The sequence below is a fragment of the Oncorhynchus gorbuscha genome, linkage group LG06, assembly GCF_021184085.1.
Source record: "Oncorhynchus gorbuscha isolate QuinsamMale2020 ecotype Even-year linkage group LG06, OgorEven_v1.0, whole genome shotgun sequence".
NCBI classification, from domain to species: Eukaryota; Metazoa; Chordata; class Actinopteri; order Salmoniformes; family Salmonidae; genus Oncorhynchus; species Oncorhynchus gorbuscha.
In genome coordinates, this window is record NC_060178.1 from 8,389,740 (window position 1) to 8,517,239 (window position 127,500).

Genomic DNA, 127,500 nt, shown 5'->3' on the forward strand with positions numbered 1-127,500 from the left:
AATCCCAGCCAGCACCTTGAACACATCCGACTGGAAGTCCTCCGTTAACCCTACAGGGAGGACAGAGGACAGGGGGATGAGACTGTGTCCTGCAGACGTACCTACATAAGGACATCACTGGAAGTCCTCCGTTAACCCTACAATAGGACACGGAGTGAGAAAGTATCCTGCATACTTACCTACCTACATAAGGACATAACACATTCATAAGCAGTACATAAGGATTCGATAAACACTGGTGTAGCAACCACATGTTATGAATGTGTCCTAATGTAGCAACCACATGTTATGAATGTCCTAATGTAGCAACCACATGTTATGAATGTCATAATGTAGCAACCACATGTTATGAATGTCCTAATGTAGCAACCACATGTTATGAATGTCCTAATGTAACAACCACATGTTATGAATGTCCTTGTTACGGATACAGTTATCCTGTGTGTGTGTGTATCCTGTGTGTTTCTTTTCTCTCCTTCTCCCCTCACAGGTGAAAACCATCACTCCCCAATCAGTCAACAATCAATCATCAATCAGAAGACACACCTCTTCCTATTTCCTGACCTATCACAGTTCCTTCCCCATGGTTTAAAAACCCCATCATTTGTTTGTTCTCCAGCTCAGCTCAGCTCAAAGCTCAGCTCAGCTCAATCTCTCTGTAAATGCCATGTCTGTAGGTCTCTGTGTTTCACTCTCGCTTTATGTCTTAACCTCTCTTTTGTTTAAGCACCTCATAGCACTTTGTCATCACCTGTGAGCATTGTTTTTGTTTATGGTGTTTGTGTTTGATTGCTGGTGGGAAAAGGGGGAAAACCAAGACAAGTCGCCCATGGGCATACACTACCCGTAGGTGAACTTTGTTAAATACACTAGTTAGAACTGGGCGGACCACCCACTGTATTTTTGGTTAGTTAGTTAGCTGTTGTTAAAGTAGGCTAGTCTAGCTTAGGGGTGTTTTTGAATACTTATTGTTTCTTTCCTTGGGTCCAGCTCAGCCCCTTTTCCTGCTCCCCCCATTACCGTGTGTTTATAAATAAACCTGGAGTTTGACGGTAGATTTCTGTTGTCGTGGTTATTTCGTTCACACTTTTACTTTGTCACAATAATAATTTGCATGAGTTATGTTACGGGTCTCATTACCATCCCCCCTAGATTGTCGGGCCAAAAGGGATTCGTAACAGTCCTAATGTAGCAACCACATGTTATGAATGTCCTAATGTAGCAACCACATGTTATGAATGTCCTAATGTAGCAACCACATGTTATGAATGTCCTAATGTAGCAACCACATGTTATGAATGTGTCCTTATGTAGGACTTCAATATAATTGTATTGTTTATTCTTATCTTTTACTATGTCCTATTGTTGTTTCATTATCGAGAGGGAACCTACAAGTCAACATTTCATTGGATTGTGTCCACCATGTGTATCCTGTACATACAGTGGTGTAAAGTACTTAAGTATAAATACTTTAAAGTACTAAAGTTTTTGCGGTATCTGTACTGTACTATTTATATTTGTTTTAAACTTTTACTTTTACTTCACTACATTCCTAAAGAAAATCATGTACTTTTTACTCCGTACATTTTCGCTGACACCCCAAAAGTACTCGTTACATTTTGAATGCTTTGCAGGACAGGAAAATGGTCCAATTCACACACTTATCAAGAGAACATCCCTGGTCATCCCTACTGCCTCTGATCTGGGGGACTCACTAAACAGAGAACATCCCTGGTCATCCCTACTGCCTCTGATCTGGCGGACTCACTAAACAGAGAACATCCCTGGTCATCCCTACTGCCTCTGATCTGGCGGACTCACTAAACAGAGAACATCCCTGGTCATCCCTACTGCCTCTGATCTGGCAGACTCACTAAACACAAGTGCTTCGTTTATAGATTATGTCTGAGTGTTGGAACATGCCCCTGGCTGTCTGTAAATGTAAATAACACCACTGTGTATACATACGTAAAATAAAACTTGAACTTGCACACAGCAGTATGTTGACCTAAAGAGTGATGAACAAAGTGATGACTCTTACCCAACAACGAGAAGGTCCTGCGTGTCTCTTCCATGTCTTTCCTGTCGTCCACCCCCTCGATACTCGTCTCCCCGCCCATGCAGGTGTACCTGAACTCATCTGCACTCACTAGACACACACAATAAGAATTTATCCTTAACTGACTCGCCTGGTTCAATAAAGATTAAATAAATAAGATGGTAACATTCGTGGACTATTTGTGGTTGTGTGATGCGCCTATCGTGTACACTGCTATGCTTTATCTTGGCCAGGTCGCAGTTGCAAATGAGAACTTGTTCTCAACTAGACTACCTGATTAAATAAAGGTGTTCTCAACTAGCCTACCTGGTTAAATAAAGGTGAAATAAAAAATATTAAAAAATACAGTAAAAGTGGACTGTTCCTTCCTTCTCCAGGCACTACACAGGTCTAACCCTCAATTAGAAAAGAATGGTTAAACGAAACTCACACAATCTCAGGCTCTTGAACTCAGACTGCTCTGCACAGGCACACATCTGGTAGAAGATGTGGTAGTTTCTCTCGTTCTGTGACTGAAAAGTAAAATGTAGTATTACTGTATGATGGCCTGGTCCCAGATCTGTTCGTGTTGTCTTGACAACTCGTATTGTCGTTGTCGTGGCAAGGAGAGATGGCAAGACAACACAAACGGATCTGGAATCTAGAATGATTCCCTGAAGCCTTCATGACTTCAACCATGACACCACCTAAATGGTACCTAACAACACGCCCTACGTTATAGACCACAAATAATCAGAGAATCAAGCATGTGACGTATGACCTGGGAAACCACTCTAGATTTCTCCATGAGATACGTCCTCATGTTGGCCCCGATGATCTGATATCTCCTGTCGAAGCTGATCTCTGTGTACTTCCCAAAGCGACTGCTGTTGTCGTTCCTGGTCGTCTTGGCATTTCCAATAGCCTGACAACAACAACAAAACAAAAAAAACACACAGGTCACATATGTAGTTGAATGATAATCAACACACATTGTAGATTAAGATCTATGGGAAGTACGGTGGCTGATGAGGCCAATCTGTACCTCGTGCACTCGGTGGCACACTGGACATGATCTGTCCGATAGTCACGCTAGAACTGTGAGCCTTTTCTTTATCGACAGATTATCAAATCCACAGATGACCTAAACAATGACTCATTGACATACTGTGAGGTTACATGTAAAAGTGGACTCACTGCTAGGATTCGTGGATTCCAAAAACATACCTCAGTTATTGGATTGGATGCCAGAACTTTGTCTTCCACGTGTGTTCTGCTGCTAGACTTGCTGACCATAGCGAAGTACCTCATGACATACCTAGCAGACACAGTCTTGCCGGCTCCAGACTCACCACTCACTATAACAGACTGGTTCTTATTGTTCCTGAGAAAGAAAAATGTATGTAACTATCTGAGTAGGAATGTATAGAATAGTCACACTCGTTGCTTCTCATTTGCGTAACATTGGACAGTTGATCTCATTTTAAGGAGAAGTTCTATTGACAGATAGGCCCAAAGGGCTGAAATGTATGACGGCAGGATAGATTGGGGGGGCTCAGGGATTGAAACGCTGTCTCCAGGAGCATGGCGTTGGAGCACGGCATCACTACCACAACCCCCCCCGGGATAGTCTGCCTCATTCTTACTTGTCCATCTGTTTGTAAGCCTCCTCTGCCACAGCGAATATGTGAGGATCCATAGCTCCCATGTTCTGTCCAGAGTACGCCTGAATGACTGCATCTCCATAGATGTGAAGCTGCTTGTATGGGTTGACAGCCACCAGGATGATTCCTGAAAGGGAGTGAAGGAATCCATCAGGACATAACAGTACAGTCAGAGTTATCCATCAGGACATAACAGTACAGTCAGAGTTATCCATCAGGACATAACAGTACAGTCAGAGTTATCCATCAGGACATACAGTACAGTCAGAGTTATCCATCAGGACATAACAGTACAGTCAGAGTTATCCATCAGAACATAACAGTACAGTCAGAGTTATCCATCAGAACACAACAGTACAGTCAGAGTTATCCATCAGAACACAACAGTACAGTCAGAGTTATCCATCAGGACACACAGTACAGTCAGAGTTATCCTACTTGCTTTCACATAGTATGCTTCTAATATAGAATATAACCTGTTGTCTTCGGCTCATGTGACAAATACAATTTGATTTGACAGAATATAATAGAATATAACTAAATATAATATAAAAGGATAGAGTATGATAAAATACAATAGAATACAATAGAATACAATAGAATAGAATACAATAGAATAGAATATAAGAGAATATAATACAATACAATAGAATACAACAGAATATAAGATAAGATAATACAATAGAATAGAATACAATAGAATACAACAGAATATAAGTCAATAGAATACAAAAGGATGCAATACAATAGAATACAATAGGATACAACAGAATAGAATACAATATAATACAATAGAATACAATAGACTAGAATTCAATAGAATACAATAGAATAGAATTCAATAGAATACAATAGAATAGAATTCAAAGGAATACAATAGAATACAATAGAACACAATATATGATAGAATAGAATACAACAGAATATAATAGAATATAAGATAATAGAATAGCATGTAATAAAATAAAATAGAATACAAAAAGTGCTGTACAGAAACCCAGCCTAAAACTCCAAACAGCAAGCAATGCAGATGTAGAAGCACGGTAGCTAGGAAAAACTCCATAGAAAGGCCAAAACCTAGGAAGAAACCTAGAGAGGAACCGGGCTATGAGGGGTGGCCAGTCCTCTTCTGGCTGTGCCGGGTGGAGATTATAAACCTAGAGAGGAACCAGGCTATGAGGGGTGGCCAGTCCTCTTCTGGCTGTGCCTGGTGGAGATTATAAACCTAAAGAGGAACCAGACTATGTGGGGTGGCCAGTCCTCTTCTCGCTGTGCCGGGTGGAGATTATAAACCTAGAGAGGAACCAGGCTATGTGGGGTGGCCAGTCCTCTTCTGGCTGTGCCTGGTGGAGATTATAAACCTAGAGAGGAACCAGGCTATGAGGGGTGGCCAGTCCTCTTCTGGCTGTGCCTGGTGGAGATTATAAACCTAGAGAGGAACCAGGCTATGTGGGGTGGCCAGTCCTCTTCTGACTGTGCCGGGTGGAGATTATAAACCTAGAGAGGAACCAGGCTATGTGGGGTGGCCAGTCCTCTTCTGGCTGTGCCTGGTGGAGATTATAAACCTAGAGAGGAACCAGGCTATGTGGGGTGGCCAGTCCTCTTCTGGCTGTGCCGGGTGGAGATTATAAACCTAAAGAGGAACCAGGCTATGAGGGGTGGCCAGTCCTCTTCTGGCTGTGCCGGGTGGAGATTATAAACCTAGAGAGGAACCAGGCTATGAGGGGTGGCCAGTCCTCTTCTGGCTGTGCCGGGTGGAGATTATAAACCTAGAGAGGAACCAGGCTATGTGGGGTGGCCAGTCCTCTTCTGGCTGTGCCGGGTGGAGATTATAAACCTAGAGAGGAACCAGGCTATGAGGGGTGGCCAGTCCTCTTCTGGCTGTGCCAGGTTGAGATTATAAACCTAGAGAGGAACCAGGCTATGAGGGGTGGCCAGTCCTCTTCTGGCTGTGCCGGGTGGAGATTATAAACCTAGAGAGGAACCAGGCTATGAGGGGTGGCCAGTCCTCTTCTGGCTGTGCCGGGTGGAGATTATAAACCTAGAGAGGAACCAGGCTATGAGGGGTGGCCAGTCCTCTTCTGGCTGTGCCTGGTGGAGATTATAAACCTAGAGAGGAACCAGGCTATGAGGGGTGGCCAGTCCTCTTCTGGCTGTGCCGGGTGGAGATTATAAACCTAGAGAGGAACCAGGCTATGAGGGGTGGCCAGTCCTCTTCTGGCTGTGCCGGGTGGAGATTATAATGTTCAAATGTTCATAAATGACCAACATGGTCAAGTAATAATAATCACAGTAGTTGTCGAGGGTGCAGCAAGTCAGCACCTCAGGAGTAAATGTCAGTTGGCTTTTCATAGTCGATCATTGAGAGTATCTCTACCGCTCCTGCTGTCTCTAGAGAGTTACAATACAATACAATATAATAGACTACAATAAAATAGAATACCATATAACACAATAAATATAATACAATACAATACAATAGCTGGATACTATTTTTCACGACTCGGCATGGACATTTTACACAAACGCCAAACCACAACTCATCACCCAGACATGACATTTCCAGTTCCGTGTCTACGTTCAGTAAAGACAGCAGACGAACAGTAAAACAAAGATGTCCCATTAGACAGCTGGGGAAACATTTCCTTTTTAGTACCACAGTAGCTGTAGATAATGTTGGACTCCACGAAGCGCACTTTGAGATTGTGTAGTACGGCAGGCTCGTGGAGATAGCTGAGAGCTGTCAGATCATTCTCTCCCACCAGGATATCGGGGTTGCGGAGGTCAGGGAGCTGAGGACTGGATTTGTCCAGGGGGTACACCATCTCCTACAGAGGAAAAAAAAACCAGTGTGATACTGGCTATGTAAAGGCTCTATGGACAGTTTCCCAGACAAAGACTTAGCCTGGTCCTGGACAAAAAGAAAATATGTTGAACTGCAGACTTTTAGGCCTTTCACAATTCCTATTCTTGTCACTGACAGATAGAAGATGAGTGAAAGTAATTAGTTCAGAGATAAATGAAAGATTCTCCCAATAAATGAATTATAATGCAAGAGTATATCGCCATTCTGACTGAGACTGCACATACAGCACAGTGCAGACAGAGACCTGTATAGTTTATAGTCTCTGTGTTCAGTACTTACAGTGCAGACAGAGACCTGTATAGTTTATAGTCTCTGTGTTCAGTACTTACAGTGCAGACAGAGACCTGTATAGTTTATAGTCTCTGTGTTCAGTACTTACAGTGCAGACAGAGACCTGTATAGTTTATAGTCTCTGTGTTCAGTACTTACAGTGCAGACAGAGACCTGTATAGTTTATAGTCTCTGTGTTCAGTACTTACAGTGCAGACAGAGACCTGTATAGTTTATAGTCTCTGTGTTCAGTACTTACAGTGCAGACAGAGACCTGTATAGTTTATAGTCTCTGTGTTCAGTACTTACAGTGCAGACAGAGACCTGTATAGTTTATAGTCTCTGTGTTCAGTACTTACAGTGCAGACAGAGACCTGTATAGTTTATAGTCTCTGTGTTCAGTACTTACAGTGCAGACAGAGACCTGTATAGTTTATAGTCTCTGTGTTCAGTACTTACAGTGCAGACAGTGACCTGTATAGTTTATAGTCTCTGTGTTCAGTACTTACAGTGCAGACAGAGACCTGTATAGTTTATAGTCTCTGTGTTCAGTACTTACAGTGCAGACAGAGAACTGTATAGTCTCTGTGTTCAGTACTTACAGTGCAGACAGAGACCTGTATAGTTTATAGTCTCTGTGTTCAGTACTTACAGTGCAGACAGAGACCTGTATAGTTTATAGTCTCTGTGTTCAGTACTTACAGTGCAGACAGAGACCTGTATAGTTTATAGTCTCTGTGTTCAGTACTTACAGTGCAGACAGAGACCTGTATAGTTTATAGTCTCTGTGTTCAGTACTTACAGTGCAGACAGAGACCTGTATAGTTTATAGTCTCTGTGTTCAGTACTTACAGTGCAGACAGAGACCTGTATAGTTTATAGTCTCTGTGTTCAGTACTTACAGTGCAGACAGAGACCTGTATAGTTTATAGTCTCTGTGTTCAGTACTTACAGTGCAGACAGAGAACTGTATAGTCTATAGTTTATAGTCTCTGTGTTCAGTACTTACAGTGCAGACAGAGAACTGTATAGTTTATAGTCTCTTGTGTTCAGTACTTACAGTGCAGACAGAGAACTGTATAGTCTCTGTGTTCAGTACTTACAGTGCAGACAGAGAACTGTATAGTCTATAGTCTCTGTGATCAGTACTTACAGTGCAGACAGAGACCTGTATAGTTTATAGTCTCTGTGTTCAGTACTTACAGTGCAGACAGAGAACTGTATAGTCTATAGTTTATAGTCTCTGTGTTCAGTACTTACAGTGCAGACAGAGAACTGTATAGTTTATAGTCTCTTGTGTTCAGTACTTACAGTGCAGAGAACTGTATAGTCTCTGTGTTCAGTACTTACAGTGCAGACAGAGAACTGTATAGTCTCTGTGTTCAGTACTTACAGTGCAGACAGAGAACTGTATAGTCTCTGTGTTCAGTACTTACAGTGCAGACATAGAACTGTATAGTCTATAGTTTATAGTCTCTGTGTTCAGTACTTACAGTGCAGACAGAGAACTGTATAGTCTACAGCTTCATAGTCTCTGTGTTCAGTACTTACAGTGCCATCGTCAAGCTGCAGTTCTAAAGCCTCGTCTCCAGGTTTGAAGTCTCTCAGAATCTCTGCTGACTTCCAGACATGCTCTGCATCCGGTATCCACACTCTGTTGTACTGGAGGAGCAAATGAATGAATGCATGAATTTGTATTTCTATGTTGTGTCACATTTATGTCACCCCTTTAATTTACTAAAGACAGTTACAGTAGCCATTCCCTTTAATTTACTAAAGACAGTTACAGTAGCCATTCCCTTTCATTTACTAAAGACAGTTACAGTAGCCATTCCCTTTCATTTACTAAAGACAGTTACAGTAGCCATTCCCTTTCATTTACTAAAGACAGTTACAGTAGCCATTCCCTTTCATTTACTAAAGACAGTTACAGTAGCCATTCCCTTTAATTTACTAAAGACAGTTACAGTAGCCATCCCCTTTAATTTACTAAAGACAGTTACAGTAGCCATTCCCTTTCATTTACTAAAGACAGTTACAGTAGCCATTCCCTTTAATTTACTAAAGACAGTTACAGTAGCCATCCCCTTTAATTTACTAAAGACAGTTACAGTAGCCATCCCCTTTAATTTACTAAAGACAGTTACAGTAGCCATTCCTTTCTTTACTAAAGGATTTACAAAGACAGTTACAGTAGCCATCCCCTTTCATTTACTAAAGACAGTTACAGTAGCCATTCAGTTACCTTTCATTTACTAAAGACAGTTACAGTAGCCATTCCCTTTCATTTACTAAAGACAGTTACAGTAGCCATTCCCTTTCATTTACTAAAGACAGTTACAGTAGCCATTCCCTTTCATTTACTAAAGACAGTTACAGTAGCCATTCCCTTTCATTTACTAAAGACAGTTACAGTAGCCATTCCCTTTCATTTACTAAAGACAGTTACAGTAGCCATTCCCTTTCATTTACTAAAGACAGTTACAGTAGCCATTCCCTTTCATTTACTAAAGACAGTTACAGTAGCCATTCCCTTTCATTTACTAAAGACAGTTACAGTAGCCATTCCCTTTCATTTACTAAAGACAGTTACAGTAGCCATTCCCTTTCATTTACTAAAGACAGTTACAGTAGCCATTCCCTTTCATTTACTAAAGACAGTTACAGTAGCCATTCCCTTTCATTTACTAAAGACAGTTACAGTAGCCATTCCCTTTCATTTACTAAAGACAGTTACAGTAGCCATTCCCTTTCATTTACTAAAGACAGTTACAGTAGCCATTCCCTTTCATTTACTAAAGACAGTTACAGTAGCCATTCCCTTTCATTTACTAAAGACAGTTACAGTAGCCATTCCCTTTCATTTACTAAAGACAGTTACAGTAGCCATTCCCTTTCATTTACTAAAGACAGTTACAGTAGCCATTCCCTTTAATTTACTAAAGACAGTTACAGTAGCCATTCCCTTTCATTTACTAAAGACAGTTACAGTAGCCATTCCCTTTCATTTACTAAAGACAGTTACAGTAGCCATTCCCTTTAATTTACTAAAGACAGTTACAGTAGCCATCCCCTTTAATTTACTAAAGACAGTTACAGTAGCCATTCCCTTTCATTTACTAAAGACAGTTACAGTAGCCATCCCCTTTCATTTACTAAAGACAGTTACAGTAGCCATTCCCTTTCATTTACTAAAGACAGTTACAGTAGCCATTCCCTTTCATTTACTAAAGACAGTTACAGTAGCCATTCCCTTTCATTTACTAAAGACAGTTACAGTAGCCATTCCCTTTCATTTACTAAAGACAGTTACAGTAGCCATTCCCTTTCATTTACTAAAGACAGTTACAGTAGCCATTCCCTTTCATTTACTAAAGACAGTTACAGTAGCCATTCCCTTTCATTTACTAAAGACAGTTACAGTAGCCATTCCTAAAGACTTTCATTTACTAAAGACAGTTACAGTAGCCATTCCCTTTCATTTACTAAAGACAGTTACAGTAGCCATTCCCTTTCATTTACTAAAGACAGTTACAGTAGCCATTCCCTTTCATTTACTAAAGACAGTTACAGTAGCCATTCCCTTTCATTTACTAAAGACAGTTACAGTAGCCATTCCCTTTCATTTACTAAAGACAGTTACAGTAGCCATTCCCTTTCATTTACTAAAGACAGTTACAGTAGCCATTCCCTTTCATTTACTAAAGACAGTTACAGTAGCCATTCCCTTTCATTTACTAAAGACAGTTACAGTAGCCATTCCCTTTCATTTACTAAAGACAGTTACAGTAGCCATTCCCTTTCATTTACTAAAGACAGTTACAGTAGCCATTCCCTTTCATTTATTAAAGACAGTTACAGTAGCCATTCCCTTTCATTTACTAAAGACAGTTACAGTAGCCTACAAACGGGCTACTTTATGTAACACCATCTGTGTCATGTATTAGTTGTAATGCATTTGCAATGTATTATTTTCAAAGATGTCCAACAAAGAGAAGTCTGAAGCTAATTTACCAATAATAATTCTCCCAAGGTTGACGTGACGTCATCATTACAGTGTGAATTCATTGCGGGTTTAATTAATTGTCATTGTGAAGAATTCAAAAATGCTGGCCATTCATTCGTTTAACAGACGCCCAGCAGAAAGCAGAGTACAGTGTAAACATGAATCTGTCACCATTTTGAGCAGGTGTGTCAACAAAGTGATGGAGATTCTGTAGGAAGATTGAATGAGTTTAAAACGTTATCACTTTTTTCCCCCTAGAATTTCCTCACCTTCGTATAGAGTTCCGACAAAGCCATGGTAACGCATAACAATCCGTGCTTTTAGCCTACAACATATGTATTTACAGTCAAGTGCAAATCGATACTGTACATCCCCTTATTATCAACATGAGGTTCCTTATGTCCGCAACATATTGAAGCCCAGCTGTTGCGCCAGTGCAGTACGAAAGTAGACAACTTCCCCAGGTGTTTGTCTTCACCTGTGAGGTGGACTTTGTCTTCCTCGTCCCGCCCATCAATCTTATGACAGCAGCTTTACAGGCGTGTTCATTTGAACAAGGACTCAAGACGATAATATAAACAGGATACATTATACCTCCGCAAGCTTTAAATTGTGAGGATGATTCTACGGCGCATGCGCCTTGTGTTTACTCAGGGCATGGGATACAGACGCAAATGTAGCCTATATTTCTCCCAAACTTTTTCATAGTACGTGGTTGTGTGATATTAATCCATCACGCGTGTCTCATGCTCCAATTGTAAAAAGTTGGTCTCAGTATTTATAGCACATTTATTTAAATTGTATTTCCGAATACCTTTCACCATATTTTATTCCAACACAATATAAAGGTACATGAGAAAGCACTGTTTGTGGTGACGTGTCATTTTTAAAAACCTTTAAGTCGGTTAGCGATGCGCCTAGGGGAGGGATCTCCTCTGGGCCCCGAAGGACGGGACGATGATCCATTTAAAATGTGTGCTGATGATCTAACAAAGGTAAAACATTTTTAAGGCATGAAAAACATGTTAAAAAGCCACTTTGTTAAGAAGCCGTCTTCGGTCCCTTGTACAGGAGCGGGGTGAGTCTTTATCAAGCTCACCTCATCCTGCTCTTCTGAATAGCTTTTACAGATTTGATGTTTTTACAAAGAAAGTACTTTTATTCAAGGTTGTTTTCATTGGTTTTAACAACATGTACTTTTTAACAAATTTAAATGTAACTGTCAAATGCTGTGTTTTATGCTTTGTTGCCGTTTTTTATGTGTGTAAATGATGTAAAAAATGTATGAGCTGTTTTTAAAGGAATTGTGTCAATAAAACATTTCCATAAGAAAAAAAAAGAACAAACTCTTATTTTCAATGACGATCTGGGAACAGTGCTGCCTTGATCAGGGCAGAAGGACAGATTTGTACGTTGTCAGCTCAGGGATTCGAATTTATACCTTCCGGTTATTAGTCCAACGCTCTAACCACGAGGCTACCTGCCGTACGGTCACCAAACAAACACTTCTGACGAGTCCGCAAATTCGCAAGCAGCGTGACATCCTTTACACGAGCAAGTTAATGTTTCCGACAATTTCGGACTACTAAACAACTATTGATTTAGAACCACAAGGAGTTAGCGCAAGTCACAAAGAAAGCGGTGCCTCCACTAATTCCAGCACCATTTTAACTTCAACATTTAGTCTAACCAACTATCCTTAGATACAGTGACAACTAAAATGCTCGTTGGCTTCCGGTGGATTTAATGCTATGGGCGACAACAGTGTCATACTGTTTTTGACCCGACATAATTAGATAGCTGGGCTACACATGCTGAGACAGAGGGAGACGCTGTTTCGTTCGTTCAGATGCTTTCCGGGGTGAGATACATTCAGCAGAGGTGTGCGGAGTAGTCTGACAAAAATATTATTCTAACGGATATGGGTAATTTTCTGGATACGATTATGATCCGAGTATTTTTCTGTAATTATCCGTGATCGGGAAATATATATTTTCGGGTACCAGCAAGCGTCTCTCATGTCAGTCACAGTTTATAAACCATACTGTCCTGTCTTTGAGTGAGTCGTTTTGTGCCGTCTGAATAACTAAATTCGCTAGTTTGCCTGTCTGTAAAGAAAACGTTGATCCTGTTTCTGTGATTGGATAGAGATAAGTTAAAGTTTTCTTTCCATTCTCTTTCATAATTTCACCTGATCACGTTTCCTTACATGTTTTCGGTCTGATAATTTACTGTAGGTAGATAGCTACTAGCTTGTTAGCATCGTCTGACACCATTCGCATGCTTCGCAGTGTCAGTGCCCTGAGGAGGTATTGGATTGTCATGTCAATCAAAATTATACCTAATTTTCACCATCTACAAATGAATATCTAAGCCAAAAACAACCAATGGCGATTTTAGCATGTAAATCTTGGTGGGGCAAACCCGACAAAAAAATTGGGAGATGCATGCCAACAATGCCACTACACAATACATTACTTGCACTATAACGGTGACAAACGGTGCCCTCAAACTGTTAGGGCCTACATAAAGCTGCCCCAACACCTTACCACTGCTACACCTGGTTATCAGCAGAGCCTTGTCGTCTGGCAGTGAAACAGTTCAGTCAGCTTCATTTAATGCCTTTAAAAAAAACAGCTGATATGGCTGACTTGCTTAGTCAAAATGTGGTTTCTACTGACAATTGAGATGTACAAACTATGGCATAAGGGTACGACAAGCGGATAAGAGGCAATCTGTAATTTCAATAAGACATTAATGAGCGAGCTAGGACGGATGTAGTCAGTATAACTACTTGTTCAGCACTTTTTAAAATGTACAGCGACAGAATTCAGAACATGGGCCATTCTTACAGTATTCCCCTGTACACCAAGTCAGAACCATAGGATAAATAAAGGGGGCGTATAAGCAAACAATGAACGCTCTGACAATATTCAATGATTACATTTCTCTAAAACAGGTTATAGGATACGTGTGCACCACCAAGTCAGAACAGTAGACAAAATTAAGAGGGGAAAATAGACTAAATTATTAGGGTGATGCACGTGGGCTACTAACAGCTTACTACACAACATATTTAGTATTACTTTCTTTACTGGAGTATACATATCTCCCTGGCAGACTCACCTTGTTGTGCTGTGCTCACTTGAACAGGAAGGTAGCGCGGCGGTCCTTCATGGGCAATCTTTGACATCAAATTCTGTCATTCTCTGGATTTATGGTGAAGTGATCCATGATGATGACTGCTAGCTTAGATTTTGAAAGTACGATAATCAGTTCAATCAAAGCTACTGTAGATAAAACGTAATTTGACATCATTTTATGTGGCGAATGACCTTGAGCCTTCTTGGATGGGCACTTCTAATGCAGCATCCAAGGGGCTTGAATGTTCCATCTCTACCCTTAGATTTGGCGGTGATGCAGTGTCCCCCATGAGTGACAGAACACTGAGCCAATCACAGCGTAACTAGAGAACATTACCAACCCCTACACTCTGTATTTTCCACTGGCTGCACCACCACCACAGAAAACACTGAGCTAGACTGAAACAAATCAAAATCAAATCAAATTTTATTTGTCACATACACATGGTTAGCAGATGTTAAATGCGAGTGTAGCGAAATGCTTGTGCTTCTAGTTCCGACAATGCAGTGATAACCAACAAGTAATCTAACTAACAATTCCAAAACTACTGTCTTATACACAGTGTAAGGGGATAAGGAACATGTACATAAGGATATATGAATGAGTGATGGTACAGAGCAGCATACAGTAGATGGTATCGAGTACAGTATATATATATATGCGATGAGTGTGTAGACAAAGTAAACAAAGTGGCATAGTTAAAGTGGCTAGTGATACATGTGTTACATAAGGATGCAGTCGATGATGTAGAGTACAGTATATACATATGCATATGAGATGAATAATGTAGGGTAACATTATATAAGGTAGCATTGTTTAAAGTGGCTAGTGATATATTTACATCATTTCCCATCATTAAAATGGCTGGAGTTGGGTCAGTGTCAATGACAGTGTGTTGGCAGCAGCCACTCAATGTTAGTGGTGGCTGTTTAACAGTCTGATGGCCTTGAGATAGAAGCTGTTTTTCAGTCTCTCGGTCCCAGCTTTGATGCACCTGTACTGACCTCGCCTTCTGGATGATAGCGGGGTGAACAGACAGTGGTTCGGGTGGTTGATGTCCTTGATGATCTTTATGGCCTTCCTGTAACAACGGGTGGTGTAGGTGTCCTGGAGGGCAGGTAGTTTGCCCCCGGTGATGCGTTGTGCAGTCCTCACTACCCTCTGGAGAGCCTTACGGTTGAGGGCGGAGCAGTTGCCGTACCAGGCGGTGATACAGCCCGCCAGGATGCTCTCGATTGTGCATCTGTAGAAGTTTGTGAGTGCTTTTGGTGACAAGCCAAATTTCTTCAGCCTCCTGAGGTTGAATAGGCGCTGCTGCGCCTTCTTCACGACGCTGTCAGTGTGAGTGGACCAATTCAGTTTGTCTGAACACCACCATACCTTACTCAAGAAAGCAAAAAAATACACAATTTTTGTATGCGGCTTTATTAAACTCAATGATTCATTTTTTTATTTTATTGTTTGCAAACTGATGGGGACATTTATTAATGCCAAGATAACATGCTAAACAAGTGGGGATCTGCCCTGAATGACAGGTCGCCACTGAAAACTATATTTAGTTTATAAAAAAATATGGCCCAGATTTGTCAAGTAGATCAAATAAATCAGCCCTTGAAGATCCATGACATTTGAACAGTTCAGTTTAGAAAAACAGCCAACAACGTGGGTTACTGGATGAATCAACATGCATAATCAAAAGAACGAGGCTTGTCGACAGTTGCATTATAGCTACTGTAAAAGCAAAAAAAGCATAAGTAAAAATTGCAAATAAAACATTTGAAAAAAAGGCAAAGTCCAGACAAAGCTATTGTGCAAAACTAGTTTATTTACAAAACAAACAAAAAAAATGGCATAACGTGACAGTCAATGCACATGCACACCCTTCAGATCAACATTTCATTTAAGTGAGTTGCTTGACGATTAAACCAAGATGACTTGAGTATCAGATAGTGGCAGGCAGGCATTCCTGGGCTAAGTTCAGAGGTCGTATGAGAAGGGCATCTTATTCCCTATGTAGTGCACTACTTTTGACCAGGGCATGCATAATTTATATATATGGAGCCATTTTAGAAACAAGCCGAGATTCTCTCACTGGAGTGAATGGACAAATATTGCCCAAGAGTAAACTACGGCTCATAACTGTTAAGAGATGCATTGATGTTTATTTTATTTAACTAGGCAAGTCAGTTAAGAACAAATTCTTATTTACAATGAAGGCCTACCCTGGCCAAAAATCGAACCCGGATGACGCCGGGCCAATTGTGCACCGCACTATGAGACTCCCAATCACGGCCGGTTGTGATACAGCCTGGATTTGAACCAGGGTGTCTGCACTGCCTTAGACCGCTACACCACTAGGGAGCCCCATATATACACATTATACATCCATAATATACAACAGCAGCCTTTTAAGGACTATAGACGAGCCAATGCTGCAAATATTCAATGGGACATGACTAGCTAGCTAACAACAGCTACTGCGTGACACAGGCCATTTTCAATCAACGTATCAGAACATAGCGTCGGACATTGGAGAGGAAGAGGGCATAGCCTGATGGTCCCAGATCCGTTTGTGTTGGCTTGGCCCATAAGAGCTGACACTGGCAAGACAGCGTAAACAGAGGTGTGACTAGGCTAGGAAGGCAGGGGTGGGATTAGAATTGTAATTAGAAGGATACAAATCAGATTGTTCTATATTATTACCTCGTAATTGAAAATGTTGAATGGAATATATATATATAGAAGGCAAAACATGTCTAAAATATTGACTTTGTCCTCTCAGATACATGGTGATAGGCTATATACGGTTTCAATCAATCAACACAGTAGATATATAAGCCCTCTGGAGTACACTTTGCAAAAATATATATATATATATTTCAACTTCTCATTTAAAACAACTATCCGAGAACAGTGATCCTCCGGCAGCAATTTTCCTCAAGATTCTTTCTGCTCCATTTTCATTTTATGGAGTAGTTCAGAAACTATTTCAGACTACATACCTTCTTCCGCATTTGGTTAAAGCCTTATTCTAAAATGGATTAAATAGCCCCCCCCCTCATCAATCTACACACAATACCCAATAAAGACAAAGCAAAAATAGGTTTTTAGAAATGTATATGAGTATTCAGACCCTTTACTCAGTACTTTGTTGAAGCACCTTTTGCAGCTGACTACAGCCTTGAGACTTCTTGGGTATGAAGCTACAAGCATGGCACACATGTATCTGGGGAGTTTCTCTCATTCTTCTCTGCAGATCCTCTCAAGCTCTGTCAGGTTGGATTGGGAGCGTCATGACACAGCTATTTTCCGGTCTCTCCAGAGATGTTAGATTGGGTTCAAGTCCGGGCTCTGTCTGGGCCACTCACGGACATTCAGAGACTTGTCCCAAAGCCACTCCTGCTTTGTCTTGGCTGTGTGCTTAAGGTTGTTGTCCTGTTGGAAGATGAACATTCGCCCCAGTCTGAGGTCCTGAGAGCTCTACAGCAGGTTTTCATCAATGATCTCTCTGTACTTTGCTCCGTTCATCTTTCCCTCGGCTTGGCTAGTCTCCCAGTCCCTGCCGCTGAAAAACATCCCCACACCAGACGTGACGCTTGGCCTTCCATCCCAAAGAGTTCAATCTTGGTTTCATCAGAGAGAATCTTGTTTCTGATGGTCTGTCAGTCTTTAGGCAAACTCCAAGCGGGCTTTCATGTGCCTTTTACTGAGGAGTGGCTTCCGTCTGGCCCCTCTACCATAGAGGCCTGATTGATGGAGTGCTGCAGAGATGGTTGTCCTTTTGGAAGGTTCTCTCATCTCCACCGAGGAACTCTGGAGCTCTGTCAGAGTGACTATCGGGTTCTTGGTCACCTCCCTGACCAAAGCCCTTCTCCCCAGATTGCTCAGTTTGGCCAGGTGGCCCTAGGAATTTGATTTAACTAGGCAAGTCAGATAAGAACAAATACTTATTTACAATGATGGCCTACCCCGGGCCAAACCCGGACGACGCTGGGCCAATTGTGCGCCGCCCTATGGGACTCCCAATCACGGCCAGATGTGATTCAGCCTGGATTCAAACCAGGGACTGTAGTGACGCCTCTTGCATGAAGTTGCAGTGCCTTAGACCGCTCCGTCACACGGGTTCCAAACCTCTTCAATGTAAGAATGATTGAGGCCACTCTGTTCTTGGGGCCCTTCAATGCTGCAGAAATGGTTTGTTACCTTTCCCCAGATCTGTGCATCGACACAATCCTGTCTCGGAACTCTCCAGAAAATTGTTTCAACCTCATGGCATGGTTTTGCTCTGACATGCACTTTCAACTGTGGGACATTATAAAGACAGGTGTGTGCCTTTCCAAATCATGTCCAATCAATTGAATTTACAACAGATGGACTCCAATCAAGTTGTAGAAACATCTCAAGGATGATCAATGGAAACAGGATGCACCTGAGCTTAACTTATGTAAATAAGGTATTTCGGTTATTGTTTATACATTTGCAAAAGTTCTATAAACGAATTTCCCTTTGTCATTATGGGGTATTGTGATGTCATTATGGGGTATTGTGATGTCATTATGGGGTATTGTGATGTCATTATGGGGTATTGTGATGTCATTATGGGGTATTGTGTGTAGATTGATGAGGACTTGTTAAAATCCATTTTAGAATAAAGCTGTAACGTAACAAAATGTGGGAAAGGGGAAGGGGTCTGAGTACTTCCTGAATGCACTGTATGTAGCAGCTGCAGGAATGAAAGAAAGGGGCCAGAAGACCGAGGCCTAGTAGAAGTAATTGGCTCCCTAACCCTTACCAATGGCCACACCCCTATCCTTGACTCCCTACCCCTTCCCCTTGGTTCTCTACCCCATGGCTCTCTACCCCATAGCTCCCTGCCCCTCTGCCCTGTGGCTCCCTATCCCTTCCTCTTGGTTCTCTACCCATGTCTCCCTACCCCTCTTCCCCCTTGGCCCCCCCCCCTCTTCCCCTTGCCCCCCCCCCTACCTCTTCAATGTTTGAACAAATGTGAGTAATATGGAGGAAGGGCCAGCAAAATATGCATGCATTGAAGGGTTAGTGCCAAGCGGTAGACATAGGGAACTAATTGAGACCGGCTCAGAGAGAGAACAAGAGCGAGCGATGGAATGGTAACAGAACAAAACAGTTCCATGGTTCCTAGTTCCATGGTTCCTAGTTCCATGGTTCCTAGTTCCATGGTTCCTAGTTCCATGGTTCCTAGTTCCATCAACCCACTCAGCCAGCCAGTTTGCTAGCCACAATAGAGGGCTTCCTCTGGGGGATGTCCTGGGGTGTGGGGATGTGGTCCCCGGTTATCTCTGCCTTCTCAGCCGGCGTCACTGCAGGGAGCTGCTGCTTGTTCTTCACCTTAGCCTTGGCCATGTTGTAGTCCCCAGAGTCAAAGAACTTTTGCTGTAGAGACACAAAACAAAAACACAGATTAGTTATGGTACAGGTTTAAGGATGTGAACCTTTAAAAAAACTGAAATGGGGGGGGGTGGCTGAGTGAGACAGGGAAGCAACGGATGCAAAGAGCTCTGCGAGTCTACGTCGATAACAGTTGGGGTGGGGGGGGGGGACAACGACAGTGAGACAGGGAAGCAACAGCAGTGAAGTCCTGTATGGAAATACCTTGAAAAATTAAACGAGGTGGTGGTGAAATGGAAAACCTTTGCGAGGAGGAAGTGGGTGACAGTGGCAGTACAGGTGCAATGCTGAAAGGGAGGCCCAGCCCGTTGCTGCCAGCAGTGTGATAGGGGACGGAGTGAGAAACATCACAGCGCTGACTACAGTTGATATGCAGCCATTGTCAAATGGAAGAGGATGTTGGCTTCAATGCCCTGATGGCAGACAGTGCCGTCGCAAAGTAAATCAGACCCTTCGACTTATTCCACATTTTGTTACAGCCTTATTCTAAAATATATTGCCCCCCCCTGTACTTTGTTGAAGCACCTTTTGGCAGCGATTACAGCCTCGAGTCTTCTTGGGTATTTTGGGGGAGTTTCTCCCATTCTTCTCTGCAGATCCTCTCAAGCTCTGTCAGGTTGGATGGGAAGCGTCGCTGTACAGCTGTTTTCAGGTCTTCCCCGACTTGTTCGACTGGGTTAGTCAGCTTTCCCTCGATCCTGACTAGTCTCCCAGTCCATGCGGCTGAAAAACATCCCCTCAGCATTCTGCTACCACCACCAGGCTTCACCATAGGGAAGGTGCTAGGTTTCCTCCAGACGTGACACTTGCCATTCAGGCCAAAGAGTTTAATCTTGGTTTCATCAGACCAGAGAATCTTGTTTATCATGGTCGGTGTCCATTAGGTGCCTTTTGGCAAACTCCAAACAGGCTTTCATGTGCTTTTTACTGAGGAGTGGCTTCTGTCTGGCCACTAACATAAAGGCCTGATTGGTGGAGTGCTGCAGAGATGGTTGTCCTTCTGGAAGGTTCTCCCATTGCCATAGAGGAACTCTGGCGCTCTGTCAGAGTCACCATCGGGTTCTTGGTCACCTCCCTGACCAAGGCCCTTCTCCCCCGATTGCTCTGTTTGGCCGGGCGGCCAGATCTAGGAAGAGTCTTGGTGGTTCCAAACTTCTTCTATTTAAGAATGAATGATGCCACTGTGCTCTCGGGACCTTCAATGCTGCAGAAATGTTTTGGTACCCTTCCTCAGCTCCTGTCTCGGAGCTCTACGGATAAATTCCTTTGACCTCATGGCTTGATTTTTGCTTTGTCATGCACGGTCAACTGTGGGACCTTATATAGACAGGTGTCATGTCCAATCAATTGAATTTACCACAGGTGGACTTCAATCAAGTTGTAGAAACATTTCAAGTATGATCAATGGAAACAGGATGCACCTGAGCTCAATTTAGAGTCTCATAGCAAAGGGTCTGAATACTAATACTGTAAATAAGGTATGTTTATTTTTATATACATTTGCCAATTATTATTTTTTAGCCGTTTTTGCTTTGTCATTATGGGATAGTGTGTAGATGGATTAAATAAATAAAGTTCTCATAAATTTTAGAATAAGGCTGTAACGCTACAAAATGTGGTAAAGGTTTAGGGGTTCTTAATACTTGTTGAATGAACTGTATGTAGAGCGACTACAAGATGCCATGCATTAAAAATGCGAAGGCCCAGATGGAGAAATTGTACAGTGGACAAAGTGCGAGCTCTCACACAATACAACAGATTGTTGGACATCTATGAACACGCTGTCATACATCACTGCAACGATCCATCATATTGACGAGAAGTGGGACATGAAGTACATACCGACAACTGAGAACATGGAGAGGCACACAGAGAACCCAAAAACGTCATGAAGTACATACCGCCTTTCGTTCCAGTACTCTGCTGCCTGTGACTGGAACGAACTGCAAAAATCGCTGAAGTTGGAGACTTATCTCCCTCACCAACTTCAAACATCAGCTATCTGAGCAGCTAATCGATCGCTGCAGGTGTACATAGTCTATTGGTAAATAGCCCACCCATTTTCACCTACCTCATTCCCATACTGTTTTTATACTTTTTTTAATTTATTTACTTTTCAGCTCTTTTGCACACCAATATCTCTACCTGTACATGATCATCTGATCATTTATCACTCCAGTGTTAATCTGCAAAATTGTAATTATTCGCCTACCTCCTCATGCCTTTTGCACACATTGTATATAGACTGTCCCTTTTTTTCTCTACTGTGTTATGGACTTGTTAATTGTTTACTCCATGTGTAACTCTGTGTTGTCTGTTCACACTGCTATGCTTTATCTTGGCCAGGTCGCAGTTGCAAATGAGAACCTGTTCTCAACTAGCCTACCTGGTTAAATAAAGGTGAAAAAAAAAAACTACCATCGTTGCTGAGTGGGTGGGGGGACAGCAGTAAGGTGAGCGCAGTCTGGTAGCCATGACTACAGTAGATTGAACTACGTTGCCCCCAGTGACAATACAAAAGGCTCTCTGAATTGTGTGTTTTAAAAAAAGTAATTTTATGATGATTTATCACATAGTATAGCCTTTAAAAAGTGTTGTTTTGGGTTCAGAGAAGTCTGTGTTTGACTCTCTTTCCCAGAAAAGGACAACAGATGCCTATCAAAGCAGGATAATTATTCCATAACAAAAATGCATTGCTGCGCAAGTAGGTGAATGTAAAGTGAAAATAATATAGTTTACATGTTCAGCGCATCTACAGCTACCAAAGTGTTGTGTTTGTAGGGCACAACATCCTTTGGCCGCCTTTCCTCCCAGTTCTCTGCTGCTAATGACTGGAACAAATTGGAGAAAAAATATATATATATTTTTTTGCTGAAGCTGGAGTCTTATATCTCCCTCTCTAACTTTAAGCATCAGCTGTCAGAGCAGCTTACCGATCAATGTACCTGTACACAGCCAATCTGTAAATAGCCCACCCAACTACCTCATCCCCATATTATTATTTATCCTCTCTCTTTTCCACCCCAGTATCTCTACTTGCACATCATCATCTGCACATCTATCACTTAAATAAAAGGTCAAATAAAAACAAGAGGGAGGTTCCAGTGGTCAGGTCTGTACATCGTTGGTCTGACCAATCAGAATTCACACTCAAAAGACTGCTTTGATCACATGGACTGGAATATGTTCCGGGTCGCCTCTGGAGATATACGCAGGCTGTCACCGGATGAATAAAAAATAAAACATTTTTAAAAGCATAAATGACGTGATACCGATAAGAGTCTTCAAAACGTTCACAAATCAACAAACGTGGATAGATCGCAGCCTTGTAGGAAAACTGAAAGAGACCGATGCTGCTTATAAACAGGGCAAGGTTACCGGGGACAATTGTTTGGTTAAACAGTACGAATATGACCTACGCAGATCAATCAAGATGGCGAAACACAAGTATAGGGACAAAGTGGATGAGCAATTCAGTGGGTCGGACACAAGGCAGTATGTAGCAGGGGCTCTTAAGGAAGCCAGTCACATCGCGGTCACCAACTCCACCTTACCAGAGTAGCTTAAAACCTTATAGGACGCACCTCCTCACGATTCGTGCCCAAGGAAGAAAACTGACCTGAATGATTACCGACCAGTAGAACTCACTTCCATTATCATGAAGTGCTTCGAGAGGCTAGTCAAAGACCATATCACCTCCTCCCTCCCCGACACTCCCAGACCCTCTCCATATCACCTCCTCACTCCCAGACCCTCTCCATATCACCTCCTCACTCCCAGACCCTCTCCATATCACCTCCTCACTCCCCGACCCTCTCCATATCACCTCCTCACTCCCCGACCCTCTCCATATCACCTCCTCACTCCCCCCGCTCCATATCACCTCCTCAGACCCTCTCCATATCACCTCCTCACTCCCCGAACCTCTCCATATCATATCCCCGACCTCTCCATATCACCTCCTCCTCCCCCCGACCCTCTCCATATCACCTCCTCACTCCCCGACCCTCTCCATATCACCTCCTCACTCCCCGACCCTCTCCATATCACCTCCTCACTCCCCGACCCTCTCCATATCACCTCCTCACTCCCGACCCGCTCCATATCACCTCCACTCCCCGACCCTCTCCCACCTCCTCACTCCCCCGACCCTCTCCATATCACCTCCTCACTCCCGACCCTCTCCATATCACCTCCTCACTCCCCCGACCACCTCCTCACTCCCGACCCGCTCCATATCACCTCCTCACTCCCCGACCCGCTCCATATCACCTCCTCACTCCCCGACCCTCCATATCCCTCCTCACTCCCCGACCCGCTCCATATCACTCCTCACTCCCCCGACCCTCTCCATATCACCTCCTCACTCCCGACCCTCCATATCACCTCCTCACTCCCCGACCCGCTCCATATCACCTCCTCACTCCCCGACCCGCTCCATATCACCTCCTCACTCCCCGACCCGCTCCATATCACCTCCTCACTCCCCGACCCGCTCCATATCACCTCCTCACTCCCCGACCCGCTCCATATCACCTCCTCACTCCCCGACCCGCTCCATATCACCTCCTCACTCCATATCACCTCCTCACCCCGACCCGCTCCATATCACCTCCTCACTCCCCGACCCGCTCCATATCACCTCCTCACCCCCCGACCCGCTCCTCACCTCCCCACTCCCTCGACCCGCTCCCATATCACCTCCTCCCTCCCCCGACCCGCTCCCACCCGCTCCATATCACCTCCTCCCTCCCCGACCCGCTCCATATCACCTCCTCACTCCCCGACCCTCTCCAATTTGCCTACCGCCCTGACAGATCCACGGACGACGCAATCGTCATTGCACTGCACGCTGCAGTCACCCACATGGACAAAAGGAATGCACGTGTGAGGATGCTGTTCATTGACTACAGCTCAGCCTTCAATACCATAGTGTCCTATAAACTCATTACAAAGCTCACGGCCCAGGGTCTGAATTCCTCCCTATGCAACTGGGTTCTGGACTTCCTGACAGGCCACCCCCCAGGTGGTGAAGGCAGGCAACGCTATCTCCTCGACACAGAATCTCAACACGGAGGCCCCACAAGGGTGCGTCCTCAGTTCCCTCCTGTATACTCACGACTGCGTGGCCTCCCACGGTTCCAATTCCATCATCAAGTTAGCTGATGACACGACAGAAGTAGGCCTGATTACCAACGACGACGAGACATCCTACAGGAAGGAGGTAGGCACTCTGACCGCGTGGTGACAGGTAAACAACTTCTCCCTCAACGTTAGCGAAATGATGGACAGGAGCAATTAGGATTAAGGGCTTTGCAAAAGGGGCACAGACAGAGGTGTCACCTAGTCTAAATACACAGACACCGTGGTGCAGATGGCACAACAGCGACTCTTCAACCTCAGGATGCGGAAGATATTCAGCCTGTCCCCGAGGGCCCTCGGTGTTCTATAGGAGCACCATTCCAAGAGCCTACTGTCAGGCTGAATCACAGCCTGATACAGCAACTCCTCCGTCGCGGAACGCAGGGCGCTTCAGAGGGTGATACGTGCAGCCGAAAGCACCATTGGGTGCACACTGCCTGCCCCACAGGACACCTACATCACCAGGTGTTACAGGAATGCCAAGAAGATCATCAGGGACCCCAACCACGCCCTGTTCTCCCCGCTTCTATCCTTCTATGATCATCTCCCCCTCAACAGTCTTTACTCTGCCTGCTGCTCCGTCTATGGTCACCCCCCCTCCCCTCAACAGTCTTTACTCTGCCTGCTGCTCCGTCTATGGTCACCCCCTCCCCTCAACAGTCTTTACTCTGCCTGCTGCTCCGTCTATGGTCACCACCCCTCCCCTCAACAGTATTTACTCTGCCTGCTGCTCCGTCTATGGTCACCCCCCTCCCCTCAACAGTCTTTACTCTGCCTGCTGCTCCGTCTATGGTCACCCCCTCCCCTCAACAGTCTTTCCTCTGCCTGCTGCTCCGTCTATGGTCACCCCCTCCCCTCAACAGTCTTTACTCTGCCTGCTGCTCCGTCTATGGTCACCCCCTCCCCTCAACAGTCTTTACTCTGCCTGCTGCTCCGTCTATGGTCACCCCCTCCCTCAACAGTCTTTACTCTGCCTGCTGCTCCGTCTATGGTCACCCCCTCCCCTCAACAGTCTTTACTCTGCCTGCTGCTCCGTCTATGGTCACCCCCTCCCCTCAACAGTCTTTCCTCTGCCTGCTGCTCCGTCTATGGTCACCCCCTCCCCTCAACAGTCTTTACTCTGCCTGCTGCTCCGTCTATGGTCACCCCCTCCCCTCAACAGTCTTTACTCTGCCTGCTGCTCCGTCTATGGTCACCCCCTCCCCTCAACAGTCTTTCCTCTGCCTGCTGCTCCGTCTATGGTCACCCCCTCCCCTCAACAGTCTTTACTCTGCCTGCTGCTCCGTCTATGGTCACCCCCTCCCCTCAACAGTCTTTACTCTGCCTGCTGCTCCGTCTATGGTCACCCCCTCCCCTCAACAGTCTTTACTCTGCCTGCTGCTCCGTCTATGGTCACCACCCCTCCCCTCAACAGTCTTTACTCTGCCTGCTGCTCCGTCTATGGTCACCACCCCCCGCCCCTCTCCTCAACAGTCTTTACTCTGCCTGCTGCTCCGTCTATGGTCACCCCCTCCCCTCAACAGTCTTTAATCTGCCTGCTGCTCCGTCTATGGTCACCACCCCCCCTCAACAGTCTTTACTCTGCCTGCTGCTCCGTCTATGGTCACCCCCTCCCCTCAACAGTCTTTAATCTGCCTGCTGCTCCGTCTATGGTCACCACCCCTCCCCTCAACAGTCTTTACTCTGCCTGCTGCTCCGTCTATGGTCACCACCCCTCCCCTCAACAGTCTTTAATCTGCCTGCTGCTCCGTCTATGGTCACCACCCCTCCCCTCAACAGTCTTTAATCTGCCTGCTGCTCCGTCTATGGTCACCACCCCTCCCCTCAACAGTCTTTAATCTGCCTGCTGCTCCGTCTATGGTCACCACCCCTCCCCTCAACAGTCTTTAATCTGCCTGCTGCTCCGTCTATGGTCACCCCCCTCCCCTCAACAGTCTTTACTCTGCCTGCTGCTCCGTCTATGGTCACCACCCCCCCCCTCAACAGTCTTTACTCTGCCTGCTGCTCCGTCTATGGTCACCACCCTCCCCTCAACAGTCTTTAATCTGCCTGCTGCGCCGTCTATGGTCACCACCCCTCCCCTCAACAGTCTTTAATCTGCCTGCTGCTCCGTCTATGGTCACCACCCCTCCCCTCAACAGTCTTTACTCTGCCTGCTGCTCCGTCTATGGTCACCACCCCTCCCCTCAACAGTCTTTAATCTGCCTGCTGCTCCGTCTATGGTCACCCCCCCCCCTCAACAGTCTTTACTCTGCCTGCACCCCAATGGACATGTATTCATCACTGCTATAGTTGTTATGATGCAGACAGTGAATGCTATTTCTATTGTTTAGTGTTTTTTAAAATACAATTTTAGTTATTTTAATTTAATGCTGCATGTTGGAGCTCAGAGCCTACGAGTATTTTTGTTTAACTAGGCAAGTCAGTTTAGAACAAATTATTATTTACAATGAGGGCCAACCCCAGTCAAACCCGGACAAGGCTGGGCCAATTGTGCGCCGCCCTATGGCACTCCCAATCACGGTCGGTTGTGAGACAGCCTGGATTCGAACCAGGGTGCCGGTAGTGAAACCTCTAGCACTGAGATAAAAATCCATCGACCACTGCTCCACTCTCGGGAGCCCAATGTACCCTGCAATCACACGTGCAACCCTGTACATGTGACTATTAAACAATGAATGCTCTGAAGAAGGGGGAAAAAAACATACCCCTTTCTGAAGGCGTTTCCGGAGCAGGTCAGAGCCCCCAGGTTTGGCTCCAAGGTGAGGGTACCTGGCCTTCAGTTTCACCTCCTCTGCCTTCTCTGGAGTGATGACATTATCATCAATCTCCTGTGTTGGCGGAAGAACACACAATACACAGTATAAACACGCATGGAGAGATGGGGAGACATGTTATGATGTAACGTTAGGTCAGGCAGCAATATAGTATTTATCAATCTCGTGGTTGACAAGTCATGGTTAGTTTAACTACTAGCTATGATTCTCAGAGAAACGGATGTCCTTTGGTTTGATTATCTAATGGTTGGGGTTAGTTTGCTAGCAATCAGCACACAACGTTAGCCTTCTGCGTAGCAGCAGTGTGGCAACAAAAAAAAAGTAACTTAGCGGCCAGCATGAACGCACGTAGACAAAACAATATGGACAATATAGTTAGCTAGCTGGTTAGCTAACATACAGAGCTAACTAGCGGTAAATTGAGAAATACTTGTGTTGGTAGTTAACTTTAACGCGCTATAACTCATCTTGATAACTAAAATAATGATTGTGCACGGCGATGACACATTTGAAATACACTAACCAAGTTGCTAGCTAATTAAAATGCTGCTTAGACATCCATAGTTGACCATTAGCATGGCTAGCAATGTAGCATTAGCATTAGCCTAGCTTGCTAGCATCATAATAATTCCAATCTGACCTGCTGTTCCTTGTGGGTTGCCTCATCGCTGGAGGGCCTTCTTCCTTCAATCTCCTCGGACATGGCAACAAAACAAAAAAAAAGTATGTAAATATCAGGTTTTCTACAAAACTGACGCGAGGTTAAACTTTCACACCAACTAAACTGCAGTGCAGATACAGCACACATACATATATGGCTGGCCCATACAACAATGGCCGTATGTTTGAACTGGGTCGCACCACTCTCTAAAGTCGCTCCCTCACTTTTTTTCCCCTCTGTGTTGCAGCAGATTGTACGTCGATTGAACGTCGTAAAACACGACACGGTGGGGGAAGCTCCGGGGCCGTTGGAATATATAACCACTGAACCCTTTCTTCTTCAAAGTAATCCCCAAAACGTATGTTTATAGTGAGCAACACATAATTATATGGGCAGTATTTATGTTAAATGTATTTGAAATATATATGTAGTTTCAAAAGTTTGGACTCATTCAAGGTGTTTCCTTTATTTTCACTGTTTTCTACATTGTAGAATAATAGTGAAGATGTCAAAACTATGAAATAACACATACGGAATCATGTAGTAACCAAAAAAGTGTTAAACAAATGAAAATATATTGTATATTTGAGATTCTTTAAAGTATCCACCGGTTGCATTGCACACTCTTAGCATTCTCTCAACCAGCTTCATGAGGTAGTCACCTGGAATGCATTTCAATTAACAGGTGTGCCTTGTTAAAAGTTCATTTGTGGAATGTACTTTCTTCTTAATGTGTTTGAGCCAATCAGATGTGTTGTGACAAGGTATGGGTGGTATAAAGAAGATAGGCCTATTTGGTAAAAGACCAAGTCCATATTATGGCAAGAACAGCTCAAATAAGCAAAGAGAAACGACAGTCCACCATTACATTCAATGCGGAAAATGTAAAGAACTTTGAAAGTGTCTTCAAGTGCTGTCGCAAAAACCATCAAGCACTATTTTTTTTCACCTTTATTTAACCAGGTAGGCTAGTTGAGAACAAGTTCTCATTTGCAACTGCGACCTGATGAAACTGGCTCTCATGAGGACTGCCACAGGGAAGGAAGACCCAGAGTTACCTCTGCTGCAGAGGACATTGTTCATTAGAGTTACCAGCCTCAGAAATCAGTACTTACCTGACCCTCAGATTGCACCTCACAGAGTTCAAGTAACAGACATCTCAACATCAACTGTTCAGAGGAGACTGCGTGAATCAGGCCTTCATGGTCAAATTGCTGCAAAGAAACTACTACTGAAGGACACCAATAATAAGAAGATACTTGCTTGAGCCAAGAAACACAAGCAATGGACATTAGACCCTTGGAAATCTGTCCTTTGGTCTGATGAGTCCAAATTGGAGATTTTTGGCTCAAACCGCCATGTTTTTGTGAGACGCAGAGTAGATCGAATGGATGATCTCGGAATGTGTTTCCCATCGTGAAGCATGGAGGTGGTGGTGTGAAGGTGTGGGGGGGCTTTGCTGGTGACACGGTCAGTGATTTTATTTAGAATTCAAGGTACACTCAACCAGCATGGCTACCTCAGCATTATGCAGCGAAACGCCATCTGGTTTGCGTTTAGTGGGACTATCATTTGTTTATCAACAGGACAATGACCCAAAACACACCTCCAGACTGTGTAAGGGCTATTTGAAAAGCAGTCAAAAAGTGCTCAGCATATGTGGGAACTCCTTCAAGACTGTTGGAAAAGGCTTCCTCATGAAGCTGGTTGAGAGAATGCCAGAGTGCAAAGCTGTCATCAAGGCAGAGGGTGGCTAGTTTGAAGAATCTCAAATCTATTTAGATTTGTATAACACTTTTTTGGTTACTACATGATTCCATATGTGTTATTTCATAGTTTTGATGTCTTCACTATTATTCAATTTTTTTGAAAATAGTACAAATAAAAGAAAAACCCTTGAATGAGTAGGTGTCCAAACTATTGACTGGTACTGTATATACATTTTTAACATAATGCCACTTTTGACAGTTAAACTAAGGCCATGAGTCATTTATAAATTAAATTCTTCAATAATAAATGGGCATATATTATTAATTTACAAGTCCAAAAATGGATGTAGCAACTAAGGATTCTAGCTTTAATTTAAGGATCTTCCCCTTTTTGAAAATGTTTCCTAAAATGACATACCCAAATCTAACTGCCTGTAGCTCAGGCCCTGAAGCAAGGATATGCATATTCTTGGCACCATTTGAAAAGAAACACTTTGAAGTTTGTGGAAATGTGAAAGGAATGTAGGAGAATATAACACAATAGATCTGGTAAAACAAAAACAAAAAAAGAAACGTTATTTTGTATTTTTTTGTACCATCCTCTTTGAAATGCAAGAGAAAGGCCATAATGTATTATTCCAGCACAGGTGCAATTTAGATTTTGGACACTAGATGGGAACAGTGTATGTGCAAAGTTTTAGACTGATACAGTGAACCATTGCATTTTTTGTTCAAAATGTTGTATCAAATGTGCCTAATTTGTTAATTAACAACTTTTCATGTTCAAAATTGTGCACTCTCCTCAAACAATAGCATGGTATTATTTCACTGTAATAGCTACTGTAAATTGGACAGTGCAGTTAGATTAACAAGAATTTAAACTTTCTGCCAATATCAGATATGTCTATGTCCTGGGAAATGTTCTTGTAGCGTACAACCTCATGCTAATCGCATTAACCTACATTAGCTCACCCATTCCATGGACAGGACACCAATCTCGAAGAAGATTTATTTAACAATTCACCGATTACCTATTTATATCTGCTGAAATTTGAATTTAAAATTTGTTTACACTGCAAATAATTTTTCCACAAAAAAATAGGGCAACTATGGGCTTTGGTCAACAGTAGTGCACCCTATTCCCCATTGGCCCTGGTAAAAAGTAGTGCACCCTATTCCCAATTGGCCCTGGTCAAAAGTAGTGCACTACATCTATTTGGGACGGAGCCTTACATCCACATATCAATCAATGCTCTATACTGTTTGTGTTTTTTTTTACATTGAGGTGAATCAATGTCCTCATTATATCTCATCCACATCAACTGAGAATTACAAAACACAACAGCACCACTGCACCAGACTGGAATAGTTTTTCAGGAACAGTTTTATTCAAATGAAGAGACAATCTTGAGAGGACCAAACAGTTTGGCTTGTGCATTGTAACACAGAAACACCTTTGTTTTAACAATTGAGAGAAAAAAAATACAAAATGATATGGTAAATATGCATTACTAAAGCAGGAAATTATAACAAAAAATGAGCCAAATAACAAAAAAGAAGCAACACATTCAAAATGTTCAATTGGTGTCCTGCAATGGCAAATGGCTCACTGACTAACCTGCCACTGGCACAGGCTTTGAGAACACAGACAGAGGGAAAATAGCCCAATCTTTTCTTATATCCATCTATGAAAAATTTGCGTTTAACACTCAATAAAATTATCCTAAAAGAAAAAAACAATAACAAATGTTTTAAAAGTCCCAAAGTTAACTTTTAAGCTCTTTAAGGTGAAATCTCTTGAACAACAATCATATCGACAACTAAACGGAACAATTTTTTGACCTCTCAAGCTGCTCTAAAAAAAAAATTAACCAAAGAACTAATGAATAAACAATGATGACTTTAAATTATTCTTTGGTTAAGATGAATTGCCTTTCAAAGATATAAAACTTGATTATGTTGCTCTTCACACAGTCATTATCGATTTGATAGTCACAATCCTTGTCGTATTGTCACACTGAAATATAGAATATAGTAATAGCCAGGTTAGAATACCGAATATCGTAGTTGCCAGGTTAGAATCTGGTTGATGGATGAAAAATCCCCCGAAAAAAAAACATCATCCACCTACTATCACTGTTAATACACTGACTGGATTCTTTGGTCCTGTGTGAGTAGCAAATACTATCAGGGTTGGACTCAATTCCATTCCAATTCAATAAATTCTGGAAGTTAACAAAAATTCTAAATGCCAACTTTGCTCATTGAAAAGGCATTGGAATTGGAATGTCAGTTTACTCCCATAATTGACATTTGAAATGGAACAGATCCCAACCCTGGCTTCAAATGACATCATTCCAAGGATCAATCTGAAGTCCTCCCATCGGATCAATCTGAAGTCCTCCCATCGGATCTATCTGAAGGACTCCCATCGGATCTATCTGAAGTCCTCCCATCGGATCTATCTGAAGTCCTCCCATCGGATCTATCTGAAGTCCTCCCATCGGATCTATCTGAAGTCCTCCCATCGGATCTATCTGAAGTCCTCCCATCGGATCTATCTGAAGTCCTCCCATCGGATCTATCTGAAGTCCTCCCATCGGATCCATCTGAAGTCCTCCCATCGGATCCATCTGAAGTCCTCCCATCGGATCCATCTGAAGTCCTCCCATCGGATCTATCTGAAGGACTCCCATCGGATCTATCTGAAGGACTCCCATCGGATCTATCTGAAGGACTCCCATCTGATCTATCTGAAGGACTCCCATCTGATCTATCTGAAGGACTCCCATCTGATCTATCTGAAGGACTCCCATCGGATCTATCTGAAGGACTCCCATCGGATCTATCTGAAGGACTCCCATCGGATCTATCTGAAGGACTCCCATCGGATCTATCTGATCTATCTGAAGGACTCCCATCTGATCTATCTGAAGGACTCCCATCTGATCTATCTGAAGGACTCCCATCTGATCTATCTGAAGGACTCCCATCTGATCTATCTGAAGGACTCCCATCTGATCTATCTGAAGGACTCCCATCTGATCTATCTGAAGGACTCCCATCTGATCTATCTGAAGGACTCCCATCTGATCTATCTGAAGGACTCCCATCTGATCTATCTGAAGGACTCCCATCTGATCTATCTGAAGGACTCCCATCTGATCTATCTGAAGGACTCCCATCTGATCTATCTGAAGGACTCCCATCTGATCTATCTGAAGGACTCCCATCTGATCTATCTGAAGGACTCCCATCTGATCTATCTGAAGGACTCCCATCTGATCTATCTGAAGGACTCCCATCTGATCTATCTGAAGGACTCCCATCTGATCTATCTGAAGGACTCTTTGGCATCTAATAGCACATCTGTCACCGATCATTTTAGCATCAATGATCTAGATAGAAGGCATCTGATAGCACCCCACTGGGCACAGACGTCAGTTCAACGTCTAGTTTTGAATTACTTCTGGTTGAGTTGTCAACTAACATGAAATCAACAAACATTTTTTTTTTGCCATGTCATTGAACTTCGGTTAAAAGCTGAAAAAATATTAAAATTCTCTTTACAGTGATGACTTTTTCCCCAAATCCAATCCGTTTTTCACATTGATTCAATGTTATCACGTCGAAATGACGTGGAAACAACATTGATTGAATCAGTTTTTGCTCAGTGGGACATCTGTGTCACTGCTGCGTTTAGTATCAGTGATTTAGATAGAATGCAAACGGAGAACAATCGTCTGAAAGACAAAGAGTTAAAGCTTTTAAACCAGGTATAAAACTTGTCGTGAAATGTACAATAAGAAATGCATTCAACTCAGAGGAATAGACATGCACTCTTAGGAGAAAGGGTTCCACAAGGGTTCTTTGGCTGTCCTTATAGGTTAGCCCTTTTGAGTTCCAGGTAGAACCCTTTTGAGTTCCAGGTAGAACCCTTTTGAGTTCCAGGTAGAACTCTGTGGAAACGGTTGTACATGGAACCCATGATTTTGGCATAGTCTGTATGCCTATTGCATGTAGAATTTGTTGTTGTTGTTGGTTGTTGTTGTTGCGTTTGAGGTTTTGTTTACTTACAGGCGAACAACATTCTTTGGATCTCTACATCTACGACCATCTGCAAAGCCCTTTTCCACGTTATGAGGCCATTTTAAAGCTTTTAAGGTCGGGTGCACTGGAAATGCCAGTTAAATGTTTATTTTTGGTTACTTTATCTTACTCAAATAGAGAAGGATGATATCGAATGCACTTAAATAGTAGAACTATACTGAAAAGACTCATCATTCAAAACTTGTAAAAAAACAACTAATAGTTAAAAAGGAATTTTCACAAATCTTCAAAACAAATTAAGCCCAAATAATTCCTGCAGGATATTAATGAGGGTAAGAAGAAATGGCTTTTAAATGTTTTCAACTTCATTCCCTGAGTTATGGGGAAATATTGCACAATATACTGTTAAGATGAGGTAGCACTATATACAAATCAGAGTCACTGAGGTAGACAATCAGCAATGAGGGGTCACCAACTACACCCTCTACTTCAGAGGAAGAAATACATCTATATTAACATATTAGAAAATGTATCACAAAAGCAATAAAACATTTTTTTTTACATTGTTTTGAACATTCATTTTTGGTGTGAGCTTTGGTTTAGAACAAACATTAAGGACTCATTTCCCCCTGGACACAGATTAAGCCGGGTCCTGTACAAAGAAGCCACTTTGAATGGAGAATATTCACTCAACATGCGTTTCAGGATACCATAACATACCTATCACCAATCCAGGACAAGGCTTGATCTGTTTTTTTTTTAAACAGCCCTAAAGACCGAACAGACACACAGACGAAAACCAGACAGACTGAAAACGAGCTCAAAATGAAACAGGAAAACGACAACATTCATTTAGACCTGAAGAAAATACCTGTTTCCTCCTCAATCTTCAACTTCCTGATCCCTCTTCATAGCTCCTCGTATGTTCCATGCCCAAGGACCTGTTTTCAGGAGGCCAAGAAGGGGGGGGGAAGTGGGCAGCTTCAGCTGTAGATAAGTCACATTCAGGCTGAGTAGTCTATCGTCAGGAGCCTGCTGACTGGACGGTGGCCTGGACAGGATAATTCCTCAGCCGAGAGGGAACAGGGACGTGATGACCGTTGGACAGTGTCATGATCAGGCCGATGGAGGCGATGGTGATGATGGTAAGGGTTGGGCTTGGTGTCGTCACCTCAGATTCCACTTTAAAACCAGGATTTCCTTCTTCCTCCGCTTCTAAAACACTCTTCATCCTCTGGAGTTGAGCTGTCATCCAACTCTGAATCCGAAGGACGCCTGGAATTACGGCCCGAACGTAACTGTGGACGGGTTACTCATTCTCACTCTCGTGACCGGAGTCTCCTGTCTCGTGGCTTCCTTCGCTGGTCTCAGTGGTCCCAGAGCTGCTTCCCCGACTGCTACCCACGGAGCGCTGTAAGCCCCCTAGTGGTCCAAACAGGATCTGCAGGCTGGAAGGCTGGAGGGGCAGAGCGTCTACCTTTTCCTCGTAACACAGCATGGTCTTCCCTGCCTCGTACAGACACACTCTGTTCTCAGCCTAGAGATAGAGAGGAGGAGATTTTTTGATATTTGTTTGTTTGTCATTGTATAACAATACTCCACTCTAAACTATACCGAACTAAAATATAAACACAACATGTAAAGTGTTGGTTCTATGTTTCACGAGCTGAAATAAAAGATCCCAGAAATGTTCCATACACAAGCTTATTTCTCTCAAATGTTGTGCACAAATTTGTTTACATCCCTGTTACTGAGCATTTCTCCTTTACCAAGATAATCCATCCACCTGACAGATGTGGCATATCAAGAAGCTGAATAAACAGCATGATCATTACACAGGTGCACCTTGTGCTGGGGACAATAAAAGGCCACTCTTAACAGTTTTGTCACAACACAATGCCACAGATGTCTAAAGTTTTGAGGGAGCGTGCAATTGGCATGCTGACTGCAGGAATGTCCACCAGAGCTGTTGCCAGAGAATTGAATATTAATTTCTCTACCATAAACTGCCTCCAATGTAATTTTAGAGAATTTGGCAGCCGCAGACCAAGTGTAAGCACGCCAGCCCAGGACCTCCACATCCTGCGGGATCGTCTGAGACCAGCCACCCTTGACAGGGTATTTCTGTCTGTAATAAAGCCCCTTTGTGAGGCAAAACTAATTCTGATTGGCTATGCCCACCCATGCCCAGTCCTGCCCAGTCATGTGAAATCCATAGATTAGGGCCTAATGAATTTATTTCAATTGACTGATTTCCTTATATGAACTATAACTCAGTAAAATTGTTGAAACAGTTGCATGTTGCATTTAAAAAATATATTTTGGTTCAGTATTGATGTTGAGGATAGACTCTCTAATAGCATCAAGTTCCCGTCTGAAGATTTTACCTGGCTTGTATTTGTATTACGTCTCTCCCTCTTGAAGAATTGACATCTCTTACCGCGGTTGCTGCCATTGACTGGACCTGTTCTACTAATCACCAGGTTAGAACCACCCTGAAACAGAGATATTACAAACAGATAGAGAGGTCCGTTGCTGGTTGCTAAAAAGACATTGACAACCAGCATAAAACCTTATCATGGCATCATAAAGGTTGTCATAGTGATGTCTTAAATACATTCTCATACCACTCGTGGCCTGTGTCTGTGGAGCCATGTCTCACCTTGGCATCAATGAAGTGTTGTGCCATCACAGGCATCAGGGCCTCTATGTTGTCAGCCTGGTGGTCATTGGCCAGGGCCAAACCAGCATGTGGACCATGGGGTCTCTCACCGTTCACTACGTCCATGATTTTACAGATGGACGATTTCCTATTGGAGTAAAGCGTGGAAGTTAGTGGACAATATGAAATAATCTATTTGAAGAGAGGTCCTTCAAAAATGGCTGACGGAGTAAATGGAATATGAGAAGATGATTACAATAAAATAAGATTACAATAAAATAAGATTACAATAAAAGAAGAAGAAGATTACTATAAAAGAAGAAGATTACAATAAAAGAAGATTACAATAAAAGAAGAAGAAGATTACTATAAAAGAAGAAGAAGATTACAATAAAAGAGGAAGATGATTACCATAAAAGAAGATGATTACCATAAAAGAAGATGATTACCATAAAAGAAGAAGATGATTACCATAAAAGAAAAAAGAAGAAGATGATAACAATAAAAGAAGAAGAAGATGATTACCATAAAAGAGAAGAATTACCATAAAAGAAGAAGATGATTACCATAAAAGAAGAAGATGATTACCATAAAAGAAGAAGATGATTACCATAAAAGAAGAAGATGATTACCATAAAAGAAGAAGATGATTACCATAAAAGAAGAAGATGATTACCATAAAAGAAGAAGATGATTACCATAAAAGAAGAAGATGATTACCATAAAAGAAGAAGATGATTACCATAAAAGAAGAAGATGATTACCATAAAAGAAGAAGATGATTACCATAAAAGAAGAAGATGATTACCATAAAAGAAGAAGATGATTACCATAAAAGAAGAAGAATAGTATAGATTTGTACCTGGATCTGCCTTTGTTGATGAGGATGAGGGCACAGATGGCGATACAAGCCAGAGTGATGCAGACCCCCACCATGAGGCCTGTCATGGACTTCTGGTCCATGTGGTACTGGCCATCAGAGAACACTGGAGGAGACCAGCAACAGGCATACTGTTACACAGGACAAATCATCTCACTTTGGGCAAGTACTATTTACACAGGACAAATCATCTCACTTTGGGCAAGTACTATTTACACAGGACAAATCATCTCACTTGGGCAAGTACTATTTACACAGGACAAATCATCTCACTTTGGGCAAGTACTATTTACACAGGACAAATCATCTCACTTTGGGCAAGTACTATTTACACAGGACAAATCATCTCACTTTGGGCAAGTACTATAAGGCTACTGGAACTATACAGCTGTTAGCTATACACCACTAACAGATCTAGGACTAGCCTATTAGCATTGAGACAAGACAAAATTATCATTTGTTTGTTGCTATATATTGTACTGGTTCAGTTATTACGTCTCCAACAGCAGTATTATCAACATTTAAATATCTCCCCAGTCCAACAACACTCCAAGGGAAAGGGGGATGGTAAGTCAGTTGTTCAATTGAATGATTTTTCAACCGAAATGTGTCTTCAGGACTTAACCCAACCCCTCTGAAACACAGAGGTGCGGGGCAGCTTCCTTAATCGATGTCATCAGCGCCCGGGGAGCAGTTGTTGTTGGGGGTTAACTGCCTTGATCCACCTTGCCGGCTGGGGGATTCGTACCTGCAACCTTTCGTTTACTGGTCCAACGCTCTTAACTGCTAGGCTACCCGCTGCTCATGTAACCATAGTAACCTGAAGTGTCTGAGGAGGATCCGCTGTCTGAATGCCTGGGGCTCTTCCCTCTGTGTCTAGGCCCGGGCCCTAGGGCCAGCTCCACAGTGGTAGAGAAGGGCCCGTCTCCCATCAGGTTAGAGGCAGATATCTTCACCAGGTAGATGTTACCAGGCTCCAGACGCTCCAGCAGGACCATGGTGTTACTTCCTGTAGGGGAAAGACAGGACTGGTGTTACTTCCTGTAGGGGAAAGACAGGACTGGTGTTACTTCCTGTAGGGGGAAAGACAGGACTGGTGTTACTTCCTGTAGGGGGAAAGACAGGACTGGTGTTACTTCCTGTAGGGGGAAAGACAGGACTGGTGTTACTTCCTGTAGGGGGAAAGACAGGACTGGTGTTACTTCCTGTAGGGGGAAAGACAGGACTGGTGTTACTTCCTGTAGGGGGAAAGACAGGACTGGTGTTACTTCCTGTAGGGGAAAGACAGGACTGGTGTTACTTCCTGTAGGGGGAAAGACTGGTGTTAGGGGGGAAAGACTGGTGTTACTTCCTGTAGGGGAAAGACAGGACTGGTGTTACTTCCTGTAGGGGGAAAGACAGGACTGGTGTTACTTCCTGTAGGGGAAAGACAGGACTGGTGTTACTTCCTGTAGGGGAAAAAGACAGGACTGGTGTTACTTCCTGTAGGGGGTGTTACCTCCTGTAAAAGACAGGACTGGTGTTGTAGGGGAAAGACAGGACTGGTGTTACCTGTAGGGGAAAGACAGGACTGGTGTTACTCCTGTAGGGGAAAGACAGGACTGGTGTTACTTCCTGTAGGGGGAAAGACAGGACTGGTGTTACTTCCTGTAGGGGGAAAGACAGGACTGGTGTTACTTCCTGTAGGGGAAAGACAGGACTGGTGTTACTTCCTGTAGGGGAAGGACTGACAGGACAGGACTGGTGTTACTTCCTGTGTGGTGTTACCTCCTGTAGGGGAAAGACAGGACTGGTGTTACTTCCTGTAGGGGAAAGACAGGACTGGTGTTACTTCCTGTAGGGGAAAGACAGGACTGGTGTTACTTCCTGTAGGGGAAAGACAGGACTGGTGTTACTTCCTGTAGGGGGAAAGACAGGACTGGTGTTACTTCCTGTAAGGGGAAAGACAGGACTGGTGTTACTTCCTGTAGGGGAAAGACAGAACTGGTGTTAGAGAGGGCTGAATAGGATGAGGAAACATTCCGTGTTGATTTAGTCTGTTCTTTTTACATTGTCTTTTCCAGCACGGTTACAGTAACCACGGTGGATGTGTAACCAGGGCAACCCAGCTCAGCTATGTCAAAAAGGGTTTAAGAGATGAGAGGTCAAAATCTAGCTGTCCATACTCACACTCCCTCTCCAGTATTTGCCAGTGTCCATACTCACACTCCCTCTGCAGTATTTGCCAGTGTCCATACTCACCCTCCCTCTGCAGTATTTGCCAGTGTCCATACTCACCCTCCCTCTGCAGTATTTGCCAGTGTCCATACTCACCCTCCCTCTCCAGTGTTTGCCAGTGTCCGGCCAGCCAGGCCCTCTGTGTCCATACTCACCCTCCCTCTGCAGTGTTTGCCAGTGTCCGGCCAGCCAGGCCCTCTGTGAGGCGTACAGGATGGTGTAGTGCGTCACTGCCAGGTTGTTCTCCTCTGGTTCCCTCCAGGAAACGAGGGCCGTGCCGTCCTCAATCAGAGACACCCTCACACCTTCAGGTGGACGACTGGGCGCTGATGAACAGAAAAAGGCCATTTTGAGTATCTTGGTCCGTCATCTAGTACGACCGGCTTTGATAGGTGAGTGTTGTTGTGTGCAGAGGGGTCCTTGGTTGTAGCCCAGCTTGGGATAGACTGGGAAGGAAGCTACTGTTGATGTCTAATTAAAAAAACATTGAAAGACTTCTTCATGATCTATAGATAGAGGGCCCTTGTTACTCTGGTTACTCTGGTTACCCTGGTTACCCTGGTTACCCCTGGGGAGATGATAGTCAGAGAAAGATCAGAAGATGGTTTTTGTTCACCTGCAGGAAGGGTCCTCTGGTGGACAACAGAACTCCAGGGACTGGACAGCTGGTCGGCATGGAGACGCACCACTAACTCATAGCGTGTGTTGGGTTCCAGACCCTGCATCACCACATTCTGATTGGTACTGACGAGGACAATCATGACAGGTTCAAACCAACAACTGTGTCAAAAACAAATCTTGATTCACAGTCGATTAGAAACTAAGCGTAGAACTAAATTACCACATGTAATATAAATATCCAATGATCTGAAAAATGACAATGGATAATAGCATAGTAGTAAAGTAATAATCTTACTATTAAAGTAGTTGTAAAATATTATTCTTCTATCTCAACAGACCACAGTATACAGGTATAAACATCTTGAACTGGAGCAGTTCTGTTGCATGAACTCACGTCTGTATGTAGCGTATGGCTGATGCGTTTATCAGGCCCACAGGCGTACAGCGAGCTGTGTAGCTAACAACCGTCCTAGAGGCGAAGGCAGGACGGCTCCAACGCAGGTACACCGCCGACGAGCTGTTAACCACCGCACTCACATGGTCCGGGGCTGGAGGCTGGGCCACCGGGTGATCTCGGATTGCTACAAGACGCACACACAGACGCACACATTTTTTAAGTCACAACTAGAAAGGGTACATTTCCTGAAGAAAATGTGTGTGCTTGCTTCAAATCTAATTTTATTGGTCACATACACATGGTTAGCAGATGTTAATGCGAGTGTAGCGAAATGCTTGTGCTTCTAGTTCCGACAATGCAGTAATAACCAACGAGTAATCTAAACTTCAGCTGTCTAGAAGTATTTTTTTTTTAATGGTGGTGGGAGATGTGTTTGAGGCCAATGTAGATATCCAGGATGAACAGAAGCTGAAACAGATCAATAGTAAGAATTGATCCGATTTCTTTGTGTACTTACACACACATCCTGGGGTGCTGAGAGTCTGGTCGGCCTGGTAACCATCTCCTACAAGGCTTAATGCCAACAGTTTCACCTGGTACTTCCGCCTTGGGTCTGGAAAACAATCAATTGTAGATTAATAAATAACATAAGTGTAAATACATGTTCTGTTTATTATCAACTGACCACCATAATAGCTTAAAACAACTGGGCTAACAAAATGCTGAGATGTCCACTATCAGTCCACTATCAGTCACAATCAATCAACCAAATGTATCTATAAAGCCCTTCTTACATCAGCTGATATCTCAAAGTGCTGTACAGAAACCCAGTCTAAAACCCCAAACAGCAAGCAGTGCATCTATCCTCCTAATGGAGGAGTAGATTGCATCTATCCTCCTAATGGAGGAGTAGATTGCATCTATCCTCCTAATGGAGGAGTAGATTGCATCTATCCTCCTAATGGAGGAGTAGATTGCATCTATCCTCCTAATGGAGGAGTAGATTGCATCTGTCATCTATCCTCCTAATGGAGGAGTAGATTGCATCTGTCATCTATCATCCTAATGGAGGAGTAGATTGCATCTGTCATCTATCATCCTAATGGAGGAGTAGATTGCATCTGTCATCTATCATCCTAATGGAGGAGTAGATTACATCTGTCATCTATCATCCTAATGGAGGAGTAGATTACATCTGTCATCCTAATGGAGGAGTAGATTACATCTGTCATCCTAATGGAGGAGTAGATTACATCTGTCATCCTAATGGAGGAGTAGATTACATCTGTCATCCTAATGGAGGAGTAGATTACATCTGTCATCCTAATGGAGGAGTAGATTACATCTGTCATCCTAATGGAGGAGTAGATTACATCTGTCATCCTAATGGAGGAGTAGATTACATCTGTCATCCTAATGGAGGAGTAGATTACATCTGTCATCCTAATGGAGGAGTAGATTACATCTGTCATCCTAATGGAGGAGTAGATTACATCTGTCATCCTAATGGAGGAGTAGATTACATCTGTCATCCTAATGGAGGAGTAGATTACATCTGTCATCCTAATGGAGGAGTAGATTACATCTGTCATCCTAATGGAGGAGTAGATTACATCTGTCATCCTAATGGAGGAGTAGATTACATCTGTCATCCTAATGGAGGAGTAGATTACATCTGTCATCCTAATGGAGGAGTAGATTACATCTGTCATCCTAATGGAGGAGTAGATTACATCTGTCATCCTAATGGAGGAGTAGATTACATCTGTCATCCTAATGGAGGAGTAGATTACATCTGTCATCCTAATGGAGGAGTAGATTACATCTGTCATCCTAATGGAGGAGTAGATTACATCTGTCATCCTAATGGAGGAGTAGATTACATCTGTCATCCTAATGGAGGAGTAGATTACATCTGTCATCCTAATGGAGGAGTAGATTACATCTGTCATCCTAATGGAGGAGTAGATTACATCTGTCATCCTAATGGAGGAGTAGATTACATCTGTCATCCTAATGGAGGAGTAGATTACATCTGTCATCCTAATGGAGGAGTAGATTACATCTGTCATCCTAATGGAGGAGTAGATTACATCTGTCATCCTAATGGAGGAGTAGATTACATCTGTCATCCTAATGGAGGAGTAGATTACATCTGTCATCCTAATGGAGGAGTAGATTACATCTGTCATCCTAATGGAGGAGTAGATTACATCTGTCATCCTAATGGAGGAGTAGATTACATCTGTCATCCTAATGGAGGAGTAGATTACATCTGTCATCCTAATGGAGGAGTAGATTACATCTGTCATCCTAATGGAGGAGTAGATTACATCTGTCATCCTAATGGAGGAGTAGATTACATCTGTCATCCTAATGGAGGAGTAGATTACATCTGTCATCCTAATGGAGGAGTAGATTACATCTGTCATCCTAATGGAGGAGTAGATTACATCTGTCATCCTAATGGAGGAGTAGATTACATCTGTCATCCTAATGGAGGAGTAGATTACATCTGTCATCCTAATGGAGGAGTAGATTACATCTGTCATCCTAATGGAGGAGTAGATTACATCTGTCATCCTAATGGAGGAGTAGATTACATCTGTCATCCTAATGGAGGAGTAGATTACATCTGTCATCCTAATGGAGGAGTAGATTACATCTGTCATCCTAATGGAGGAGTAGATTACATCTGTCATCCTAATGGAGGAGTAGATTACATCTGTCATCCTAATGGAGGAGTAGATTACATCTGTCATCCTAATGGAGGAGTAGATTACATCTGTCATCCTAATGGAGGAGTAGATTACATCTGTCATCCTAATGGAGGAGTAGATTACATCTGTCATCCTAATGGAGGAGTAGATTACATCTGTCATCCTAATGGAGGAGTAGATTACATCTGTCATCCTAATGGAGGAGTAGATTACATCTGTCATCCTAATGGAGGAGTAGATTACATCTGTCATCCTAATGGAGGAGTAGATTACATCTGTCATCCTAATGGAGGAGTAGATTACATCTGTCATCCTAATGGAGGAGTAGATTACATCTGTCATCCTAATGGAGGAGTAGATTACATCTGTCATCCTAATGGAGGAGTAGATTACATCTGTCATCCTAATGGAGGAGTAGATTACATCTGTCCTCCTAATGGAGGAGTAGATTACATCTGTCCTCCTAATGGAGGAGTAGATTACATCTGTCCTCCTAATGGAGGAGTAGATTACATCTGTCCTCCTAATGGAGGAGTAGATTACATCTGTCCTCCTAATGGAGGAGTAGATTACATCTGTCCTCCTAATGGAGGAGTAGATTACATCTGTCCTCCTAATGGAGGAGTAGATTACATCTGTCCTCCTAATGGAGGAGTAGATTACATCTGTCCTCCTAATGGAGGAGTAGATTACATCTGTCCTCCTAATGGAGGAGTAGATTACATCTGTCCTCCTAATGGAGGAGTAGATTACATCTGTCCTCCTAATGGAGGAGTAGATTACATCTGTCCTCCTAATGGAGGAGTAGATTACATCTGTCCTCCTAATGGAGGAGTAGATTACATCTGTCCTCCTAATGGAGGAGTAGATTACATCTGTCCTCCTAATGGAGGAGTAGATTACATCTGTCCTCCTAATGGAGGAGTAGATTACATCTGTCCTCCTAATGGAGGAGTAGATTACATCTGTCCTCCTAATGGAGGAGTAGATTACATCTGTCCTCCTAATGGAGGAGTAGATTACATCTGTCCTCCTAATGGAGGAGTAGATTACATCTGTCCTCCTAATGGAGGAGTAGATTACATCTGTCCTCCTAATGGAGGAGTAGATTACATCTGTCCTCCTAATGGAGGAGTAGATTACATCTGTCCTCCTAATGGAGGAGTAGATTACATCTGTCCTCCTAATGGAGGAGTAGATTACATCTGTCCTCCTAATGGAGGAGTAGATTACATCTGTCCTCCTAATGGAGGAGTAGATTACATCTGTCCTCCTAATGGAGGAGTAGATTACATCTGTCCTCCTAATGGAGGAGTAGATTACATCTGTCCTCCTAATGGAGGAGTAGATTACATCTGTCCTCCTAATGGAGGAGTAGATTACATCTGTCCTCCTAATGGAGGAGTAGATTACATCTGTCCTCCTAATGGAGGAGTAGATTACATCTGTCCTCCTAATGGAGGAGTAGATTACATCTGTCCTCCTAATGGAGGAGTAGATTACATCTGTCCTCCTAATGGAGGAGTAGATTACATCTGTCCTCCTAATGGAGGAGTAGATTACATCTGTCCTCCTAATGGAGGAGTAGATTACATCTGTCCTCCTAATGGAGGAGTAGATTACATCTGTCCTCCTAATGGAGGAGTAGATTGCATCTGTCCTCCTAATGGAGGAGTAGATTGCATCTGTCCTCCTAATGGAGGAGTAGATTGCATCTGTCCTCCTAATGGAGGAGTAGATTGCATCTGTCCTCCTAATGGAGGAGTAGATTGCATCTGTCCTCCTAATGGAGGAGTAGATTGCATCTGTCCTCCTAATGGAGGAGTAGATTGCATCTGTCCTCCTAATGGAGGAGTAGATTGCATCTGTCCTCCTAATGGAGGAGTAGATTGCATCTGTCCTCCTAATGGAGGAGTAGATTGCATCTGTCCTCCTAATGGAGGAGTAGATTGCATCTGTCCTCCTAATGGAGGAGTAGATTGCATCTGTCCTCCTAATGGAGGAGTAGATTGCATCTGTCCTCCTAATGGAGGAGTAGATTGCATCTGTCCTCCTAATGGAGGAGTAGATTGCATCTGTCCTCCTAATGGAGGAGTAGATTGCATCTGTCCTCCTAATGGAGGAGTAGATTGCATCTGTCCTCCTAATGGAGGAGTAGATTGCATCTGTCCTCCTAATGGAGGAGTAGATTGCATCTGTCCTCCTAATGGAGGAGTAGATTGCATCTGTCCTCCTAATGGAGGAGTAGATTGCATCTGTCCTCCTAATGGAGGAGTAGATTGCATCTGTCCTCCTAATGGAGGAGTAGATTGCATCTGTCCTCCTAATGGAGGAGTAGATTGCATCTGTCCTCCTAATGGAGGAGTAGATTGCATCTGTCCTCCTAATGGAGGAGTAGATTGCATCTGTCCTCCTAATGGAGGAGTAGATTGCATCTGTCCTCCTAATGGAGGAGTAGATTGCATCTGTCCTCCTAATGGAGGAGTAGATTGCATCTGTCCTCCTAATGGAGGAGTAGATTGCATCTGTCCTCCTAATGGAGGAGTAGATTGCATCTGTCCTCCTAATGGAGGAGTAGATTGCATCTGTCCTCCTAATGGAGGAGTAGATTGCATCTGTCCTCCTAATGGAGGAGTAGATTGCATCTGTCCTCCTAATGGAGGAGTAGATTGCATCTGTCCTCCTAATGGAGGAGTAGATTGCATCTGTCCTCCTAATGGAGGAGTAGATTGCATCTGTCCTCCTAATGGAGGAGTAGATTGCATCTGTCCTCCTAATGGAGGAGTAGATTGCATCTGTCCTCCTAATGGAGGAGTAGATTGCATCTGTCCTCCTAATGGAGGAGTAGATTGCATCTGTCCTCCTAATGGAGGAGTAGATTGCATCTGTCCTCCTAATGGAGGAGTAGATTGCATCTGTCCTCCTAATGGAGGAGTAGATTGCATCTGTCCTCCTAATGGAGGAGTAGATTGCATCTGTCCTCCTAATGGAGGAGTAGATTGCATCTGTCCTCCTAATGGAGGAGTAGATTGCATCTGTCCTCCTAATGGAGGAGTAGATTACATCTATCCTCCTAATGGAGGAGTAGATTACATCTATCCTCCTAATGGAGGAGTAGATTGCATCTATCCTCCTAATGGAGGAGTAGATTGCATCTATCCTCCTAATGGAGGAGTAGATTGCATCTATCCTCCTAATGGAGGAGTAGATTGCATCTATCCTCCTAATGGAGGAGTAGATTGCATCTATCCTCCTAATGGAGGAGTAGATTGCATCTATCCTCCTAATGGAGGAGTAGATTGCATCTATCCTCCTAATGGAGGAGTAGATTGCATCTATCCTCCTAATGGAGGAGTAGATTACATCTATCCTCCTAATGGAGGAGTAGATTACATCTATCCTCCTAATGGAGGAGTAGATTACATCTATCCTCCTAATGGAGGAGTAGATTACATCTATCCTCCTAATGGAGGAGTAGATTACATCTATCCTCCTAATGGAGGAGTAGATTACATCTATCCTCCTAATGGAGGAGTAGATTACATCTATCCTCCTAATGGAGGAGTAGATTACATCTATCCTCCTAATGGAGGAGTAGATTACATCTATCCTCCTAATGGAGGAGTAGATTACATCTATCCTCCTAATGGAGGAGTAGATTACATCTATCCTCCTAATGGAGGAGTAGATTACATCTATCCTCCTAATGGAGGAGTAGATTACATCTATCCTCCTAATGGAGGAGTAGATTACATCTATCCTCCTAATGGAGGAGTAGATTACATCTATCCTCCTAATGGAGGAGTAGATTACATCTGTCATCCTAATGGAGGAGTAGATTACATCTGTCATCCTAATGGAGGAGTAGATTACATCTGTCATCCTAATGGAGGAGTAGATTACATCTGTCATCCTAATGGAGGAGTAGATTACATCTGTCATCCTAATGGAGGAGTAGATTACATCTATCATCCTAATGGAGGAGTAGATTACATCTATCATCCTAATGGAGGAGTAGATTACATCTATCATCCTAATGGAGGAGTAGATTACATCTGTCATCCTAATGGAGGAGTAGATTACATCGGTCATCCTAATGGAGGAGTAGATTACATCGGTCATCCTAATGGAGGAGTAGATTACATCTATCATCCTAATGGAGGAGTAGATTGCATCTATCCTCCTAATGGAGGAGTAGATTACATCTATCATCCTAATGGAGGAGTAGATTACATCTATCATCCTAATGGAGGAGTAGATTACATCTATCCTCCTAATGGAGGAGTAGATTACATCTATCCTCCTAATGGAGGAGTAGATTGCATCTATCCTCCTAATGGAGGAGTAGATTGCATCTATCCTCCTAATGGAGGAGTAGATTGCATCTATCCTCCTAATGGAGGAGTAGATTGCATCTATCCTCCTAATGGAGGAGTAGATTGCATCTATCCTCCTAATGGAGGAGTAGATTGCATCTATCCTCCTAATGGAGGAGTAGATTGCATCTATCCTCCTAATGGAGGAGTAGATTACATCTATCCTCCTAATGGAGGAGTAGATTACATCTATCCTCCTAATGGAGGAGTAGATTACATCTATCCTCCTAATGGAGGAGTAGATTACATCTATCCTCCTAATGGAGGAGTAGATTACATCTATCCTCCTAATGGAGGAGTAGATTACATCTATCCTCCTAATGGAGGAGTAGATTACATCTCACAGTCCAGTGTTCAAGGCTGCATGGGATGTCTCTTAATGTCCGCTTTAGGTATAATGGAGGGAGCCGCTTGTGGATTTGACAGCTCTAATGCAGTTTCACCTCCGACCTCTATGCGGATATCGGCTAAAGCAGATCTGATTTCAAGTTTCCCTTTTCAGTTAAAGGACTAGTCTCCAACAGATTAGGATGACATTTAAGCGCTGGAGGGTAACTTTAACGCCTTGGTTTCTGCTGTGTGTACCCTATTCGCACAGAGAGGCTCTCCCGTGTGCCCCTTGACCCCAGTCTATCTATCATATCTTGTCACAGAGAAGAGAGGAGAGAGCTTTAGAATGAACCCAGTCTGCCTGTCGAACCTTCAGAAACAGAGGAGTTTCTACTGAACCCCGTAACAGACAGTGCTGACTGTCTCTCTTCATCCATAAATGATCTACTGAAACATGGAGTCCTCATTCTCTGCTAGATGAACTAGTGCTGACTCACATCCATGCTGCTACTGCAAAGTCAACTCTTTACAGATCAGAACATTGCCACTAGGCTGTGCTATACCATATAAACAGTAGAAACAGCAGCTGTGAAAAGGCCAGCTGAAAGAGGGGGGGGGGGTGAAATTAGGTCTTTCTAGGGCTGTTTTGTTTATAGAACTATTTTAACTAGTTGTATAGGACTGTTTTGTTTATAGAACTATTTTAACTAGTTGTATAGGACTGTTTTGTTTATAGAACTATTTTAACTAGTTGTATAGGACTGTTTTGTTTATAGAACTATTTTAACTAGTTGTATAGGACTGTTGTTTATAGAACTATTTTAACTAGTTGTATAGGACTGTTTTGTATATATAACTATTTTAACTAGTTGTATATAACCACCATGGCTGGGGGCAGTTCCATTTCAATTAATTCATTTCAGGAAGTAAACTCAAATTTCAGTTCTCTCATTGAAAAGCATTGATGAAAATTGGGATTGCAATTTCTGTTTACTTTCTGACCCAACCTCTGCTAACCACATGAGTAGGATTCTGCAACAAATCAATTCAGAGAAATTATTGGTAGGAAATAAGACAAAATATCAAACAAGGTTTATATAGTTAAAACAAGTTAGTACCCTTTGGCTTAAAAACTGTGCAATTTAATTAATCGTCTTTCACTTTGAAACCCACCAACGTCATGTCCACCACCTTGTAAATAACGCTGTATTTAAGGGAGCATTAAGGATTCGTTTCAGGTCTCTTGGTGTGAAAGGTTCTGGGTATTGACCAGTGGAGAGGGGTGGAGGGAGGTGGTGTGTCCAGGTCCGTTGTGTGCTGGTGGGGAATGGTGGCCAGGGGGCTCGGCTGGGGCAGGGGGGCCAGGGGCTCGGCTGGGGCAGGGGGCCAGGGGACTCGGCTGGGGCAGGGGGCCAGGGGACTCGGCTGGGGCAGGGGGGGCCAGGGGACTCGGCTGGGGCAGGGGGGCTCGGCTAGGGAAGGGGGGCAGGGGGCTCGGCTGGGGGCCAGGGGCTCGGCTGGGGCCTGGGGGCCAGGGGGGCTCGGCTGGGGCAGGGGGCCAGGGGCTCGGCTGGGGCAGGGGGCCAGGGGCTCGGCTGGGGCAGGGGGCCAGGGGGCTCGGCTGGGGCAGGGGGCTCGGCTGGGGCAGGGGGCCAGGGGGCTCGGCTGGGGCAGGGGGCTCGGCTGGGGCAGGGGGCCAGGGGGCTCGGTTGGGGCTAGGGGGGGTCGGTTGGGGCAGGGGGCCAGGGGGAGCATTCAGCTGCTGGGATCCAGGGCCCCTGGGACCAGGGGGAGGGGTGACTAGGGTCAGGGGTCACAGAAGGAATCTGGGCTTCAGGATTGTGGGAGAGGAGAGGAGAAGAGAAGAAGAGAAGAGAGGAGAAAAGAGGAGGAGTGGATGGAGAAAGAGAGGAGGATGGAGAGGAGAGGGATGGAGAGGAGGGCCCCTTTGTTTCAACTCCCCAGTAACTTCTGTTCCACCTGGCTGCCCCTCCACCCTTCTACCTACCCTCCACCTGGCTGCCCCTCCACCCTTCTACCTACCCTCCACCTGGCTGCCCCCTCCACCCTTCTACCTACCCTCCCCTTCACCCTTCTACCTACCCTCCACCTGGATGCCCCTCCACCCTTCTACCTACCCTCCTCCTGGCTACCCTCCACCCTTCTACCTACCCTCCACCTGGCTGCCCCTCCACCCTTCTACCTACCCTCCACCTGGCTGCCCCCTCCACCCTCTACCTACCCTCCACCTGGCTGCCCCCTCCACCCTTCTACCTACCCTCCACCTGGCTGCCCCTCCACCCTTCTACCTACCCACCTCCTGGCTGCCCCTCCCCCTTCTACCTACCCTCCACCTGGCTGCTCCTCCATCACTATTTACATGGACAACAGACAGCAGGCCATCACTATTTACATTGACAACACAGACAGCAGGCCATCACTATATACATGGACAACACAGACAGCAGGCCATCACTATATACATGGACAACACAGACAGCAGGCCATCACTATTTACATGGACAACACAGACAGCAGGCCATCACTATTTACATGGACAACACAGACAGCAGGCCATTGTGTAATGGGGGGGCAGACATGGCGATTCTCTTATCCAAGTCCAATGTCTCACGACCATAGGTCATAGGTCTGTCCAGCTCTGGCCAATCCCAGGGGGTTGTAGGGTGTGGTGGTAACATCCCCCTGCCCAGCTGTAGAGGGGGTGCTAGTCAGGGTTACGGGTGGGGTGGGGGGGGTTGGTGGCCAGGGTGTCATAGAGCAGCTCTGGCCAGCTGTAGAGGGGATGCTAGTCAGGGTTTCGGGTGGGGTGGGGGGGTTGGTGGCCAGGGTGTCATAGAGCAGCTCCCTGCAGCTATAGCACAATAGCACAGCTATAGCACAATAGCACAGCTATAGCACAATAGCACAGCTATAGCACAAAAGCCAGTGATAACGTATGCAGGCCAGGGATGAGATCCATGGGAAACAGTGGTGGGAAGAACATCAGGGCCCTGACCTCAAATCTCTTGGAGGCTTTGCTGCTCACACAACGTTTGGGAGGGGAGAGAGCCACTGAGGAGGGGACGAGCCTGGTCCCAGATCTGTTGGTGTTGTCTTCTCATTGTGATCATTGTGAAACCAAATGTGATAATGACCATAGGAGTTGGTAAGAAAGCACAAACAGATCTGGGACCAGGCTATGGATGGAGAGGGATCGGGGGAGGAACTTGGGACTGGACAGGGGACTGGGAGTCGAGGGAGGTCTGTTTAGGAGAGCCCATATTGATCAGGGACAGACCGAGAGAAAGGGAACACTAAAAGATGTCACTACATATTGAAAAATATCTGATTCTCCCCTTTATAACCTGTTGATGTCCCAAAAGCCACTCTGCCTCTGCCCACCTCTGCCTCTGCCCACCTCTGCCTCTGCCCACCTCTGCCTCTGCCCACCTCTGCCTCTGCCCACCTCTGCCTCTGCCCACCTCTGCCTCTGCCCACCTCTGCCTCTGCCCACCTCTGCCTCTGCCCACCTCTGCCTCTGCCCACCTCTGCCTCTGCCCACCTCTGCCTCTGCCCACCTCTGCCTCTGCCCACCTCTGCCTCTGCCCACCTCTGCCTCTGCCCACCTCTGCCCACCTCTGCCTCTGCCCACCTCTGCCTCTGCCCACCTCTATACCTACAGTATCTATACCTACAGTATCTATACCTACAGTATCTATACCTACAGTATCTATACCTACAGTATCTATACCTACAGTATCTATACCTACAGTATCTATACCTATATCTAATCATCACTTACCCAGACCACTGATGGTATATTCTGTGTCCTCAGGCTGGAGCTGGATGCAGGGCTGTTCTGGTTGACCCTCCTCATGGTAACAGAGCCGGTAACCCTGGACGACCACGGAGCCTGGAGATGGCTGCCATCGAACCAAGATGGAGGTGCAGTTGAGAGGCTCCAGTTGCTGCAGCAGTGGGGCAGGTGGCACTGTGGGGACACAAGGAAGGAGGAGAACAGGTACGAAGAGGATGATGAAGGACGAGGAAGGAGAACAGGTACGAAGAGGATGATGTGGGGACACAGGAAGGAGAACAGGTACGAAGAGGATGATGTGGGGACACAGGAAGGAGAACAGGTACGAAGAGGATGATGTGGGGACACAGGAAGGAGAACAGGTACGAAGAGGATGATGTGGGGACACAGGAAGGAAAACAGGTACGAAGAGGATGATGTGGGGACACAGGAAGGAGAACAGGTACGAAGAGGATGTTCGACACAGGAAGGAGAACAGGTACGAAGAGGATGATGATGGACACAGGAAGGAAGAGGATGATGAAGAAAATCTGTTGATGCGCCCTTAAGCAAGGCACTTAACCCCTAATTGCTTCTGTAAATCACTCTGAAGTATAGAGTCTGTTAAAATGCATTAGAAATGAATCTTAAATTGTGTCATTTTGGAGTCACTTTTTGTAAATAAGAATAGAATACGTTCTGTGTGATGTTAGTTACCTTTGATGCTGGTTTTGGGTGAGGGTTAGGCTGTGATGTTAGTTACCTTTGATGCTGGTTTTGGGTGAGGGTTAGGCTGTGATGTTAGTTACCTTTGATGCTGGTTTTGGGTGAGGGTTAGGCTGTGATGTTAGTTACCTTTGATGCTGGTTTTGGGTGAGGGTTAGGCTGTGATGTTAGTTACCTTTGATGCTGGTTTTGGGTGAGGGTTAGGCTGTGATGTTAGTTACCTTTGATGCTGGTTTTGGGTGAGGGTTAGGCTGTGATGTTAGTTACCTTTGATGCTGGTTTTGGGTGAGGATTAGGATGTGATGTTAGTTACCTTTGATGCTGGAGGTTTAGGGTGAGGGTTAGGATGTGATGTTAGTTACCATTGATGCTGGAGGTTTAGGGTGAGGATTAGGATGTGATGTTAGTTACCATTGATGCTGGAGGTTTAGGGTGAGGATTAGGATGTGATGTTAGTTACCATTGATGCTGGAGGTTTTGGGTGAGCGTTAGGATGTGATGTTAGTTACCATTGATGCTGGAGGTTTAGGGTGAGGGTTAGGATGTGATGTTAGTTACCTTTGATGCTGGAGGTTTAGGGTGAGGATTAGGATGTGATGTTAGTTACCTTTGATGCTGGAGGTTTTGGGAGTGCGGTGGGAGGTCCAGGAGGAGGGTTCACACCACCCCACCCTGGTGGCTGCAGCGATCCGGAGCAGGTAGACGGTATCAGGCTGAAGGTCTCCCAGGAGGTACTGGGTGTTGTTTTGGGCCAGCTCCACAGACAGAACCATGGCGTCTGCAGCTATATACGGTAGGACAGACAATAGGCCCAGATGTGCCCACGGGACAGTTTGGTTGGTAGAGGCTGCCACAAAACCTGGATGTCTGTAGGGCTGTGGCTGGTCAGGCTGATCTCTGGGGTACGCAGGGGCACTGGAGGAGACATTCAACCGTGTTTGAATGGATCAGTTCGAGACAAGTCGAGTGCGCAGAAACTCTAAACTTAATCCCAATATTGAGCAGTTATTTGGGATGATTTGTAGATCAGTGATTCTGCACAGTCTGAATGCAATGTAGTTAAACTTAAAACACGCACAATCATTCACACTGTCAAGTCAAGTGATGAAGTGAGTTACAGAAAGGAGCAGTTGAGAATCCCAGTTATCGGCTCAATTCCATTCCATTCTATTCATTGGCATGACAACAGTCTACATGACAACAGTCTACATGACAACAGTCTACATGACAACAGTCTACATGACAACAGTCTACATGACAACAGTCTACATGACAACAGTCTGCTTGTATGTCCTTACTCACCGTCCTCCAGAGTGTGTTGACAGACTTGGTCAGACATATGGCTAGCTCCCATCGGCATATAGGCCACCATGTAGAAAGAGTAGTTCCAGGCTGGCTCCAGGTCATCTATAATGTAGCTGGTCGTGTCGTTGCCAATCACCACCTGGTATTCCTCATTGTTTAGTCCTGGGAATGGATAGGGGAGAAAATGAAAAGGTTTTAATGTAATGTCTTACAAGGAAGATGCCTCAAATGTAAAGATCCCTTGAAAGGGAGATAAGGGGACTCAACGGTTTAAATTAATGACAAATAGATGAATAAAATAGATATAAAAGACCAGAGATTAATATCTTCAAACCCTGTGGTATGTAAACAAGTTGGTCTTTCTGCTAACAGTCTTCTTGCCCCTCAGATTTTCTGTAAACATTGAACTAATACAGAGCAGAGTCCCGTTCCCTGTGACACGTCTTTCCTACCCACAGGCCTCCAACAGTCCTAACCTGTGACACGTCTTTCCTACCCACAGGCCTCCAACAGTCCTAACCTGTGACACGTCTTTCCTACCCACAGGCCTCCAACAGTCCTAACCTGTGACATGTCTTTCCTGCCCACAGGCCTCCAACAGTCCTAACCTGTGACACGTCTTTCCTGCCCACAGGCCTCCAATAGTCCTAACCTGTGACACGTCTTTCCTACCCACAGGCCTCAAACAGTCCAAACCAAATGACAAGGAGTGTACTTTAGTCTGCATCCCCTTTTTAAACCGTATTTTTAGCAACTGTCAGCTATTATTGTTGTTTCCATTTTAAGTTAACTAATGTTTCTAGATTATCACGCTACAAATGTTTGGTCTGTTTGGTCTGGACAAAGTCGAGTAGTAGATAGCGGTATATCCTATTCCCTAAGTCCTTTTCCCTAAGTAATAAGTACTATTCTCTAAGCCCTATTCCCTAAGTCCTGCCTGAACCCTATTCCCTAACTCCAAAGTGATATTCCCTAAATCCAAAGTCCTATTCCCTAAGTAATAAATCCTATTCCCTAAGTAATAAGTCCTATTCCCTAAGTAATAAATCAGATTCCCTAAATCCTATTCTCTAAGTAATAAGTCACATTCCCTAAGTAATAAGTCCTATTCCCTAAGTAATAAGTCCCATTCCCTAAGTAATAAGTCCCATTCCCTAAGTAATAAGTCCCATTCCCTAAGTAATAAGTCCCATTCCCTAAGTAATAAGTCCTATTCCCTAAGTAATAAATCAGATTCCCTAAATCCTATTCTCTAAGTAATAAGTCCTATTCCCCAAGTAATAAGTCCTATTCCCCAAGTAATAAATCAGATTCCCTAAATCCTATTCCCTAAGTAATAAGTCACATTCCCTAAGTAATAAGTCCTATTCCCTAAGTAATAAGTCCTATTCCCTAAGTAATAAGTCCTATTCCCTAAGTAATAAGTCCTATTCCCTAAGTAATAAGTCCTATTCCCTAAGTAATAAGTCCCATTCCCTAAGTAATAAGTCCCATTCCCTAAGTAATAAGTCCTATTCCCTAAGTAATAAATCAGATTCCCTAAATCCTATTCTCTAAGTAATAAGTCCTATTCCCCAAGTAATAAATCAGATTCCCTAAATCCTATTCTCTAAGTAATAAGTCCTATTCCCCAAGTAATAAGTCCTATTCCCCAAGTAATAAATCAGATTCCCTAAATCCTATTCCCTAAGTAATAAGTCCTATTCCCTAAGTAATAAGTCCTATTCCCTAAGTAATAAGTCCTATTCCCTAAGTAATACGTCCTATTCCCTAAGTAATAAGTCCTATTCCCTAAGTAATAAGTCCTATTCCCTAAGTAATAAGTCCTATTCCCTAAGTAATACGTCCTATTCCCTAAGTAATACGTCCTATTCCCTAAGTAATACATCCTTTTCCCTAAGTAATAAGTCACATTCCCTAAGTAATAAATCAGATTCCCTAAATCCTATTCTCTAAGTAATAAGTCCTATTCCCCAAGTAATAAATCAGATTCCCTAAATCCTATTCCCTAAGTAGTAAGTCCTATTCCCTAAGTAGTAAGTCCTATTCCCTAAGTAGTAAGTCCTATTCCCTAAGTAGTAAGTCCTATTCCCTAAGTAGTAAGTCCTATTCCCTAAGTAATAAGTCCTATTCCCTAAGTAATAAGTCCTATTCCCTAAGTAATAAGTCCTATTCCCTAAGTAATAAGTCCTATTCCCCAAGTAATAAGTCCTATTCCCCAAGTAATAAGTCCTATTCCCCAAGTAATAAGTCCTATTCCCCAAGTAATAAGTCCTATTCCCCAAGTAATAAGTCCTATTCCCCAAGTAATAAGTCCTATTCCCTAAGTAATAAGTCCTATTCCCTAAGTAATAAGTCCTATTCCCTAAGTAATAAGTCCTATTCCCTAAGTAATAAGTCCTATTCCCTAAGTAATAAGTCCTATTCCCTAAGTAATAAGTCCTATTCCCTAAGTAATAAGTCATATTCCCTAAGTAATAAGTCCTATTCCCTAAGTAATAAGTCCTATTCCCTAAGTAATAAGTCATTTCCCCTAAGTAATAAGTCATTTTCCCTAAGTAATAAGTCACATTCCCTAAGTAATAAATCTGATTCCCTAAATCCTATTCTCTAAGTAATAAGTCACATTCCCTAAGTAATACATCTGATTCCCTAAATCCTATTCTCTAAGCAATAAGTCCTATTCTCTAAGTAATAAATCAGATTTCCTAAATCCTATTCCCTAAGTAATAAGTCCTATTCAATATGTCCTATTATATAAGTAATATGTCCTATTATATAAGTAATATGTCCTATTATATAAGTAATATGTCCTATTATATAAGTAATATGTCCTATTATATAAGTAATATGTCCTATTATATAAGTAATATGTCCTATTATATAAGTAATATGTCCTATTATATAAGTAATAAGTCCTATTATATAAGTAATAAGTCCTATTATATAAGTAATAAGTCCTATTATATAAGTAATAAGTCCTATTCCCTAAGTCCTATTCCCTAAGTCCTATTCCCTAAGTCCTATTCCCTAAGTCCTATTCCCTAAGTCCTATTCCCTAAGTCCTATTCCCTAAGTCCTATTCCCTAAGTACTAAATCCTTTTTAAATGTTTTATTTTACCTTTATTTAACTAGACAAGTCAGTTAAGAAGAAATTCTCATTTCCAATGATGGCCTTCCGGCCAAACACTGCCCTACCCCGGCCAAACACTGCCCTACCCCGGCCTAGGAACAGTGGGCTACCCCGGCCTAGGAACAGTGGGCTACCCCGGTCTAGGAACAGTGGGCTACCCCGGTCTAGGAACAGTGGGCTACCCCGGTCTAGGAACAGTGGGCTACCCCGGTCTAGGAACAGTGGGCTACCCCGGTCTAGGAACAGTGGGCTACCCCGGTCTAGGAACAGTGGGTTACCCCGGTCTAGGAACAGTGGGTTACCCCGGTCTAGGAACAGTGGGTTACCTGGTCTAGGAACAGTGGGTTACCTGGTCTAGGAACAGTGGGTTACCTGGTCTAGGAACAGTGGGTTACCTGGTCTAGGAACAGTGGGTTACCTGGTCTAGGAACAGTGGGTTACCTGGTCTAGGAACAGTGGGTTACCTGGTCTAGGAACAGTGAGTTACCTGGTCTAGGAACAGTGGGTTACCTGGTCTAGGAACAGTGGGTTACCTGGTCTAGGAACAGTGGGTTACCTGGTCTAGGAACAGTGGGTTACCTGGTCTAGGAACAGTGGGTTACCTGGTCTAGGAACAGTGGGTTACCTGGTCTAGGAACAGTGGGTTACCTGGTCTAGGAACAGTGGGTTACCTGGTCTAGGAACAGTGGGTTACCTGGTCTAGGAACAGTGGGTTACCTGGTCTAGGAACAGTGGGTTACCTGGTCTAGGAACAGTGGGTTACCTGGTCTAGGAACAGTGGGTTACCTGGTCTAGGAACAGTGGGTTACCTGGTCTAGGAACAGTGGGTTACCTGGTCTAGGAACAGTGGGTTACCTGGTCTAGGAACAGTGGGTTACCTGGTCTAGGAACAGTGGGTTACCTGGTCTAGGAACAGTGGGTTACCTGGTCTAGGAACAGTGGGTTACCTGGTCTAGGAACAGTGGGTTACCTGGTCTAGGAACAGTGGGTTACCTGGTCTAGGAACAGTGGGTTACCTGGTCTAGGAACAGTGGGTTACCTGGTCTAGGAACAGTGGGTTACCTGGTCTAGGAACAGTGGGTTACCTGGTCTAGGAACAGTGGGTTACCTGGTCTAGGAACAGTGGGTTACCTGGTCTAGGAACAGTGGGTTACCTGGTCTAGGAACAGTGGGTTACCTGGTCTAGGAACAGTGGGTTACCTGGTCTAGGAACAGTGGGTTACCTGGTCTAGGAACAGTGGGTTACCTGGTCTAGGAACAGTGGGTTACCTGGTCTAGGAACAGTGGGTTACCTGGTCTAGGAACAGTGGGTTACCTGGTCTAGGAACAGTGGGTTACCTGGTCTAGGAACAGTGGGTTACCTGGTCTAGGAACAGTGGGTTACCTGGTCTAGGAACAGTGGGTTACCTGGTCTAGGAACAGTGGGTTACCTGGTCTAGGAACAGTGGGTTACCTGGTCTAGGAACAGTGGGTTACCTGGTCTAGGAACAGTGGGTTACCTGGTCTAGGAACAGTGGGTTACCTGGTCTAGGAACAGTGGGTTACCTGGTCTAGGAACAGTGGGTTACCTGGTCTAGGAACAGTGGGTTACCTGGTCTAGGAACAGTGGGTTACCTGGTCTAGGAACAGTGGGTTACCTGGTCTAGGAACAGTGGGTTACCTGGTCTAGGAACAGTGGGTTACCTGGTCTAGGAACAGTGGGTTACCTGGTCTAGGAACAGTGGGTTACCTGGTCTAGGAACAGTGGGTTACCTGGTCTAGGAACAGTGGGTTACCTGGTCTAGGAACAGTGGGTTACCTGGTCTAGGAACAGTGGGTTACCTGGTCTAGGAACAGTGGGTTACCTGGTCTAGGAACAGTGGGTTACCTGGTCTAGGAACAGTGGGTTACCTGGTCTAGGAACAGTGGGTTACCTGGTCTAGGAACAGTGGGTTACCTGGTCTAGGAACAGTGGGTTACCTGGTCTAGGAACAGTGGGTTACCTGGTCTAGGAACAGTGGGTTACCTGGTCTAGGAACAGTGGGTTACCTGGTCTAGGAACAGTGGGTTACCTGGTCTAGGAACAGTGGGTTACCTGGTCTAGGAACAGTGGGTTACCTCAGCCAAACACTGCACTACCCCGGACGATGCTGAACAGTGGGTTAACTGGTCTAGGAACAGTGGGTTAATTGGTCTAGGAACAGTGGGTTAATTGGTCTAGGAACAGTGGGTTAATTGGTCTAGGAACAGTGGGTTACCCCGGCCAAACACTGCCCTAACCCGGACGATGCTGGACCAAATATATGCCGTCCTATGGGACTCCCGATAACGGCAGGTTGTGATAGAGCCCGGGATCAAACCCGGGTCTGTAGTGACGCCTCTAGCACTCCGACACATTGATCATCAACACTTCAAAAACACCTTGCCGCCCCAGGTTCCTCCTGGGTTCCTCCTGGGGCTACGCCTGTCTGAGGGTCGCTTTGCCATCAATCGGAACCTCCGGGTTTCCGTGGCAGCCGCAGGCCGCCTCCTTGCGGACTTCGTCCCGCTAAAGTGCAGACCAGGACGCCTCGTTGGGAGTGTTGAGAGGGGGCTTCGGCTCTCTCTCCTCTCCCCCGTGCGTCCTTCCTCTCCCCAGTGCGTCCTTCCTTTCCCATACGTTACACATGTAGCACTGGGGGTTAGGTTTGGGCCGCGGAGCTCCGACCGCCGACCTGAACCGGATTGAGAAGGTGAGCCCGGGCGCCCGGCTCACACTCCATTCACTTTGACTACGTCCTCAGATCAGAAGAGACAACCCGCTGAATTGCTAAGAGGAGGAAAATAAACTAACCAGGATTCCCTCAGTAGCGGCGAGCAGAGGGAAGAGCCCAGCGCCAAATCCCCATCCGTCCGGCGGCCACGGAAAATGTGGCGTACAGAAGAACTTGTTAAGGCCTATTGCCTAAATCCTATTCCCTCAGTCCTATTCCCTAAATCATATTGCCTAAATTCTAAGTCCTATTCCCTAAATTCTAAATCCTATTCCCTAAATTCTAAATCCTATTCCCTAAATTCTAAATCCTATTCCCTGAGTCCTACATCCTATTCCTTAAGTCCTATTCCCTAAATCCTATTTCCTTAGTCCTAAATCCTATTTCCTAAATCCTATTTCCTAAATCTATTTCCTAAATCCTATTTCCTAAATCCTATTTCCTAAATCCTATTTCCTAAATCCTATTTCCTATTCCCTACAGTAAATCCTAAGTCTATTGTCTAAGTCCTATTCCCTAAATTCTATTCCCTAAGTCCTATTTCAAGGCCATCCAAGCTTACGACACTTTAAAAACGGTGTCCTGTTCCTTTAAGAGCATGCAGCGAGAGGTTGAGAAGGTGGTGAGCTTGCCATTCTTCCTGATAAAACCTTGACCTCAGCATTGGCTACAACAGATGGCCTCCAAGAAAAGCTGGTCACACGTTAGACTACTAGAGCCGTAGAGGTTAGAGCGCTGCCTGCCCGCCTCCATTACCTATTGAGGTGGACTGGACTCCCCTTTTCACTCCTTTCAATACCTTCATTGTGATGTTCAAAAAGTTCAAGAACAATTTTCAACATTTCTCAGTGACCAATCGTTGCATGTAACATATTGGAGCAACAAGAACCAATTTTAGGAATGTTTGAAAAAAAAGCTGTCCACAACTCTGTAATGCTCCCCAGTGATTTCATTAGACACATATCAAACCATATTTTAATTGTCTACATTAATTGTCTATAAAATTTATTAGAGAGAGGAATCATCCATTTTTCGAGGGAGAACAGAGATTTGTGGCTTGTGGATATTACTTTTGTCATATCCTGTAATCTCTCCATCATCCCGTCTCCACCCCTCCTCCGTCACCCCGTCTCCACCCCTCCTCCGTCACCCCGTCTCCACCCCTCCTCCGTCACCCCGTCTCCACCCCTCCTCCGTCACCCCGTCTCTACTCCGTCACCCCGTCTCTACTCCATCACCCCGTCTCTACTCCATCACCCCGTCTCTACTCCATCACCCCGTCTCTACTCCATCACCCCGTCTCTACTCCATCACCCCGTCTTTACTCCTACCTTCAGCCTTCATGTAGTGAACAGAATAAGCGATGACTTTGTCAGCGTTGTAGATGGGTCTCCATCCCAGGCCAGTAGGATGGCTGAGGAGGAGATGGTTTCAGCGTGGATGTTCCTGGGAGCGCCATCACCCGGTCCTCAGACATCACCACGATGAGGCGTGCCATCAACGCTGCCCTGTCTTCTCTCCCATCACACTGGTAGATGGCATCATCCTCCGTTGTGATCTGAGTGATCAGCCAGTTTACTGTGGAGGGAAACAGAGTCATGAACTTTGTCAGCGTTTATTAATGGTATGTGTACAATGCCAGGCAAGCTTAAATCAATACTTGTATTATTTTTTATAAATGTATTACCAGGCAGGTCAATTAAGAACAAATGATTATTTACAACGATGGCCTGGCAGGTCGCCATTTGAACTACACAAAACTGCGTTGTTGTTTAAAGGCTTGTAAGTAAGCATTTCACTGTTAGGTCTACTCACCTGTTGTATTCAGCATTTCACTGTGAGGTCTACTACACCTGTTATATTCAGCATTTCACTGTGATGGTATACTACACCTGCCATTCAGCTTTCACTGTATTATTTCTACTAAATGTATTATTCAGCATTTCACTGTAAGAACAAATGATTATTTACAGCATTTCACTGTTAGGTCTACTACACCTGTTGTATTCAGCATTTCACTGTTAGGTCTAACACCTGTTGTATTCAGCATTTCACTGTAAGGTCTACTACACCTGTTGTATTCAGTGTTTCACTGTAAGGTCTACTACACCTGTTGTATTCAGTGTTTCACTGTAAGGTCTACTACACCTGTTGTATTCAGCATTTCACTGTGAGGTCTACTACACCTGTTGTATTCAGCATTTCACTGTAAGGTCTACTACACCTGTTGTATTCAGCATTTCACTGTGAGGTCTACTACACCTGTTGTATTCAGCATTTCACTGTAAGGTCTACTACACCTGTTGTATTCAGCATTTCACTGTTAGGTCTACTACACCTGTTGTATTCAGCATTTCACTGTGAGGTCTACTACACCTGTTGTATTCAGCATTTCACTGTAAGGTCTACTACACCTGTAGTATTCAGCATTTCACTGTTAAGGTCTACTACACCTGTAGTATTCAGCATTTCACTGTAAGGTCTACTACACCTGTTGTATTCAGCATTTCACTGTAAGGTCTACTACACCTGTTGTATTCAGCATTTCACTGTGAGGTCTACTACACCTGTTGTATTCAGCATTTCACTGTGAGGTCTACTACACCTGTTTTATTCAGCATTTCACTGTTAGGTCTACTACACCTGTTGTATTCAGCATTTCACTGTTAGGTCTACTACACCTGTTGTATTCAGCATTTCACTGTAAGGTCTACTACACCTGTTGTATTCAGCATTTCACTGTAAGGTCTACTACACCTGTTGTATTCAGCATTTCACTGTTAGGTCTACTACACCTGTTGTATTCAGCATTTCACTGTTAGGTCTACTACACCTGTTGTATTCAGCATTTCACTGTAAGGTCTACTACACCTGTTGTATTCAGCATTTCACTGTTAGGTCTACTACACCTGTTGTATTCAGCATTTCACTGTAGGTCTACTACACCTGTTGTATTCAGCATTTCACTGTGAGGTCTACTACACCTGTTGTATTCAGCATTTCACTGTAAGGTCTACTACACCTGTTGTATTCAGCATTTCACTGTAAGGTCTACTACACCTGTTGTATTCAGCATTTCACTGTAAGGTCTACTACACCTGATGAGAAAAGCTTCACTATTATCACAACAAACCATTGTTGGAGATCATTTGACTGACACTGTGACAATCGTGTTATTGTGAAGTCAAAGACACATTTTCATATTGAGTAGACAATAATTTAAAATTTTTAAAAAAAAAGGGTTTGTTTTAATTCTAAATGTAAATTTTTGTTGCAGGTGCGTGGAAATAATGTGACGATATCGTCAAAGGAAAAAAGAAACCCTCCGAGGGAACACTATGTGGCCGACACGTTCAATGAACAAAGTGATATGAGCAGGAGAGCAGCGTTCGGGGTTTCTCTTTTCCTTGAATATCCCATTTTAAAATGTGAAGTGTAAATTTTGATCTTCAGTACGGAGTTGTTCAGGTGTAACAGTACCTGTTGTACATCTTGATCCTGCCGTTCAGGTGCACCTCCTCTCCGTTCTTCAGCCAGGTGATGCGTGGCGGGGGCACCCCTGAGCCTGGCACACGAAGCGGGCAGTGCCAGCCCTGGGACGGGTCTGGCTCTCGGGTCTCTCCACCAGTGATGGGGGCTCTAGAGGCAGAACCAAGTGATGGATGAGGTGTGCCTCTCACTTTTACTATTTCATTTTAACTGTGCTATACACATCCAATCTATTTGTGCCGTATTATTGATAGGAAAACCCTAAGGATGGCACGAATATTCTTACATTTGTATTTTTTATTAGTGGATAGAGACAGGAAGTATTAAGAAGTTGAAACAGTAGGCCCGAGGTTTGAACCCACACTCACACAGACATACATACATACATACACCAAAGGCCGTGAGGTGTTTCTCAAAATGCCTACTACACTGCTCCGAGTACGCAAATTGGGAGTACGGGGAGGGGCGGAAGTACAAGTCTACATCAAAGTATGCGAAGCGTGGAGCATGGGAGGGCACTTCTCGAATGCGTACTCCGTTTGTAGATATTTTGAAGCATGCATCGATGCTTCAAAGGAAAGTACGCAAAGAAATATGACACAACCACGTAACAAAAATTAAGAAGGTTTTCTTGCAATCAATGGCGGCCATTATTTGAGCTGAAGCGAAAAAGAAAGAAAAATACACTCCGTCTTCGAATGCAATGTTGCCCATTCCCCTCTCGCGCGTTGCCCATTCCCCTCTCGCGCGTTGCCCATTCCCCTCTCGCGCGTTGCCCATTCCCCTCTCGCGCGTTGCCCATTCCCCTCTCGCGCGTTGCCCATCTTGTAGTGTGCGTAGGTCGTAGGTCAATAGTAAGTCAATAGATCCAACTGGCTAGCTACTACCGTTAGCTGCTTCTCAGTGCTGCTCAGCGTGAGGTAATACAGTAGGGGGAATGCTGCTCAGCGTGAGGTAATACAGTAGGGGAGTGCTGCTCAGCGTGAGGTAATACAGTAGGGGAGTGCTGCTCAGCGTGAGGTAAGTACAGTAGGGAGGTAATACAGTAGGGGAGTGCTGCTCAGCGTGAGGTAATACAGTAGGGGAGTGAGGTAATACAGTAGGGGGAGTGCTGCTCAGTGAGGTAATACAGTGAGTGCTGCTCAGCGTGAGGTAATACAGTAGGGGAGTGCTGCTCAGCGTGAGGTAATACAGTAGGGGAGTGCTGCTCAGCGTGAGGTAATACAGTAGGGGGAGTGCTGCTCAGCGTGAGCAGTAGGGGAGTGCTGAGGTATACAGTAGGGGAGTGCTGCTCAGTGCTGCTCAGCGTGAGGTAATACAGTAGGGGAGTGCTGCTCAGCGTGAGGTAATACAGGGGGAGTGCTGCTCAGCGTGAGGTAATACAGTAGGGGGAGTGCTGTGAGGTAATACAGTAGGGGGAGTGCTGCTCAGCGGGGTAATACAGTAGGGGAGTGCTGCTCAGCGTGCTGCTCAGCGTGAGGTAATACAGTAGGGGGAGTGCTGCTCAGCGTGAGGTAATACAGTAGGGGGAGTGCTGCTCAGCGTGAGGTAATACAGTAGGGGGAGAGTGCTGCTCAGCGTGAGGTAATACAGTAGGGGGAGTGCTGCTCAGCGTGAGGTAATACAGTAGGGGAGTGCTGCTCAGCGTGAGGTAATACAGCGTGAGGGGGAGTGCTGCTCAGCGTGAGGTAATACAGTGCTGCTCAGGGGGTAGTGCTGCTCAGCGTGAGGTAATACAGTAGGGGGAGTGCTGCTCAGCGTGAGGTAATACAGTAGGGGAGTGCTGCTCAGCGTGAGGTAATACAGTAGGGGAGTGCTGCTCAGCGTGAGGTAATACAGTAGGGGAGTGCTGCTCAGCGTGAGGGGGAGTGCTGCTCAGCGTGATACAGTAGGGGGAGTGCTGCTCAGCGTGAGGTAATACAGTAGGGGGAGTGCTGCTCAGCGTGAGGTAATACAGTAGGGGGAGTGCTGCTCAGCGTGAGGTAATACAGTAGGGGAGTGCTGCTCAGCGTGAGGTAATACAGTAGGGGAGTGCTGCTCAGCGTGAGTGCTGCTCAGCGTGAGGTACAGTAGGGGAGTGCTGCTCAGCGTGAGGTAATACAGTAGGGGAGTGCTGCTCAGCGTGAGGTAATACAGTAGGGGAGTGCTGCTCAGCGTGAGGGGGGAGTGCTGCTCAGCGTGAGGTTATACAGTAGGGGGAGTGCTGCTCAGCGTGAGGTACAGTAGGGGAGTGCTGCTCAGCGTGAGGTAATACAGTAGGGGAGTGCTGCTCAGCGTGAGGTAATACAGTAGGGGAGTGCTGCTCAGCGTGAGGTAATACAGTAGGGGAGTGCTGCTCAGCGTGAGGTAATACAGTAGGGGAGTGCTGCTCAGCGTGAGGTAATACAGTAGGGGAGTGCTGCTCAGCGTGAGGTAATACAGTAGGGGAGTGCTGCTCAGGGGGTAGTGCTGCTCAGCGTGAGGTAATACAGTAGGGGGCTGCTCAGTGCTGCTCAGCGTGAGGTAATACAGTAGGGGGAGTGCTGCTCAGCGTGAGGTAATACAGTAGGGGAGTGCTGCTCAGCGTGAGGTAATACAGTAGGGGTGTGCTGCTCAGCGTGAGGTAATACAGTAGGGGAGTGCTGCTCAGCGTGAGGTAATAACAGTAGGGGAGTGCTGCTCAGCATGAGGTAATACAGTAGGGGAGTGCTGCTCAGCGTGAGGTTATACAGTAGGGGGAGTGCTGCTCAGCGTGAGGTTATACAGTAGGGGAGTGCTGCTCAGCGTGAGGTAATACAGTAGGGGAGTGCTGCTCAGCGTGAGGTAATACAGTAGGGGGAGTGCTGCTCAGCGTGAGGTAATACAGTAGGGGGAGTGCTGCTCAGCGTGAGGTAATACAGTAGGGGGAGTGCTGCTCAGCGTGAGGTAATACAGTAGGGGGAGTGCTGCTCAGCGTGAGGTAATACAGTAGGGGAGTGCTGCTCAGCGTGAGGTAATACAGTAGAGGGAGTGCTGCTCAGCGTGAGGTAATACAGAAAACACATTGTTGGATCGGTATATAAGGATATAGTAGTTTACCGAGCACGGTGAGGTTGGCAGTAGCGATGGTGTAGTTGCGTGTTCTTGGGGTGGTGGCTCTACAGAGGTAGACTCCACTGTGCTGAGGCTTCACATCATTGATCACCAGGTTTCCACTGTCAAACACAAATATATATATATATATTTTAAATGCATTAAAACACAACACACTTTACAGTACAAACAGTACTTTGAGACCACTGAAGCAAGTGCACACATTTTCCTTCAGGAAATACATTTTTCTATACATTTTTATAACAATAATAAAATCACATAGAACACAAAGGAAGTTTAAAAAACAGAAATGATGTCACTGATACATAAATGACAAGCTACAAAGGTGAGTCTTTAAACGTGATTTAAAAACCTCAATGGTGGCCGATGTTGCACAGAGCATTATGGGTACAGTGGTGCATCATGCATCCTCTCACCTGCCCAGCACCCTGGCATTGAACACGTCGATGGGTTTACTGTCGGCCCGGCTCCAGGAGATGATGGGTCTGGGGTTGCCCGTAGCAACACACTCCAGGACCACGGTGTAGTGGAGGGAAGCCGTCATGTTTTGGGGGCCCGCTATGATCCGGGGCCTCTGATGTGGTTTAGGGCCAGAACCTACACAGAGACACAGAGACAAAAAAAAGTTTTAGTTGTGCAATTATTTTCACAGTAAAAACCAGTACAATTTCAAAGAAGGCATACTGTATGTGCATGTGAGGTAGAGAAGAAGGATGGGCTTCCGTCTTCAAGAGAGCGAGTTGCACCCCTTCTGAAAAAACCTACACTCGATCCCTCCGATGTCAACAACTACAGACCAGTATCCCTTCTTTCTTTTCTCTCCAAAACTCTTGAACGTGCCGTCCTTGGTCAGCTCTCCCGCTATCTCTCTCAGAATGACCTTCTTGATCCAAATCAGTCAGGTTTCAAGACTAGTCATTCAACTGAGACTGCTCTTCTCTGTATCACGGAGGCGCTCCGCACCGCTAAAGCTAACTCTCTCTCCTCTGCTCTCATCCTTCTAGACCTATCGGCTGCCTTCGATACTGAACCATCAGATCCTCCTCTCCACCCTCTCCGAGTTGGGCATCTCCGGCGCGGCCCACGCTTGGATTGCGTCCTACCTGACAGGTCGCTCCTACCAGGTGGCGTGGCGAGAATCTGTCTCCTCACCACGCGCTCTCACCACTGGTGTCCCCCAGGGCTCTGTTCTAGGCCCTCTCCTATTCTCGCTATACACCATGTCACTTGGCTCTGTCATAACCTCACATGGTCTCTCCTATCATTGCTATGCAGACGACACACAATTAATCTTCTCCTTTCCCCCTTCTGATGACCAGGTGGCGAATCGCATCTCTGCATGTCTGGCAGACATATCAGTGTGGATGACGGATCACCACCTCAAGCTGAACTTCGGCAAGACGGAGCTGCTCTTCCTCCCGGGGAAGGACTGCCCGTTCCATGATCTCGCCATCACGGTTGACAACTCCATTGTGTCCTCCTCCCAGAGCGCTAAGAACCTTGGCGTGATCCTGGACAACACCCTGTCGTTCTCAACTAACATCAAGGCGGTTGCCCGTTCCTGTAGGTTCATGCTCTACAACATCCGCAGAGTACGATCCTGCCTCACACAGGAAGCGGCGCAGGTCCTAATCCAGGCACTTGTCATCTCCCGTCTGGATTACTGCAACTCGCTGTTGGCTGGGCTCCCTGCCTGTGCCATTAAACCCCTACAACTCATCCAGAACGCCGCAGCCCGTCTAGTGTTCAACCTTCCCAAGTTCTCTCACGTCACCCCGCTCCTCCGCTCTCTCCACTGGCTTCCAGTTGAAGCTCGCATCCGCTACAAGACCATGGTGCTTGCCTACGGAGCTGTGAGGGGGAACGGCACCTCAGTACCTCCAGGCTCTGATCAGGCCCTACACCCAAATAAGGGCACTGCGTTCATCCACCTCTGGCCTGCTCGCCTCCCTACCACTGAGGAAGTACAGTTCCCGCTCAGCCCAGTCAAAACTGTTCGCTGCTCTGGCTCCCCAATGGTGGAACAAAATCCCTCACGACGCCAGGACAGCGGAGTCAATCACCACCTTCCGGAGACACCTGAAACCCCACCTCTTTAAGGAATACCTAGGATAGGATAAAGTAATCCTTCTCACCCCCCCCCCCCTTAAAATATTTAGATGCACTATTGTAAAGTGGCTGTTCCACTGGATGTCATAAGGTGAATGCACCAATTTGTAAGTCGCTCTGGATAAGAGCGTCTGCTAAATGACTTAAATGTAAATGTAAATAAGTCTTCCCATAATCTTAATTGAAAGCACACACACACCTTGGTTGATGACGGAGAGCGTTGCCTTTCTACTCTTGACGCGGTTGCCAATGTTGGTGGCCACACAGCAGTACTTCCCAGCATCCTCTAGTTGGACGTTTTGAATCTGGAGAGCTCCGTTGGGCAGGACTGTGATTCTAAAGAGACAAATGGACAATGATGGCCAGGACCAGGGCCCAGAGTCACGAAACACACCTTAAGGAAAAAAAAGGTCTAGTGTATAGTGTGCCTACCTGTCTGTCTCCAATGGTAGTGTGCTTTGGTCTAGCTCCCAGGTGATGGTGGCAGGAGGGTTAGAGGTCACCTGGCAGGTGAACCTGGCCACGGAACCTTCGGTCACCTCCAAAGGCACGGGCTGCACAACGAATGGTAGGATATCTGCAGCGCGGTGAAAACACAATCAGCAAAGGAAGCAGTGGTTTCTCAGTTTAATATCAACTCTGTAAAGTCACAGAACCACTGAGTTCTTCTATGCAAGAGTTCCTCTATGCGGGGCAGCAGTTAGCCTAGTGGTCAGAGCATTGGGCCAGTAGCCGTAAGGGTTGCTAGATTGAATCCCACGAGCTGACAAAATAAAAATGTATAATTTTGCCCCTGAACAAGGCAGTTAAACCCATTGTTCCTAGGCCAGTAGATACACAAAGGTGCTAAAAATGTTTCTTTCAGGAGCTTAAAAAGGGTTAGCTCTAAAGCAGGGGTTCTTTAAACTTTTTCAGCCTGGTACCCAAATGAGACATTCTGTGTTTTCCTGGGACCCAAGCTTAGGAACATATGCAACTGTATGTAAATATTGGTACATTTCATTGCCCTTATGCCTAAAACAAATGCAATATAAACAAAAACAAATAACAATTAAATGAAATAGTCAAACAAATAGCTAGTCATGTTTATTTTCCCCCATTAAAAACTATTGACATATCTGTCTAGGTTGGAACTGTTGCTGTTAAAATTCAATCAATCATTTTAATTCTGAACTGGAATAAACTGATGGATCCAGGCTGTATCACAACCTGCCGTGATTGGGAGACCAGAACACACACACACACACACACACCTAATGAGAGGTGTGTGGCTGGTTGAAGTTTTAAACAAGTATGTCTATTCTGGGCTCTGTTTTTGACAGTGCAACATTGAGGTTATGCTCAGCATTGAGACTGCTTCTGTACTTGTTTTGTTTTTTAAAGTGATCCAGAGTGGAGAACCCTGACTGACATCGGTACGTGGTGCCAAACAGGGCCAGAACATCTACTGCTTTACTCACCGTTTAGTGAGGTCAGGGCCTTAGACTGCTGCTCCACTGTTTAGTGAGGTCAGGGCCTTAGACTGCTGCTCCACTGTTTAGTGAGGTCAGGGCCTTAGACTGCTGCTCCACTGTTTAGTGAGGTCCTGCCAGGTCAGTTTAGTGATTAGCTGCTCCACTGCTGCTCCACTGTTTAGTGAGCCTTAGACTGCTGCTCCACTGTTTAGTGAGGTCAGGGCATTAGACTGCTGCTCCTGTTTACTGTTTAGTGAGCCTGCCAGGTCAGGGCCTTAGACTGCTGCTCCACTGTTTAGTGAGCCTGCCAGGTCAGGGCATTAGACTGCTGCTCCACTGTTTAGTGAGGTCAGGGCATTAGACTGCTGCTCCACTGTTTAGTGAGGTCAGGGCATTAGACTGCTGCTCCACTGTTTAGTGAGCCTGACTGCTGCTCCACTGTTTAGTGAGGTCAGGGCATTAGACTGCTGCTCCACTGTTTAGTGAGGTCAGGGCCTTAGCTGCTGCTCCACTGTTTAGTGAGGTCAGGGCCTTAGACTGCTGCTCCACTGTTTAGTGAGGTCAGGGCCTTAGACTGCTGCTCCACTGTTTAGTGAGCAGGGCATTAGCCACTGTTTAGTCAGGGGGCATTAGGCTGTTGCTCCACTGTTTGAGGCTGCTGGGCATTAGGCTGCACTGTTTAGTGAGCCTGCCAGGTCAGGGCATTAGGCTGCTGCTCCACTCGGGAGGCAATCAGCTAAATATATTATTCCAAAAAATATTGTTAAGAGAAGAAACATCTTGAAACAAAACCATGGCACCACTATGGCATGTAGTTCTAGATCCTCAACAAAACCATGGCACCACTATGGCATGTAGTCCTAGATCCTCAACAAAACCATGGCACCACTATGGCATGTAGTTCTAGATCCTCAACAAAACCATGGCACCACTATGGCATGTAGTCCTAGATCCTCAACAAAACCATGGCACCACTATGGCATGTAGTTCTAGGTCCTCACCACCCAGTGCAAACTACCCTTGGCTTTGTTAAGATGATATAACGTCCATCTAGCCAATCACCACCCATCGATAAGAGGGGCCATTCTCTCTGTTGGGTGTTTCTGCCGGTGGTTGGGGTCAGCCATGTTGGGTGTGTGGCCAAAGCCAGAAAACTGCTCTACTAATACGGTCATCCCGGCCCTGTCGTAAACAGCAGATCAATGGACAGGTCAGAATGCACAAAGATTCCTTTTAAAGAGGTTAGGGTTCACCCCAGCACCCTGTCCATTCAATTTCAGCTCTAATTGGGGGAGACCCGGCGGGATGGAAGACTGTTACCGGTCTGGTCAGCTATTGTCCCCCAAAACTGGGACTTGCATATACTAATGTTTCATTTGACATTTTAGGCATTTAGCAAACACTTTTTCAGAGCGACATACAGGAGCAATTAGTGTTAGATGCCTTGCTCACGGGCACATCGACAGATTTTTCACCTTGTCCTTTCGGTTACAGGTCCAACGCTCTTAATTAACTGCTAGGCTCCCTGCCATCTTACTTCATGTTTTTTGTTCATTTTTGAAAATATGATACAATGTATGTAGTGTGATGTCATAGAGGATGTAGTGTGATGTCATAGAGGATGTAGTGTGATGTCATAGAGGATGTAGTGTGATGTCATAGAGCATGTTGCAGGCCAGTGTGCTACTGCAGGTGGTATAACACTGACTGTTATCAGACTGAAATCAGACACAATAAACATCACAGAACTCTGGTGGCTTTCCTTTCCTGAGCTGTTTTCAAATGTTTGAGAGGAACTAAAATACTATTTCAGAGTAGATAATACAACCTAGTCACCCACATGACAGATCGGGCCTAGCCTATAGATACATAGAACAATAGAGTTGATCTTGACAATGATGGCGAGTGTAGGAGAGCCACCGAAAGGACCAATGACAGACAGATTAGTGACAGGACAACCCCCAACATCACAAAGCCTTTCCCAATGAGAGAGAAGTAGCTTCTCGTGAATTATAAATCACATCTCCCAGAGAGAGAGACAAACAGAGACAGACAGAGAGACAGACAGAGAGACAGACTGACAGAGAGACAGACAGACAGACAGACAGACAGACAGAGAGACAGACAGAGACAGACAGACAGACAGACAGACAGACAGACAGACAGACAGACAGACAGACAGACAGACAGACAGACAGACAGACAGACAGACAGACAGACAGACAGACAGACAGACAGACAGACAGACAGACAGACAGACAGACAGACAGACAGACAGACAGACAGACAGACAGACAGACAGACAGAGAGACAGACAGAGAGACAGACAGAGAGACAGACAGAGAGACAGACAGAGAGACAGACAGAGAGACAGACAGAGAGACAGACAGAGAGACAGACAGACAGACAGACAGACAGAGAGACAGACAGAGAGACAGACAGAGAGACAGACAGAGAGAGAGACAGAGAGAGAGACAGAGAGAGGCACAGCGAGACAGACTGGGAGCAGTAGCAGAGAGAGAAAGAGAGAGAGAGGCCCCTCCTCCATCCTCAAATCAAATTGTATTGGTTACATACATATATTTAGCAGATGTTATTGCGGGTGTAGAGAAATGCTTGTGTTCCTACCTGCAACAATGCAGTAGTATCTAACAACTCACAACTATACACACAAATATAAAAGTAAAATAATGGAATTAAGAAATATACACACACACGCACACACACACACACACACACACATATACTTCCGCCACACTTTAACTCATTGTTAACCTTGAGATGTATAAGTTACCAGACCTGGACTCAGGGATGGCCAACCCTGGAGAATGTGGAATGATCTAGAAAAACTCCTTAAGAGTTGGTGCCTCTAGGGCAATTCAGGCAGATGTTAGAAGGCCTTTTTTACTGAAGAATATGTTTGTTTCATATGATTGAGTTTTTCTTTTCATGTATTGTGTAATTGATATCTATATATATATATAGTGTAATTCTTGTTTATTGATTCAGGGCTCATCTGCAAATGTCTCTGCTTAAATAAAGATTAAATAAATTAATATCAAAACTTCAAATAAACTAAAAGCAACACTGATATTGGTGTTGCTTCTGATCAACAAGGAATCGGTGAGACTTATAATAAAGTATCACCTGACTATTCTACAGACTCAAAGTATTGTAGTTATCTTCCCTGTCTCTAAATCATATCATACAGAAAAATACATTTAAAAAACGTATCCTAAAGATCCTACCCAAAATATAAGCGTGATTAAACTAAAGCTAGTCCTCATGTTTGTGTTAGAAAGCGCCTGGTGATGCTGAATAGACCATGGATCTGACCAGCTGTCCAGTCCACTGATATTGTGGACAAATGAAACAGTCTTTTCTTTAGGGGCCGTCAGGAGCAGACCAGACAAAGGGTTACAAGTGAAAAGGCCTTTTGAGAGATTCCTCTGTGTAACAGACCACACCACAGAACAGTCACAGAGCAGAGGTCTACACTGACAATGCATGTTCAATCACAGAGCAGAGGTCTACACTGACAATGCATGTCAATCACAGAGCAGAGGTCTACACTGACAATGTGTTCAATCACAGAGCAGTGTCCAATCACAGAGCAGAGGTCTACACTGACAATGCATGTCCAATCACAGAGCAGAGGTCTACACTGACAATGCATGTTCAATCACAGAGCAGAGCATGTCCAATCACAGAGGTCTACTGACAATGCATGTTCAATCACAGAGCAGAGGTCTACACTGACAATGCATGTTCAATCACAGAGCAGAGGTCTACACTGACAATGTGTCAATCACAGAGCACTGACAATGCATGTGGTCTACACTGACAATGCATGTTCAAGAGCAGAGGTCTACACTGACAATGCATGTTCAATCACAGAGTCTACACTGACAATGCATGTCCAATCACAGAGCACTGACAATGCATGTGGTCTACACTGACAATGCATGTTCAATCACACTGACAATGATGTTCAATCACAGAGCAGTGACAATGCATGTTCAATCACAGAGGTCTACACTGACAATGCATGTTCAATCACAGAGCAGAGGTCTACACTGACAATGCATGTTCAATCACAGCATGTCTACACAATGCATGTTCAATCACAGAGCAGAGGTCTACACTGACAATGCATGTTCAATCACAGACAATGTCATGTTCAATCACAGAGCAGAGGTCTACACTGACAATGCATGTTCAATCACAGAGCAGAGGTCTACACTGACAATGCATGTTCAATCACAGAGCAGAGTCTACACTGACAATGCATGTTCAATCACAGAGCAGAGGTCTACACTGACAATGCATGTTCAATCACAGAGCAGAGGTCTACACTGACAATGCATGTTCAATCACAGAGCAGAGCAGTCTACACTGACAATGCATGTTCAATCACAGAGCAGAGGTCTACACTGACAATGCATGTCCAATCACAGAGGTCTACACTCAGAGCATGTTCAATCACAGAGCAGAGGTCTACACTGACAATGCATGTTCAATCACAGAACACAGAGGACTGACTGATCCTGTGTTTGTGTGTTTCCATCTTATTTTACCAGAAATTTACACGGATTTCCCGTGCTTCTACACCTGCATTGCTTGCTGTTTGGGGTTTTAGGCTGGGTTTCTGTACAGCACTTTGAGATATCAGCTGATGTACGAAGGGCTATATAAATACATTTGATTTGATTTTGATTTGATTAGCTTTCAGATAGAATGTCCGTCACTACTTAATTGACCCTTAAAAGTTAAAACCAGTCTAATTACGCCACAAGAAGCTTTTACTACTAATAAGGATAAGCCTGTCCACTCCCTGAAACACTGGACAGCTTCTATTGACATGGAAACTTCACCGAGGAAAGCTTTAGAGGACTGTGTGAGTCATTACAGTTGTTGTTGTTTGGCTCCCGAGTGGCGCAGCGGTCTAAGGCACTGCATCACTACAGTCCCTGGTTCGAATCCAGGCTGTATCACATCCGGCCATGATTGGGAGTCCCATAGGGCTGTGCACAATTGGCCCAGCGTTGTTAGTGTTTGGCCGGGTAGGCCGTCATTGTAAATAAGAATTTGTTCTTAACTGACTTACCCAGTTAAATAAAGGTAAAATGTATTTTTTTAAATAATAGATTCCACTATAACCTTTCCACTTTGTTACCTCGAGCACCATACTTACTTGCGATAGTCAGGCGGGATCTTTGGCTTAGGATGGCTCCATATTTGTTCTGGGAGAGGCACTGATAAAACCCTCCATCCGACCCTTCTCCATCTCTCCTGGCCTCCAGTATGTACAGTGAACCGTTGGACAGGAACTGAAGCCGCTCGCTCTCAGCTAGCCTGACTCCATTCCTCAGCCATCTGATGACGATGGGAGGCTGTCCGTGGGCCACACAGTCCAGGACCACTGGATCCTTGGATATCACTGTAATATCACTGGGCTCGATGATGAAGGACAGTTCACTGAAACAAAAAACACCTGGAAAGAGAGGGGGGGGGTTTGTGATATGGAAGGAGGGAAGAGGAGAGAGGCACGGAGGGGAAAGTGGTGGAAGGGAAGGATGGAGAGGAGTGCATTGATATGCCAGACCTGTCATGCCAAAGGAGAACCCCTGGTCAGTAACAGACTTTGTGTATAACTCTTGAAATCGATGTACACTTGTTTTTATTAACTGGCTATGCATTCATTGCACCCTTGATTAGTATTGGCATTACAGCAGTCCACTTTGTGTGTTTTACAGCAACTGTCTATAAACTATTCTATGTATCATACTTACAGAATGTTTCTCTTCCCATAATCTCAGCCCAGTCAAAACTGTTCGCTGCCCTGGCCCCCCAATGGTGGAACAAACTCCCTCACGACGCCAGGACAGCGGAGTCAATCACCACCTTCCGGAGACACCTGAAACCCCACCTCTTTAAGGAATACCTAGGATAGGTTAAGTAATCCCTCTCACCCCACCCCCCCTAAGTTTTAGATGCACTATTGTTAAGTGACTGTCCCACTGGATGTCATAAGGTGAATGCACCAATTTGTAAGTCGCTCTGGATAAGAGCGTCTGCTAAATGACTTAAATGTAAATGTAAATGTAAATGTAAATGTAAATGTCTATATCCGGAATGTATTTGTCACCTATGAAAACTGTGTGGTTGTTTGCATTCCTTCTATTAATAGCATAACACTATGAGACAAAAGACAAATGGGTAGTCTACTTGACATAAGGTGAATGCACCAATTTGTAAGTCGCTCTGGATAAGAGCGTCTGCTAAATGACTTAAATGTAAATGTAAATATGAAGAGTGAGTTTGACCAGTGAAATCGGGTACCAGTGCATACTCTAGTCATTGTTCAGGTTACTACAGTGTTAATGTGACCTACAAGAGATACTAAATTAAAAATGTAAGTCAGTAAATTGTCAGTGTGAATTTGAAATCGTCCGTTAATTGGTCGGCGTCCGCGCGGAAATTAAAGGACTGGACAGTGGCAACAATAATCGCAGTCACTCAAATCGGTCACTAATTTCCTCAAAAACTCTGGTTAATCATATCATTTTACACATCATATTTGCGTTGCTATCTCTTTATGTTTAAAACTATCAAATCAAATTGTATTTGTCATATGCGACGAAAACAACAGGTGAAAGACCTTACCGTGAAATGCTTACTTACAAGCCCCTAACCAACAATGCAGTTCAAGAAATAGAGTTAATTAAGAAAATAACACAATAAAATAACAATAATGAGGCTATATACAGGGGGTACCGGACCGAGTCAATGTGGGGGGTGGTACAGGTTTTGTCGAGGTCATTTGTACGTGTAGGTAATTTAGGGGTAAAGTGACTAGATCATAAACAGAGAATAGTGATTGTGCTTATTCTCGTGCGTGTCTTTGCCCGGTATAATATTGACCCATTGTAGTCACATTCTGTTGTCATCCAGTCTGGTACGGTTTATGATCTGGTATAGAGTCTATGTGTTACACACACGGACCTCAAACACGTTCAGTTGCTGGGAAACTACTACTGACTAACAAAAAAAGAATATACAGCAAAAAAACAAATGATTTACCTGATAGTGGAATAAACAAAACAAAAAACAGAAAACATAGCTGGTACAGTTTCCTTTTGAAAATCGCCATTTATCCAAATTGTTCTGTCATTCTATAAATGAGGATAGCAGTTCCCCATCGTGCTTCAAGCTTCCCAAATTACGAATGACACCGGTTGTGACTCCTGAGCGGGGATTCGTCGACCCTCTCCCTCTGACCGCGCATGCGCTACCCGAGCCAAGGTTTCATCGATGGGCGGAGCTCTGTTGGTCTTGGAGCAGAGCAAATGTATGATCTACTACTCTACAACTATAGAGAACAAGCATCTCTCTCTCTCTCTCTTTCTCTGACAAAACACATAACACCTTTGAGAAACAGCTATCAACAAAGTGTGCAGGTTCCATAGATAATATGTCAGACAGTCTCTGAGCCCTACTCTTTATTTGAGTATTCCATCATATTTGGAGTAGGCCTGGGCTTCTCTCAGGACTGGAACCATAACACCATTATATTGGTTGACTTCGCACCACATTGAATAACCGGAATTGCAGGAAATATATTGGTTTAGATTTTGTATTGGTTATTATTACCAAAGGTCATTGGATATTAAACTCGTGATCAGGTCCTTCCCTATATGAGACAGCTGCTCTGTTTGAAGACAGAAATTATGGTCATTATTAAGATATATTGATGGTAGCCAGTCAGCTGGCTTCCTACTGAATTCAGATATTGATCCAATAGACCTGTACCTGGAGAGGCGTGGCCTACCTGCTGCGCCTGACTCCGTCCTACCTGCTGTGCCTGACTCCGTCCTACCTGCTGGACCTGACTCCTTCCTACCTGCTGTGCCTGACTCCGTCCTACCTGCTGCGCCTGACTCCGTCCTACCTGCTGTGCCTGACTCCTTCCTACCTGCTGGACCTGACTCCTTCCTACCTGCTGTGCCTGACTCCGTCCTACCTGCTGCACACTGACTCCGTCCTACCTGCTGCGCCTGACTCCGTCCTACCTGCTGCGCCTGACTCCGTCCTACCTGCTGCGCCTGACTCCGTCCTACCTGCTGCACACTGACTCTGTCCTACCTGCTGGACACTGACTCCGTCCTACCTGCTGCGCCTGACTCCGTCCTACCTGCTGCGCCTGACTCCGCCCTACCTGCTGCACACTGACTCCGTCCTACCTGCTGCGCCTGACTCCGTCCTACCTGCTGGACCTGACTCCGTCCTACCTGCTGTGCCTGACTCCATCCTACCTGCTGCGCCTGACTCCGTCCTACCTGCTGTGCCTGACTCCATCCTACCTGCTGCGTCTGACTCCATCCTACCTGCTGCGCCTGACTCCGTCCTACCTGCTGCGCCTGACTCCGTCCTACCTGCTGCACACTGACTCCGTCCTACCTGCTGCGCCTGACTCCGTCCTACCTGCTGCACACTGACTCCGTCCTACCTGCTGCGCCTGACTCCGTCCTACCTGCTGCGCCTGACTCCGTCCTACCTGCTGCACACTGACTCATGACACACGCATTGTGTCACATTAGGCTATAGTTGAAGATTTCCATTGATTTATTTATTTTCTTTCTGTTACCATACATTAGCAAGAAACTATATCACTTGCCTAGTTAAATAAAGGTAAACAATTACAATATTAATAATATCCAATGACACAGTTATTTAAAATGTTGACCAATGATAACTTTTTTTGTTAATTTTGGGTGTTTGAGACAGTGAGCAGTGTAAATGTCAGGAAACTACACATATAAATATAATTTATATAACCTTAGCATTAAATGCAACGTTAAATATATATTGATTAGCGAGCTGACCATTGATTCATTTATCATTCCTGCCCCACTCCAGTCAAGATGTTCAGGATATAACGCTGTCCTATTCGTTCATTTACAAATCCTCTGTGTCATTAAGTGTCTAGTAACTAGCAACTAGAATCAGATACAGGCCATCTGTTAAAGTTTAAATCGGCTCCTCAACCCAATACACATCTACCCACCACTCGATGTATTAATGCTGTGTATAAATAGATAAACGGCTATTTTACTGGTAAAACGCATTTGTTCATTTATTCAAAATAGTGAATTCTCCACTATCCTGTCCTAACAGGTGGCACTCTGTGGAACTCAAAAAACAGCACTGTTTTTAAAACGACCTTTCTCTTATCATAATTCTGATACAGTGCCTGCCACCATACAGTCCAAAAGACACTCTTGTAGAACTCACACAGTGGTGTACGTTCTTCATTTCTTCACGCCGTTGTCGTTGATTAGAACACATACAGCCCGAACAACACTCACTGTGTGGAGGAGGGTAGCACAGCACAAGCCGGGCTCCTCACCCTCACGGCCAGGGTCAAGAGAAAGAGGTCAGGGTTCAGGCTGGGAGAGGTCATGACCAATAGAAGTAAAGGTCATTAACATGTTATTGAATATGTTCGAGGGCCTGGAAACGGAGAGACGTGACCAAACAGACTTCGTTCTGATTGGTCAAGAGGCAGTGTGGGTGGAGTAGGGGAGGCCCCCTCTCCTCCAGTGACTCCAGGAGTCATTCGATGGGTTGAGGTGACCTCTAACCTTTTTGGGGTTGGGGGCTTGAGGTTGACCCCCCAGCTCTGCCATATTGTCAATGAAAATGAACAAATCGGATAAAAGATCTATACATTAGGAGGGAGAAATGTTCAAAGCTTTGTCGCTCTGCCAGTTTCTGGTCATCATCAAAGGGGACATAGAGGACATGCTCAGTATGCTATCATCAAATAGTGTTGTCTCCGTAGGACAGTCTTTCAATCAGTATTATATGTATGTGTTTGAAATAGAATACTGTGGATCTGTGTACGTCAACTTTACCATTTCAAAAAGGAAGCAAACATGATAAAGATCAAGATTCTTTAAAAAAAAAAGTTTATTGGCTTTTAAAATCACTTTAAAAATCTCACCAGTGAGTACTTTCCATTGAAAAAAAAGAAACATGAATGTTTTGTTTTGCCATATTAACAAGCTACTGTACATATGACACATTACACCAGACAACAACAGAGGGAGGGAGCTTCTTCTACTGGTAGGAATGAACAGGATAGTCAAACTGAGTTGGTACTGGCTCAGGGTCAGTCAGAACTCACAACGTACAGAGTAGAGTCACTGCTTGATGGAACCATAGAATCATTAGAACTCATTCTAATTCTATAGTTGGAACTTGTGTACATCTAAAGATGGAGGTGCATTTTCCTTCATTCAAAGATTTAATTCAAATATCAGTGCCTTATAGTAGTAATGCCAAAAATCTTGATTTTTTCTTTTTAAACAACATATTTCTTTACAAATGCTACATTTAAAAAAGTATGTAAAAATAAAAACATAAATCCATCATTAACGAAACAGCTCCATACACACAGAACAATATTAACTTATATTAAGTAAACAGCCCACAATGTAAAATAATGTCATTTACTGTAATTAAGTTAACTACAGTAACACTGCCAGTCAGGTATTACAGTAACACTGCCAGTCAGGTACTACAGTAACACTGCCAGTCAGGTACTACAGTAAGACTGCCAGTCAGGTATTACAGTAAGACTGCCAGTCAGGTACTACAGTAACACTGCCAGTCAGGAACTACAGTAAGACTGCCAGTCAGGTACTACAGTAACAATACCAGTCAGGTTCTACAGTAAGACTGCCAGTCAGGTACTACAGTAACACTGCCAGTCAGGTACTACAGTAACACTGCCAGTCAGGTACTACAGTAACACTGCCAGTCAGGTACTACAGTAACACTGCCAGTCAGGTACTACAGTAACACTGCCAGTCAGGTACTACAGTAACACTACCAGTCAGGTACTACAGTAACACTACCAGTCAGGTACACAGAGCCAGCCCTTACCACAGCAGACAGTGGTTACCTTAATAAGTGTGCGTTCGAAAAGGCACCCTATTCCCTATATAGTGCACTACTACAGTTCTGACCAGGTAAAAAAGTAGTGTACTAATATAGGGAATAGGGTGTCATTTTGGAGGCACCTAACAATGCAAAGTAGTAGGATAGAAATCATGAACACATGCACGCCTACGTACTACTGTCATTTTTTTTAACACAATGAAACATGTAGGTTTTTAAACGTTTAAAAAAAGAATCATTTTAAACAATTTAATTTTTCCTTAACGCTTAGATTATATTCTCGTGGATGAGAATGAGTAAATCTCACTGAGATCATTATTAATGCACTTTTCTTTCCTTTTTTTTTGTTGCTACATGACAATTACAGTAGTCATTTTCTACATGACAATTCTTTCTTAGATCATAAAAAATATTTTTTTTGTTGTTGTTGTTGTTGTTGTTGCGGGCCTTCATTTCGTCATTCCCTCGTGACATTTGTCCGTTATAAGGTTTGTGACAAAGCCATGTTTCATATCATAGAAATTTAGTGCAATAAAAAGTGAACCTACAAAGTTTTGTTTGTTGAAAACATGAACACAATGTCTATAGAATCGATGATGTTGCAGAAATGTATGCAACCAGCTAATATATATATATATCATATATATCATATAACTCTTGATTTTTTTTTCTTCTTATCAATAAACCATGCTATTGTTCTCGCTCAGAGCACACATCAGAGACCTATTATTATCATTATTATTATAATAATTACCTTTGAAAGGAAAGTCAAAACACATCAGCAAACCAGAGACCAAACAGACAGCATTACTTTTACAAATACATCGAGGAGCCAGAAATGCAACACACAACACACAGTCTCTATTATCTTGACTAATATACATTTAGCTTTTTTTTTCTCTTCTCCTTTAATGGCACATAGACTTACTTAGCTAGAATGATGGCCATAATATAGTTGTCTTTTTTTCTCTTCTTGATACATTACATTTCTATGTATCTACCCTATTTACAAATTAATGGAACTTTAATTTTGACTATGACTTTTACCACAATAACAATAGCCAAAATTCAAGCAAATCATCCTATTATAATCACATAGCTGGCTGGCTAGCAGTGATGGTTTCAACAACATGCTGTCTGGCCCAGTGTTTCCTTAGCAACAACAAGGACCTCTGCCATTTCATATACGTTGACATGCTGTCTGGCCCAGTGTTTCCTTAGCAACAACAAGGACCTCCGCCATTTCATATACGTTTACATGCTGTCTGGCCCAGTGTTTCCTTAGCAACAACAAGGACCTCCGCCATTTCATATACGTTGACATGCTGTCTGGCCCAGTGTTTCCTTAGCAACAACAAGGACCTCCGCTATTTCATATACGTTTACATGCTGTCTGGCCCAGTGTTTCCTTAGCAACAACAAGGACCTCTGCCATTTCATATACGTTGACATGCTGTCTGGCCCAGTGTTTCCTTAGCAACAACAAGGACCTCTGCCATTTCATATACGTTGACATGCTGTCTGGCCCAGTGTTTCCTTAGCAACAACAAGGACCTCTGCCATTTCATATACGTTTACATGCTGTCTGGCCCAGTGTTTCCTTAGCAACATGCTGTACATGGATTTTTCAAAGCTTCTCCTCTTTTCTTTTCTCCCCCCCAAAATGAAACAAAACTTATACCGTGTGTTCCAAATGGCACCCTAAAATGGCACCCTATTCTCTAAATAGTGCACTACTTTAGACCAAGGTCCTATGTGTCCTGGTCAAAATCAAGTGCACTATATAGAGTACCATTGAGGACGTACACCAAGTTATATCTGTTTCTTTTCACTGATAACATAAGTCTCTAGGAGTGCATGGATGATTACAAATCCCATGTATAACAACCTCCTACGATATTACAACTTCTAACGTAAAATTCGGTTATTTTTAAACAACTGCTTTTCTTTGGTGTGGAAATAAGGCTGGATCTCCGGGAAAGACAATCACGATTCGTTTTGTATCTAGATCTTAAAGTTGACATCATCAAACTCCAGAAACCAAATCTATGCAACTATCTTCTTCGCAGCCTCTGTTGCCTTCAATGACATATTTAGCCATCGCCATACCATTTATATAACCAGGCGTCCCAAATGGCACCCTATTCCCTATGTAGTGCACTACTTTAGACCAGAGCCCTATGGCAGCCTATTCCCTATATAGTGCACTACTTTAGACCATGACCCATAGCCAAATGGCACCCTATTCCCTATGTAGTGCACTACTTTAGACCATGGCCCATAGCTAAATGGCACCCTATTCCCTATGTAGTGCACTACTTTTGGACCAGGGCCCTGATCAAAAGTAGTGCACTATAAAGGGAATAAGGTGATATTTGGGACGTGGCCAATATTTTTTTTCAAGCCTGTGAGAAACACACCATGGCCACTAAAACGTGTGTCTGCCTGTTCCGACACTACTGTCCATCTACAACTGATACTAAGTAAGGGCACACTCAGTGTGGGTTGTTTTATACAGTATGGATGCATTAAGTGACCCTGCAAATAAACAAAGGAACCATAAGAAATTGTATTGAAAACATGATCAGAGTTTAAACAGCTGCCTTGATATGAACAGTGAAGCTCTGGTTCTAGATCCAGAATCTGTTTGGTTCTAGAATCGCTTCTAGAATGTGCAGATTCTATGTACTACTATACTATTATATACAGTCTGTCTGTAAATATGGTGTAAGGCCTTGGACTTATCAATAAGAAATAAGGCAGTCAAGTTTGTTGTTGCTTCCCTTCCTAGGAGTGACATATTGTTTCTTCCCCAGATAGACTACCAGCACTCGCAAATCATCTAATCTTCCTCCCATTTCCACATATGGAACGGTACAAGTAGCATAGGCTTTGAGAATTAAGATTTCACTGTGGGATAACACTGTTCAGATATGAACCAGTACAATTGATTTGGTATAATGATAATGTATGATGAAGATAATGTCTTAAATTCAGCACCTGGTAGCTCCCGGATGGTTACTACCCATTGAGTGTGTGGATATGGCAAGGCCATGTAATGCGCATGTCATTAAGTTTACATTTACATTTAAGTCATTTAGCAGACGCTCTTAGTTGCCTAATAAGTCCAATATTGTATTTTTTCGGGGTTTGGATTCACTTTTGAAACACACTCTTCTAAAACAGGATACAACATCTCACAGAAAACATATTTTTGGTGAAGTTCGTTTTTGATTGTGTGATTGTGTGTGATTGTGTGTGATTGTGTGTGATTGTGTGTGTCAGAGTGCATTAAGTATTTAAGTATGTATTAGGTGATTTCAGAACATATTGCATTGTTGAATGAGTAGACAATTAAAATGTAAGATAAGGTTTAACTTTGTGGTATTCATCAAACCTTGAGAAATCTTATCCCTTTCAACAAGTCTGCCACTGAAATGCCTACGCGGGCCCTGGCCAAAAGGCGGGCCCTGGCCAAAAGGCGGGCCCTGGCCAAAAGGCGGGCCCTGGAACAAAAGCAGTGTACTATGTAGGCAATAAGCATCCATTCATTTTCAGATGCAGCCCATTGTCTCACGGGAATGCTTTAAAATACCATCTAATACTTGAAATGCACTCATTTGTGATCTCATTGGAACGTGAAATTAAGTGGTACTGTGAATCCGATAACAACAAAAAACAGAGGGAGGGAGAGGGTTAGGCTAACAGTGCTATAAAGCAGCATGTCAGTAGGAGAGGGTTAGGCTAACAGTGCTATAAAGCAGCATGTCAGTAGGAGAGGGTTAGGCTAACAGTGCTATAAAGCAGTGTGTCAGTAGGAGAGGGTTAGGCTAACAGTGCTATAAAGCAGCATGTCAGTAGGAGAGGGTTAGGCTAACAGTGCTATAAAGCAGCATGTCAGTAGGAGAGGGTTAGGCTAACAGTGCTATAAAGCAGCATGTCAGTAGGAGAGGGTTAGGCTAACAGTGCTATAAAGCAGTGTGTCAGTAGGAGAGGGTTAGGCTAACAGTGCTATAAAGCAGCATGTCAGTAGGAGAGGGTTAGGCTAACAGTGCTATAAAGCAGCATGTCAGTAGGAGAGGGTTAGGCTAACAGTGCTATAAAGCAGCATGTCAGTAGGAGAGGGTTAGGCTAACAGTGCTATAAAGCAGCATGTCAGTAGGAGAGGGTTAGGCTAACAGTGCTATAAAGCAGCATGCAGCATGTCAGTAGGAGAGGGTTAGGCTAACAGTGCTATAAAGCAGCATGTCAGTAGGAGAGGGTTAGGCTAACAGTGCTATAAAGCAGCATGTCAGTAGGAGAGGGTTAGGCTAACAGTGCTATAAAGCAGCATGTCAGTAGGAGAGGGTTAGGCTAACAGTGCTATAAAGCAGCATGTCAGTAGGAGAGGGTTGGGCTAACAGTGCTATAAAGCAGCATGTCAGTAGGAGAGGGTTAGGCTAACAGTGCTATAAAGCAGTGTGTCAGTAGGAGAGGGTTAGGCTAACAGTGCTATAAAGCAGCATGTCAGTAGGAGAGGGTTAGGCTAACAGTGCTATAAAGCAGCATGTCAGTAGGAGAGGGTTAGGCTAACAGTGCTATAAAGCAGCATGTCAGTAGGAGAGGGTTAGGCTAACAGTGCTATAAAGCAGCATGTCAGTAGGAGAGGGTTAGGCTAACAGTGCTATAAAGCAGCATGTCAGTAGGAGAGGGTTAGGCTAACAGTGCTATAAAGCAGCATGTCAGTAGGAGAGGGTTAGGCTAACAGTGCTATAAAGCAGCATGTCAGTAGGAGAGGGTTAGGCTGGCACTTTTCATTGGACAAATGGCCAAGAGTCCAGAAGTTTTTTCCCCAAAAAACAGTAATAAATAAACAGATATACAGAGCATTCGGAAAGTATTCAGACCCCTTGACCTTTTCCACATTACATTACAGCCTTATTCTAAAATTGATTAAATAAAAAAATGTTCTCATCAATCTACACACAATACCTCATAATGACAAAGCGGAAACAGGTTTTGTTTTGTGCAAATTTATAAAATAACAAACTGAAAAAAAAAAAAAAACTGAAATACATTATTTACATAAGTATTAAGACCCTTTGCTATGAGACTCGGAATTGAGCTCAGGTGCATCCTGTTTCCATTGATCATCCTTGAGATGTTTCTACAACTTGATTTGAGTCCACCTGTGGTAAATTCAATTGATTGGACATGTTTTGGAAAGGCACACACCTCTCTATATAAGGTGCCACAGTTCAAAGTGCGAGTCAGAGCAAAAACCAAGCCACAGGATTGTGTCGAGGCACAGGATTTGGGGAAGCATACCAAACAATGTCTGCGCATCCAAGATCCCCAAGAACACAGTGGCCTCCCATCATTCTTAAATGGAAGAAGTTTGGAACCACCAAGACTCTTCCTAGAGCTGGCCACCCGGCCAAACGGAGAAATCAGGGGAGAAGGGCCTTGGTCAGGGAGGTGACCAAGAACCCGATGGTCGCTCCGACAGAGCTCCAGAGTTTCTCTGTGGAGATGGGAGAACCTTCCAGAAGGACAACTTTCTCTGCAGCACTCCACCAATCAGGCCTTTATGGTAGAATGGCCAGACAGAAGCCACTCCACAGTAAAAGGCACATAACAGCCCGCTTGGAGTTTGCCAAAAGGCACCTAAAGGACGCAGACCATGAAAAATAAGATTCTATGGTCTGATGAAACCAAGATTGAACTCTTTGGCCTGAATGCCAAGCGTCACGTTTGGAGGAAACCTCCACCATCTCTACGGTGAAGCATGGTGGTGGCAGCATCATGCTGTTGGTCGTTTTTCAGAGGCAGCGACTGGGAGACTAGTCAGGATCGAGGGAAAGATGAACAGAGCAAAGTACAGAGATCCTTGATGAAAACCTGCTCCAGAGCGATCAGGACCTCAGTCTGGGGTGAAGTTTCACCTTCCAATGGGACAATGACCCTAAGCACAGAGCTTAGACAACGCAGGAGTGGCTTAGGGGACAAGTCTGTGAATGTCCTTGAGTGGCCCAGCCAGAGCTTGGACTTAAACCCGAGAGAACACCAAAGGTGCTTCAACAAAGTACTGAGTAAAGGTTCTGAATACTTATGTAAATGTAATATTTTGGTATTTGTCATTATGGGGTATTGTGATGTCATTACGGGGTATTGTGATGTCATTATGGGGTATTGTGATGTCATTATGGGTTATTGTGTGTAAATTGATGGGGGGAAAAAAACAATTGAGTCCATTTTAGAAAAATAATGTTAACGTAACAAAATGTGTAAAAAGTGAAGGGGTCTGAATATTTTCCCAAATGTACTGTATACAAATTACTCACAGTTCAAAACAAAAGACAACAAAACGAAAACCATAAATACTTATTTAAAAATAATGGTTTGCATTTGAAATGGCATCCTATTCCCTATATTTAGTGCACTTCGTTTGACCAGGCCTTATGGGTCGACCCTATGGACCCTGATGGAAAGTAGTGCACTATGTAGGGAATGAGCATCCATTTGGGATGCGTCCAATAACAACATTAGCCCAACATCTCTACGGTAGTAGGCTGGTCTTTGCTCTCTAGCCAGTCGAACGAGGAGTTCACAGTATCACTACATATCTGCTGAAACAGAGGATCGTTCTTCAGCTCTTCCAGTGTGGCGTCTTCGTACTGTTCTTGCTGCTGATTGGACGGATTGAACAGGAGGTTGGCGTCCAGTGTGTTCAGGTCAGTGATGCTGTTGGAAAGGTCGGAGGTCAACCTGATGTCATTGGTGAAGTCGGACACCACGGCGGCATTAAGCTCTGACGCCACCTGACCGACCAGTTGAGAGCTGGGGTTGAGGCCTTCAGCGTCAACGTTGAGGCCGTCATCACCTAACAGGTCTTTAACAGTGTTGTTGAAGTCTAGCTGTTGCTGGGCGTCATCCTCCTGTTGCTGCTGCGTGGGGGTGGGCTGGAGGAGTACCTGGGACTGGGTCTGGAGAAGCTGGAGCTGGGGATGGGGACTCTGGAGCAGTCTAGCCTGGGATTGGAGCTGGGTCTGGGTCTGGAGAACCTGGAGCCCACCCTGGAGCTGGGGACTCTGGAGCAGTCTAGCCTGGGATTGGAGCTGGGTCTGGGTCTGGAGCTCTTGGAGGCCCTGGATCTGCTGGAGCTCCAGGTCCACATTCTCACCAGGACCTGATTGTGCTTGGTTGTCTCCAGAGGAGAAGCTCACACCCCCCCCGCCTCCTCCAGCGCTGGTGAGGTAGCCCCCATGCTGCTGGAGGTCGAAGGAGGCAGGGCTGGAGCTGACGGTCTGCAGCTGAAGGTGGGATTGGTGGGTGTTACCTCCTCCCCTTCCGGTTGTGAAGCTCCCATTGGTGGCCTGGCTCTGAGACTGGGTCTCCAGCATCTGGGTGAGGTTCATGCGGGCAGTGTAGTTGGAGGGGAAGTTGTTGATGCCCAGGCCCCTGACTGTGTCGTCCACGCCAGAGTCCATCTTACTCAAGAGGACGTTGGTGATCTTATTGGCGTTACTCTGGTTCTGTCCCTGGATGGCCTGCATCTCTACAGGAAGCAGCTCCATCTCCACAACGCTCTGCATCATGATGTTTAAGGGCACCGATTGGCTGCGCTGGGCCATGCTGTGGAGGTTACTGCCCACCGATTGGCTATTGGACAGGAAGCTGAGTATCTCGGAGGAGGTCATGGGGGAGCTGAAAGGGGAGACGACCAATTGAGTGGTTGTGCTAGTGCTGGGTGTTGTGCCGGTGCCGCTGAAGGTCCTCTGGCGGACGGCGGGGCTGACGCTACGGCAACGGAACGTCCCGCCCCCCGACGATGAGGCTCCGCCCTTGTTGTCTAAAGGAGCGGGCACAGCAAATCTCTCATCCTGTTTGGTTGGAGTGTTGGTGGGCGTGGTCGACACGCTGGTCATCTGCTGTTGCACCGGGGAGATGGGAGAGAAGTGTTCGCCATCCTGCAGTCTGGACTGAGACTGGAAAGACTGGCCACTGTGGCCCGGAACAGCGAAGGCGTGCGGCTTACGGAAATGGTCATCCACTAGATCCTGGTAACTAGGCAGGAGTCCACCAAGGCTGTGGTTAGAGATGGATAACCCGGAACCTGGCCCTGCTCCGACTCCTCCAGTAGCTTCAGTACTACTACTGTTGTAGCGGTTGTTGATCCACTCCAGTTTAGCCTTATCTGGGTGAGTGGCCATGGGTCTCTGCATGGGCTTGATGGGACTGGAGGAGACAGACACCACGGAGGCATCGTGGTAACCCCCTGCCATGCTGGAGTTGATAGGGGTGAAGGCAAACGGGTTCCTGCACTCCACCGGGCTGGGAGGGATGCCGCTAGAACAGTTAGACAGAGCGCTTATAGGGGTGTGTCGGCCTCCTAGAGGCCCCTCCACGGGCGTGATAGGGGCCATGCTGTGATGGCAACAGGGGCTCTCTCTGGTCAGCCCGTGCCCACCGAGAGTCATCTCGGTGGGGGTCGGGGTTGGAGTAGGGGTGGGAGTTGGGGTGGGAGTCTGGATGGGGGTTGTGCTGCTATGGGCAGACTGGTAGAAAGAGGAACTATCCCCCTGGTGGTGAGTGTTGAGGATGGACCCCTGGGGGCCCCCAGGCTGGCCCTGGAGAGAGATATTATCCACACAGCTACTGAACAACGGCTGGAGGCCCTTCAGCTTCATCTGTTCCTCCATCTGAACCAGTTCCTCCACTATGCTGTCCTGGGTCATATCGTCATCGTTAAAGGAGAAATAGTCCATGGTGGAGCCGTGCTGGGAGGCTGAGGAGGCAAAGTCCACCATCTCCTGGTGAAGGCCAGATAACTGATCAGAGGAGTCTGAGGTCTGGGACATGATGTTTGGGAGTTGGTGTTGGTTCATGGTGGAGCCCAGGGCCTGCTGCTTGGTGTGGTCTGCTGGTATCTAGAATTGAAACAAATCAGAATAGAACTTTATTGACCATCAGAGGAGGGACAATGTTTCATTGACATTACCCTACAAGGAATTTTTGTTTATTTCACCTTTATTTAACCAGGTAAGCCAGTTGAGAACAAGTTCTCATTTACAACTGTGACCATGGCCAGGATAAAGCAAAGCAGTGCGACACAAAACAACAACACAAGAGTTACACATGGAGTAAACAAAACATACAGGCAATAACGCAATAGGAAAAAAAAGTATATATACAAGTGTGTGTTCAAATGAGGTAGGCAAGAGGATGATTAAAAATGGTGCGTTACATTTGAATCGGTGTCCGGTGTTAAAATATTGTGGAATGACATAACTTTTCTAAACTCTTATCTATTTAAAAACAATTAGCACTATACATAGACATAGAGGGGCCACACATATAAACTGTGTTGAAATACTCAGACTAACTGCACTAACCTAACTACTATTTGTGACATACATTGGGTATGTAATATGCGTATTGGTCAAAGAGTGGATATAGTTAGTATGCCAAAAGTTCCCGGATGTCATATACTACATTCACCAAAATACGAAGTATACAAGCAGTGGACACTATTTCTGTGCTTTTAAGGGCCCATAATGCAATTCTTCATAAAAATGGGCGTGGCTTCACAATGTTTTCAGATTTGAAGAAAATGGTGGAAAATATGCAGACTGACGACGAGAACGGATACAAATTCAATTGCTTTAAATACGTTTTCAAATAAGTTACCTTACACATTATGTGTAAGCTATGCTAGCCTTACGAAACGCATAGCATATCATTACAGTAGTATGTGCCTTAGTAAAATCAGAGCATTGTCAGATTGTCCGTTTGTAAATTCAAAGCGGTTTGCTCTCGGAGTGCACGCCGGACGCTCTGGCCCGAAGAGTATGGTTGATCCGAGTTTTCTGACCTCACAACAGACAGTCAAGCACCCAAGCTAACTTTATAACATTGGCTAGCATGCTAGCTTCTTCCAGACACAAATGAGAGAACACCTCTCTCTGACCATTTAACCCACCCTAGCAGAGCTGGTTAGGCTGTTTTCATGTTATCCAGAGCGTTGGTGACTGTAACTGTGCTGCTGGAAACAATTTAATTGCGCTTTTCTGCAAACGTTTACTGACACCAGCCATATTCAACGGGTGTTGAGTGTTTGTAAATTTGCCAGTTATTCTACACTTTTGGCACACTCAGACGAGAGTGCTCTGAAATCGGAGTAGTGGTGTAGTCATTTATGCGTTCTTAATAGACATCTTTAATGAAGTCGTAAAATGTCTAGCTTGTCATTTGTTATGCTAACAAGCTAGCAGTAAGTTGCATAGCAACAGCATTAACTTCCGGTAGACGGGCGAACCGCTAGTAAGCTCAACTGAAAGGATACAGTTTGTTTACAGTATACTAATAGTATATAATATGTAGTATATACGCATTAAGTACGTAGTACACAGTATGGGTATTCGAACACAGCTATAGACTCACATTCTGACTGAAGGTCTGTTTCTGCAGCTCTTCCGGGTGCCCCGCAACTGACTCCTCCCACATTGTGCTCTTTATATCCCCCATCACAGAAACAGAGGCCTCAGATTGATGCTGTGCTCCAACCGCCATCGCAGAACAGAGGCCTCAGATTGTTGCTGTGCTCCAACCGCCATCACAGAAACAGAGGCCTCAGATTGTTGCTGTGCTATTACCGCCATCACAGAAACAGAGGCCTCAGATTGATGCTGTGCTCCAACCGCCATCGCAGAGACAGAGGCCTCAGATTGTTGCTGTGCTCCAACCGCCATCACAGAAACAGAGGCCTCAGATTGATGCTGCTGCTCAGACACTGCGGTGGTGGTGCTATCAGGGGCTGCAGTGCTGCTGGTGTGACTGCTGACAGTGCTTAGTGTTAGTCCTCGAGAGGACGGGTCTTCACGTTTCACTACCAGCAACGAGGAGACCTGTGGCTTCACACTGACGACAGCCTGCGAGGAAGAGAGGGAGGAGATGTCTGCGTTCGTGACAGGCGAGTCGGACAGCGCCAAGATCTTCGTGGGCACTAGGTGTTGTTTCACAGTCACTCGACAGGGGGCACTCTCAGGTCTGGCCGGAGTGCCAGGTCTAGCTGGAACCCATGGTTTGGGGTCAAAGGTCACACTCAAAGGCTGCTGGGAGATGAAGACGCGCTTCACAGGGATGACATGGGAGGAATCCAGCCCGGGGCCGGCCCGCTTCCTGGGGCTCTTGACCCCGAACGAGGAGTCTTTAGGGGACAATAAGGTAACAGCCGACGAGCCATTGGACGAGGAGGACATTCCGCTGACGTTAGGAGTATTTTGATTGGCCGAGGGAGCAACTGTCAGATACAAAGGACTTTCTTGATGACAGGTGGTGGCGATGATGCTCTTATTGCTGTCCTGCTGAGGCCCCACCCACTTGATCGCTGCATTGGTGGCAGCAGCTGGAGGAGAGGTGGAGGAGAATGAGACGCTTTTGGTCCTAGCGGTCACTCTGTCAGGTCCTGGTGAGCATTTCACCATAAGCGAGGGTTCGCTGGCCGCCCGGTACTTGGTGGCTCTCTCTGGACCTTTGGCCCCACAGGGGGACTGCTTTATGGTGCTCCGTTTATCAGAGTTACAGCCCGGGTTATTATCAGTGATGATGGCCTCAGGGACCACTGTGGGAATAGGGGTGGAGGGTGGGGCGCCAGGCCATGCTGCAGGGGACTGGGGGGTGGCTGGGGCTGGGGGGCCTCCCTGGCTCTGTCCCTGTTGCTGGACCTCCTCTAGGGCAGCGATGGTGGTAAAGGTGGTGGTGGTGGTGGTGGTTCCCACCCCGGCCGAGGCTGGCCTGAGGACCATACTGTTACTGCTGGTACTGAGAGTGTTGCTAGGGGCCAGGGAGATGGCGGTCATCTTGACAACGTGGTGGGTCTTCATGGGGCTGTTTGTGATGAGCAGGGTGGGGGGCGAACGCAGGGTGATGGCCCCTGTGGCTGAGGGCTTGGGGAGGATCTGGGGGTACCTGTGGTTCCAGGAGATGGAAATAGATTAACACAAACTACAGATTTCGTGTTAATTAATGTCTATTAGACAGTGTCAATTTAACCAGCAGAACAATAATGCATTACCCTGAACTTTAACCCCGCTGAAACTATACCCAACTTAACCCTTGTTCCTGAACCTTACCTTAACCCTGCTGAAACTATATCCAACTTAACCCTTGTTCCTGAACCTTACCTTAACCCCGCTGAAACTATACCCAACTTAACCCTTGTTCCTGAACTTTAACCCCGCTGAAACTATACCCAACTTAACCCTTGTTCCTGAACCTTACCTTAACCCCGCTGAAACTATATCCAACTTAACCCTTGTTCCTGAACCTTACCTTAACCCCGCTGAAACTATACCCAACTTAACCCTTGTTCCTGAACCTTACCTTAACCCTGCTGAAACTATATCCAACTTAACCCTTGTTCCTGAACCTTACCTTAACCCCGCTGAAACTATACCCAACTTAACCCTTGTTCCTGAACTTTAACCCCGCTGAAACTATACCCAACTTAACCCTTGTTCCTGAACCTTACCTTAACCCCGCTGAAACTATACCCAACTTAACCCTTGTTCCTGAACCTTAACCCCGCTGAAACTATACCCAACTTAACCCTTGTTCCTGAACTTTAACCCCGCTGAAACTATACCCAACTTAACCCTTGTTCCTGAACCTTACCTTAACCCCGCTGAAACTATATCCAACTTAACCCTTGTTCCTGAACCTTAACCTTACTTAATTTGAACTCTATGCCTAACCTTAGGTTTTGGTTCTGACGGTATAGTTTATACTTCCTTAGTACCTGTGCCTGGCCAGGCGGTCGCCCACGGGGCTGGCTGAGATGTTTTGGGGAGTCTTCGGGGACTGCCTGTGGGTCAGAGACTGGGTGTGGGTGACCACCTGGAAGTTGACCGTTGGCAAGACCTTCCCCTCGGCGGATCCCACTGGGCTAGGGGAAGTCATCAGCTGTCTGCTCCTCTGGACCTGCAGGGGAGGGGGGACGGACACGGTGGAACATGTTCGATTAGGGAATTATGACTATTAAACATTAAACCCTGAAAAATACTTCTAGGAAAAACACTTATCTGGTTTATTTCTGTGTCATTTTTTTTGACTACGTAGTGTTTTTAACCTTTATTTAACGAGGCAAGTCGGTTAAAAACAAATTATTATTTACAATGACGACCTACACTGACCAAACCTGGACTAACCATTATCAATCTTGTCTGATCTGTGTGCGTACAGTTGAAGTCGGAAGTTTACATACACTTAGGTTGTTGTCATTAAAATTCATTTTTCAACCACACCACAAATTTCTTGTTGACAAACTTTAGTTTTGGCAAGTCGGTTAGGACATCTACTTTGTGCATGACACAAGTCATTTTTCCAACAATTGTTTACAGACAGATGATTTCACTTATAATTCACTGTATCACAATTCCAGTGGGTCAGAAGTTTACATACACTAAGTGGACTGTGCCTTTAAACAGCTTGGAAATTTCCAGAAAATTATGTCATGGCTTTAGAATCTTCTGATAGGCTAATTGACATCATTTGAGTCAATTGGAGGTGTGCCTGTGGATGTATTTCAAGGACTACCTTCAAACTCAGTGACTATTTGCTTGACATCATGGGAAAATATAAAGAAATCAGCAAAGACCTCAGAAAAAAAGTGTAGACCTCCACAAGTCTGTTTCATCCTTGGGAGCAATTTCCAAACGCCTGAAGGTATCACGTTGATCTGTACAAACAATAGTACGCAAGTATTAACACCATGGGACCACGCAGCCGTCATACCGCTCAGGAAGGAGACGCGTTCTGTCTCCTAGAGTTGAATGTACTTTGGTGCGAAAAGTGAAAATCAATCCTAGAACAACAGCAAAGGACCTTGTGAAGATGTTGGAGGAAACAGGTACAAAAGTATCTATATCCACAGTAAAACGAGTCTTATATCGACATAACCTGAAAGGCCGCTCAGCAAGGAAGAAGCCACTGCTCCAAAACCACCATATAAAAGCCAGACTACGGTTTGCAACTGCACATGGGGACAAAGATCATACTTTTTTGGAGAAATGACAATGACCCCAAGCATACATCCAAAGTTGTGGCAAAATGGCTTAAGGGCAATAAAGTCAAGGTATTGGAGTGGCCATTACAAAGCCCTGACCTCAATCCTATAGAAAATGTGTGGGCAGAACTGAAAAAGCACGTGCGAGCATAGAGGCCTACAAACCTGACTCAGTACACCAGGTCTGTCAGGAGGAATGGGACAAAATTCACCCAACTTATTGTGGGAAGCTTGTGGAAGGCAACTCGAAACATTTGTCCCAAGTTAAACAATTTATAGGCAACTGACCTAAGACAGGGAATTTTTACTAGGATTAAATGTCAGGAATTGTGAAAAACTGAGTTTAAATGTATTTGGCTAAGGTGTATGTAAACTTCCAACTTCAACTGTGTGTGTGTGTGTGTGTGTGTGTGTGTGTGTGTGTGTGTGTGTGTGTGTGTGTGTGTGTGTGTGTGTGTGTGTGTGTGTGTGTGTGTGTGTGTGTGTGTGTGTGTGTGTGTGTGTGTGTGTTCAAATCAAATTTATTTATTTATATATAGCCCTTCGTACATCAGCTGATATCTCAAAGTGCTGTACAGAAACCCAGCCTAAAATAACCAGCCTATTAACTGTGTTAATAACCCCTTCTTACCGTGATGGGACTGGAGACGGCTGCCACCACTATACCAATGGTAGGTTGTGGTGAGAGCAGAGCAGGACTTCCACAGGGGATAGCTGGCCCTGGGGTGCTGGCCTCGGTCCTCCTGGCCTGGTTCTGTCCCTGGGCCTCTCCAGGCAGGGGGGACTGGAGCTTCTGCTCCTGCTGTTTCTTCTGGATCTTCCTCTGGAGCTGCTGCTTGGCGTCTACCGAGGGAGAGGCCAGCGTCTTCACCTGCGGCTGGAAGGACGAGGCCTCGGACGTGGGCACGAACGCAGAGGTTGGCGTGGGCGTCTTTAGACCTGGTGAGACATACAGATGAGAAGTAACCAATACTTTTCAGAGTCAACACACCTGAGAGTTTAAAACGGTTTTTGAATCTTCAGAACTAACGTTAGACTCCGTCACCCAAAACATTACATGTTCAACTGGAGCCTGATACATGAGCAAGACAGCTGAGCCCCCTGTAGACAGCTGAGCCCCCTGTTGACAGCTGAGCCCCCTGTTGACAGCTGAGCCCCCTGTTGACAGCTGAGCCCCCTGTTGACAGCTGAGCCCCCTGTTGACAGCTGAGCCCCCTGTTGACAGCTGAGCCCCCTGTTGACAGCTGAGCCCCCTGTTAACAGCTCAGCCCCCTGTAGACAGCTGAGCCCCCTGTTGACAGCTGAGCCCCCTGTTGACAGCTGAGCCCCCTGTTAACAGCTGAGCCCCCTGTTGACAGCTCAGCCGCCTGTTGACAGCTGAGTCGCCTGTTGACAGCTGAGTCGCCTGTTGACAGCTGAGTCGCCTGTTGACAGCTGAGTCGCCTGTTGACAGCTGAGCCCCCCGTTGACAGGTGAGCCACCTGTTGACAGGTGACAACCCTGTTGACAGGTGAGCCCCCTGTTGACAGTTGAGCCACATTGACTGCGGTCATCCTTGCCACCATCCCCATTAGCCATGCCTACCTGTACCTTCCAACCCACCATCCCCATTAGCCATGCCTACCTCCCATACCACCATCCCCATTAGCCATGCCTACCTGTACCTTCCACACCATCCCCATTAGCCATGCCTACCTGTACCTTCCACACCATCCCCATTAGCCATGCCTACCTACCATACCACCATCCCCATTAGCCATGCCTACCTCCCATACCACCATCTTCATTAGCCATGCCTACCTGTACCTTCCATACCATCCCCATTAGCCATGCCTACCTGTACCTTCCATACCACCCCATTAGCCATGCCTACCTGTACCTTCCACACCATCCCCATTAGCCATGCCTACCTCCCATACCACCATCCCCATTAGCCATGCCTACCTCCCATACCATCATCCCCATTAGCCATGCCTACCTCCCATACCACCATCCCCATTAGCCATGCCTACCTCCCATACCACCATCCCCATTAGCCATGCCTACCTGTACCTTCCATACCATCCCCATTAGCCATGCCTATCTCCCATACCATCATCCCCATTAGCCATGCCTACCTCCCATACCACCATCCCCATTAGCCATGCCTACCTCCCATACCATCATCCCCATTAGCCATGCCTACCTGTACCTTCCACACCATCCCCATTAGCCATGCCTACCTCCCATACCACCATCCCCATTAGCCATGCCTACCTCCCATACCATCATCCCCATTAGCCATGCCTACTGTCACGAACCGGCTCAAAGCCCGTAACAAAGGGAGGCAACGTGGAGATAAGGAGTAGCAAAATATATATTTATTAACTAAAGCAACTAAGGAAAATATCCAATGGTGTGTGTAATCAGTAATCAGTAGTGTAAGTGAGTGTTATGCATGCATGAATGTGATAATGCAGGGTTTTGAAAGGTGCCAAAGCAAACAAACAAAAGGCCACCAAGAACCACAACACAATCTACAACAGGTGTCTGCATGGAGAGAGTCTCCTCCATGAATGTGGAAGAGGTCTATTTATCCTGGGAGACACCTGGCCCAGGTGTTTCCCATGTAGCTGACGACCCTCTCAACTCCGCCCACCGGCATCCTAATAAGGAAACAAGAACAAAGACAGAATACGGCAGACAGAGTGGGAGGGTCGTCACATTCCCCCCCATAAAACCGGGGACCAACAAGGACCCCCCGGAATAACATACCAGCCTCCCGCGTCCCAAATTGACACAGGCCACTGCGTCCCAAATTGACACAGGCCTCTGCGTCCCAAATTGACACAGGCCTCTGCGTCCCAAATTGACACAGGCCTCTGCGTCCCAAATTGACACAGGCCTCTGCGTCCCAAATTGACACAGGCCTCTGCGTCCCAAATTGACACAGGCCTCTGCGTCCCAAATTGACACAGGCCTCTGCGTCCCAAATTGACACAGGCCTCTGCGTCCCAAATTGACACAGGCCTCTGCGTCCCAAATTGACACAGGCCTCTGCGTCCCAAATTGACACAGGCCTCTGCGTCCCAAATTGACACAGGCCTCTGCGTCCCAAATTGACACAGGCCTCTGCGTCCCAAATTGACACAGGCCTCTGCGTCCCAAATTGACACAGGCCTCTGCGTCCCAAATTGACACAGGCCTCTGCGTCCCAAATTGACACAGCCTCTGTGCCCCAAATTGATGAGGGTTTACGTGTTCACACTTACAATTTGCCCCAGCCAACCTCCTCCCCAGACCTCAGCAACCTTCGCACAGGAAGCAACATTTAAGAGGAAAGAAAACAAGACCAGGAGGGAGCAGACAGGACAGAGAGAACATGACAATGCGAAACAATGGTCAGTCACGTAAACATTAGGAACAGGGCGCACGAGAGAGCGCATCAGCAATCACGTTTTCAGTCCCCCGGATGTGCCTCACATCGAGATGGAATGATTGTAAAAATAAACACCATCGCATTATCCTTTTTAGTAGTTGGTGGTGGAAAAGCATCAATAGCCACCACTTTAGCCCGAACAGGACGCACTTCACCCTGCCCAACCACTTTTCCAAGGTATGTAACGGTCGCCTGAGCAAACTCACATTTTGCCAGATTGATTGTGAGGCGACCCGCAGCCAGACGTTCGAACAAGGCTTGAATACGGGACAGATGTTCTTCCCAAGTATCTGCATAGATCACTACATCGTCCAAATAAACAGCGCACCCGGTCAGACCGGCGACAACCCTGTTCATAAGTCGCTGAAAAGTGGCAGGTGCATTGCGCAGACCGAAACTCATAACTGAATACGAGTACAGACCAAAGGGTGTAATAAAGGCAGAGATTTCACGTGCCCTACTCGTCAGTGGCACCTGCCAATAGCCTTTTAACAGGTCAAATTTGCTCACAAACTTAGCTGCACCGACTTGATCAACACAGTCCTCCATCTGAGGAAGAGGAAATGAATCTGGCTTTGTGACACTGTTTACCTTACGGTAGTCCGTACAAAAACGGTTTGTTCCATCCGGTTTACTGACCAAGATACAGGGAGAAGCCCAACTGGAGAAAGAAGGCTCTGCTATCTTACTCTCCAGCATGTACTTGACCTCAGCATCCAGACAACTTAGTTTCTCTGAAGAAACTCTATAGAACCGCTGACAAATGGGGTCAGCACCTCCAATGTCAATATCATGTTCTATTAAGTTTGTACGTGTAGGTGTATCAGAAAATAAACCTGGAAATCTCTGCATCAGACCAACCATCTCTTTCCGCTCATCAACAGGTAGGTGAGTGCGAAGACTGTCTAAAATATCCAGTGTTTCTGAATTTTTCAATCTACCCTGCAATATACAATCGTCAGGACCAGGAACATCTTCCTCCTCATGCACAGGTCTAGCACGACAAGAACCCAAGGAAACAACGGTATCAGCCAAAAGAACAGGTTTACCGTCCTCTGTAGAATCCCACTGTTCAGTCGCAGAGGAACGTGCATAATAGGGTTTTAACAGATTTACATGGCACAGCTGGTGTGCTTTCCTCCGTTCTGGAGTGGCAACTAGATAATTTTGCTCAGTGTACTGGCGCACCACTGTATATGGACCTTGAAATTTGGCTTGAAAAGGAGAACCAACAATTGGCAGCAGAGCAAGAACCTGGTCACCTGGACTAAAGTGACGAGGCTCAGTTCGGCGATCAAATATGCCCTTCATCCTCTCCTGTGAAGATGATAACTTCTCTTTAGCCATTTCACCAGCGGCATACAGCCGTCGCCGGAAATCACACACATACGAACACAGGGACTGAGGAGGCTCGGGAGACTTCCAGTCATCCTGGAGAACAGATAAAAGTCCACGCACCCTATGTCCAAACACAAGGTCATTTGGACTGAAACCTGTGCTCTCCTGTGAAACTTCCCTAGCGGCTAACAGTAACCAAGGCAACCCCTCCTCCCAATCCTTATCCATCTCAGTACAATAAGCTCTCAACAAAGACTTAAGTGTTTGATGGAAACGTTCCAGTGCTCCTTGACTTTGCGCGTGATAGGCGCTAGACACATTGTGTTTAATATGGAGCTGTTGAAGAACCTGACCAAACAGATTAGAGGTAAAATTAGATCCTTGATCACTCTGAATGACCTTAGGGATTCCAAACAATGAGAGAAACTGAGTCAAAGCTTTTAACACCGATTTAGTCGTGATAGATCGGAGAGGATAGGCAGCAGGAAACCTAGTGGTCTGACACATCACAGTGAACAGGTAACTGCTACCCTTTTAGAACGAGGCAGAGGACCCACACAGTCAATAATCAGATACTCAAAAGGTTGGCTGAGTACAGGAATAGGAAACAATGGTACTGGTTTAATAACTTGATTAGGCTTACCAGTTAATTGACAGGTGTGACAAGTTTTGATAAAATCAGAAACATCCCTCTTTAATCTAGGCCAAAAGAAATGTCTTAATATGCGATTGTAGGTTTTCCTCACCCCCATATGTCCAGCAACGTCGCTGTGAGAAGTTTCCAACACCAACTCACGAAGCTTAACTGGTACAACAACTTGACTAATTGCCTCCCCCAGAAAAACACTATCATGAGACACCCACTTTCTCATCAGGACATCCTCTTGGAGAAAATAGCCATGGGCGACATCTCCCAACTGTTCTATAGGCACAATTTGATCACGCAACTCTTCCAACGTGGGGTCATCCCATTGAGCATTGATTAGATCTGAGCGGGTTACAGATAACGGGATAACAGGGAAGACACTGACATACTTTGTATTATTATCATTAGTCGGCGCAGTGACTAGTTCACCACGGCTCATAGAACGTGTCACTGCACACGCAGAGAACACCTCTGGGAAACTCTGTACACTCTCATCAGGAATCCCAACAAATGACGGCTTAGTGGAAACCACTAGAGATGGAAACACGACTGGCCATACACGCTCACCTGCCAAGTTATTCCCAAGGATAACGTCGATACCCTCAATAGGCAACGAAGGACGCACCCCCACAACAACTTCACCCTTCACCAGCCCACAATCCAACATCAGTTTATGCAATGGAACTGACAGAGTGTTCAAACCTATTCCCCTAATTAGAACACTATTCCCCGAATCAGTCTCAGCAGAAAAGGGTAACACAGACTCCAACACAAATGATTCAGAGGCACCTGTGTCTCTCAGGATCTTCACTGGCACTAGGTCTTTACTTCCTAACATAGACACAAAACCTTCTGTAATGAAAGGTAAATAGTCTGGATCAATATGGACTTTCACATTCTCCTGGGCCTGAGGAAATGAGTCAAGAATGAACTGATGTGGAACAGGTGCAGCTAACGCAGCAGGCTTAGATTTAGCGTAAGCACCCTTTGATCTGAGAAGTGGACATTCGTTTTCCAATGACCTGAACCTTGACAGTAGTGACACTCCTGCCCAAAGTCAGCCTTACCATGGGAGTCAGGTTCAACCCTAGTTGAATAGAACTCTGCCCGAGAACCAAAGTATCTCGGTGAGCGAAGCCCAAATCTATCCGAATGCCCCCACTCTTTCCGAATACGGGGTTTTGCAAAGACACTTTTGTGAGTCAACACATACTCGTCCGCCAAAACCGCAGCTTCAGCAACATTCTTTACTTTCTGTTCATTAATATAAGTGGCAATACGATCAGGAATTGTGTCCTTAAATTGCTCTAACATAATCAGATCACACAGCCCTTGGAAAGTCACAACTGCAGAGGCGGAACACCAGCGATTAAACTGTAAAGATAACTGTCGCGCAAACTCAACATGAGTCTGGTTATCGTCCCTTTTAAAGTTCTAAATCGTTGGCGGTAAGCCTCAGGGACCAATTCATAAATCTGTAACACAGCTGTTTTAACTTTATCATAACTGGCACTGTCGTGTACACTAAGAGCTGAATATGCTTCCTGCGCTTTACCAGTCAGCACACACTGCAACATTAAAGTGCGGTCAGAATCAGGCCAACTCCTAGCGTCAGCAACCCGCTCAAACAACGAAAAGAATGTCTCGGGGTCCCTTTCATTAAACCGAGGCAATAACCGCAAGTTCCCAACAATATCAAATGTCTCTGGGGCATGACCAAAAGCGGAACTACCCCTAGGTAAATCTGGGTCACCTTCCCAAAACAAACTCTCCCCTGAGATCTTTCCTTCCCTAACCAACTCTATACGTTCTTGTTGCAACTTGATTTTAGCACGCTCCATATCTTGTTTAAATGCCAATTCCTTTTCATATTTCACACGATCATGCTCTAGCTTCTCACGATCATGCTCTAGCTTCTCACGATCATGCTCTAGCTGTAACAAAAGCAGTTCTTTCTGCTGTTCAAAAAGAAGGCTACTTGGACTAACCGATGGAATGGCCATTGTAACGTTATGGGGAGACAACAAATCCTCAGCAGAGGCTGGCCCGGTGGTAACTTCAAGAATACCACTCTCCATCAGATTGGCTTTCAATATCAACCTAATAGAATTCTTTAGACGTTTATCACTAATCTCAACCTTGTAGTGTTCCGCGACCTTCAACAGCTGTTCTTTAGTACCTAAATCTAACAATTCCTCTGATGGAGAGCGAATAAACTTATCTACATAAGACGCCATAATCACACAAAAAAAATGTATCGCTTTTCCCTTCTGCTGAGCACACCAGAACACAACCCGAGAATTGACAATCACCCTGAGCACCACAGAAGAGAGACGAGATATGGAGCTTCCCCAAAACCTACAATAACTCAACCCTAGTCTTCGTGCAGATTTGCGGTGGGAATTTACGCACTGTAGCCCGCTGGCAAGGAAATAGAACTCCCCAGCATGCTGGCAAATTCCACCAAGCCACGGATGTGCCCCCGAGACAACTGCTCAGTCCACAGACACCACACAAAAATAACAAACATTAACCATGCCCAACATATTCCAAAAAATGAAACACGTCGCTAAACCTATCAGGGGAAAAAGGCTATAGCTCCGGGTAGCAAGTTCCACTACCCTACCCAAATCTCCCACCGAGGTACACAGCAGATTACTCACTTCAGACTGACGTCCCAACAGAAAGTAGAACAAGAGTTCAGGCTAGGCAGGGCCTGGAAACTAACCATTATACTCTCTCCAACATAGCACACAAACCAAACAACAAAGGCAACCAATACTGGGCCGATCACACTCAAACACCATATTCAAACCAAACACGTACCTCCACGGTCTCCCAAACCAATAGTTCAAAGATCCCGGGCGAGCCCCCACTTGTCACGAACCGGCTCAAAGCCCGTAACAAAGGGAGGCAACGTGGAGATAAGGAGTAGCAAAATATATATTTATTAACTAAAGCAACTAAGGAAAATATCCAATGGTGTGTGTAATCAGTAATCAGTAGTGTAAGTGAGTGTTATGCATGCATGAATGTGATAATGCAGGGTTTTGAAAGGTGCCAAAGCAAACAAACAAAAGGCCACCAAGAACCACAACACAATCTACAACAGGTGTCTGCATGGAGAGAGTCTCCTCCATGAATGTGGAAGAGGTCTATTTATCCTGGGAGACACCTGGCCCAGGTGTTTCCCATGTAGCTGACGACCCTCTCAACTCCGCCCACCGGCATCCTAATAAGGAAACAAGAACAAAGACAGAATACGGCAGACAGAGTGGGAGGGTCGTCACACTACCTGTACCTTCCATACCATCCCCATTAGCCATGCCTACCTGTACCTTCCATACCATCCCCATTAGCCATGCCTACCTGTGGGAGCCCCAGTCATGACGGTGAGGGCAGCCATGGACTTGGTTCCTATGTAGTGACTGTTGAGCAGGAAGCGAGCCAGGTCCTCCACGGCATCAAACTGTCTGCTGAGGACCTTCTGAGCCCACTCACACACCAAGCCACAGGCCGCTGAGCGCATCTCATCCTCCGCACTGGGAGACTGGCCCGACGACGGCTCCATTAACTCACACTGGGGGGGAGATGAGGGAAGAGGGTTAGTACGGAAGAGGTCCTTCAGATCTGATATCCTGTCTGGAGTTAGGGTGGATCTACTTGGGTCAATTCCATTTCAATTCAGATCTAAACTGAAATTCCAATTTTCCTAAACTTGCTTTTCAATGAGATTTGGAATTAGAATTTCAGTTTACTTCCTGAATTGACTGGATTGAAATGGAACTGACCCCAACCCTGATGAAATGGAACTGACCCCAACCCTGATGAAATGGAACTGACCCCAACCCTGATGAAATGGAACTGACCCCAACCCTGATGAAATGGAACTGACCCCAACCCTGATGAAATGGAACTGACCCCAACTCTGATGAAATGGAACTGACCCCAACCCTGATGAAATGGAACTGACCCCAACCCTGATGAAATGGAACTGACCCCAACCCTGATGAAATGGAACTGACCCCAACTCTGATGAAATGGAACTGACCCCAACTCTGATGAAATGGAACTGACCCCAACTCTGAAATCTACATGTACTTGTTCTGAAATGATTATGGCCACTTCCGAGCAACAAAAAAAAAAAGACATCATGTCAACTTACACCGTCATCTGATTTTTGTAAGTCCAAGTTGGGCAGAGAAGGCATGTGAACAAAAGCTTTCTTCCTCAGTCCACTATAACAGTATTTAGATTTGCCTCTCATGCCCAGGCGGCGAGCCTTCATGTTGGGAAACACGTTCTTCATGATCTTTCCAAAGTCTGCAGCACTCAGTGGGTGGTAGGCAAGACTGTCACAGTAGCTCCTGAAACACATTCACAACATGATAAACATGCATTATGACAATACAATCTGTAGTACAGGAGGCTGATGAGGCTCCCTTAATTAGGGAGGATGGGCTCGTGGTAATGGCTGGAGTGGAATCAGTGGAATGGGTTTTAAATACATCAAACACACATGGTTTCCATGGTTTCCAGGTGTTGGATGCCATTCCATTTGCTCCGTTACATACATTATTACGAGCCGTCCTCCACTAATATGTACATGTATTATCACAATACTGTACATGTCATTCCTGGCCACTGTATTTCTGCCACTGCTGATGTGAAAAGGGCTTTATAAAATACATTTGATTGATCTGAACAGTTAACAGAAAGAAACACACTAAAGTTAGATGATTCTCTAGTGAATAATGTGGAAACAAATCCCCCTTTTGAACTACTAACTGCTACTATGAACAACTATTACTAACTACAGCTGCTATCTCTAACTACTACTACTACTGCTACTATTAACATTAACTATTAGTAACTACTGCTACTACTAACATTACCTACTACTAACTACTACTGCTGCCACAACTGCTGCTACCACTACTACTACTGCTACTGCTACTATTAACATTAACTACTAGTAACCACTGCTACTATTAACATTAACTACTACTACTACTGCTACTATTAACATTAACTATTAGTAACTACTGCTACTACTAACATTACCTACTACTACTACTGCTACTATTAACATTAACTACTACTACTACTGCTACTATTAACATTAACTACTAGTAACTACTGCTACTATTAACATTAACTACTACTACTACTGCTACTATTAACATTAACTACTAGTAACTACTGCTACTATTAACATTAACTACTAGTAACTACTGCTACTATTAACATTAACTACTAGTAACTACTGCTACTATTAACATTAACTACTAGTAACTACTGCTACTATTAACATTAACTACTAGTAACTACTGCTACTATTAACATTAACTACTAGTAACTACTGCTACTATTAACATTAACTACTAGTAACTACTACTACTACAAACATTACCTACTACTAACTACTACTGCTGCTACAACTGCTGCTACCACTACTACTACTGCTGCTACTAACACTGCTACTGCTACTAACATTACCTACTACTAACTACTACTGCTACAACTGCTGCTACCACTACTACTACTGCTGCTACTAACACTGCTACTAACATTACCTACTACTAACTACTACTGCTGCTACAACTGCTAATACCGCTACTAATACTGCTGCTACTACTAACTACTACTGCTAATGCAACTGCTACTACTACTAATGCTACTGCTACTAATACTACTGCTAATTCAACTGCTACTACTGCTACTAATACTACTGCTACTGCTACTAATCCTACTGCTACTACTACTACGGCTGCTACTAATACTACCACTGCTGCTACCGCTACTGCTACTAATACTACTACTACTGCTACTAATACTACTACTACTGCTACTAATACTACTACTGCTGCTACCTCTACTACTACTGATGCTACTAATGCTGCTACTACTACTACTAATGCTACTGCTACTACTACTAATGCTACTGCTACTAATGCTACTGCTGTTACTACTGCTAATGCTACTACTACTACTAATTCTACTACTTCTACTGCTGCTACCGCTACTACTACTACTACTGCTACTAATACAACTACTGCTGCTACTACTGCTGCTACTAATGCTACTACTACTACTACTATTACTACTACTACTGCTCTGATACTGCTACTACTACCGCAACTGCTGCTACTACTACTACTACTACTACTACTACTACTACTAATGCTACTGCTACTAATACTGCTACTACTGCTACTAATACTACTGCTGCTAATGCTACTACTACTACTACTGCTACTAATGCTGCTGCTACTACAACTACTACTGCTACTACTACTACTACCACAACTACTACTACTACTAATACTAGTACTACTACCGCTGCTACTACTACTACCGCTGATACTACTATTACCGCTACTACTACTACTACTAATACTAGTACTACTAATACTGCTGCTACTGCTACTACTACCAATACTAGTACAACTACCGCTGCTACTACTACGACCGCTACTACTGCAGCTGCTACTACTACTACCGCTACTACTACTACTGCTACTACTACCGCTACTACTACTACTACCGCTACTACTACTACCACTACTACTAATACTAGTACTACTACTAATACTAGTACTACTAATACTGCTGCTACTGCTACCAATACTAGTACTACTACCGCTACTACTACTACTACCGCTGATACTACTACTACCGCTACTACTACTGCTACTACTACTGCCGCTACTACTACTACCGCTACTACTACTACCACTACTACTACCACTACTACTACTAATACTAGTACTACTAATACTGCTGCTACTGCTACTACTACCAATACTAGTACTCCTACCGCTGCTACTACTACGACCGCTACTACTACTACTGCAGCTGCTACTACTACTACCGCTACTACTACTACTGCTACTACTACCGCTACTACTACTACTGCAGCTGCTACTACTACTACCGCTACTACTACCACTACTACTACTACCGCTACTACTACTACTAGTACTACTACTAATACTATTACTACTACTACCAATACTAGTACTACTACCGCTGCTACTACTACTACCGCTACTACTACTACTGCTAATACTCCACTCAAGGGCTGCTTTCCCAGACACAGTTTAAACCTAGTCTAGAAAGCACTTTCAATGGAAATTCTGTACTGAGAACGTAAGTAGGGTTTCAAAATTCCCGTAAATTCCCATTTCCAGAAATCCTAGTTGGAGTATTCAGGATGACCTGCTTATTGTCTTTTGACTCCAGGAATCTTTTTAACCCTATGTACAGGTCATACTCACTTGTATTCGTCGTACACCTCTTGCTTTGGCAGTGATGTCTCAGGGTGCTCCTCTAGGTGATTGCGGATCCAGTTGAAAGCGTACATCTGCTGTGTTCGGCTGGACGACATGCCACTCTGGTCACTGAAACGGTTTCAAGTTACAACAACACAAACAGGTTAGTGGCGAAACAATATTCAAAACTGATATTTTTTCTTGTGATGTGTTTGACCAGATAAGGCCGTGTGTAAAAATGTTATTTATTTATTTTTTTATTTTTTTAAACAGTCTCCGATTTTATTTTGATTTCTTGCAATAAATAGTGTGTGTGTAATGTAGTAACCATAGTCCAGGAGTGGAGGCTCTCTGATTCTCAGTCCTAGTGAAGTTGCAGTGTTGGAGGGTTACGGTGACGGGTAGACAGACAAGAGATTTAAAAAATAAAAAATAAATACAATTAAGGACTTAGAAAACAGGGTATAATAGCAAATCAATCATTATACTAGTATCGCTTCATTAATGATACAAATAAACAATTATATTAACGGACATTAGCATAAGATCACAAGACCGAGAACGAAGTGGTGAATTTTGATGCAAAAGGAATTGTAGACACTTTCTTTTCAAATGCACCGAAATATGAACACAGCCTGTGATGGAATAAACAGCTGAGGTAAAAAAATATATTATCAGGTCACAAAAAAAAAATGTAATCCAAGACAAATTGAAAGCCGTCGCGAGCACCACAATCAACACAGCAATAATAATAATAATAATAATAATAATAATAATAATATAGGTTACAAACGACAATGAGATACAGAATAAGTATTCACACCCCTTTGGCTTTTTCCACATTTTGTTGTGTTACAGCCTGAATTTAAAATGGATACCATTTAGATTTTGTGTCATTGGCCGACACCCCACAATGTGAAAGTGGAATTACCTTTTTTAGATATTTTTTTAAACAAATTAATTAAAAATGAAAAGCTGAAAATGTCTTGAGTCAATAAGTATTCAACCCCTTTGTTATGGCAAGCCTAAATAAGTTCAAGAGTAACAATATGCTTAACAAGTCACATAATAAGTTGCACTACGTGGGCAATAATAGTGTATAACATGATTTTTAAATGACTATCTCATCTCTGTACCCCCACCATAAAATTATCTGTAAGTCGAGAAGTGAATTTCGAACACAGATTCAACCACAAAAAAACAGGAAGGTTTTCCGATGCCTCGCAAAGAAGGGTAGATGGGTAAAACACTTTTATCCCTTTGAGGATGGTCAAGTCTTCAATCCCTTTATTAATCCAAGCCTAAATAAGTTCAGGAGTAAACATGTGCTTTAACAAAGTCACATAATAAGTTGCATGGACTTTTGAACGACTACCTCATCTTTGTACCCCACACATACAATTATCTGAAAGGTCCTTCAGTCGAGCAGTGAAAACACAGATTCAACCACAAAGACTATGGAGATTATCCAATGCCTCGCAAAGAAGGGTATCTATTGGTAGATGGGTAAAAATGAAAAAAAGCAGACATTGAACATCCCTTTGAGGATGGTGAAGTTACTAATTACACTTTGGATGGCATATCAATACACCCAGTCACTACAAAGATACAGGCATCCTTCCTAACTCAGTTACCAGAGAGGAAGGAAACCGCTCAGGGATTTCACCATGAGGCCAATGGTGATTTTAAAACAGCTACAGAGTTTAATGGCTGTGATCGGAGAAAACTGAGGACGGATCAACAACATTGTAGTTACTCCACAATAATAACCTAAATGACAGAGTTAAATGAAGGAAGCCTGGTCACAATACACATATTCCAAAACATGCATCCTGTTTGCAACAAGGCACTAAAATAAAACTGCAAAAACTGCAGCAAATAAATTAACTTTTTGTCCTGAATACAAAGCGTTACGTTTGAGGCAAATCCAACACAACACATCACTGAGTATCACTCTTCATATTTTCAAGCATGGTGATGGCTGCGTCATGTTATGGGTATGCTTTTCACCGTAAAGGACTAGGGAGGTTTTTAGGATAACAATACATGGAATAGACAGGCACAGGCAAAATCCCAGAGGAAAACCTGGTTCAGTCTGGGAGGCAAATTCACCTTTAAAGCAGGACAATAACCTAAAACACAAGGCCAAATATATACTGGAGTTGGTTACCGAGACGACATTGAATGTTGCTAAGTGGCCGAGTTACAGTTATGACTAAAATTGGCATTGAAATTCTATGTCAGGACTTGAAAATTACTGACTAGCAATGATCAACAACTTGACAAGAGCTTGAATTTGTTTTTGTTTTTAAGAATAATGTGCAAATATTGTACACTCTCTGTGTGCAAAGCTATATAGACTAACCCAGAAAAATTCACAACTGTAATTGCTGCCTAACGTTCTTCTACAAAGAATTCACTCAGAGGTGTGAATTTAGATATTTCTGTATTTCATTTTCAATAAATGTGTTTTCACTGTCATTATTATAGGTATTATAGGTATTGTGTTATAGGTGGGTGAGAGAGAGAAAAAATGTTTTAATCCACTTTGAATTCAAGCTGCAACACAACAAAATCTGGAATAAATCACGGGGTTATGAATAATTTCTGAAGGCCACTGTCGCTTGATGTAATATTTGATGTATTTTGAATTGTCTAATCAAATACAACTAAATCAGAGAAAAAGGGGGAAGACGTTACCTTTTATCAATGCCATTGTTGGGACCAGAAGGCAACTTAAGGTAGAGGTAGAGTTTCTCGATGTCTGTAAACTTCTCAACATCTTGCTGTAAATTGTACAGAGCGAGGTATAAGATAGAGAGGGGAAACAAAACATGTTTTGATGGGACAGACATAGTATATCTCTGTGACCATGGGAACCATGGAATCTGCATCTCTGTCACTGCCAGTTAGTTACCTACCTTAGTTGAATGTACCTGATTGTAGCCAAGTCGCTCTGGATAAGAGTGCTTCCTAATGACTCAAATGTAATGTAAATGTAGCCTAGATATTATGATAATCAACAACAACAAAAACACTACGCATGTTGTATATAGAGATGCTGTCAACGGGCACACTGACAACACGTCTTTGATTTCCACATCACAACAGACTCCACCCTATCTCCTTTTCAATTGGCTTCTAAGAATGGAATTCATCTCACCTCTTCCTCTTCTATTTGCCTCTTTGTTGCTAGGGGAACCCATACTTATAAACGAGGTGAGAGTTGTCAGCCAATCAGCGGAGAATAAAAAAAAAAACAATTTACTGGACTCCACCACTACCAGCATGCCATGTGCTTGTTAGCTTCCGCCTGCCTCTGTCTTTTCTAACAGTATAGGCTAGCTATAGTCTGCTTTCATTCTGTTATGATTGACACAAGTAGGTCTAACCTTACATATTAATTGGGTCCTCCTTATATGAGTTAGGTTTATTACCAGGGTCGTGTTCGTTATATAAGGCACAAAAAGGAAGAGAACGGACTGAAACAGGGAGGAACTGGACATAAGAGTCAAATTACCCACTAAACCCAGGGGTCAAACAGGGAAATGGTTCCAATAGTTTTTTCCAGCCTTAATTTTTCCCATAGAAACACTTAAAATAAGGGCCGTGTTTCATGTAGGCTTACTCTTGCATGACGTTTTGATAACCTTGTAAATTTCTCTAGGAAAAGGTGATTTTTATCAATATATTTTCCTGTATTTACCCCCCACAGAAAAACGAATTAGCTGATAAAGTGGCTATGATAAAGAACTACAAATGCCATGTTGATCTGGACGAGACAGTTGAATCGAGGCAAAGGTAAGAATCTCTGGATGAACTATGTTAGCTAAATATCGTAATTAAGAAATTGTCTAAACTCTCTTACATTGACAATTCTGTGAACTGTCTTGTGCAAGTTTTAAATTGAAACAACACCTGTTAGCAAAGATGTCAGCTAGAGATGACGTGCAGGAGCTTGCAGGGATTTGTAGTCTTGCACGAGGTCTACCTTGATGCTAATTTGCATTTTCAAATCTGAGAGTAAATAGAACCGAATATATTGATAAAAGTTACCTTGTCCTAGATAGATTTAAATGTTTATCAAAACGTCATGCCAGGGTAAGCCTTCACAAACACAGCCCTTATTTTAAGTGTTTCTAAAAACCCGCTATGGGAAAAATTAATGGTGGAAAAACGATTGGAACCATTTCCTTGTTTGACCGCTAGGCATTATGGGTATTATGACACACTTCCACTGTGGGGCTCTATAAGGTCCAAAAAGAACAGATTGTTTTTAAATTCCTTCTTTTTTTTTACGCTACAGTATACCATAATGAACACAACCCAGGTTTAGACTGCATGATGACATCAGTCCAGCGCTAAAACAGACAGAGATAGGAGGGTGAACAGACAGACAGACACTCTGCCATGCTCTCAATGTTGACACAGACAAGGTAGCTACATCGTAATAAAGCCAGTGATCCCTTCAGGGTTGGGGTCAATTCCATTTCAATTCCAGTGAATCCAGAAAGTAAACAAAATTCCAATTCCAAATGGTCCTTATTGAAAAGCATTGAAGACAATTGGAATTTCAGTGTACTTTCTGAATTGGAATTTAAACGGAATTGACCCCAACCCTGGATAGTTTATAAGGCTTATGAAGCCTTATAAGCTATGAAGGTTCATACATGCTTATACCCAGTTATAAAGCATTATACCCGCAGCATTTAAATAAAGTGTTACTGAAAGACAGCCGTTGCCCTAGTAATATCTGAGACATATTCTTCACAAACACACGAGGAAGTCAAAGCGATTGCTAAAAATTGGTGCACACCTTTAACTAAAAGCTGAACTGTTGTTTTTCACGCTGCATCAAAGCCGATATATTAATAACAACTCTACTCACCAATATGTTGTCCACTTTTGATTGTACAGATTTGCTACAATGAGAGAAAGAGAGAGAGAGAATGGGAGATATTTACAGGGGAACAAGACAGCAGCATGACATGCTCTCAAAAGTCCTCAATCTCACAGAACAAAATGTTGTATGCATCTCAAATTGACCTCTTTCTCCCATGGCCTACCTACAACCTATGCACCTGTGTTGAACTGATAGGTGCTAGGGCTGGGCGGTATAACATTGTTTACAATATCCCGCTATTGAATCACGGACCGGTTTGGGTTAACTGTATTTGAATGTTTTAGTTTGTTAAATGTCATATGCCATGTGTAACATATATATATATATATTTTACACCGTTACCTGAGTCATCCCTCTTCGTTCTCTCTCTCTATCCATGCCGCCTTCCACAGAAACCTAGCTCCGCCCCCCCGCCACTCAAGCAGCGCATTTGTTGTTGCTTGACCACGAGACACTTGCCTTCAATCTGCATGGTCAATGCAGCACATGCAACAATGTTGATGGCAACGATGCTGCTTCCACTATACTTCTTTATATAAATCCACCAGTGTTCTATAATTAGTTAGTATAATTAGTTAGTATAATTAGTTAATTAGTATAATTATAATTAGTTTGTGTTTCTTACATCTGCAAAAAGCTAGCTTGTCTTTTCTTAGCAAGTTTTAGCTAAATCGTGTTAGCTGCTAATCGTTAGTTAGCTGGCTAGCTAGCTAATAAAATATACTGAGTCAGAGCAAACGTAGCTAACCTGATACCAGTGATGGTGTAGGCCTAAATCAGCATGTTGCTTGTGCAACAGTATCTTTTAAAACAAAGAAGAATAGCCAAAGCATGAATATATTGGCTACATGATGAAACATTTAATGTAGCCAAAGATTATAGGGTCCCCTAGGAAACACTGACCAACACTTTGATTCCTGCCCTGTAACAATAACTCCTCCCTGGCATTTTCATTCATTGTCATGTCAAATGCTGTATTCAAAGTGCCCACTATAATTTATATCTATATTTTACCCCCTTTTTCTCTGCAATTTCGTGATATCCAATTGGTAGTTACAGTCTTTCCCCTTCTATGCAACTCCCATTCACACTTGGGAGAGTCAAAGGTAGATAGCCATGTGTCGTCCGAAACGCGACCCTGCCAAGCCGCACTGCTTCTTGACACACTTCCCCCTTAACCCAGAAGCCAGCCGCACCAATGTGTCAGAAATTGATGGAAATACAGAAAATTATTTGGGGTTGAAGTTGAATTGAACAGTATAAACCAAACAGAATGGAGAAAACCCCATTGAAATCACTTAGAATGTATGTGATGTCACACTAGGATCACTCACTACTCATAAAGAATCATTCAAACTTTTTATTTTTAAAAAAAAAAAAACATAAAATACCATCATACTGTCAAAAATATTAAACATACCTTGATATGATATTTTGGGCATATCGCCCAGCCCTAACAGGTGCAATGTGGTGAATATTCCACCTTGCCATGGTAGATTTATATCATATCAAATCCTTTCAGATCTCCACAATTCAGTGCATTTGGATCTAGGAATGTTGTTTTTTTTTTGACAGGTCTCATCACCAAGAATATGGAACAGTACATGTTATACACAAACACTGCATTCAATGGCATTATGGATCATTTGCGTCAGGGACCTACCTACCTTTAGCTGACTAATCATATTTGCGGATACCTGTTATTGATAATAGACGAGTGTCAGTACATAGGACTCAGGTGTCATTGGGCCTCCTTTGGCTATGCATACATAATTATAACTATGTAGCTAACTGTCATGATGTAGCTAGCAGGCTACATCGCTTGTGTAGTTAAAGAGCAATACATTTTGCTATATGTCTGGTAAATTGTCTAGCAAGCTCGGCTAACTAGCTAGCTAGCAGCAATTATTTCACAGCCAGCCCCAGCAACAAGGACAGAAAACCAAAATTAGCTAGCTTGCTAGCGAACCTAAACTCAATTCATATTCTACTACTAGCTAACGTTAGCTACTTAAATACACACCACTGTAGTTAGCTATTAGCTAGCTACATATTGATTAGCAAACGAATCGAAGACCTAAACGAGAAGGCGTGAGTTACGGTAGGAGACAGGCGAGACCCCGAGCTGTCATCATGTTGTAGCTGTGCAGCACCGTAGCTCATTTATAAACTAGTCAAGTGGAGTGTGTGTGGTGAGTGTGCATTGACCATTGAACGCATACATATATATATCTTACCAAATTGAATTCTTTATTTTGTACTGCAACGCATTGGCCTCGGGGCCCTGTAGTCCTGGTACTAACGTTGGAAGAGAGCCCAATCCCGAGTTGGGCTTCAGCTGACCAGGTTGTTGTTGATCATCATCATCGGCCATCACGATGATATTCTCGTTGAGCGGAGGTGGGTTGGTCGGGGTCTAACAAATAGGCCTCATCCTGTTTATACCTTGATATAACGTTGGTTCCCCGGCTGTGGTAGTGCATGCATGACGCCAGAGCCGAGTACCCACCGTTTGATGATGAGGATCGTATGAGCTTGGTCAACCTACCCTTATCGACGATAGACCATGACGGTTAAGACTATGACTTGTCTGCACTTGACATTTTATAAAAGAAAACAAACGGCATGCGGGAATACAAAAAGCATTATTTCGCAGAGAGAGGCTGGGCACTGCTGCAAACAGCGAGCACGCCTGCTGCAGGCTACGGAAGGCAATGCTGCTTGCAGGCTGTAGATGCGCACGCGCAATCACATTGATGGCATGTAAATGAAGCTGCAATATCAGTTTTGATACATTAGATTCATGTTTTTATATCAAATTGATGATAATAACAACAACAACAACAACAGTGTAATAGCAGTGTAGCAACAGTGTAACAGCAGTATATTAGTAACTAACATAATAAACGCTATTTACAGTATTTGAACAGTCAGCTCCAGTTGAGACCGATAACTTACGAAAAATAAACTGCTCAAGCAGTTTCCGAAATGGTTTCATAATATAATGAATATAATTTATTGAATGTAAAAACAATGTAGGTTATTCTTGCAAAAAATATAATACATTTTCACTGTAATTCATCATGTATCACACTGTGACTAGATAGTCAGTACATACAGAACATTCGGGAAAAGTATTCAGACCCCTTGACTTTTTCCAAAACGTTGTAACGTTACATCCTTATTATAAAATGTATTACATTAAATGTGTTCCTCATCAATCTACCCACAATACCCCATAATGACTAAGCTAAAACAGGTTTTTAGACATGTTTGCAAATGTATTAAAAATCAAAAACAGAAATACGTTATTTACATAAGTATTAAGACCCTTTGCTATGAGACTCGGAATTGAGCTCTAGTGCATCCTGTTTCCATTGATCATCCTTGAGATGTTTCTACAACTTGACTGGAGTCCACCTATGGTAAATTCAGTTGATTGGACATGATTTGGAAAGGCACACACTTGTCTATATAAGGTCCAACTGTTGACAGTGCATGTCAGAGCAAAAACTAAGCCATGAGGTCGAAGGAATTGTCCATAGAGCTCTGAGACATAATTGTGTAGTGGTACAGATCTGCGGAAGGGTACCAAAACATTTCTGCAGCATTGAAGGTCCCCGAGAACACCGTTGCCTCCATCATTCTTAAGTAAAAGAACTTTGGAACCACCAAGACTCTTCCTAAAGCTGGCTGCCCGGCCAAACGGAGAGAAGGGCCACCAAGAACCCGATGGTCACTCTGACAGAGCTCCGGAGTTCCTCTGTGGAGATGGAGGAACCATCCAGCACTCCACCAATCAGGCCTTTATGGTAGAGTGGCCAGACGGAAGCCGCTCCTCAGTAAAAGTCACATGACAACCCGCTTGGAGTTTGTCAAAAGGCACCTAAAGACTCTCAGACCATGAGAAACAAGATGAAGATGAAACCAAGAGTGAATTTTTTGGCCTGAATGCCAAGCGTCACGTCTGGAGGAAACCTGTCACCACACTACGGTGAAGCATGGTGGTGGTAGCATTTTTCAAGGCAGGGACTTGGTATACTAGACAAGGTTGAGGGAAATAAAATAAAAATTGATTTTTTTATTGGTTTAACTAGGCAAGTCAGTTAAGAACAAATTCTTATTTCCAAGACAGCCTAGGAACAATGGCCTTGTTCAGGGGCAGAACGGCAGATTTGTACCTTGTCAGCTCGTGGATTTGAACTTGCAACCTTCTGGTTACTAGTCCAATGCTCTAACCACTAGGCTACCCTGCCACCCCCTGTGCCAAGCTTGTAGTGTCATAATCGCTGCCAAAGGTGCTTCAACAAAGTACTGAGTAAAGGGTCTGAATACTTATGTAAAGTATAAGGTTTTTAGATATAATATCTAAAAACCTGTTTTTTGCTTTATCATTATGTGTTATTGTGTGTATGTTGATGAGGGAAATAAACAATTCAATCCATTTTAGATTAAGGCTGTAACGTAACAAAATGTGGAAAAGGGGAAGGGGTCTGAATACTTTCCTAATGCACTGTATCTAGACTGGGCTAATCACATATTTTACTTGTGCAATACTACCACCGTTTTGTCATATGTATATACTGTACTCGATACCATCTACTGTATCTTGCCTATGCTGCTCTGTACCATCACTCATTCATATATCTTTATGTACATATTCTTTATCCCCTTACACTGTGTATAAGACAGTAGTTTTGGAATTGTTAGTTAGATTACTTGTTGGTTATTACTGCATTGTCGGAACTAGAAGCACAAGCATTTCGCTACACTCGCACTAACATCTGCTAACCATGTGTATGTGACAAATAACATTTGATTTGATTTGATTTACTGGTGTTGCAGTTTTTACCTACATGTAGTCATCTGGTCATGATCATTTAGGTCCAGTAGGGGGCACTCTTCCCTCAAATTAGACCCCCAATGCCCCAAAGGGTAGGGATTGGAGACATTGACATTGCACTGCGTAGCCGTAGGATGACGATGTGGTCACTAAAGATTCAAAGGCGCTTATCTCAAGAGCACGGGTGTCATGGCTATATTCCTCAACTGACCCTCATAAAATCATGGCCACCTAAGACTTCATCATCCTAATGTGTCATTCATTCATTCCCTCTCATCTCCCCTTATCCCCCAGGTTGTTTATATACATGAGAATATCCTGTGTTTTTCTTTTAGCCACCCGTTGGTTGAATGAGAGTTCCATTTATTTATATACATTCTCCCCCAAAATGTTTTTTTCTTGTTGTTTTCTCACACTATTTATTTCCGTCTCCCTGTCCGTTCACGGCTATTCTAAATGAATTTACTTCCCTGTCAATCTTCTGTCATTTCTCATCTAAGTCCAGCAGAGAGTTTAATCTGAGCAGTCCTTTAGTACTTTAGGTTATTTTGTCTTGTGACTTTCCAGAATCATCTCCCTCAACTGCATGTTCCCATTCAGTAACAGAGAATCTTCAGTAGTATACTAGTAATATAATAATAGTATACTAGTATATTAATAGTTGTGTATACTTTTTAGCCAGTAGTTCTGAAAGTAGTGCTTACGAGTTAAAAGTGGTCCGCGACAATTACGTCACATACACTATATTACCAAAACTATGTGGACACCTGCATGTTGAACATCTCATTCCAAAATCATGGGCATGAATGTTGCATGAATGTTGCCCCCCTTTGCTGCTATAACAGCCAGTCTGGGAAGGCTTTCCACTAGATGTAGGAACATTGCTGCGGGGACTTGCTTCCATTCAGCCTCAAGTGGTGAGGTCGGGCACTCATGTTGGGCGATTCGACCTGGCTCGCAGTCAGCGTCCTGATTCATCTCAAAGGTGTTCAATGGGTCTGAGGTCAGGGCTCTGTGCAGGCCAGTCAAGTTCTTCCACATCGATCGTCAAACCATTTCTGTATGGACCTTTCTTTGTGCACAGGGGGCATTGTCATGCTGAAACAGGAAAGGGCCTTCCCCAAACTGTTGCCACAAAGCTGGAAGCACAGAATCATCTAGAATGTCATTGTATGCTGTAGCGTTAAGATTTCCCTTCACTGGAACTAAGGGGCCTAGCCCGAAACATGGAAATAAGCCCAGACCATTATTCCTCCTCCACCAAACTGTACAGGGCACTATGCATTGGGGCAGGTAGTGTTCTCCTGGCATTCGCCAAGGTTCGTTCGTCAGACTGCCAGATGGTGAGGCTTGATTCATCACTCCAGAGAGCTCGTTTCCACTGCTCCAGAGTCCAATGGGGGGGGCGAGCTTTACACCACTCCAGCCGACACTTGGCATTGCACATGGTGATCTTAGGCTTGTGTGCGGCTGCTCAGCCATGAAGCTCCCGACGTACAGCAATTGTGCTATCGTTGCTTCCAGACGAGGTTTGAACTCGGGTAGTGGGTTTTGCAGACAAGGACAGATCAAAATTTTACTTTACGCGCTACGTGCTTCAGCACTCGGCGGTCACGTTCTATGAGCTTGCCTACCACTTTGCAGATGAGCCGTTGTTGCTCATAGACGTTTCCACTTCACAATAACAGCACTTAGAGTTGACCGGGGCAGCTCTGGGAGGGTAGACATTTGACAAACGGACTTGTTGGAAACGGGACATCCTATGACGGTGCCACATTGAACCCACAGATCTCTTCAGTAAGGCCATTCTACTGCCAATGTTTTCCTATGGAGATAACTTTATTTAAATAAACTATATTTTTCTTAAGGGTAGCTTTAATGCGGCTTGACTTCTTCCAGTGGGAAGTAATTGGCAGCTTTGTGAATATTTTCAGAGAAGCTTCCCCAAAAAACTCTCTCTCTCTCTCTCTCTCTCTCTCTCTCGCTCTTTCTCTCTCTCTCTTTCTTTCTTTCTTTCTCTCTCTCTCTCTCTCTCTCTCTCTCTCTCTCTCTCTCTCTCTCTCTCTCTCTCTCTCTCTCTCTCTCTCTCTCTCTCTCTCTCTCTCTCTCGCTTTCTCTCTCTCTCGCTTTCTTTCTCTCTCTCGCTTTCTCGCTTTCTCTCTCTCTCGCTCTTTCTCTCTCTCTCGCTCTTTCTCTCTCTCTCGCTCTTTCTCTCTCTCTCTCTCTCTTTCTTTCTTTCTTTCTCTCTCTCGCTCTCTCGCTCTCTCGCTCTCTCGCTCTCTCGCTCTCTCGCTTTCTCTCTCTCTCGCTCTTTCTCTCTCTCTCGCTCTTTCTCTCTCTCTCGCTCTTTCTCTCTCTCTCGCTCTTTCTCTCTCTCTTTCTTTCTTTCTTTCTCTCTCTCGCTCTTTCTCTCTCTCTTTCTTTCTTTCTTTCTCTCTCTCTCTCTCTCTCTCTCTCTCGCTCTCTCACTCTCTCTCTCGCTCTCTCTCGCTCTCTCTCTCGCTCTCTCTCTCTCTCGCTCTCTCGCTTTCTCTCGCTTTCTCTCTCTCTCTCGCTTTCTCTCTCTCTCGCTCTCTCGCTCTCTCTCTCGCTCTCTCTCGCTCTCTCTCTCGCTCTCTCTCTCTCTCGCTTTCTCTCGCTCTCTCTCGCTTTCTCTCTCTCTCTCGCTTTCTCTCTCTCTCGCTTTCTCTCTCTCTCTCGCTTTCTCTCTCTCTCTCGCTTTCTCTCTCTCTCGCTCTTTCTCTCTCTCTCGCTCTTTCTCTCTCTCTCGCTCTTTCTCTCTCTCTTTCTTTCTTTCTTTCTTTCTTTCTCTCTCTCGCTCTTTCTCTCTCTCTTTCTTTCTTTCTTTCTTTCTCTTTCTCTCTCTCTTTCTTTCTTTCTTTCTCTCTCTCTTTCTTTCTTTCTCTTTCTCTCTCTCTCTCTCTCTCTCTCTCTTTCTCTCTCTCTCTCTCTCTCTCTCTCTCTCTCTCTCTCTCTCTCTCTCTCTCTCTCTCTCTCTCTCTCTCTCTCTCTCTCTCTCTCTCTCTCTCTCTTGTTCTGCTGTGTGTGCATCTGACTAGCTGACGCGGCGAGACACTTTGTCAGTCAGTACCTCTGATAATCCCATACAGTAAACTACATAATATCCTTAAAAGATCAATCACGTATTTATGAATAGTGTGTACATATTGAAGGGTTTGTTTGCAATAAATTAGTAAAACCAAAAGCTTCCCTTGACTTGGAAAAGTTCCAGTTTTAGATTTTCTATAGCCTGAGGGAACACATTTAACGTGTTGTGAAAAACTGGAATAGAGTTCTGTCACGGCCTAGTCGAAGTATTTTGTGTTTATCTTCATGTATTGGGTCAGGCCAGGGTGTGGCATGGGTTTTTGTATGTGGTGTGTGTATATATTGGGATTGTAGCTAGTGGGGTGATCTAGCAAAGTCTATGGCTGTCTGGAGTGTTTCTCAATCAGAGGCAGGTGTTTATCGTTGTCTCTGATTGGGAACCATATTTAGGCAGCCATATTCTTTGAGTTTGTCGTGGGTGATTGTCCTTAGTGTCCTTGTTCCTGTCTATGTGTTAGTGTACACAAGTATAGGCTGTTTCGGTTTTCGTTACGTTTATTGTTTTTTTGTAGTGTTTGTATTTAGATTCGTGTTATGTTTGTTTATTAAAACATGGATCGCAATCTACACGCTGCATTTTGGTCCGACTCTCCTTCACACCAAGAGAACCGTGACAAGTTCCATGTAGTCATGGCTCTATGTAGTACTGTGGAATAGAGTTCCATGTAGTCATGGCTCTATGTAGTACTGTGGAATAGAGTTCCATGTAGTCATGGCTCTATGTAGTACTGTGGAATAGAGTTCCATGTAGTCATGGCTCTATGTAGTACTGTGGAATAGAGTTCCATGTAGTCATGGCTCTATGTAGTAGTGTGTGCCTCCCATAGTCTGTTCTTGACTTGGGGATTGTGAAGAGACTTTTGGTGGCATGTGTGGTATGCATGGGTGTCTGAGCTGTGTGCTAGTTGTTTTGACAGACATCTCTGTGCATTCGGCATGTCAACACTTCTTACAAAAACAAGTAGTGATGAAGTCAGTCTCTCTTCCACTTTGAGCCATGAGAGATTTACGTGCATATTATTATTGCTAGCTCTCTCCGTGTACATCTAAGGGCCAGCCGTGCTGCCCTGTTCTGAGGGCCAGCCGTGCTGCCCTGTTCTGAGGGCCAGCCGTGCTGCCCTGTTCTGAGGGCCAGCCGTGCTGCCCTGTTCTGAGGGCCAGCCGTGCTGCCCTGTTCTGAGGGCCAGCCGTGCTGCCCTGTTCTGAGCTAATTGTAATTTTCTGAGGTCCCTCTTTGTGGCACCTGACCACATGACTGAACAGTGGTCCAGGTGTGACAAAACTAAGGCCTGTAGGACCTGCCTTGTTGATAGTGCTGTTAAGAAGGTAGAAACTAGGGCCTGTAGGACTTGCCTTGTTGATAGTGCTGTTAAGAATGCAGAGAAGCATCTTGCCTATGCCGTTCTGTACCATCACTCATTCATATATCTTTATGTACATATTCTTATCCCCTTACACTTGTGCGAATTAAGGTAGTAGTTGTGGACTTGTTAGGTTAGATTACTCGTTGGTTATTACTGCATTGTCAGAACTAGAAGCACAAGGATTTCGCTTGCATTTCGCTCGCATTAACATCTGCTAACCATGTGTATGTGACAAATAAAATTTGATTTATTATGGACAGAATTCTCCCCATCTTAGCTATTGTTGTATCCACATGTTTTTGACGATGTCAGTTTACAATCCAGGGTTACTCCAAGCAGTTTAATCACCTAAACATGCTCAATTTCCACATTATTTATTACAAAATTTAGTTGAGGTTTAGTGAATTATTTGTCCCAAATGCTTTTATTTATTTATTTTTATACATATTTTGGGATAAGCTATTCCTTGCCACCCATTCTGAAACTAACTGCAGCTGTTTGTTAAGTGTTGCAGTGATTTCACTCGCTGTAATAGCTGACGTGTATAGTGTTGAGTCATCTGCATACATTGACACTCTGGCTTTACTCAAGGCCAGTGGCATGTCATTAGTAAAGATTGAACAAAGGAAGGGACCTAGACAGCTGCCCTGGGGGCACCTTCCCTATAAGTGTGCTGAAAGTCTGTTGTCAATTTGTTAACAGTAAAATAGCATTGTATCTGGTCAAACAATTTTTTTCTCTCCAAACGTTTACTAAGGGTTAGTAACTGGCTGATCGGTCGGCTATTTGAGCCAGTAAAGGGGGCTTTACTATTCTTGGGTAGCGAAATTACGCACACTTTCTAGTAGGCTTAGATTGACGATATGGCAAATAGGAGTGTCAATATCGTCCGCTATTTTCCTCAGTAATTTTCCATCCAAGTTGTCACACCATGCTTGTCATTCATCATTTGATCAGTTATACTTAGATGTGTAGTATCAGCGTTTGTTTTTGGCATACCATGCCTAAGTTTCCTAACCTTGACAATGAAAAAGGTGCTCCAAACTTTACTATAATTCTTTATGTAATATATATTTGTTTCATAGTATATTTTTATATATTTTTGTTCAGTTTAATCACATGATTTCTCAATCGGCAGTACATTTGCCAATCGGATGTGCAGCCAGACTTATTTGCCGTTGCTAGTGCCTCCTCAAATGTTTTAAATTCCTCATCAATCCACAGGGATTTAACAGTTATTACAGTAATTTTCTTAATGGGGGCATGTTTATTAGAAACTGGGAATAAGCAATAATAAATGTGTCTAGTAACAATGCCTTGTTGCTCCTCATTATACACCACAGACCAACAAATATTATTTACATCAACAACATAGGAATCACTACAAACGTATTGTATGACCTCTTATACACTATATTAGGCCCAGCCTTTGGAACTCTGGTTTTCCTAGTTATGGCTACTACAGTATATTGTGCTCACTACATCCGATGGATCTGGATACTGCTTTAAAGAACATTTCTGTAGCATTAGTAAAGATGTGATCAATACATGTTAATGATTTCATTCCTGTGCTGTTTGCAACTACCCTGGTAGGTTGACTGATAACCTGAACCAGGTTGCAGGCACTAGTTACAGTTTGTTGATATCACATACATTATCAAGCATTTCACACACGTTATCCAAATACTGACTGTTAGCACTTGGTGGACTATAGCAGCGTCCCACCAGAATGGGCTTTAGGTGAGTCAGGCGAACCTGTAGCCATATTACGTCAACAGTATTTAACATGAGATCCTCTCTAAGCTTTACAGGAATGTGGTTCTGAATATAAACAGCAGCACCTCCACCTTTGGCAGTTCTGTCTTTTCTGTAGATGTTATAACCATGTATTGCTACCACTGTATCATCGAATGTATTATCTAAGTGAGTTTCAGAGGCTGCCAAAATATGTATGTCATCTGTTATTAGCAAATGAATGATTTCATGAACCTTGTTTCTTAAACTACATATTTTAACATGGGCTATTTTTTTAACCACTTTTCTGGGATGCTTGATTGTTTTCATTGCTTTTACTGGGAAGCTTAGCAGAAGTAGACATGCTCATGTTATTTATTTTAGTGCAGGGTGAGCTGCACACACTGGACTTCCTACTACATCATCTCCGTGCTAACAGTATTACTCTGGCTAATGATTACTGCGTGCAATAGCTGTAGGATTCAGGGCAGTTAGAGGGACATTAATTAGGTTCCTTACATTTACATCTTTGAACGCGATAATATACAACTCAGCGCCACAACGGTAAGGATTAACTGAGCTGGGCTTGGGTCATTAAGTCATCATCTCTAGCTGAGGAGGCTCTTAGCCACAGGGCTGAGGAGGCTCTTATCACAGGGCTGAGGAGGCTCTTATCACAGGGCTGAGGAGGCTCTTATCACAGGGCTGAGGAGGCTCTTAGCCACAGGGCTGAGGAGGCTCTTAGACACAGGGCTGAGGAGGCTCTTAGACACAGGGCTGAGGAGGCTCTTAGACACAGGGCTGAGGAGGCTCTTAGACACAGGGCCGAGGAGGCTCTTAGACACAGGGCCGAGGAGGCTCTTATCACAGGGCCGAGGAGGCTCTTATCACAGGGCCGAGGAGGCTCTTATCACAGGGCCGAGGAGGCTCTTATCACAGGGCTGAGGAGGCTCTTATCACAGGGCCGAGGAGGCTCTTATCACAGGGCCGAGGAGGCTCTTAGCCACAGGGCCGAGGAGGCTCTTAGCCACAGGGCCGAGGAGGCTCTTAGCCACAGGGCCGAGGAGGCTCTTAGCCACAGGGCCGAGGAGGCTCTTAGCCACAGGGCCGAGGAGGCTCTTAGCCACAGGGCCGAGGAGGCTCTTAGCCACAGGGCCGAGGAGGCTCTTAGCCACAGGGCCGAGGAGGCTCTTAGCCACAGGGCCGAGGAGGCTCTTAGCCACAGGGCCGAGGAGGCTCTTATCACAGGGCCGAGGAGGCTCTTATCACAGGGCCGAGGAGGCTCTTAGCCACAGGGCCGAGGAGGCTCTTAGCCACAGGGCCGAGGAGGCTCTTAGCCACAGGGCCGAGGAGGCTCTTAGCCACAGGGCCGAGGAGGCTCTTAGCCACAGGGCCGAGGAGGCTCTTAGCCACAGGGCCGAGGAGGCTCTTAGCCACAGGGCCGAGGAGGCTCTTATCACAGGGCCGAGGAGGCTCTTATCACAGGGCCGAGGAGGCTCTTATCACAGGGCCGAGGAGGCTCTTATCACAGGGCCGAGGAGGCTCTTATCACAGGGCCGAGGAGGCTCTTATCACAGGGCCGAGGAGGCTCTTATCACAGGGCTGAGGAGGCTCTTAGCCACAACGGTAAGGATTAACTGAGCTGGGCTTGGGTCATTAAGTCATCATTTCTAGGAACCCAAATGATTTGGGTGGATCCCATCCTCCTTATAAAAACGAGTTGTGTTTCCAGAATGTATCAAAATTGGTTGGCTTGTATTTATAACATGTATGATATGTTACAAATCATTTATAAACATTTATTAGCACTTACAAAAGGCTTGTCAGTGAATTACTATTTGTGTTTAACAAATCACTTTTTGCTGTCTTTCTACCTTTATTTTGTGGTCCTGTGTAGCTCAGTTGGTAGAGCATGGCGCTTGTAACGCCAGGGTAGTGGGTTCGATCCCCGGGACCACCCACACGTAGAATGTATGCACACATGACTGTAAGTCGCTTTGGATAAAAGCGTCTGCTAAATGGCATATATTATTATTATTATTATTATTTAACCAGGCAAGTCAGTTAAGAACAAATTCTTATTTTCAATGACGGCCTAGGAACAGTGGGTTAACTGCCTGTTCAGGGGCAGAACGACAGATTTGTACCTTGTCAGCTTGGGGATTTGAACATGCAACCTTCCGGTTACTAGTCCAACGCTCTAACCACTAGGCTACCTGCCACCTCTACACTCTAACCACTAGGCTACCCTGCCACCTCTACACTCTAACCACTAGGCTACCCTGCCACCTCTACACTCTAACCACTAGGCTACCCTGCCGCCGAAGAGGGGGATCCGCTAATCATTGAATTAATTTGGAACGGTCAGTAAATGACCCGGGTTAAAGTGGTGTTTCAGGTAGTGGGGATGACACGACATGCAGCTAGAGCTTAACCACCTCTAGCTGTTTTCCTCAATGGTACTTCTAAAAAAGATTGAACCAGGTGTATCTAGCCGAGTGACTGAGGTCAGTGTAGTGCAAGGGTCAGCCGGTCTGGGACTCACGTGGAACTAACACACTTCCTCTTGACCTGCTGCTCTGATCCTCTTACCCACCATCCTCATCCTCTGACACTGGCTTTGTCCCAAAATGGCACCCTATTGTCTATATAGTGAACTACTTCTGACCAGGGCCCAGGTCAAAAGTAGTACACTAGGTAGGGAATAGGTTGCCATTTCGGGACACAGCCATGGATTAGCTTGTTCTCCAGGATTTAGATGGAGCATCGCACTGTTGAGTCACTCGAGTCACGCCAGGCCATGTATCAAACAACATCTTCCTCTGTTTATTTAAACGTTTCACCACAGTGTGAAGTGTATTACAAATATTTGGTTCAGCTTCAAACAAAGCAACAAAAATATATATATACACATATATATATGGACATATAGACAAACAGGAAATGAGGTCAGAGTAGAATGAATGACTTGCATAGGATAGCAGTGACAGGCACGCGAGCCCACACACACACACACACACACACACACACACACACACACACACACACACACACACACACACACACACACACACACACACACACACACACACACACACACACAGACACACACAGACACACACAGACACACACACACACACAGACACACAGACAGACACACACACACACACACACACACACACACACACACACACACACACACACACACACACACACACACACACACACACACACACACACACACACACACACACACACACACACACACACACACACACACACACACACACACACACACACACACACACACACACACAGACACATGCATCTAAGCCAAACCACCCAGGAGGAAATATATATAATATATGCCATTTTTTTTATATGAACCTTCTCATCCTGGCCTTTGCATCAGTCTTTGTTCATTACAGTATTTTGACAACCAGGTGATTATTCAATCAGGAAATGCAAATGTTAATGGATTCTTATTTGCATATCTGTGTTTTCCTTTTGTTGAAATGTAATTGATTATGACAGTCTACAATGATGAATGCCACTCCTGGTGCACTCTGATATGTATTATTAGCCATTTGGGAGAGGAGAGAGAGGGAGGAGAGGGAGGAGAGGAGAGGGAGAGGAGAGGAGAGGAGAGGGAGAGGAGAGGGAGGAGAGGGAGGGGAGGGAGAGGAGAGGAGAGGAAAGGAGAGGGAGAGGAGAGGGAGGAGAGGGAGGGGAGGGAGAGGAGAGGAGAGGAAAGGAGAGGGAGAGGAGAGGGAGGAGAGAGAGGGAGGAGAGGGAGGGAGGAGAGGAAAGGAGAGGGAGGGGAGGGGAGGGAGAGAGGGATGAGAGGGAAGGAGAGGGAGAGGAGAGGGAGGAGAGGGAGGGAGGAGAGGAAAGGAGAGGGAGAGGAGAGGGAGGAGAGGGAGGGGAGGGAGATGAGAGGGAGGAGAGAGAGGGAGGAGAGAGGGAGGAGAGGGAGAGGAAAGGAAAGGAGAGGGAGAGGAGAGGGAGGAGAGGAGAGGAGAGGGAAGAGGATAGGATAGGGAGGAGAGGAGAGGGAGAGGGAAGAGGATAGGGAGGAGAGGAGAGGGAGAG

General features: G+C 44.4%; 3 protein-coding genes, 1 non-coding gene and 1 pseudogene across 5 annotated transcripts in view; 1 reads left to right on the forward strand and 4 right to left on the reverse strand.

Moving 5' to 3' along the window:
- LOC124037487 (unconventional myosin-Vc-like) overlaps positions 1-11,420 on the reverse strand; it is a 51,798-nt gene extending 40,378 nt beyond the window's left edge. The window contains exons 1-9 of one of the 2 annotated variants that reach the window (XM_046352235.1): positions 11,114-11,420; positions 8,390-8,500; positions 6,359-6,530; positions 3,685-3,829; positions 3,266-3,422; positions 2,820-2,963; positions 2,490-2,571; positions 2,042-2,149; positions 1-50 (exon numbers count right to left, since the gene is read on the reverse strand). The exon at positions 1-50 is cut by the window's left edge and continues 57 nt beyond it. In XM_046352235.1, coding sequence (XP_046208191.1) covers positions 1-50; positions 2,042-2,149; positions 2,490-2,571; positions 2,820-2,963; positions 3,266-3,422; positions 3,685-3,829; positions 6,359-6,530; positions 8,390-8,500; positions 11,114-11,140 — 996 coding nt within the window. In that variant the 5' untranslated portion in view covers positions 11,141-11,420. Of the gene's footprint in view, positions 51-2,041; positions 2,150-2,489; positions 2,572-2,819; positions 2,964-3,265; positions 3,423-3,684; positions 3,830-6,358; positions 6,531-8,389; positions 8,501-11,113 lie in introns of those variants that run through there. The other variant, XM_046352236.1, reaches the window with a different exon arrangement.
- Positions 11,421-18,954: 7,534 nt separating this feature from the next.
- On the reverse strand, positions 18,955-28,243 carry LOC124036990 (cAMP-regulated phosphoprotein 19-like). Its single transcript, XM_046351602.1, has 3 exons — positions 27,972-28,243; positions 27,263-27,385; positions 18,955-19,397 (listed from the first exon to the last, which is right to left on the reverse strand). Exons 1-3 carry the CDS (start codon positions 28,137-28,139, stop codon positions 19,221-19,223), a joined length of 468 nt encoding a protein of 155 aa, XP_046207558.1. The 5' UTR covers positions 28,140-28,243; the 3' UTR covers positions 18,955-19,220.
- A 4,360-nt stretch (positions 28,244-32,603) lies between these two features.
- Positions 32,604-76,978, reverse strand: LOC124037488 (annotated as a pseudogene).
- A 9,930-nt stretch (positions 76,979-86,908) lies between these two features.
- LOC124037489 (DNA-binding protein RFX7-like) lies at positions 86,909-115,047 on the reverse strand. Its single transcript, XM_046352238.1, is given in 12 exon segments — positions 86,909-89,645; positions 91,159-91,292; positions 91,295-92,685; positions 93,515-93,696; positions 95,412-95,719; positions 103,552-103,762; positions 104,348-104,549; positions 107,463-107,585; positions 107,785-107,820; positions 110,157-110,242; positions 112,345-112,378; positions 114,597-115,047. Coding segments are annotated over 12 exon segments (5,229 nt in total). The 5' UTR covers positions 114,734-115,047; the 3' UTR covers positions 86,909-87,260.
- A 10,244-nt stretch (positions 115,048-125,291) lies between these two features.
- trnat-ugu lies at positions 125,292-125,371 on the forward strand. The gene has a single exon. It is a non-coding gene; the product is annotated as a tRNA-Thr (tRNA).
- Positions 125,372-127,500: the final 2,129 nt, after the last annotated feature.

Bases quoted from the DNA above. Each gene is read 5' to 3' on its own strand.
- LOC124036990 (XM_046351602.1), bottom strand. From the start codon at position 28,139: ATGTGTGCTGTATCTGCACTGCAGTTTAGTTGGTGTGAAAGTTTAACC. The intron at 27,386-27,971 runs GTCAGATTGGAA...CCGCCAACACAG, and splicing joins CAACCCACAAGGAACAGCAG to GAGATTGATGATAATGTCAT. The intron at 19,398-27,262 runs GTATGTTTTTTT...GTGTCTCTACAG, and splicing joins GGAAACGCCTTCAGAAAGGG to CAAAAGTTCTTTGACTCTGG.